Consider the following 121,896-nt stretch of genomic DNA (forward strand, 5'->3'; position numbering starts at 1 on the left):
TTTCTAGAGCTGAGAAGAAGAGGTATTCTTCAGGAATGCATCTGCAAATTGGTACTTCACTCTGTAACACAAAGCTATTTATTAGGTTAATGTCTGTGAGTAATACTCTTCTATTCTCTTGCTTGGTGCTAGCATAACCCCCACATCTGCAGTACCCTTCCAACACTTAAAATTAAAAATCATGGTAACTTTCTCCATTATTCATAGAATAAGCAACATACATCAGCTGAATAGCATACACTGCCATTAGCTTTTGTTGCAAAACCATCATGTGAAGGACAGCTCAAGTAAAGCTTGTGAAGACCTTTTGTGCTGGCATTTGTGTGCCGTGAGGTTTGCTCTCTTGTCCCTTATGAACATAGGATTCCTGCATCGTCATTCACAAGGCTCCTTCAACTGGCTCAAAAGTTCACATTTCTTGTAGCAAATAGGTATCTGAGAGGCTGGGCTTTCATGATTTCCTGCAATTGCAAACAGCTCTCCCTGACTTGTGACAGCAGATTACATCGGATGGCTGAGGCTTTTGCCATGCCCAGCCACTCACTGGTTTATTTTTAACTTGGATTGCTTCCCTGACCAGCGCTCAGCACAGCTCCACAAACAGCAGGGTTGGCACAAGTGAGGGAAAATTGCAGTCTGGGGCGGGTGGTAACAAACATCCAAAGAGCTCAGCGGTTCCTTACATTGGTATTGCCAACATGCAATCCACGTCATGAAACAACAGCCCTAGGGGAGCAGCAACGAGTTAAGAGAAAGTAAAACAAAGGCATTAAACAGAAATGTACCTTTTTTAGCACACAAGGAGTATTTCGAGAGGAGGACCAGCTTATGAATCTTTTATTTTCCAAATGTACATTACACAGCTGGAATCGGTGCTCATCTCTTGCCAAGTACCTTTGAAGAGTGGAGCTGCCAGGTGTGTACTACCCCATTCCACCTGCATTTCTTTCAAAAACAGCATGAGTGTCCCTCATGCCCTCCTCTGTGTGTCCTCATGGTCATTTATTCCCATGCTTTCTGCTCATTGTGCCGGTGCAGCTGTGTGTGCAACTGCATCATGATGCAGACTGGGAAGCTTGCAGTGGCTGAAGAGTAATAGTTCCCCACTCTACCCTCAGTTATTTTTAGCCAGATCAGTTCTTGGTCCAATCCACTGTACAGACATACAAAGAGCTGTGTTAGTATGACAGGGGGAAAATGTTTGAAGGAAGGGGAGGAGAGGCTTAGACGAGTTTAATCATCACTGGTACCAAATGGGAAACTGCAATCATGAACAATTGCTTTAAATAATGCAATTATTTAAACTTCTCTGCAACCACTTGTCTTACTCCTTATGCAAGAAACAAGGCCTACAGAACTTCACAAGTCTGTGCCACGGAAATAAAACAGCATTGTGCCTGGTTTAGCTGCACCTTTCTTGGTGAATCAATGGAAGCTGAATGCAAGGAGCCTAAACAAGTCAGCTGGTATGTATAGTAGTGTGAGTTTCCCATAGTTTGCTTTCCTGCTCGTAGTTTTGCCAGCCTGTGTGCTTAAATGTCAAGTCCTGCAGAGATCGAAGTTTGCCATCTTAGTATTTCCTCTGGACACCAGCCACAAGCAGTTATCTAGAAGTGTGCAAAATGTATTTAGAAAACGCTCTAGAGAAAATCTGCTGGCATTTTAGAGCAACACAAGGCTTGTTTTGAAACTCCATTAAGTATTGCAGCAAAAACAAACAAGTGGCACCTTCTCTGCTCTGCAAAACAGTGGTCTTTTTGTGTTCGTACCCTGGGGCTCAGGGTAGCTCTGACTGCTTCAACCTCTCTTCCTGCTCCCTTCCTCCATCTAGTACACACTTGCAGATTGGGTGAACAAAGAAAAGTCCATAGTGAGTTGTGGCAGCTTGGCTTTGTCTCATATGCTGTTGCTCTGTTTTCTTGTCACAAGTGGCTTGTTGTGACACGGATAGATTTTGGTTTTCGTTGTCTTCTTCCCTGAGCCTTTTGCTGCCAGGATGCTCGCTCCTACTTCCATTCATCCTTCCTCAGTGCTGTGCTCTGACAGACGGCACAAGGGAAAGGATGAGGAGTCAGGGCTGATTTCCTCCTGTGTTTACGGGGGCCAATACCCTGGAGTTATCTTGCTTTCTGTGGGAAGAGCATCTTCTCTTTGTGTTCAGAGTAGCAAGTTAACACCAGAGAGCTGGTACATCCTCCAGCACCTTGAAGTGGGAACTTAATTAGGGAAAGGAAGGTCCTATGTCTGGACATCTATCCCCTGCAGCCTCGTGTCCCAGCTGCAGAGCAGGCAGCAGACCAAAATGGCAGAATCCAGATCTTCCCAGTAAGGAAGACCAGCTCAAGCAAGAGGAGCAAGTTCTTCCTCTTGCATAGGCTTGGCTAAGGAGACAAAAGGGGAAAGCGGCCAGAGCTGCAGCAGGACGGGAGATCTCAGGGGCATGGGAAAAAGAAAGATAAAGAGGAAAGAGAGCGATGTGAGGGATTGCTGTGGTGGTAATTTTCCAGGGAAAAAAAAAACAGTTTAGGATAAATTTCTTACAAATACAAGAAGCTTAATTTAATACTGTTTTTTCAGTAACATGATCTATCTACAAGTTTAATTAAAAATCAAGCCTAGTAAGAGCTAAAACAAAGATAAGTCCTCAGCCTAAAGCAGAAACTGAAATGACTTTCCTTCTTCCTTTAGCAATACTTTGCCTGGTTTCTAAACATGACTGTTAGCTTCTGTTTGAGACAGTTCACCATGCGAACCGGAGCATCTGTCTCTCGGTTTGGCGCACAGTATTGCAGCACACGCACCTTGAGTGAAGGATTGACTCAAGTGAAAACATGTCAGATGGAGCATATGCGATGGGCCATGTGTTCCAATTCATAGCTTTCCTAGACAGCTCATGAAGACGACAGAGACCTCTGCAGTCGTAGAGGCAGAGACTGAAAGGAAAAAGGAGGAAGGAAGATGTTCCACTGCAAAATGTTGAGGGAAGAATAAAGAGCTGCCTGAACCTAAGCATGTGTCCAGAGCTGGACTCTGTGGACAAAGATGGTAATTTTGTAATATCTAATAGTATGACATCAAAATCCACAAAAAAAAAAAAAGTTTAAATTCCAGTTTGCCAGCTCCTGCTGACACAGGAAAACTTCACAGAGTTAAATACTAACTGTACAGAGCTAAATACTGGCCACTACCAAAAGACAGTTAATTTAAAGATAGAATGGAAAGTATAATTAACAATCTAGAGATTTATCCAGAAATAAAAAATCTGCTTAGTCAATTAAAATCACTTACTTATATGACACGCTTCTCCTACAGTGCCTCAGAAACTGCTGCTGCAGGCAAGGAATGATGGAGATATTGTTAGATGAAGACTTTGCTCCACCTAAAGGCACAAGCGCAGAAAGGATTTCATGTGATGGTGACTTCTGCCTAGATTCCCCTCAAAATAGCACGTAGAGTTGTCAGCCAAAGAAGAAATGCCACAGCAATGGTGGTTCAGCAAAACACCTGACCTCCTACAGCATTTACTTTAAGACTGCAGAAAAAGGGATATGCAAAAATCCATTATTTCATCTGCTGTCCAGAAAAAAAAAAGTTTCTCTGGATGATAATAATAAAATTATAAGGAATACTGGCATGTTAACTCTTTAGAAATACAGCCTATCTCTTGGAAGGGTGATCGAGCACAGGAATAGCTGAGAGTGCAGGAATGCTACTGTTTGCCTGGGGACTGGCTGCTGTGATGCTTGATTGGGCAGAACCAGAAGGGAAATGTCAAGCTAACAGACTGGTCACAGGGAAATGGGGGCGGGGGGGGGGAACAGAGCAAAGTAAAGCAGAAAACTTGCCTGGCAGTAGTCTGGGGGCTGGACTGATTGCAGGCACCAATGCGAAGGAATCTGAGGTGATTGCCTGTTGTTTAGTTGATTTATTATGGATATAGCAGGCACAAAATGGGATTAAAAGGGAAAACATGAGGCATCTTCTTCTTTCATATTTTAGTGTTTCTGAAGGTGGAACTCTGTGGCGCAATCACTCTGGCAGCAAGCTTTCTATCCTTACCTAACCCCAGCCAATCCTTCCTGCCTCCGAGCAACAGCATATTAGTATCCATTCTTTCCCCCACATTTTTCAACAGGGAACTATGTATGACAGGGCAGTTAAACAGACCATTGAGTGCCTGTAACAAAGAGGGCAGTCAGCGTGGTACAGTGGCAGGGGGGTATGAGGAAAGGGATGAAACTGGAAAAGGGAACCTCTTAAACCACTGAAGAGTTTGTAACATGGAGCCACAGCCTCCATTGCATATACTGAAAAGAAAGGGGGAGAAAATGGTCCCTAAGAAACCAGGTTGACTGACTGACAAAGGTAAACCAGCCCAAAATTACTTTCAGGCCAGAGCAAAGAAATTGAGAACATTCATTCACCTCCATGGAGGGCTAGGAACATTCAGGTGCTATTAAAGCCATGAAGGAGGATCCATTCCGTTCAAGTTTACCTGTGGGAACAAACTGGCTGGCTGAATCCTGCATATTTTCCCAGGTAATGCACTGAGTCTAAGAAAACCTCATTTTGTTTTAACTCTTGATGTATCCTATTGATTTAAAATAAAATTTTAAATTTTAACAATTTCAAAATAAACTCGATTGCTTAAATCTCATGATCAGGAGTCACACCTAGAGCATACCTTACTAGCCTAAGGCTATATCTGTTCTTTCAACAGCAACAACAAAACAAACAAAAAAAATTGGCTGGTGCCAGAAATATGTGTCAGGTAGTTTTATTACTTGCTGTGCTGGTGTGTGCGCAGTGTTCTGCTCACCGTCTTTCCAACAGCCTGTCATCTTCTAGCAGAGACTCTCCCATCAGCTGCAGCACCTATTTTCTTAGTCTAAGAGAAACTGAGAGAAACTGCAGAGACCTGTGACTTTCCTTGGAGATCACCAAGGTCAAATGAGTGATTTCACACATTCATGTGAAGTTGTTTAGAAATTACTTGTTGCTGAAGAGTTGTCCCTTTCTTGGGTAGGGTTTTTTGACTCACATGGGTATTTTGTAGCTTCCAACAACCACGTGGGGTCATTCTCTAGCTTTTTGTGAGTGTTCTGGAATTTTTACAGGGGGCCTAATTAAGCCCTCATGTAACAAAATTAAAGTCTAACGGGTTAGCTAGAGTTGCATACGGACTTTTTCCTAGACTCCTTCAGACCCAGTGTCAGCCACCAGTACCATACAGCTTTCTGGTGAAGCATCTCAACGATCTTGCTCCAATATCCCTCGTGTGGCCTTTTCCAGTATTGCACAGGTCAAAAGCTGGAACATCACCTGCTGCCTGGCAGAGGAAATTTAACATTCTGCCAGCTTTAGATTACCACTCCAATTTCAACAGGTAACGGAAAAAGCAGAACTAGAGTGGGAAGCATTTGGTGTTTTAAAAACAAGAGGGAAAAACAAACAAACAAACAAACAAACAAACAAACTCCAACCAGTCATGGAATCATTTCAGTTGGAAAAGACCTTTAAGATCATTGAGTCCACCCAAGGCCTGGTGCATTCGGATCTGTTTTCCATAGATAGTCTACCCAGACCTTTTCTGAAAGCAAGAAACCCTTAAGAACAAATATTTTAAAAACATTGTAATTATAAAGTTGTTAGTAGAAGGAGTGAAAGCTCAGCTTTGCATGTTACATATTATCATTGTGGATAATACCTGATCTAAAAAGATTTTTATCAAACCTAGAGGTCAGAGTTTAAATACTGATGATCCATTTCATGCTGCAAAAGTCTCATCCGACATAATACACCTATTTCATGACTTGACTTGTGTTAGGTACTCTCAACTGAGAAAAATACAAGAGAAATCACTGCGAATGATCCATATCATTAAGACACAAAATTAAAAACGGAAGTGTTCCTGCCCTTGTCCTGCATTATAAACCAAAAATGTTGCACACAATACTATTGTAAAATCAACCAGTACAAAACTCAGTTCAGAATACTCCTTTCTCTTACAGAGATAAAACATTTGAGAATGGACTATTACAGTGTTTTCTAATTCCACATGTATATATTTATATTTTAGTAATATGTATTAAAATCAAATAGATATATTTCCATTGAAACATTTCTTTATAAATAAATAATTTTATTTAAGACATTTTAAAAGCCTTAAAATTTTTCAAATTCTTGCACATACAGGTTTTCTACATAAGCAAGAAGAAATACAAGAAACAGCATAACCACAAGGACATATTTTGCCTAGAAAAGAGCTACATAGCCCTCGATGATACACATCACCACAATACCCTATCATCTCCTGCATAGTCATTTGAAGTTTCACAACTCTAGTTGGGATTAAATACCAATGACCTGATTCATTCTTACAATGAATTTCACTGTAAATAATTGTAAAAAGCAGATTTACTACCATGACTCAGTGTGCAAAACATCTTCTGGTCATCCTGGCCAAAGCTTACTATGCCTCACACTTACTTCCAGCAAAGGCTAAGCGTCAGCGCAGCCAATAAATGGCCCCACAGCATCATAGCCAGGCTTCTGACACTCACTTTTCCCAAAGATTAGTGTTTGAATTAGTGAAGGGACTATGATGATTTGCCATCAGTAACTCCAACAAGAAAAGCACCCCCAATTACATTATGTTTTAAAATAGCATTCCATATGCCTCAGAATAGAAATCATCACAAATACACTGCAAATTTTGAACTTACAAGCCTTTGACTTTTGAGGGGGTGAAAACTAGTACTGAGGAATCTATGAAAGGCTTTCATGTACTATACAACAGTCTACCAATACACTGGAAACATTCAAGGGGTCTGTAACTGAAAAAAAAAAAACAACCTTACAACCACTTTTATAGCACTGAGATCAAAAACAAGGTAAGGAAGATTAGAGACCACACTGTTACCAAATCTTTACTTCCTGAGAGTCCCAAGTAGCCAGTATTACATAAAATATTTATTAAAAATGAATGCCATTCCATGAATAACTTGCATGTATTATGTAAAATATTTATTAAAGATGAATGCCATTCCATGAATAGCTTGCGTGCTGCTTAGTTTGAGTAACAACAATGCATTTATCCATTGTAAATTAAGTTCTGTCTTCTGCCCAACGAAATGTCTTTTATACCTCAGTATATAACACTTTTCATAAGTAAAATTTATAAACAGATTTTATATGACATATACAACATTTTAGATGACATGTACTTTAAAATACAGCTTTCATACAAACACATAAAAAAAAAGAAGAATGAATGCAGCTCCATAGTAGCTTTTGACAAAGGCTCAATGGGACAGAAAGCAAATACAATAGTGAGAAAAAAAGGTCTATCATTAAGAATTTCTAAACCTGGCCTATGGCTGAGAGACAACCATGTTTACATAGGAACATGAATTAGAGCTCAAGTCTATGTCCCACCAAGTTAAACTGCTTCCTGCATTGCTCCTTGCGTGATCCTATGCTGACTGAATAAGCAAGAAGCAAGAAAAAGCAAGAAGACAGATAAAGCAACAGCAATTTAGAGAAAATTTAGAATTTAGAGAATTCTTAACTTTTACAGGGAGAGATCTTTAAATTTCTGAAGCTAGGTCCTATCTTCAAGTGTTTCTTAGCTATACTGAAGGGTTAGAAATGCAACTTTAAAAACTGCAGACATAGCTGGATCACTGGATGTAACAAAAAATTATTTATTCCATCACTTTCCATTTTCCATACACAAACCCTTCTCTGTCAAACTTATGCACATAGATTTGAAGTCTACAACAGCACACACATACACACATGCACGCACACACACACATATAAAATCTATAGTAGTATATCCCTATATCATCTAATATCTAATATAATAATGTGATATTGGATAGTCTACCCAATAAATTAATCTGCCTTTTTGTATATACACAGTGATTCCTACAGTTAATTAAGCTGCAGCTATGCATACACAAATTCCCTTCCCCTCTAACTGAACAAACAAGCTTTTGACAGAAACCACATCATCTGTGTTTCCTGACTATGTTGTTTCAGATTCTGACTTGCTTATCTTTTTCCCCTCTGGGCTTCTGTCTTCTCTGGTCTTAATACATCATCATTTCTATTCTACACATCTCTTCCAGAAGATAAACTACAAAATCACCAGAATGAAACCCCAGCTCTCAGAGAAAGATGTCTTATCAGCACAATCCTCATCTTGAGCAAAGATTAACTCTTTATTAAAAATGAAAATAATTTTAAAATATTACTTATAAGCAAGAAATCTCGCATATAACAATCTGAATAAGTCATCAAACAAAACAAGAAAAGCCCCTTATTCAAAAAATTCAAGAAGCATTTCTAGGGCATGATTCATCTACTCCTAAGGTAGACGTCTAAAATAGGTCAGATGAATCACTGCCTAACAGTGTCCATTTCTCTCCAGTGACTGTGAAGGGAGCCTGGGCCATAACTCAGATGGAGACATCTATCCTGCAGCTACTGAGATGCAGGTAGACAAACACCAGCCCCAGTCTTCACCCAGATTGCACCTCAGTTTCTGCAGGAACTGCCCCTCAGAAGCAGGCCCTTGATGGAAGGGGAGCAAAAGCTCTGCCTGGTGCCTTTCGTTGCTTGCCTGCCCTTTTCCAGCTTTCTCAAGAAAAGCATTCAATAAGAGCTGCTGCAGCAAGTGGGTAGAGCTCTTCTGTCCCACCTCTCCCCTCAAGAACTGAGAGGTTTTGGATGAAGCAGGAAAAAAATAAAACAAGTTTTCCTACTCCCTCTTCCCTGTGAATAAAGGGTCAGTCTGCTCTGTTTCTTCTCTGCTTTTGTCTTCACCAAAATGACATTCATCCTAAATTTTCTTTCTGCTTAGACATATTCAGAATGAGACAGAAGTTTCAAAATCAGAAGACAGTTCAAAAGCTCTGTTTAATCTGTATTAAAATATATATTTTCAGATTTGGGGATCAATTTCATGATATAGTTTTGACAGCTCATGGAAGGTTTTTTTTTCTGTAGTTTCTTGAGGAAATAAGGCTTTTTTTTTTATCGCACTGTCAGTCCCCCATTAGTCACTTAGGAACCACCTGGCTCATTTCAGTCAAATTTAACATGCACATAGAGGAATCAAAGATGAGCATGCTCCTATAGTCAGAGATTGGCAGCTGGGTACAGCAGAGAGCTCTTACTGGCACCCCCGTGAGGAGGATCAGCAGGGAGACAGGCTGGCCCTTATCCATGTTGTTTGGCAGTTTATGTAATATCTTGTCCAGGCAGCAGGTCAAAATATTTGGTTTAGGGACACTGAATCTGTTGGGATTGTGGGAGCAACATAAAGATGATTTGGGGGGAAAGGGCTGCTGGGAAGAGGGAGCACTAATAAGGTTCTTTTCTTCAGGCTGAAATAACCAACAGCAGGATGTGATACTTCTGTAATAAAGTATAAATGGGAATATTGGCAATAATGAGCTAACTATACACTGGTTTGGGCCTCTAGACTGGAAAAATTTGGTACTCTAACACTGCACATGGCCAGGATTTCCATCATTGTCCACTGAAGTAGCTGATAAAAGGATGTTAAGAGCCAAATGTGGGGATAGATAACTCCAACTAAGCCTGGAAGCTGGTGCTCCTAAAATGATGGAGAGGACATACACCCGGTTTTTGGTAGACCTTCTTCTCTAGGAGTCCCTGAAATGCTCACATGCCGTAGAATGTGGGGACCTCTGCCTCCTAAGAGCATTTCCAAAGTAGATTACCAGAAATTAATTTAACTTCTCTTATGAAGAAAAGCTGAGACAGTTGGGATTGTTCAGCCTGGAGAAGAGAAGGTTCCGGGGTGACCTTATTGTGGCCTTTCAATATGTATATGGGGCTTATAAGAAAGATTAAGAGAGACTTTTTGCCAGGACTGTAGTGACAGGGCAAGGCAACAATTTTAAACTGAAAGAGGGTAGATTTGGATTGGGCATAAGGAATAATATTTTTATGATGAGGATGGTGAGACACTGGAACAGGTTGCCCAGAGAAGTTGTAGATGACCCATCCCTGGAAGTGTTCAAGGCCAGGTTGGACGGGGCTTTGAGCAACCCGATCCAGTGAAAGATGTCCATGCTGAGGAACATCTTTGAAAGTCCGTTCCGACCCAAGCCTGAGGAGAGAGTTGGTGATTTTCCTGAACCTGGGAATTCAAGGCAAGCCCCAGAAAGCAAGGATGGCGGTTTCCTGGCAGGGCTGGGAGGTAACAGGAGTGAACTGCACATGCCGGTTCCTGCGCTCAGCAGGGCCTGGGGGCCTGGCACCCATGCTCCCAGCACCTGGCCCTGCAGGGCCCCCCGTGCCCACGCAGCACCCTCACTTGGCCCCGGCAAGCATCCCAGCCAACCGACACTGCGGGCGAGCTGCTGGGGCTGGGGAAGGGGGTGCCCAGGCTGGGGGCTGTGGGGCAGCAGCACGCAGCCAGAGAGAAGCAAGAAGCCACCCTGAAACTACACAGGGGAACAGCAAGCAGCCCAGCTGGTCCAGGCACGGGAGGCACATCTGCAGTGATAAGAGGTTCGGCAAAGTCTCTGGGGAGAAGCAGGGGAACCGGGTTTGTTGAGTCTGGAGGAGAAGGCTGGAAGTAGGGGAGGACATGATAACGCAGTTGCAGTGCATGAGAGGTTGTTATTAAGAGAGGCAGATATTACATTGCTGGAAGGACAAAGATAAGATCTAATTGGCTTAATTTTCAGGAAAGAAAAGAAGAAAGGAAGAAAGAAAAAGGCTAGATGTTGCAAAAGCTTGCTGTGAGTAAGGCAGCACCGGAATAGATTTCCTAGGGAGGCTGCAAAACCCACTTCACCGGAAGTTGTAAGAAGTTAACCAAACGTCACCGTGCTCTCTGAGTAGAGCATGGACTGCCATGCTATTTCTCAGCCTTTGGAAAGTAAAAGTCCATCTAACTTCTTAAAAAATAAATTTAAAAAATCCACACATATCATATGGGTCATTAAATGTATGGATGATAAATAAAAAGTTTAGCATTTGCATTAAAAAAACTACTATAGTTTTACATATCCTAATTTTACTACTACAAGTATTTAAATTCAAAATATCATTTGGATAGCAAACTTTGATCTTTCCTGTCAGAGAAATTGCCTTGCAGTTCTTCCGCAGGTAATGCTGGCAAGATCTTTTAGCACTATTTCTGTCATACAAGTTACCTCATCACATCTCCTTCCTGTTACCAACCTTTCTCCTGTTACCTCGTGCTCCCACGTAGTGACCTGCAGGGTGGCATCCTGCAGAAAAGCGCTGGCCATTTCTGTGTTCTTTGGGGCACTTTTATTCCTATTGAAATGGTTGTGGGCTGGGCCAATCTCACAGCAAGATTGCACAGTCATCCCTCCACCATCTGAGGTTATGGGGCCATAGGATACCTAAGGCACTGGAAAATAAGCAGAATGTATGGTTCTTTTGGAATCCACCATAGATCAGAATACTCCCAGTTCCAATACTCAGGGAATATTAAGTCCATTAGGACATCTTAACTCCATTACCTAAAGGACATAGAGTTAGGGGGGTTTTCTTGAGATGCCACATGGGTGTCTAATGTTAAACATCTAATCAGATGCTGAGTTCAGTCTGGCCTTTCACCGCCAGATGGTCCCACTACCAATAACTCTGACAAGCTTGGTCAGCCAACAGCTAATGCTAATGGCACAGCTGGTTAGGGCTATGTGCTGTCTGGGCAGCTTTGCTGGCAGTCCCTGGACAATAGTAGGAGGTGTTCCTCAGTCCATCCCATAGAGAGAAAGGTAAACTACCCTGATACTGCCAAACCATTTCCTCTGTTGGGACATATGCTGCAGTGACAATGGAATGGCTAAACAGGCTTGGTAGAGCTTAGTGACTCCGGCTCATAGTGATTTGGTGAGATGCTTGGTTCACCAGTGCTTTGTATCCACATAGCTTGTGAGCTCAGGCACAGTTCTACATGAAAATACAGGTAGCCCAGATCTGTTTGGTACACAGGATAAAAGGTCCTCTGGGAGATGGAAACTTTGAGGACTGTGATGCAGGGTGTGCTGCAAGGCTCCAGCCTCAGGATCAGCCCAGGATCAGCAGTGACGATGCTGAGCCACAGCTTATAAGCCTTGCTAGGTCTGGTCTGACTCTGTGGGGAGCCATTCAGGTGCCTCTGTAGTTGTTCCCCAAAACTTTTGGCTCCATCAGGGCACATTAGCTTTGGCTCTTCACCATGTGCTTCCAGACCAAAGGTAGCTCTGAAACAATCTAGGCGTATTCATACTCATAAACCCTATAAGGATAAGATGGGCCTTCAGGGATAACATATCCACAAACTGGCTAAGCTACCTAGACACATCAGAGGGAGCTCATTTCATTAGCACTGAAAGAGAATTTTGCGTGTTCAAAGTCATGTACAGATATTGTCTACTGAGGACATAATGCCTTTGCAAAATAGAGTGTTTCACTCTCATAAATGCTGTTCTTCATGTGGTGTTTGGGGGAATAATCATATCTGACAAGTTCCCCCCCCCCCATTCCAGCTGATGATGATGTTGCCCCAGCTGAAAATAAGGAGACCTATTGTCTAAAAATTCATATGAAAATGAATAGGTCACACTTTGACCTTTACATTCACCAACAAAGAGTCCAGATAGGAGAGAAACCCCTTAGGTGCTGTGACTGTGGAAAGGATTTTGTTGGGAATTCTGACCTGACTCAGCATCAGCTGTTTCACACTGTAGAGAAGCCTGATCTGTGTGTCCCCTGTGGGAAGAGCTGGAGCCAGGATTCCTCCCTTGCTTAGCATCAATGGACCCTGAGCAAGAAGTCAACACCTGAGTGGAGCACGATCACTGAGAGTCCTGAAGGGCAGGCATTCACTCCTGCACCAGGGATAGGATAAAGGCAAAGATATCCAAGCCACTGCTGGGAGTCTTGCAGGGAATATGAGGCACAACCCCAAACACTACAGAGAACAATCTGACAATGCCCCAGTGCAGTGGCGTAACAGTGGTTGGATGTGAGTATCCTACTAAGATGTCGGATGGGCCTTGGGAAGTCATGTTGTTTTTGTGAGAATCACTAGTGAGGGAGGAGGAGGTCCAGGGAAGAGGGAACCTTGAAGTGTTGAGAGAGAAAGAGAAGAGGTAAAAAAAAAGGAGCAGGCTTAGTGGAGGCAGTAGGACAGAAAATGGCATCTTTGGAGTGTTAATGAAACAAAGAAGTCCACTCAACAGTCAGAATACAATCATTAAGAGAGGTAGCTGGGTGCTGGGTTGGTGGCTAACTTGGGCATCTGGAGCACCTACCCAAAACAGAAAGACAGTAACTTTCTCCTCGTTCTGTTCTGAGAAAGCATAGTACAACACATTCTAGAGTTATTATGAATCATTGTTTGCACTGCATTAGTCACTGTTAGTTGTATCCCATTAGTACTTCAGATACTAGACTGCATAAGACCTTACAAGGTTTGTTTCCTTCACCTTCTGTCCCTTGACAGAAGTCAAACATCCAGATCTTATATCCACCAACTTATAGTTGTGACAAGCTAACCTTTAAACGACTTTTTGGTCTTTGTTTCTTTATTCTCTCAGCTGCTTTGGAGACTGCAACTCCCCTGTTAGGTGATGTGAAAACTTCAGAAGAGACAGAAGAGGCTCTCACTGTGACAAATGCACTGCGAGCACAGGACAAGGATGTGGTCCCTACCTGAGCCAGTTTACAATCTAAGCCTCCAATGTAATGTAGCCAGGTTTTTTCCTAAGGTAGAAAAACTGGTCTTTTTATAGGGTTGTTCTGCTTTTATGTTTTACTTACAGTCTTATTCTTGTGCCATTCTTAATTAAATGCAAAGAAAACTAAAAATATCACACAGTGTGAATCACAAAAAGTGCCTTTTTTGTGTGTTAAGGACAAAAGCTTACTTCATTAAAAATGTGCCTTTGCTGATACAAAACAATTCTGCTTCAGTCTGCCCTTCCAACAATAGTATCATAGCTCCAGACAAACAATACTTCCCCACTCCTATGTGGATGGTCATATTTATTTGCAGGCTCACATCCATGTTTACAACCCATCATATGGGAAAAATTTAATTTTCCATGACTGAGGGGAATCCTCTCTTGGTATAAACCAGGCCAACACTGTGGAGGTGATTTCAGGAACATATGCTCACTTTTCTATTATTAAATTTGTGGGCTATTATAGGGTTCATGTTTAATTCATTAAGGTTAGGGCCTTCTGGAAAGCCACCATGGGCAGCCTACGTGGGTTTTGGTCTTGTGCTGCCATGGGTCAGAAAAGAACATGCATTTTCAAGGCCTAACAAGATCACTGATATTAAGGATCAGAAACTAGGTGAGAGCTGGGCTACAGTAAGGGTCTGGCCCCACAGAAGACATCTGTGATCAGCAAGCACTATGCTGTCCAGGTAGACCCTGCCAATCTACGTTATTCTGGGCCAACGTGGTGCAGGTGTTTTGGAGAACCATGGCATTAATCTCATGCAGTTTTTGGCATAGGGTGAGGTTTTCTTGGTGTATAGTTAGGACTGGATGTTGAGGATGGCAGGTAAATAAAGGGACCACCTTGGCTCGACTTCTGCAGAGTAGGGGAGGAAGAGAGATCAGGCAAAGCCCAGAGGTGAGTGGTTTCTCCTGTTGCTGTCCGGGATGGGTGAAATAACTGTTGTGCTACACGAGAGGGTATCCCAGGCAGCAGGATTTGCTTCCTGTGCCCGACAACCCCCCTCTGTCCAGGTGAAGATTAGGGACTGCTGATCTCCATCCACAGACCTGGAGTAAGAGGCCAGTCTGCAACCTCACACATCTTCTTGCTGATGCGAGCCAGCTTGACTTGTATACCTTGAGCTGAATCAGGCGCTCTTGTTTCTTTCTGTGGCTAAAATCAGAGATTTTATTTTTAAAAAGCTGAAACTATAATAAAATGGTAGATCTTTCTTGAACAGTCTCACAGAAAGCTTTAATAGTAATCCAGTGCAACTGCTTGCCCGAGCCTAACAAAAAATATCTGAGGTGGGGAAAAGGTAAGTCAATTTTTAAACCTACTGGTGTGATGCTGTACGGGCTTTGCTGATGTACAGGAGCACACATAACAGTATGGGATTTGTGTTAATGTTCTCTCACCCAGACGCAGCCAGGAGATGGCATCAGGAACAGCTTCCCAACAGAGGGCACTACGTTATTACACAGAGAGCCTTGGGGATCCCCACCACAAGGACTTGTCTCACACAAAGACACTGAACACCGAGAAAGACACATTTCAGCTTTGTTTGCCTTCCTCTGCAAAAATTAAGCTGATGAAAAATTACTGTGTTTATCCCACTAGAAGCTACACTATTATGCATAACTGTATCTACCAAAATAATCAAAACAAAACCTACAAACCCTACATCCAAGTCACAGGCAGAATTCTGAATTTCTGAACTTTTAAGAAGTGCTTGATTTCACAGCGATTCAAGAGTCTCTTAATACAAGGGACTTTTGTCTGCAATTTGTTGATGAACAGGGAATCATCTTTATTGACGCATGGGACAGATTAATTTGTTTGTGGGCTGGATTTTGTGTCTAGCCAACAAGAGATAGGAAAGTGAAGGGCTGGTCTGAGTCATTACTACTGACCTATACCACAAGCAACAACACTTGGATGGATGTTATCGTATGAGGATCTCAGCTGGGAAGAAGCAGCTTCCTAGCACAGAGGTTTCCGAGTGAGCAGGGACGGGCAGGATGGGGTTGGGACAGAGGCAGCGCTGCTACTTTGAGCACAGGGGAAGGCTTCTGAATGTCAGCCTCCCGCCTGTGCCGCACAGGCTAAGGTGCCTGCAGCTGCCTGCATGGGCAAAAACCTGCACACGTGCATGTGCAGTGCTTTCTGTATCCAGCTCCTACACAGCAAGATCCTCCCTTTCAGGTTGAACCAGAGGAATATTTGGCAAGCCCCTCGAAGGCAGCATGCTTCTCCTTTCATTTTTGCTCTCCATGCTCAATTTTGCTGAGGTCCTAACTATCATTCACTGTTTGAGCAGCTCTGCACTAGAATAATATTGCCTGCAGTGGTGTGACTTTGTCTATATTCCACCTTTCCCTTACAGGAATTTATTTCTAGAGCTCACAGTTGAGCAGAAAGCCTGAACAGATGACCACAGGATAACTGGCCTACTCGAATCTGAAGAGAGCAGAAAAGAGGAATGAAATTTCCTAGCTGTTCTGGTAGCGAAGTGATTTATTTGTTGTCAGCATCCTTTCTACGGAGGGCTTTGAGCATCATACACACACACCTAACTTAAGTTATTGCCATGAACGCCCACATATATGGGAAAAGTACAGAGGAAGACTCTGCTTAAGTTCTTGCCTTGGCAAATGGAGTGGAAGTACTTTAAGAGCCCCAGTAGCCTTCTGCTGGGCTTCTCAAAGGATGCTGCGGGAAGAGAAAAGGAGAAAAGAGCCATTGTCACTGACATCTCTGTTTAGACCTCTTCTCACTCCTAAGGAAGGAGGGGAAACATCAGTATGGGAGGTCCAGGTAAAGGGCAAGGCTGTTAGAGACTCCAATCCAGCAATTATCTGCATGTGTATATGAAAGAGAGAGTCGCAAATATGGAGCGGGCTGGGAAACAATTTACTGCACCAAGACATAGCATTAGGACTCTGATTCAGATTTGCAAAAGGATTTAGCTGCATCCCATTCAAGAAGTTATCTTCTGCGCAGCTGCCTTCCCTGTCCCTCTGCTTCCATCGTGCAGGAAGGACGGCTGGACACAACACTGGCAAATTCTCGTTTGCCTGTTTGCTGATGCTGCTCTCCACTGACTTTCTCCAACCCCAGAGGCCAAGTTCATGGGCTATCTACTCCACTAGTCTGCAGGCAGAATTTGAGTCTTAAATGTCCGTAGGATCTGCAGGAGTAAAGAAAGGAAACTATACCTTTAAAGTATCGAGGCTAGGCATTACAGCCACATAGTCTGACCTCTGGATGGAGCCCCAGAGGAAAAAAAGCATATAAGAGCAAAGCTGTTAGCAAATTAGTCTCCTATTCAGGGGAGGCAATACTCAAGGTGGGGCTTTTAAGAACTGGATCCCATCCAGACAGCTGCAGAGGCATCGTGGCAGCCTCACTGCCTGGACCAGACTTTGCAATATCCACGGGAAGCTGCTGCTCCCCTGCACTGCAGCCCATAATGTTCTCTGCTGTTCTCGCAGATCTTTGAGGGCCACGCGTATCTGAAATCACCAAAGGATCTGGAGAAAGAACAGCTTTTTGCATTCCTCTTGCAGCATTCAGATTCACAAACACAGAAATTGAGAGCGCTGTGGGAAATGGAGAGCTGCCTCCTACAGCCCCCCGGGAGCTGCAACAGAGGATTTCAGTCTATGAGAGGCACCTGCCACGAACAAGCAATAACTGGAGTATCCTTCGCATGTAGCATCTCAGTGGGAAGAAAGTGTAAGCTCTAAGATTTCCTTAAAATTGTAACCAAGCTAGAAATTGCCTATGTCAATTTTTATAAAAGAAGAGCTGCTTGGAAATGTTTGCATAACCAGCTTTCATTAAGATTTTTCAAAATTCGTTTGTGTTATTTCTGGATAGTAAGACCAGTGTTGTGAATTCTGGATTATCAGGAATTAAGACTTTTGATCATGGAGTAGAGGCAAAGCCCATTAAAAGCTTTCCTATCTTTCTCCTTGTCTGACTGCTCATTCCCTAGTACAAAAGTTTTTTCTCCATAATGTGTTTTTTTCTTTGGGAGGCACCTTAATAATATGTAGCACCATTTTTTAACCTTTGTTTTTAGGATCCTTGTTTACAGATATTGCCTTGTATTTCTTAGTTACCTTTTGTGGATCCTCTTCAGGTAGCCCATGGACCTCCTGATGTGCGCGGACAACAGGCTAGAAATTACTGCAAGTGCCTTACTCAGTGAAAGACACCTACACCGACATTCAGTGGGTTCTGTTTTGCTGTAGCTAATCATATGAAATCCTGTGCAGGAGCTACGTTGTTGGGATTTTCTTTCTTCTTCTTTCTTTGGTTTGTACCTAATGCTATGGGCCATCCGCAGTAGCTTCTCTTGCCTTCTGCTCAGTTGACAATATTTGCACCCTCAGAAAAAAAAAAAAAATAACATCTGAGGCTATTTTGCCTGCTTTTGCTATTGGAGACTGGCCATTCCTAGCTCCAATTCAACCAAAATAAGGAAAGCATTTTCATGTGTGAAGCCCACACCTTTCTGAAGCCGTGCCATGAGCAGTCATTTTCCTTAACACCAGTATGGATTGCAGTGAAAGAGTCTGGGAGAGTCTGCACTTCTCTCTGTGTGCTGGAGAAGGGCCTGTGCAAATGCAGTGCTGGATTATTAGAACAGAATCGTTAAGTTTGGAAGGGACAGTTAAAGGTCATCTAGTTCAACCCCCCTGCAAGGAGCAGGGACACTTTCAACTAGATCAGGTTGCTCAGAGCCTCGTCCAACCTGGCCTTGAATGTTTCCAGGGATAGGGCATCCACCACCTCTCTGGGCAATCCGTTCCACAGTTTCACCACTCTCATCATAAAAAATTTCTTTCTTAGTTCTATCTCAATATATCCTCTTTTAGTTTAAAACCATTACCTCTTGTCCTATCACAACAGGCCCTACTAAAAAGCCTGTCTCTATCTTTATTACAAGCCCCCTTTAAGTATTGGAAGGCTGCTATAAGGTCTCCCCAGAGCCTTCTCTTCTCCAAGCTGAACAGCCCCAACTCTCTCAGCCTGTCCTCATAGGAGAGGTGCTCCAGCCCTCTGATCATCTTTGTGGCCCTCCTCTGGATTCCTTCCAACAGGTCCACGTCCTTATGTTGGGGGCTCCAGAGCTGGACGCAGTACTCCAGGTGGGGTCCCACAAGAGTGGAGTAGAGAGGCAGAATCACCTCCCTCGACCTGCTGGCCATGCTCCTTTTGATGCAGCCCAGGATGGCTTTCTGGGCTGCAAGGGCACATTGCTGGCTCATGCCCAGCTTTTCATCCACAGTGATGCTAGGACTCTGCTAAATGCTGATAGTGAGCTATAAACAAGGGGCAGGAAAAGAGATGACTGAATTTCAGAAGGCCTGTTACCACTGGATGTTCACAGTAAGCCGTGGAGGAAATGAAGGAAACAGCTAAGACCTGACTCACTGGGGATGGATGTTTTACTTACTGCTTGTATAAACTTACTTTGATTCAGTTTCCAAGCTCAGTGTTCTGTTTCTTTCCATTCTTACATGGGTTTTTCTTGCCAAACACACAGGTTTGAATCTGCTTGGAGGAAAGTAAAGCTACTAAACACATTCAGGGAAGTTATTTGGTTTTCCAAGGAGTGAGGGCTCACCAGATGATTTTAGTTAAATTTTAAAAGACCCTTAGACCCCCTGTGGTACTTCCGACATGTTAGCAGCTTAACTAAGAGTTACGAAAACTGCTGGGTTCTGTCCTGCTGTTGACCTGGCATTTTACATTTACGACTATGTGCTTTGCATAGAGTAGAAGTTGAACTCAGAATGATGGCTGCTATGGAGTGGTGAGGACAACAGAGGACTCTAGCTGGACAAGATGTTCACAAGGAGGACGCCTACACAGGACAAGAAAGCGTGAGTAGGAGGCTAGTGTCCAAACTGCCTCTCAGCCCACCGAAGTCGCAGTGTGCTCAGATAGTACAGGGCACTGCAGGAAGCAGGAGCACATCAGGGTACAGAAGGACCCTGCTCTTGGCGCTGCTGGGCATCTTTGGAGTATGAGTGTTTCCTTGGAGGGGGAAAGGGACATGGCAGGTACTCAGTGCAGCCCGGCACTTGGTGGGCTGACATAGGAGACGAAGACCAATCCACCTGGGACACCTTTTTGCTGCTCTGTGTCCTGCTTCCCACTAATGCTGGCTCTCGACGTGCTGGGAGAGAACCCCTGCACTGTGGGATCTACTGGCCAAAAAACATTGAATCACTGTAGCTTACCTTCCTAAAGCAGAATGGAGGGTATTCCCAGCATGGGACAGGACCTCTCCTGCTGTGTGCAGCATCCCAAATGTGCAGATGTTCTAAACATAAGAAAACCCTTTATTTTACCATAAGGGCTGTTAAACTGTCCCAGGTATCCCAAAAAGATTGTGCAGTCTCCATCTGCAGAGATATTAAAAACCCGACTAGATATAGTCCTGGGCAGCCTGCTCCATCTGACCCTGCTCTGAGCCGGGGGGTTGGCTAGATGATCTCCAGAACTGCTGTCCAGGCTGTGGTTCTATAGCACACCTCTTCTTCATTGACCTTCCCTTCATGCCGCTGGTGGAAGAAGTATCTTAATGGCACTGCGGTAATTTTGCATGGGTCCACAAGAAGTTAGGAGTTCAGGTCCGACTGAGTTAGGGAAGAAGAGCTTGGCCCACAGAAGGATATAGATATTGTGATACTGACAGCTGCACACGATGACTTCTAGGCACTTCTTCACCTCATGTAATGCATGAAGAAAAGTTAGGCACTCAAACTCTCTGTGCAATGGACAGGGAAAGCAAGGTACTTCAGGATATGATTCACAAAAGCAAATAGGAAACTACCTCTGCAGCTGCTGGAGGTGCCAAGCAGAGAGGCAAAGTTTAAGCCCTTCTTAGACAATAACTTGTCCTTTTCTGGATGACAGAGGTGCCATCAGGATGTCCAACTCCAGGCTGCTGCCAGGAACTTATAAAATTCAGTAGGAAGAGGCATCACCTATAATGTCCCAGAGGTTTGAGCACCAACCCAAAAGAGACATGATCCAGAGTTGATTTCCCCAGTCTCTTGGTTTTTGGGAATTTGAGGGCTCCCTTTCCTCTACGTTGACTGTAAATGCAGTGATGTGGAATAGGAATCATAGACTTATTAAGGTTGGAAAAGACCTCTAAGATCATCAAGTCCAACCATCAACCCTACACTACCATGCCTATAAAACCAGATCCCAAAGTGACATGTCTACACATTTTTTTTAATACCTCCAGGGATGGTGACTCCACCACTTCCCTGGGCAGCCTGTTCCTATGTTTGACCACTTTTTCAGTAAAGAAATTTTCCTTAATATCCAATCTAAGCCTCCCTTGACACAATTTGAGGCCATTTCCTCTTGTCCTATTGCTTGTTACTTGGGAGAAGTAACCCACCTCACTACAACCTCCTTTCAGGCAGATGAAAGAGAGGGATAAGAGAGCTGGTCATGCAGGGAAGGGAGGGTTGAGGATTGCCTGGGTGTGGGCTACAGAGTTTCTCCAGTGGTCGGCTCAAGCTCCCTCTTCTTTTTTGCTGAACTCTTCAGAGCACATCCTGGAGGATACATACCTGCAAGACTGATTAAATGATTAGGAAAAAAAGACTCAGCAAAGAGATGGCACTGGATATCAATTTGAGTAGACAGAAAATACAATATAGGTAATGACTTCTTCAGTCACCTGTCGAGCATAATTCTATTCTCACCTTGCATTCTTTGTGAGCAAAGATCTATACCGTGGTAAAGTGCATTCTCACATAAACCCTGTACTCCTTTAAGCAAATCCAGGCAGCCATGCCACAAATAATAAAACTGGGGTAGTACAGAATGAAGCAACCTACTCTGCTTATTTTGCCATGGAATGAAAACCCCAAATCTTCTGAATTTGACCCTGTTATAATGATGACACTAATCAGCTGTGTCAGAATTTCCCTTTTTCCTGCTGCTCCCAAACGCTTGTTGTCTTGTACCTAGTTGTCCTTCCCTTTTCTTCTTTCCCTTTACTTATGCCTTTTCTCTGCCAGGCTCTGTTCCTCTCTCCCATGAGGGGGAGTCTCCCTACAGACTGTGTGCCCCTATCGCTACAGTCAAGCTGGAAGACAGGGACAGAATTTCCTTTACTGGGAACTGATACGCTGTCCTCTTTCAGTCCACAGCTGAGCACAGCAACCAGAGGGAGCTTTGATGCAGACAGGGCTCCTCAGGATATTTACCTGTGTACCTAGGAGAGACAGAATGCTTGAGAACGGTAGCTGTGGATTCAGATTTTTAATACAAGCTACCGAGTTTTTCTACCCACATCCCTCTCAATTTCTTCTTAATCCAGGTGTTTAATTAATTTACATTTTGTTGACGATCTCCGATGTAATCTGGGAAACTCTGAGGTCTGCCGCTGCGGAGGCAAAGCCCCGCTATGTGTAGTGAGGCAGACTCTCCTGACACCTGGCACTTTTCCTCAAGACCCCAGCTGCCTGTTAGGGGAAGGAAATCCAAAGCAGGAGGGTTCAAGCATGCAAAGATAAAGAGTGACATTAAGGAGCATGAAGACAATAGACCCAGGTAATGAAGAAAAATGTAAAAAATAATAATAAAGAGGCCCTCTGTTTCTTGAGCTGGTCCGGGGACCTGGGATCAGCGGGGTCAGGTGTACTCGCTCTGCTTTTGCTCTGCAGGCAAAGCGACGAAGCGCTAAGCGCCTTTCCCTCCCCTAAACCGGGGGCAGGGGCAGTTATTATCCCGTGGCAATTAAAAAAACAAAAAAAGGCAAAATACCTTACATTCGGATAGACAGCGAGGCGCAGAGGGCTGCGCCCTGCCGGGAACCGGGACCGGGACCGGAGCCGCTGCCGAGGAGGCAGCGCGGAAGGCGGCGGCTGCGCCCTGCCCCGCACCGTCGGAGCGCAGCCCGTTGCCGGCCGGGCCGGGCCGCGCCGCGCCGCGCTGCGCCCCGCACGTCAATCAGGGCGGCCCGCCTGCCTTCCTGTAGGTGTGCCCGGCTCACCTGGGCGCTCCGCACTCATGACATACCTGCGGCCCCGCGGGACGCGGGGAGACGGCGGCCGGCTGCCGAGGGCGGGGGGCCGCAACGGCGGCGGCGCCCGGGGGGCCAGCGCTGGCTCCGGACCGGCCATGTGAGGCCGGCGCAGGTAAGGGCGGCCGGCGGGGGCGGCGCGGCGCGGCCCGGCGGGAGCGACGCTGCCGTCTTCCCGGGAAAGGCGGGGTGAGGCGCGGGCCTGGCGCCCGGTCCCCGCGGAGCCCGGGCCGGGCCGGAGGGGCGGCTGCCCCCACGGGACCGGGGTGGCGAGCGAGCTCGGGGAGCCGGGCAGCTGAGGGGGGGGGGGGAAGAGGGGGGAGGACTCCACCATCTTAGGACCCGAGGGGGACGGGGAGGAGGGATCTCCGGGGCGGGACGGCGGGCCTGCTGCGCTCCCGGGCTCCTGCGGGCCCGCCGTGCACAGGTGTGGGTGCGCGGGGAGGGCCGCCGTCGGGGCCCGGAGCCCCGGGGAGCCGCTCCCGCCGGGGTCAGGGGGTGGAAGGGGGGGGCCGGTACGGCGTGAGCCCCGCCGGGCCGCTGCCTCCAGAGGGGGCGGTGAAGGGGGCGCCTCCCCGCCCGTCCCCCGGCAGGCCCCGGGGGCCGCAGCCTTCGCAGCGGCCTGTGCGGGACGGCGGGGAGCGCCCGCTCCCCCCCCGCCCCCTCCCCGCTCCTGCTGCTGCTGCCGCCGGCAGCAGGTAGGGCCCGAAGCACAGGCCCGGTCCCGGGCTCAGCTGCCAGCAGCTGGAGCCTCTTCCCGCAGAAATGGTGCCTCCCACGCAGGAGCGAGATCCCACGGTGTTCGCTGGGTGTTCAGCTGCAGCCGGGCCGCCCGGCCGGGAGTCTCAGGGCTGTGCTTGAACTCTGGACACCTTGTTGTTTTCCTCCTTGCTCTGCTGCCTGGCGCCTCGTGACTTTTATGGCCTGTCACGGAGGGAAGGCAGAGGAACGAAAGGCGAGGTACTTGCCTGCTGCTCGCTTCTCATCTCCTTCCCGCAGCCGCGTCGGAGCCTTGGCCACTGCAGCAGCTCTGGTGGCAACCTCAGCACCTCGGGCAACCTGCCAGGAGGCCTTTGAGCTCACATGGCTCTCGCCTGACCCATTCTTCCCCCAGCACTCTTGTTATCCTTAGGCTTGATGCTTCATTTATTCCCAGAGGTTGGATAAGACGTGGATTAAACATGGTAGGGAATACAGGGGTGGGGAAGGAGATGTGAGCTCAACTCGTTGACTTGTTGCAGACTTTGCCAAGGAGCTGCTGGATGTGGAAGCTATTGGCTTCTCCTTGAACTGTGTGCCCGTTCTTTTCAGACCAAGACACATCTCTAATGTGTTGTTGGAAGTTTTGTGACCTGATTCTCTGGTGTTTTGGAGTTTCTTGTAACCTAAATGGCTTGTTGGAGATGGCTCAGATGAGGGCAGAGTCCTTTTAAAGGGTTACACAGGAGGGAGGTGGCTTGGTTTGGAGGAATAATGTATGGGTGACCCAGATTTCAGAACTGAAACTGAATTGGTTGAGGAGGAGGCATCTGTAAATCAGACTTGAAGTTGTACCAAATGTGAATAATTCTTAATTCTTGGTTACTGTTAATATTTGGAACAGCTCAGCTGGTTTCTGTGTAGAACCTCATTTTGCCCACTTGTGACTGAGGGTAGCATTTGTACTGTACTGACTGTACAGCAGCCTAGTGATCTTGATAAATCTGAGTGGGGTTACGCGATGTAATTGCTAGTGACAGCAGGCAACTTGGCTTGAGGCTGGTGCTCCTGCTGAAGCCCCCTGTTCCTGCTGTCTGAAAGAGTGGGACATGAGTACTTCCTCTGGGAACCTCTTGTACATCCTGATAGATTTTGCTGGTAAGACTCTGTTCCCTGAGACTTTAAAAATTTAATCCTGTTAACTTTAGATATATATTCTTGCTCTTGTTCTGTTGAGTCTTATCCTTTCTTACAGTTCACTTGTTTCAAGTGCTTTTTAGAGGTAAAGAGGTAAAATTTTGCTGTAGGTTTCTTTTTGTTTGGTTGGGTTTTGTTACATACTCTGCTTTGGAGTCTGGTTTAAAGTGGGCTGCTTTATTTATTTAGTTTGAAGTCATGTAAATTACATTCAATCTCCATTATTATTCCAGGCAAATTTTAAGAAACTGCCTGCAAAAGATTTCAAATTCTTAACTGGAATAACATTTTTTTCCCAAGAATATTTGATTCTAAGAGTTACTATACTTTCTGTCATTTGGTATCTTTCCAGTTTGATGTTGGCTGCTTTGTTACTGTTTAGCTAAATTATACCTAAGCTAGCTTATTTCAGTAGTCATGCTTGGTAAGTTTTGTCACTTCTTTCAGCTTTGCAGCTCCTCACTGAACTCCTGTTTTATCTTTTAATGAAGTACTTAGAAGTTACTTCAGTGCAAGTGTAGTTGTAATCTATTGTTTTGGCACTTGGGCTGTACAGGGAGAAATGGTTTCCTTCTGTGAGGTGATCACACAGTTGATGTTCATGGTATCAGCCATTTGGGGACAGATGCCTTATTCTGACTCCCAGCAGGTATTTACATTCCCAGCTGGTTATCACTGCATCAAATTCAAAATTCTATTAGAAGAGTATCCAGTCTTGATTTCAAGATATTAAGTGATAGACTGCAGTGGTTCCTCAGGTAAATTATTCCAATGGCTGATTACTGTCGCTGATTTCTTATCTCAATCTGTCCAGCCTGGTTCCTAACCACAAAGTCTTGCTACAAATTTTCATGCCAGATTACAGAGCCTGTTGCTGCCAGAATGACACATTCCAGCAAAAAGATGGCCTATTGTACTGCAAATTTACAGCTGTTATTCCAGGAAGAGGCAATCGTGGAGCTGTAGTCATAGGGTGACTGGTGTGATTTAGAGCAGCGGCTAAGTATGCCTGGCTGTGGAGTCTGTGCGCAGACAGGGCTTCTGGAGAGATGTAACTGAATAACTTGTGTTGCTTGGAGTACTGCTTCATGTGATGGGTAATCCAGCGTAACGACAGGCTGCTGCTGAAGGAATGATCCACTTCTCATCCAGTCCTGACTGCAAGCTCCTGCTGCTTCCCTTGGATTGGATGTAGTGATCCTCAAATCAGTTCAGTCACTGCTCTAACTGAAAATTAACCATCTTCCCTAAACAAAAAGTATGACTTTTGGACCTGGAAGTTGGATCAGCCTGCTCTGTGGCCAGATGGTGCCAGGGCTGATGCAAAAGGGTAGCATGCCACTGGGCATGAAAAACGTGGAGAGGGACTACCTCTTTCAATAGCAGCCCTATGCCTGTTCTGGATTAGATGCAAGAGGGAGTTGTGCATTTAGTTCCTACGTTTTTGCACTTGGATAAACAGGCTGTGGTTGCACAAATCCTCTCAGCTGGCGCTGCCACTGAAAGAAGCCATCGTGCCTACCTGTTGTCATCCACGGTCGTTCCCTGCTCTGGTTTGTTGCTTCTGGTGGTATCTGCCTATACCACCAGAAGAGAAAGGGCGGCGTGGGGTTGGGAGTAAGGAGGGCAGAGGATGGAGCTCCTTTTGGCAAGCTGACGAGCTTGTGAAACTAAGGCTTGAGATGCAGGAATTGTCACAAGCACACCTTACCCTATCGTAGTGGAAGCTAATGTATTTTTTCACATTCTGTTTGCAGCAGATGTTTGAGAATAACTGCTGTGATTTTCTCAGTAGCCCAGGTTAATTCTGTTGCATGACTTGGGAGAACTGGGTTTAGGTAAGCTGCATTTATGTCTTCAAGAAGTGTGTGTTGGAGTTAAGACTTTTCTGTGGGAAAGAGCATTTCATGTACAAAGAAGAAGGTCTGTGCCTTGGCTGTGACGTACTGATACCTATGAAAGGTTCATCACTGCAGAAGAGCTGCAAGCTCATATATTTGTGTGTTCTTGATGTGAGATTATCAATGGTTTTCAGTGCCTGAGCCAGCTGAGGTGCTCTTTTGGGAGAGCTTTGTTAATCTTGTCTCCTCCATTAACAAGAGATTCCAGCTTTCTTGCTCTTTGAGTGGAATTAGTTTGCTGGCACAAAACTCATTCCCCATCTATTCTTTTAAACACCATTCCTTCGATTGCAATGCTGAACACTGCAGGGGATGTGGAACCGAGCCTGAGGTGGAGACTAGTTTTGAGCTCACGGTCTGAGAGCTGGACTACAGCTAGATGAAGTCACAGAAGAAATTCCCATGACTTTAGTACAAGTTCAGTGCAAGGTCAGAGGGAGGGCTATTGGTTTTGATAGTGGGAAAAATTTAGGAGGGGGAAAGGTGATTACCATGACATGTACAAATCTATGTATGTAAATAGACACCCATATGTAAATGTATACAAAACAGAGAGTGTTCGGATGCTAGAAGAGGTTGAGAAGGAGTGGCTATAGAAACTGTAATTGGATAGTATACGAGAAGTGAACTGAAGTGGGAGGAAGCGCGTGAACGTGCTGCTCAGAGAATACTGCATTAAAGCAGAGCTGGCCATAAATTAGCTTCCCGTGAGTGTATCCTATTTGCAGTAAGTCACATAGAAGTGTGTGACATTCAGACATCAGACTACTACCTCTTTGTAGTCTCAAATTGAACATCTAGCTGCACGCGAGTGCTCAGTGTGTGAGGTCCACTGCCATCAGCCTTGCTGTGCTCAGAGAGCGTTTGGCACTGGAGTTTCTGCTGCTTATCATACACACAACTTCCCAAATCCTTACCTGGGTCATGCCAAGGTGGTGCCCAGGGAGATCCATGAGCTTGGTGATCCCCTGCATGTGGCACCCGTGAGCAGACTCAGCCTTGCATAGAGTGTGACTTGGAGGAGAAGAGATGAGGAACGGCTGCCACTTCATCAACAAATCCAACAGCAGAGTTTGAGGATCCAAAATACACCGCTCTAGAGGGAGGGGATTAGGAGCCCGGTCATGTCAGGACATGAATTGTTCAGATTGCAGAAGCTCTGAGATAACCGGGGGACATGTGGCGCAAGGCCCAAGTCTGGGTTATGGACATACCTGTAACGTGTTGGACCTGGTCGTTGTTCACAGCTGCCACAAGGTGGCTGCAATAGCTGCACATGCATATTCACTTACTAACAGAAATAGATGTCCAGATCAGTGTTAAACTAATACATACATTGCTAGTGGGAGGGGAGTGGTAAGAAGATGCTTTGCTGGGCAGCTACAAAAAATAAGCATATATAAGCTTTATGGGATGTACACTTTATACTCACAAAAAATGGTATAATGATCAAAAGTGCCTGCAAATATTCTTTGAATAGGATAAATCTTAACTGGGCCCTTAGATCTCTGTTAGATTCCTGTCCTGTGAGGGGGGTGCTATTGGAAACTTTGTAAAAGTACACCAGTAAGGGTATAGCTTTGCTGGTGTACTTCATTTCATAGAAGGAAGGATGCCATAGCCATACTGGTGCCTAGCAGAGCTGTGATGCTATAGCTGTGTATTTAGTGGGTCTAGTCTCTAGGTAAAATCCTTTTGGCGTGGATTAAGTTTGAGCTTCTGTTTAGACACAGAACTTTAATGTAGGTATTCCATAATGCAGACGTCCAAGTGTAACTCTAGACTTGTGAAATGTAATCTAGGTGCAACATTGGAGTCGATCTCTTTTGTGAAATACTCTGAGATCACTGTCTGTTTTTACAGGTGAGAACTGTCATGTTGATAGCACTGAAGCTGAGAAGGTGCAGTATGTATGTTTCCCTATTTTTATAGCAAATTATGGGTCTTGGCGTGTTTTCCTAAATATGCAAGTGATTGAGAGAGATGGGTTTACCCCTCAAGTTGCCCAGTAATTTCTTAACAACGTCTGGTGCTGTGTTGAAAGACAGCAAATACATTACTGCACTTTTGCTCTCTTCCTCATCCCTAGCCACCACTGGGAAGAGGGAATGTTCTCTTAGTGCACATGGAGGGCACTGAAAGGGAAACTTTCTTGTAGGCACAGGGTCAACACTACTTGTTTCAGTCTGAGTCCGGTGCCGTTTGGCAATCTTCCTCTGACACTGTTCGTGCGGTCCATGTTATCTTCCTGGCCCTGCACAATGAGTAAAATGAGCTGTGCCATTCATAGAGGTGCAGAAAAAGGAAGATGAGCAATTTGGACATATGCTGGACATATGTGGGCACAATGAAATGTGCCGTATCCTGGAAGAGTAAGGCCAGGCATGCCAATTATGTCATTGCAGTCTGTGCTCTGACCAGTCAGAAGGGAGGGTCAGGGCCATAAAAAGCAGCCTAAAGCTGTGGCTGTGTGTATAGAAAAATCATGACAGCTGAGTTGCCCACTGGGTGTTATCAGACATATCAGAGCCATTTTTCCTTTGTTCTGTATACAGTGTCGTTTTTACCTGTTCAGCTACTGAATGTGTAATAATAGTGATATCAAAGGCATGAAAATAGGAATCCAAGTGTAAAAGGGGAAAAACAGATTGACTCTGATAGTCGGAGCAAAATGACTTTTTAAAAGAACAGAACAAGAAAAGATGAGATCTACTGGATTGCATGTGCAATGGAAACTGGGATGAACAGAAATCTCGAGTTCAGCAAGGCAATATGAAAGCAAGTATGCCCTGAACTGTATTATGTTTTACTAGCATATTTCCTTTGGTAAGTTAATTTAAAAGATGATATTGCACTAAGTTTGGTTGTGACAGTGGAAAAGAGTGAACAAAGTGCACTTAAAGAAAAAAATATCATATGCTAATAGATGCAGGAGCTGAATGCAGAAGTGTTGAGTTAAGCATGTGCAAAACCAGCAACTTGGTTTTAAAGAAGGGTTTGGTAGAGAGAGAGGTTTTTTTGCTCAGGGGTAGCAAGAAATATCCAATGCTGTATGTCCTAAGCTCATAAAATCGATGGATTTGCAGAAAAGGTCTCACCTGAATGTGGACACACTGAGAAATAGACAACTTTGAGTATCTGACATGTGTGAGGTTATGGGGCGGGAGCTTTCATTGACTGGGCAGTGAGATCCCTACAGTCCAACAGGTATGATAACACTGAGTATTATAGAGTAATACTGATCCAAAATGAGCTGAAACAACTAATTATGGACACTACTTTGTGTGAAAAATGTGTTTATTGTTTGTACTAAGCATCTTTGCAGCACAAAAAGAAAATACCTTGGTAACTTGCTTTGTATCTTGAAGAGTTTGGAGGCAAAAGACACAGAAGGAAGGAAGAGAATGGGCAATCAATGTATTTTTGTCAGTGAAAGGATTGCTTAAATAAGACTTTGCTTACAGTTGCAATCAGATACAGAGTTTATAACAGGGCTTTGCATATTCAGTACACTAAGCAGCCATTCCCTGACTAATCCTCAGAGTATGTCTGTGAGGTAGGAGAGGTTAGTATTATGTCAGTTGCACAGATGACCCTCAGAAATGGCTGGAAACTGCCAGAATTAGGAACTGACGATTCTGCTGGATGAGGTCTGGGGATGAAGGCACAGTTATTGGTTGCCTTGGGGGGGGGGGGAAACAGCTTATAATCTAAGCTTTTTTTGTAGATCCTTCCTTTAATGAATGACCATAGTGGGGAATTGAAGAAGGGAAAGCTCCTACTATCCTAATGTGAATGTTTCCATTTAGGCTGTGTTATGTTACTGATGATCATAGTTGTCCTTTGTGGACCCACTAGCTTAAAATTTCTAGGTGACCACATCTGTGTTTAACTGTTTGTAAGCTGTAGCTCTTAGTAGAAGCAAGACTTGTAACAGCAGTCCTGTGGATGCATTTTACCACCTTCTGTTAGGGTAAATGCTAGTAGAGCAGGAATAGCCAAAATTTTGAAGTGCAGGGTGTTTCCCATGTGTGCAACAAAAGCAGTAATGCTGACATCTCCTGCTGTGGGTATAGCTATAATTTGCACCTTCTGTAATGTGATTGCTTCTTGGGAGCCAGTCTACCATGGTCTGTGTCATACCTCCCGTGTAAAGCGCTGCCAAGGGCAAAAGAGTAAATTTATCACATCAAGACGTGTCATTGTTCTTCACTTCAACAGCCTCCTGGCAGTGAGTTGCAGCCAGATAAAACTGTCAGCACTGCAGGATCTGCCACCAAGCAAAGGCTCATGAAGCAGTAGTTGGACTCCAGTTGTTAAACCCTCCTGCTGTGCTGCCCCTCCTCGACAAGGACCAGTGCCTCAGCATCTCACTTAGTCTGCTGCAAAGGTGCGATCTTGCTTGTCTTGCCCTCAGGTCTCTGTCTTAATTCAGTTCTTCTGTCCTGTTGAGCTGGAGACTTGGAGAAGTTATTCACTTTGTGCCCTCCTGCCTGTCTGCTAATGTGCTGACTAGCTGGCTGTCACACATGGCAGAGGAAAGATGCTGGATTCAGTAACAGTCAGCAAATATTTGTGCTGAAAGCCGGGTTCCTAAAGTGCATCAGTCTGGTGGAGGAGAGACTGAAGATCCGTTTTCTGTACAAGAGAGTATTTAGGAAGAAGACTTTTAAGAGAGAGAGAGCTATGCGTCATCCCTCCCTCTTGGGCATGATCCACTAACACCCTTTGCTGGTATCTTCCCAGTCCTTTCCCCTTCAAGCACTGCTGTTGCTCTTAGCTTTCTAAACTACAACGATCATACCAGATTGTACTCTCTGCTGTAGCCTGTAGTGATTTTTTTTTTTTTTTTTTTTAAGCGCAGTGAAGCATTTCGCCATGTGCCAAGTCTGATAAACTTGTTAGGTGAGTTTGATGGGCAGTGTCAGAAGTTACAACTGAGAGCTGCCTGTGAGGCTGAACTGGAAGAACTCTGCTGTATCTCATTGAACTTAGGAGAGATGGGAAGTTTATGTGTTTATTTATGTCCTGCTGATCAAAGCATGTTGCAGGTAATGGGAAAGAGGGTGAGCCGAGTTTTGGGTTTCATTTAACTGGTGCCTATAGCTTCCCAGGGGAGGTTCTTCTTTCATGCTAAAGTATATTCAGCTTCATTTAGAATATAGCATGCACGCTTGCGTAGACTGGTGGATGCGAGTGTACAAAGGACTTTGCTTTCCTTGGCTGGAGCTGGCATTATTTTGCGATCGTGTCGTAAAAGAGGTAAAGGAAATTGTATCGGGTCTATATTACACTATTAGTCATAGTGACTGTTAGGAGTTAAATTGCTTCATATTCTAATTTCTCACTAGCACATTGAAGTCATGAGCTTGCAGTGAGTTTAAGGCACACAGACCTTATTTTAGTCCCCTGCATTGCCATCTGATAGGGTGGGACCTGGGAGGGGAAAGAGAGAGCTAGTTTTACATGCCACAGAGTTGAGGAAAAGGAAGCCATAGGCCAGTCAAGAGTCAGAGCTGATGTCTTCAGAGACTGCCAAAGGGCACTTTGAGGATTTTAATTGCTCAGCTAGTATCTGAAGAGCCATGGAGCCATCAAGGAATACTATTTTAGGGAATCATGAAGGGTGGTGGTGGTAAGCATGCTCTGCCCCGTCATTCACATGCAGAAAAATGAAAATGGAGGGAGGAAGGATTAAAATATCTGTAATTGTTCCTTATTCATTGAAACTCATTTAAATATTAAAGTGGGGAAAATATTGTAATTACTACATCATAGAAATGCTAGTGATGTTTCTGAGCTGGTATAAAATCTGTGCTTTAAAGTAATACAGACTTGGTACTGTACAGCACGTGAAAGCACATAGGCAGAATTTTTGCCCATTGACAAATAAGGGGAAATATTGCTGAAATAGGGAATATCAGTATTTTTGATCTGGCTGTGCTATTTCTTAATCTTTTTTTTTTTTTTTTTTTTTTTTTTAACGTTCTACCTGTAGGGCTTTACTATTTTTTTTTTCGTTTAATTTTTATAATATGCTATGTTAATTACTGTACTAGGAACTCATGCTAAATCTTAACTACAACATCTGTGAGCTGTAATTACTACTATAAACTTTGAAATAAAGTCGTAGTAATTGGTGAAACTATTTATAGAAAGCATTTAATAAGATTGATGTATATCAGTTACACCATTTAAAACCCTGATTTCTACAACTTTTCACGACTTGTTCTAAAAGTCAAGGTCGCAAAAATGCCTTCCCCTCTCCTTCCGTTTGGAGTATTTCCCTGGTAGACTTTGCAGAGTGTTTGAGGAGATTTCCAGAGCTTTCCCTAGCATCTCCTTCTGGCTGTTACTCGTCTTCAGAGTTGCTGACAGGGAGCTGGCTCCTTTGAGTTGATCTGGTTGCCATGCAATGTCCTTTTATACCCACTCCTTTGCTGCTGAGGAGAGATAGCTGTGTTTGGGTTCACAGGAACGGTAGAGTCAGTGACACTAGCAAGACAAGGAAACGTTAAACCATAAAATAATGACTTGTAGTGCCTGCTTCTAACTTGGAAGGATAGGAAGCATGTTAGTAGCAGAGGGCCAGTACTGAAAATGTAAAATTTCCCTGCTCTGCTGCTTCTGTTGTATGTGGGCTGGTGAGGGTGCACCTGTTTCAGCGTTTGAAGCACTTGGCAGTCACACACTGCAAGACACCTACGCTGGAGCGTCAGGGACTTGCTTGTAGATGCTGGGTGTGGTTTCACCCTACTTTAGGTCTCAGTCCAGGTTTCTGCTTTCCCGCTCGGCAGCCCATCGCCCAGCCTCTTCTTCCTGTCCACTCCTTGCAGTTGCTGCTATGGCTTGTACATCTGCATGTACGTCGACTGCAGGGAGCTGTCATTTTTACTTCCCCCTCCTCGTCATACCTTTATGGCTGCTCACATCATTCTGCTTCTGGGTTGGGTTTTTTTTTTTTTTTGGCTAAATAACTCCCTGAGCTGGCTCAGGTATGGTCACGTGCCCACTGGCACATGGGTGAAGATGGCAGTAATCTGGATACCTATTGCCTTAATCTGTTTTGGATTTCAGGGTGCCACATCAAGCCTTAAGCAAAATTTATTAGGACCTGATTGCAGGTGGTATTGGATAGTCTGTACAGTCAGCAGTGGCAGAAGGAGTTAAAGGAGCTCTTCATCTTTTTAGGCCTGTACCATAAACAGATGAACTTTGCAGAATATCTGCAAATACCTAAATTGGGCCTGATGAATTTGATTATTCAGCTTTGTTAACCCAGTTATACCACAGCATATTTCTCTGGCAGTCTTTTAGTTTCTGGTGGCTCACATAGCTCACTGGATCAGGTCTAAATACTCTGCAAACAAGTTCAGTGTCATCAGTCCCGGCTGCTGAAGAACAGTAATCAGGTAGAGGGGGAAAGGGGAGTTGCCCTTGCTCTCGCTACTCGCAAGGTAAGGCTTAACATTTTGGCTAAAAAAATTAGGATAAACCTAGACAGCAAGATCTAATTTTTGAGCCATACTTTATTTTTCAGGTCTTTTCCACACCCGTTAGAGGCTAGACGTGCATTTTTCTTAATTGTAAGCCAAAATTCTCATGTAACCACATGATTCTAGGAAGTGGGACTATATGAAAAACAGAAAATATTGTGATGTGCACAATAAACCTATGCCAGTTGGCCATGCAGGCGTTACACTGTGAGTAACAACAAGTTTTCCATGTGTTTGCATTAGTACCTTCCTATTCAGCACCCACACAATTCCTGTGGCTTTGGGTGTGTGAAGCTATTTTTCCACAGGGAGAGGGAAGGGGTCCTGGCTGGTGCTTTCCCACATTTACATTTCTTATAACATTTTATTTATATCCAATACTTTTTGCTCCCAATTGCAAACATATCTCATTGTGCTTGTTAGCTTCTTCAATCTAACTACACCAATTAAATTTCCAAGAAAGAATGGTTTGTTCCCTGAAAAGCTGGGTTAGAAGGGGGTTGTACCAAAACCTGTTTTCCCTACACACATCCCTACATCCCTTTTGGATGGATTTTTTTTTTTTTTTTTAATCTTTTAGCTGCAGTTTTCAATACAAAGCTGCACCACTGTTACCATATTGCCAAGTATTTCTGATTGTGATAAAGTCTCATAACATTTCTTTCACTTTTTTTTTTTTATAAATCTCATTACTGGAGTCATAAAGTAATTAAAATGCTGTGAAGAGCTAAAGCTGAAAACCTGCATTCTAAAAGAACAACATGAAGACAAATGAGTTCAAGATTTTTAGTTTTTGTTGATGTTGCTATCTCATGGTATTGTGATCCCAACAATTTTTTGTTCTTCTCTCCAGTTGATGGTACTGACTATGGAAGCCAGATACAAGGTACAGGTTTCTGCTGTAGGTATAGCTGTTCTGGCTGATGAAGTTGTGCTGGTAGAAGTGATTAGCATGGTATGACATACCATTAGCATGGTATGCCGTTTTGTTGGTATTTTAGGAATTGCTTTGGTTGCATAGGATATGCTTTACCTATTGATACAAAAGCAGCGTTTTGCTAGTATATTAATGGCTGCATGTATTTTGCTGTATAGCTTATCAGGCGTCTCGTATTGCTAAAATATTCCAACTTTGTATCTTCTGTTCTGTAGGGCTCTGACAGCTGTCAGTAATGGCACGAAGTCCTACTGTTTTCAAAGTGAAACTTGATCTGGCTGTGAAAGAGGTTATATTACGTGTTTGCCAGGAACATCGGACAGGATGATTTCAGAGGGCCTTTCTGCAGGGGAGGACAGTTTGTCCCAGTTCAGTTTGCTGAATGTTGTTCATCCTTATCTGTCCATAGCTTAACTGTGCTTAGGACTGGTACAGGTAACGTGACAACAGCTGTGCTCAGCAATGGTTCCACTGTGCAGTCTGGGCAAGGCCGAGCTTTCAACTGTGTTTCCAAGCCCTTTGATGTTTTAATGGCATTTGCATCTGTCAAAATGGTTTGGTGCAAACATTAGCATTCTTTAATCTGAGACTCAAAAACAGCAGCGTGGGATTCTGGCTCCTGCTTCTGTAGCATAGTAAGAGACTGTGAAATTTCTGCTGCTAACTGGAGAATCTTTCCCATCCAGGTCCTGAACCACTGTTTAAAGAGAAACTGAGAACTCCTCTGGTTTATAGCATGCTGCTGTCTCAGAACATATATAGCATGCTGCTTGTAGCCAAGACTGCACATCATAGCTTACATCTCGGAGGTCTTTGCCTCCTTTTGTGTCCCAGATGTTTCTGTCAGTCTCCATCCCCAAAGTTTGCAGAGGTACCTATGTGGAGCAACATGCAGTGACTCTTTAGGTTGCTTTCACTGCAGGAATTCTTCCTGTCTGCCTAGTAGTGTCAATAGTCTTTCTACTAAGCTGCAGCAGTCAGAGCTAAACACCATTCTTGTTTGTTCTTGTGCTAGAAGACTGCAGAATATCCAGGCTTATCCAGTGCTTTTATGAATATAAAACTTAAGCTCTGTTTGAAGTGAACCAGGTTTTTTAATATACAGGTGGCTCCATTTTATCTTAAGATTGAATGATTTTTATATTATCTCTGGGAGGTGCAATGTGCAGTCGAAGCCACGGTCTACACTTGCTGTTTGGCAAATGTTCAGTAACAACTTCCGAGGTGAAATTTTGTTCTACCCAAAATGTTTCTTTGTCTTTTTTTTTTTTAAAGCTAGCATTAAGTATTTTAATCCACTTAAATGGAAACAAATATATCCTTGGGTTTTTTTTAGCCAGTTAGTGAATTGTTAGATAATTTATATGTCCAGTATATCTCAAGTGTGCCTACCATGAGTGAAAGGTAGTGAGATGCTACTGGGAGTGTTAAAAACTCGGACAAACAGCACTGGTGTGAGTAGGAGGTCTCATTCACGTTTCTTGAGCTTCAGTAGCAGCTTGGATGCAATTTCCAGGAGAGGAAATACTATTGACAGGTTTGAGTTTTTTTCCCCTTACTGAAAACACTTGAGGCGACTCCTGGTTCCCAGAATACTAACAACATGTAGATCGTTCAGCACAGTGGTAGACTCTGCGTTATTTTGGCACAGACCTTTTTAGATTGCTTTTCTTGTTCTGTATATTCTTTCCTTCAGCAAGCTCCATCTGCTTTCCATACCCTTAAAGCTTTCTCCACATAACATTATTTCCCTCCTTCATTCTTATCTCTAGTGCCCTGTGTAATCTCTTCCTGAGCTGAAGAGTTCTGACCTCACTCCTTCACCTCGCTCGATGGGCTGTACAGTGATAGAGCAGCCCAGGGTGGTGCATGAAATCGGTAATCGTTTCTTTGTAGAGGAATACATGCAGTGGGCATCTCTCTCAAGGAGGGGACATCCAACTGAGAAAGCAGCCCTAAGCATGGCATGAGTAGCTGTATCAAAATAAAAACTGAGACTTGTGTTAGGGCAGGCTTTGTGTTAGAGCAGTTTTACCAACCCCTTTCCTGAGTGTCTCACTGAGCTGAAAGAAAGTGTGGCCTCCCAGGAGAGATGGTAACTTTGGTGGCAATTCTGCACTGTGAGCTCTGGATTTCTTATGGAGAAAGGCAGGCTTTGAGCTAGCCCCCACCGACACAGCTTCTTTTAAAGTGTTTCTGAACTGTGTGACAGAGATGATTAAGCTGAGCTGAAATAGCAGGAAGGGGCTCGGGGCAGCCTTATTGCCCTTCAGGTGGTTGTTACAGCCAACACAGAGCCTTTTCCTGCTTAAGCTGCAGCACTTAAAGCTGGCTTTTGCATTTCTACACCAAGCTGTGGTTGCGCCAGCAAGGATATGCCCAAACAATGGATTGGTTACAAAAGCCTTTGTTTTAATAAGAAAATCAGTGTCCTTGTCCACGTTGCTCAAAAGTTGTTGTGAGTGGCTTTTTCCTCTCACAGCCTGAAGTTCTCGCTGCTCTGTCAGAGAAGAGGAGGATGGCCAGGGAGCCTGGTAGCCTGGCAGGCTGCAGAGCATCTCTGGCTGCCGGTGCAGCTCCGATGGGGCGGCTGGGCCCAGCCTGTCGTTGTAGGGCAGGGCTTTCTCTGCTGGGAGCGTGTTTGCAGCAGCCTGGGTGTGTGGGCTGCCCCAGCACCTGAGGCAGGGGCAGCGGGCTGGGGAGCACAGTCCAACCCATCGTTGGGGTCAAGGCCGTCTGGAAGGTACCCGGCACCACGCAGGGAGGGTGAAGGTGGCACACTGAAAGCTAGGTCTCTCCCCAGTTTTGGAGGAGGAGGAGGATCTCAGGGCTCCACTTAATTCTCTGTTGCCTTGTTTCCTGGCTAGCTGAAGGGCTTGTCTGTGCTTGATAGCACTTGTTATTTCTCCTTTCTTGTTTGTTGGAGGACGGGGAGGAGGAAAGGTGAGGTACTTTCTATTTAAAACCAGAGGCGTTTGTCATCTCCACCCTGGTGAATTAACCCACACTGGAAGGAAGTATGACATTCACATTGCCTTTTGTAATCTGGGAAAGCTGTGGATGGATGAGTGCATCATCGCAGGAATTGCTTTATCCACTAGTGGCTTCACTGCTGTCCCTTTCTGCTTAGCTGGCCACCTTCTTTGCCCTTTCCCTCTCAAATTTTGTGCTCCCTACTGCAGTACAACCAAGCATTGCCCTTTTGTTTTCATGCTGGTGTGTGGCCAGCTGCAGCTTCTCACTGTTCCAGCTTGTAGTGAGTTTGTGCACGCAGTCACCTATGAGTTAGGCGGTAGCTGCTTTGCACCGCTGCGTGTACATGAGCAGCTTGGATTTCCAGGCCCTTTTGGGAGAAGAGTATGGCTAGCTTTATCTAAACAGGGGCCATCAGACCACCTGACTTGAGGAGTACTGTTAGAGCAGAGGGAGAGAGGGCACGGTCTGATCCAGAGAGATGTGAAAGACTAGTGAGCCCCAACAGCGATAACGGTGGGATTTCTGGAAGAGTATATGTAGCCTGCTAGAAGCTGGCAGTTGCCAGATAGGCTTCTGTATGCTTGTCTGTCATGTTATTGGCCTGACTGCAAATGCTAACTGAAAGTTTGCTTTGGCTACCCAGCTCCTGGGGATCTCCTGGGCCCTCCTCTGGTGGAGGGCCAAGCTGACCTGGAGTGTAACACAGCAGTGCTCCACGGGCAGTCTCTTCCAGTAACTACTGGGCTTTTGTACGTAGCTCCTCTGTATGTGAAGGCTACAGGTGTAGTCAGTCTTGTTTTATTATTTTCTCTCCCATCTCCATGAAATCCTTATTGCAGAGACATCTGCGTCTTTCACTACAGTGAACCAGCCTTCGAGCAGGAGCTTGTGTTTCTCTGACTAGACGCGTAAGTTCTCCCCCACTGTCTCTGCAGAAAGTTTGCCTATCCCTTCTCCTGCCTCACTTCCCAAAGCTTCTCTCTTGCTCTCCCTAAGGTGTGCAAAACACCTGGCAGTAATATGATGAGACAAATCTCAACTTGGCAGCTTCCAGTGTTGATCTGCTGTGCACCTCCCTCTACCCTGTCTCCCAGTATCATCATGGAACTGTTCCAAATGCAGCATTAACCTCGTCCTTTCACCTGTCCGAATCCCTTGCAACAGAGACAGGGAAGTGCAAATTTGAGCTTAATAAAAGGAAGTTCAGTGTTGTGTACATCTGTAGCAGCACAGTAAGCAAGAGTTTTTCTTCCCCTCACAGACTGTGGGCTTGAGTTTGAGGATCTTGCTATTCAGAACTTTATAGGCAACCTGTCTTTAGTAGTAGTTAACCTTCCTTAGCCATTAGCTTGTGACCTAGACCACTTGTCTCCCTAAACAGTGTCTGCTCGTGGGGAGCCTGTTTTTGAAAACTGTCTGTATTAAGTATGATAAACAGTACTTTTCTACTCATGTAACAGGGGAGACTCAAGGCAGATAGCAGGAAGAGCTAAGAGCAGTGTAGCACAGGAGTGGTCTGATGTGATCATGGAACCTTTGTTAAAGGAGAGGGGTACACATACCTGTCGAGGACAGCACCATAGTTTACTGTTAGCAGTAAAATGTGGCAGAAGCCCTGTGGGAACTTTCTGAATGGACATATCTCTTTGAAACATACTGTTTGTTGAAATTATAACTATTTACATTCATAGAATGGTTTGGGTTGGAAGGGACCTTTAAAGGTCATCTAGTCCAACCCCCCTACAAGAAGCAGGGACATCCCCAACCAGATCAGGTTGCTCAGAGCCCCGTCCAACCTGGCCTTGAATGTTTCCAGGGATGGGGCATCCACCACCTCTTTGGGCAACCTGTTCCAGTGTTCCACCACCCTCATTGTAAAAAATTTCTTCCTCGTGTCCATTCTGAATCTGCTTCCTTCTATTTTAAAACCATTACCCCTCGTCACATCACAGCAGGCTCTGCTAAAGAGTTTCTTCTCGTCTTTCCTGTAAGCACTCTTTAGGTAGTGGAAGACTGCTATAAGGTCTCCCTGGAGCCTTCTCTTCTCCAGGCTGAACAGCCCCAACTCTCTCAGCCTGTCCTCATAGATCCAGCCCTTGGATCATTCTTGTGGCCCTTTCCTGAACCTACTTCAAAATTCAAATTCAGCTCCAAATTGCTGAATCATCTCAGTTTTGGCTGGGTTTTAAAGAAAGATTATCTTTTCAATATAAACAAAAATTAAAGATTACATGAGAAAAAAATATACAGGAACAAAGTTGATAAGTTGACTCAATTAGTCAACTCATTTTTTCCCCTATTTTTAAAAAAGCTATAAGATGTTGACAGTCCCCATGATTAAGGTGTGTATCAGTTCTAACTCCAGAGCATGGACTCCTTGCTTTCAGAGCAGGTGTTCTGTTTCACTTTACGTAAGGGAAAATATAAGCTAAACCAGCTTTCTGGTCAGGCATGCCCTGGCCAAGGAGTCAACTGGAACAATTAGTCCAGATGTAATCATGCCTTTATTGCTTTTACTTTCTGTGTGGGCTCAGAAGAAACTACTTGTGACTATAGAGCCACTCCAGCACAAGCAAATCGCCATTGATCTCAAAGACTTCTCCTTCCATGGAGAGGCTTTCCTTTCTCTGTTTGTGAGCCTCCCAGGTTGAAATTGTCACACACGCATACACCCCCAACAGCAGTTAACACTTTGGAAAAAATGCTATTTTAAAATTATAGGGAAATTAGGAATGCCAGAGAAAGTGTGTGTAGATTTGTCTTGCTCAAAACAGACAACTTTTTGCACAAGCTCTGTGACCTCTCCAGAGCCAGGCCTTGGGGCTTTTGTGCCACTAGACAGCTAGCAGGCTTTTACCTGAAGAAATGTGGAATGGTTTCTCAGACCAAAAGATGCAGGACTACGCATATGTACCTGGAAACTTCGACTGCTGTAAGATAGGATGAAGGGGTAGAACACTGAAGCTTTGTTCGGGGGGAAGCTGACTGTGGCTGCACATTGTAGCAGGTCCTTCAGGGCTAAATTACAAGCTTTGGTATGACTGCAGGGGTACCAAGTGTATTTGAAGCAGCCCAAAGCAGCAATTTATAAGCCATTTCAGATAAGCAGGGGATAAGGAATAGAGAAGACAGACTGGAACACTAGAGAAAGTGTCCCAAAAGCAGAAGAAAAGGGAGGGGAGCCTCTAAGGTTTGTCTCTTTCTCGTGTCTTTTAAGGTAGGGATTGTGGGTCATGGGATAGGTAGAGGCTAGAAAGATAAAAGTGGTGAATCAGATTCTGCCATTCTTTTCACAGACATTTCCCAAATGTACATTCCCTAGTGCTTCGTCATGTCTGAACTTCAAATGCAATAATAGATGGGAAATTCCACTGTGTCCTTTGGGAATCTGTCCAACAATCCTGAGATTTTTATTTTTTTTTTTTAACTAAAAGAGTAGTCTAAATGATGATAGAGTTTCTCTTTGTAGTCTGTAGATATATCTGTCTATGTACACCGGAGATGCTTCTCTCAACCCATGTGGTTTACAGCCTTCAAATATCTCATGTCTAGTGTCATGTCTTGGTTATCTGTTAATCAAATTCTTATGCTCCTACTTCTTGTTAATCAATTCCTATGATCAGTTGCAATAAGGCCCCATGTTGCACTCACATACACAGAGATCTGTAAAGAGAGCCATCAGCTCCAAAGTACAGGCTTTGCCTGTTAAAATCAAAGAGATGTCTAAGACTCAGCTAGCCACTAGAAGAGGTCATGAGTATTCGTTCACTATGCCCCATAAAAATTAATGGAGATTTTGTTTATTTTTTCTGAATGCCTTCGGGTATCCCCTTTTGGGTTTGAGATAGCTAGCCTTGGCCACCACTTTTAATAAGTTGCACTGCAGCTGTTACAGAGAGGTCAGCATCTCTGCTCTTTGACCAAAGTCACTTTCTGGATTTGCATGTACAACTGAAAAGGCACTAGTAGTTTTATTTTGCTGTTACTCTCATACTGCAAGCTTACATCGGGTGTTTGCCTACCCTCAGTCTTGGTATTTGTTTGCTAACTCTTAGCGCTCACTAAGTATGTGGTTTTGTTTTGTTTTTTTTTTCTTCTCAGCTGTTTTAAAAGTTTCTTAAGCCAGTTAGTATCAGTCTGTAGTAGTAACAAAAAAAAAAAAGTTTTTTTTTTTTTTTTTTTAACAGGATGTGTCACTGATGGAGTCTGAAGAAACCAGTGAGGGAGGTGCCGCTCCCCCAGAAGCCAGCAACGCCACTGGGGAAGCCTGGGATTCTGCAGCAGTTGAAAGAGAGCATAATGCCCCTCAGACATCAGCTGAAATAAGCACCAGCCCGTCTGACTCTGCAAAGGGAGCAGAGCTCAGCACTCCTGAGGACTGTGTTTCTGCGCCAGGGGAAGCAGCAGAGATGCTGGGCAGATGCTCTAACCCTGTGCAAAAAGTGTCAGCGGGACTGGAACAAGAGCAAGGTGATGCAGAGCGTCAAAAGGGACTCTCAGAATGGGAAGGAGAAATGCTTTTAGAGGAGGGTGGACTGGATTGTTCTCAGAAACTTAAGCAAGTAGAGCTGGTTGACCTAGAAAGCAACCAGTACTGTTCCTCTCTCAGCACAGTCCAGGATGGGTCAGACCCTGGCAATGCCATCCTGCAGGCTGTGGACCTCAGCACTGAGTTTCCTCAGTGCCAAGCAGAACTGGCTTTTCATGGCTCAGACCCTCAGGCCCAGCATCTGAAATCTCCTTTGGCTGATGCCATTTCCTCTCAGAGAGAGACACCTAAGTGCTTCTTGGTGTGTAAAACCATCTCAGAAGGGCATTACAAGGCTGAACCATTTCTGGATAAGATCTCCACAGATTCTTTGCAGGAGGTTGATGCTGGTACAGAGCAGAAGCAAAGCAGTAAAGAAGTGGCACCTGCAACTGATGAGCAGCCTACGTCAAAAGAAGCAGTAGAGGATGTGGCTAAACCTTACACTTCTGAAGGCGCTAAGAAAAGCGTAAAAGCACTCCAGACTTCGGAAGAGACTACAGAGTCTTCCTCTTCCCATCAGTTGTCTTCCACCTTAACAGATGACAGCCAAATAAGTTTACTACAAGCAGGAGACGACATCTCGGCTGGTGAAACAAGGAATCACAGCATGGTCAAAAACCAGGAAACAGTAATGGTTCCTAAAGAAAACTCATCCACTTCCAAATGCCTTAATCTGGAAGATGAGCACAGAAAAACAGAGGGCAGACCTACCTCTCCAGCAGAGAGTGCCTTCCAAGTAAAGGATACTGCTAAAAAAATTGAGGAAGTCAATACTTCACAGCATAAGGAACCAGCACAGGAAGAGGCAGTGTCTGAACTTCAGCAGGAACAGAAGAAGAAAGAGTGCAAAAAGCAGAATCTGCCAGAAGAAGAAAAATCTTTGGAGCCTGAACATCAGAAAAACAAGGAGCAAAATGAGCAGGAACAAAAACTGCAGAGGGAAGAGCTCAGACTGGAGGGAGAGCTCAAACTGGAGGCTCTATCATCAGCTTTCAAGTTAGAGATATCTTCTGTTCCCAGTTATAATGTGAACTTGTGTGGTTTGGAGAATGTTTTTTTGGCTGAGCAAGCAGGATCAGCGTTTCCTCCTGGGGAACCTATCTCTATGGGTCAGTGTCCTGGTGAGGATGTATTGCTGAAAGCTCATGTCACAGAAGCAGGTTCTGGATCTCAGCCACCCACTGTCAGCCCTCTGTCCTCAAATAACCTGAACCCAGTGGATGAAACTCCAGTGGTGCTTCCCAACACATGCCATATCTCTGACCAGGCAGAAGACCTAGAAGACTCTGGCCGCTTTTCCATCAGTGGTCAGGATATTGGAGAAGCTGACTGGGATGACAGGACAAGACTAGGCAGGGAAGATGAGCACAGTGATGGGCATGGAAAGTCTGTCCAGAAGTTTGATAAAAGAGATGCACCACTTTTTGGAGGAGTGGCAGCACCTTCTAGCACAGAGAAGCCAGAGGCTTCTGTTCCAGCACACCTTTCCTCTGATACCAATAACTTGGAGCCACCTGATCCCATAGATCCTCATCTCATTACAGAAATTTTGGGAAAAGCTGAGCTTCAGAACTTCATTCCAGCTTTACCCTCAGAGCTCACCTCTGTGGCTTTGACATCTGGCCCACAGCAAGAGGTTGCTAGTGGAACAGCCTCTGGGACCCCTAAGGACTGTCCTGGCACCAACCTGAACAAACTGCTAGATTCTATAGAGAAGCCAGCCAACCAAGCCACTTCTGTACAAATGCGGGACCCAACATCAGGGGAATCCACGATTTTAAGTACTGACCCAGTGGAGGCCAGCACTTCCCGTGAACTCCTTACTTCTGAGGAAGGCTTTCACGAAGACCTTAGCAGCCTGTCTTCTTTCTCTGTAATGAACACGAGCTGCCTTCCTCTACAGGGGAGCTTTACTGAGGATAGGAAGACTGTGGCTGTCATTGCAGGGCCTCTGGAACCACCCCAGACACCAGGCAGGACTTCCACTCCCCTGAACCACCCAGAGACAATTCAGCAAAACCCCCTAGAAAAAAGTGCCATTATCCAAAGAAAAGAAACAGAAGCAAATGTGGATCATGAGGCACAGCAAATGCCTTTACTTGATAAATCTGACTGCAGTTTAAACCCAAAAGAGCCTGGGTCCAGAGTCTCCAGTGTCCTCAGCACCCTAACTTGGCCCTCTGAAGAAGATACAGTCCTTGCTGTGAACCAGCAAGAACAACCTCTGTCCCCTGTGTCCCACTCGAGCCTACCTCTGGTGTCTGAGCCTGATGCCAAACAGCTTCCTCATCCTCCTTCCCATGTCCAAAGGCCCAGTCAAGCTCAGGTCCCTGCACTTAATGTAAATCACCTTGCCCAACCTCCAGCCCTTGAAAGTTACTGGCCGCTGGCTCCCCTACCCCACTCCAGGCCACATTTCAACTGTGGTATGGATGGTAATAAGTTACTAGCCATTCACCCTACTACAGGCCATCCTCTCCGAACTGCCGCCTCTGTGTCTGATTCTGACACTGTCGCCTCTGCTTCTGATGGAGAAGATGTAGCAGAGAAAGATTACCTTGTTCCAGTAACTAGAGAGTGGGATCTCAGTGACTCGGGTACCCACGATACAGAGACTTCTGATGACTCAGGGGTCAGTTTGTTGGCCAAAAGCTTTTCTGCTGTTGGAAATGAGGTATTGGCCGGCTGCTCTGACACCAGCCCTGAAACAACGGATCAGCACATGGATATAGTGTGTGGAAAATCCTCACCTGACTGCCCTTCTTGGCCCTCACTGGAAGGCCTGATAACATCCACAGACTCCAAGAGCAAAGACTCTGCACAGCCACTTCCAATGCTAGCATTCACTAATCCAATACACTTCCTCCAGCTCAGCCCTCCATCACCACCAACCACCAGAACAACCTGCCAAGAAGAGGAGATCTCGGGGGAGCTGCGATGGGAACAACAGACAGGCATCTTTGGTGTGGACACAAAGAACATCCAAGCTCCACTGGCAATCACAGAGAAAACAGAAGGTGAGAGGAGGGTCAAGCAAAGGCTGGAAGGAGGAGAACAGCGCTTGGTAGCTCAGCCAAAGGAGGAAATGCCCAGACATTCACCCTTGGAAAAATCATCGAGTTGGCCAGAGAAAAAAACAATTAGGGTAGTTGCACAGGAGCTGGCAGCCAATCAAGAAAACCCAATTAAACGCCGAGTAAAAAGCAAAGACTGGCACCGGCAGGGCCTGAAGAGGACATCAGTACCACCAGACATCTTGCAGGGTGAGTCATCTCCTCCATTCCCCCCCCCAAACTTCTTGCAGATACCAAAAATGTAGGATTAAATTAAATAGGCAGTGTGATAGGAAGACACGAGAGCCGGGAGCTCAGCATTGATCTTGTGCCTTTCTGGTAATACTCCTCACTCCAGCTCTGTAGTCCCATTGCTGTCCTGCCCCAAGCTCCCCCCTCCCAGCTCTCCCCCAGCTCCTCACTGCTGCCTGTAACCAGTGCATCCTGCGTGTTCTTTGGGTAGAGAGACTGCACTATGGGGCTCAGTCCCCTGGCTTCACACTAAAGCCTGCAACAGAGAGCTTATCTCACTTCATGGATCCCTCACCCCTCGACTTTGCATCCACTTTCTCTTGTCCTTTCTCCATGTTTAATGATCTGTTGCCCTTACTCAGTAACATGGGCTATTTTGGCCTACCTGCAGCAATGAGTTTCTTGGTGGGCCTCAGTTCAGAGCTTCTGCTCATCATCTCTGCTGCCATCAGGTGGCCGTTGCACTTGTAGCAGCCTATTTCCAAGCGGTAAGGAAAGCTCAAGCACACACTCTCAATGGCCCATATCGGTTACGGCATGTTTTAGTTCCTTGTTTATTTGCTCCCTCCCTTTATTTTGCAACTGACACCTTTAGGTTCCAGTTTGACCTTCTGAAAGAGATGATGTTCCTGAGAACGTAAGATTTGAGATTACAGATAAGAATGTAAATTGGTCAAATCCAAGGTCCCAACTTGCATAGGAGCCAAATCACTGATGTCACAAATGGAAAACGTGCATCTTCTGTAATGCAGCTCGTTCAGACAGCACTTACTGTCTGAATATACTGTCAAGATGCATGTCTGTTCTTTATTATATCTAGCATGACCTTTAAACATACTTGCTTCTTCTCAGCTCTTATTTAGTTTATTTTCCAAGCTCTACAACATGCTGGGCTTTTGGCACAGAGGAAAAGGACGGTAGTGTTGAGGAGTGTAAATGGTTTGGCAGCACTTAAATCAAGATTAATTCACATATTTGACCTGTAAATTTTTGGTTCCAAATTCTAAAACATTCAAGGCAGCAGTACTTTCCCCTGACCCATACTTGGAGCTCAGTCTTTGGGCTCTCTTCCTCCTCCTGCTTCCAATAAATTTTATGTAGAACTTCTTCACACCTTATTTAATTAAAACCCTCAGAAAACAAAAGTAAAATCCACACTTTCTCCATTTTACATAAATAGAAGATGACTCAAGCAGCGGTTTGTGAATGCTTACAAGGTACATCAATGTGAGAACTGGATTACAGCATTTATTCTCAGGCCGCATCCCTTCTAAGACTCTTCACAGGAGTGACTTTGTTAGATGTCCAAGATTTCTGCCCCAGAAGCCACTGAGAGTTTTTGGGGCTCAGCATCCACAAAAGAAACGTCTTAAGACTTTCAGATATGAATAGTGACTTTGGGTTCATTCATCCTCCAATGTCTGGCCCAAGACAAGGGGACGGGCAGCACTAAGTAGGGCCCACAAGCAGTATCTTTACTTGGGCAACTGGAGAGGGAAGCTCTCGGTGTTACTGTCATCACTGAAAAGTGTCAGCCTTTTTCTTTGTATGAAAAGCAAATGTGGCTATGTAACAGATGTAAAGTGTAAGTAATGTCAAGGATTATTAAAACCAGAATGTTTCTGACCCAGAATTAAAAGTCAGGAGGGCACCTGTACTCCAGCTCAAGACCACTACACCACTTAGGTGGGGTATAGGTAGGTGGCATTTGTATGTCATTTTGCTTGTAGCTTGACCCTAAAAATGGACTTACGTATTTACTTTCTAATTGTCTTACATGCAGAAATGTCTTCCGTTCCTTCAGAGGAGGAAGGTCACAGGGCACACAGAGAACCACCAGTCAGTTCAGAAACAGTTATATTGCGGTAAGTCTCTCAAAAGCCCCCATCCCTGCATAGCACAGACACCTGATGCTCTCCATTGTTCCTGAGGGACCAAAGATGATGGTAAGGAGGAGAAAATGATAATAAAATGGCTTAGGCCTGTGTTTCAGCCCATGCCCTCTGGGAGAAGACCCCATTGCAACAGAAGTATTTCTGTTCCTTTAGGACAGTGTTTCCATCAGGCCGAACTTTGTTCTTCATTAAGTAAAGCATGTGGAGCTTGAGCTTTTTGGAAAGAGACATCCTTGCTGTGACAGATCTGTTACTAAGATTTGGATAAGGCATCTCTGGCGCTGTGCTTTTCATTTGCTCTTTGTTTCCAAATCCTTATTCCCTGGCAGAGAGAAGAAACCTGCAGATGCGATGGAGAACTTCAAACGCCGACACTCCAAACTGATCAACTCCTGTAAGTGCTTTCTTTCTGAAGTGCTGTGGCAGACCCCTCTTCTCCGTCGTCTCTCACCCTTGCAGTGGGCACAAAGGAGAGGGGCTCCAGCCACATGGTAGCAAGGAAGGGGTGTCAGAGAGCAGTGTTCAGTGGAGGCAATGAAACCAGAGTTTTGCAGTACACTCGGGCAGCTGGTGAGCTTTTCTTATAGTGGATGCATGTGGTCTAATGTATTCAGTTATCCTAATTTGAGACAGTAACAGAGTTTTCTCCAGATTGAAGCAGAGGGCAAGTCGCTGCTATAGAAAGTATAAATGTATATGCCTCTCTTCACAGCAAGATTGCTGTATCAGGAGTACAGTGATGTTGTTCTGAACAAGGCCATTCAAAGCCAGAAGAGAGTGGATTCTTTCACAGAGGATATAGAGTCGAGTTTCCCAAGCTCCCCAAGGCTACGGAGGAAGGTGCTGTCTCCCCAGGACTCATATTTGCAACGTCTGTCAGTCTCATCTAATGCGTCCCTCTGGCAGGACATCCCCATGATACGGGGCAGCAGAATGCTACTCAATATGTCCCGCGATGAGCAGAAGCTGCAAGAGGTAATGGACAGATGTAACAAGGTAGATGGGTGGTCTGTAGTCAAGAAAGAGTCCCCAGAAGGGTGGTTAAAATGGAGAGCAAAAACGTCTGATGTGGGAATACAGAGGTCACCTCTACCCATGTAAGCAGTAAGGGGATGTGGTACCAGTACTTGTGAAGTAGTACAGTGTAGAAGTTCAGAATTGTAGAGAAAATGAGCACAGAAGGATGGACTCTGGACCATATCAGTAGCTTCATGAAAACAGACATGGGGAAATTGGAACGAGATAAAACAAGGAATTTTGAGCATGTTCAATGCAAAAGAGAATATCAAAGTAGAAGACTTCCAGCATTCTCCCACACATAACTTTATGAGAGATGCTCATAAAACCACCGTGAATTGTAGTTCCTGTGGTAGAGTGTGAGTTTACCAAATTGACCTATGTGAGCTGTATGGTTGAGAGGGAATAGGAAGATGTATGGTTCAGCAGAATGGTACATAGAGAAACTGAGTAAGGAGAATGAGAGGAACTGTAAAGTGTATGGGAGAACTCAGAGAAAGACGAGAAAACAACAGCATGGGAAACATGATGAAGGAGAAAAATGTGGGTGATGCGGATGCTGGAAGACTTAGGAGCATGTAAAACAAGGAACCTAGTGAAAGTAGAACTGAGAGAGAATAAAAATTAGAATGAAAGCAGGTAGCTATTTTAAGTCATACCACAAGTCTGTCTTTCTAAAAAAAGAAAGACTATCTCTAATGGTGTGTCTTTCATTCCTAAGGCCTCTCTTCTGTAATTACGTGCTGCTTACATCATGTACTGAGAGGTGTTTTTGCTTTGCCCCTGTCTCTTTTCTGTAAGACTCCTTATAGACTTGCCTAATCTACTGATGTTGTGCTCCCTTCTTTCATCTCTGAAGGCCAAGTTTGAGTTGATAATGTCTGAGGCTTCATACCTGCGCAGTTTAAATGTGGCAGTGGATCACTTCCAGCGATCAGCAGAGCTCCAGGCAATGCTCACCAATCAAGAGCGTCAGTGGCTTTTCTCCCGGCTTCATGATGTACGCGATGTCAGTGCCAGGTGAGATATGGCCCTTTACTTCCAGGACTAACACCCTCCATGAGTCACAGGCATAGCTCATCATTTTCCTCAGTAACATCTCTCACTTCTGTTCTGCGTGTTCACTGACCTTCAAGGTGGATACACACAAGTAGCACTTTGTGATTGTACACCAACTCTGCCCTGAAAGGAACATTCATCTCTTTAGGTCACAGGGCAATGTAAATTTTTGTGTTAAGACCCAGATATTATGGCACAATTGTGTACAGAGTTTATTACAGGAGATCAAAAAGTTCAAAATGCTACTGTAGCCATGCTCTATTGGCCTCACCTACAAGTAACTTGACTAACTAAACCTCAGCTCAAACCAAATGCAGCTTCTGCCAAATACAAGACAAAAGAAGTAGCTACATAAACCCTAACCAACAAGAAAAGAAAGGAAAAAAAAAAAAAAAGGGGGGGGGGGGAGTAAGTTCAGCCATCACTTGAGAGAACTTAATGTGAATCAATTGAGCATAAGTCATAAAATGTAGACATGACCCCACATGCAAGGAATCCTGTATATTGTAGGATTCTGTTCAGTTTTTCTCCTGCAAGGCTTGGCTACCTATATCACTAAGCTAGTGAGGTTTCCTGCTAACCTTTTTCATTTCTACTAGTGGGATTATTCTGGTGATGTTTTAATTTTCGGTTGTTTTCCATGCCTTTAGATATATGCTGTCTCAAGAACAGAGGTCTTTTGCCTCTACTTCTTCCTTGCTGCTATCTAGCGCTAAATTGTCATTGCATAGGCATTATGCTCTCCCTAAAGTCAAGAACTATCTTATGCTTATATGTGGGTTGTTAGGATTTTAGAGGGCTGAGGGTGTTTCTGCTTTACTAAATGACACTGATATTTTGCTCTCCTTTTATGGCACCGCAACCATGTGCTGCAGTTTCCTCTTTGACTTGGAGGAGAAATTTGAGGAGGACATGTTCACCTTCCACGTGTGCGATGTGGCTCTGAAACATGCTCCTGAGTTCCGCAGGGTGTATTTACCATACGTAACAAACCAGACTTACCAGGAGCAAACCTTTCAGCGGTTACTGTAAGTTGGTTTTTCATTTGTTGCACCATTCTTCCCCCTTACTTTCTTGCTGCAGCTTGAATATTCACTCTTTCAAACGATGAGGAATGCAGCAGGTACAGGCTTTTGGCCAGCACTCACACTAGACGCCCAGAAGAACAGGCGGGAACTTTCTTCAGTTCAGAGGCATTTAGGACAGCAGCTGCTGCAGGCTCCTCTCCCACCACATTGGAAAGGGACAGAATAGTTAATATCTGATTCTATTGCAGGCTATTCTGTCTACTCTCTGCTGAAGAGAGCAGAAATGACTGTCCTGGATAGTGGTTTTCAGACTACTAAGAATCGGAAAATTATAATATCAAGCAAAACTTAACAACCTCAACCATTCTGTGATTCTGTAATTAAGAAAAATATGGCTGCTGTCAGTAAGCTTAAACTGGCTATCCAGGAGTCTTTAAAATGGATTGAAAATCCTGGGGCCAGAGAACACCATTGATATCTCTTGCTCTGCGTGGTGAAGTGGAACGTCTCTTGCTCTCCTTTTCTGTACTTGGTGGCACAGCCAAGCATTGCTTATGCACAAGCCCAGTCCTGAGCAAGGTCTCCTTGCCACTTTTTCACTGCTTGACTTTGTAACAACTCAATTCCAGTGAAGCTACAGTGATTCCAGGAGAAGACACTGTTCCCAGCAGGCTATTCAGGCACCATCTCTGGGCGCTGCTGACTGGGAGAGATCTAGTCTCACAACTGATTCCCTTCAGGGAAGACTCGGTTCCACACAGAAAGGACCTCCAGGATGTTGTCTAGGGCAATATCTAGTGGGCCTACAACCTTCTTCCCCATCTCTTCAAGGATATGGGATTGGCTATTCTGGTGGCTGGTGCTACTCTCATACCATTAGCCTTCTATCTGCTGCTGCCGAATGTGGAAAACCGGATGGCTGTGTCTAAGAGGGTGAGAGAGACATTAGGGGAAGGAAGGTCACTCCTCTCAGGAGTGGCAAGAGGGAGGAGGGGAATCGAGATGTAGATGTTACTTCTGGCTTTTATTCCAGAGGACTGTAGCAGAACGAGGAGAGATAGATACAATAACAGTTGTACTGCCATCCTATAGCTGTTAGAAAACCTACACATGATCTTCCTCAGCACTGGCACAGTTTCTTGACATCTCTTGCCCCAGGGACAAATCCTGACTGTTGGGAGTACTCCCAACATTCACTGAAATCTGATATTAGAAAGACTATTTGCTCTGATGCCTGGATGTCTTCTTTCTTTACCACTCCCACAGAAATGGAAATGCAGGGTTCCAGCAAGTCCTGGAGAGACTGGAAAGTGATCCAGTATGCCAACGCCTCTCACTAAAATCCTTCCTCATCCTCCCTTTCCAGCGCATCACTCGACTCAAACTCCTCCTACAGGTAACTAACTGTGTTGATTCTCTGCTTTTCTGCAGTTTCTCTCAAGCTGACGTTTCTTCAAGTCTGAAAGTGAATAAATATGAGCTAGCTCCACTGGGTAGAAGGACTGCATATAGCCCTTTGTGTTGCATCTGTGACAAGTTTGGCAAGATGCTGTAAAGCCACTCTGCTGCATATATTGTGAATGTGCCTTTGCAAAAACAAATCCATTTGTCATCGTGCAAATGCCTGCTGTGCATTAGACCAGCACCATAAATTGGATATGATAGCCTCTGTGAGGCAGTGCAGTTTGTATACTGCTTAGGACTTTGTTGCAACACTACTTCAGTTGTACTACAATAAATAACTTATGGACTCTTATCAGAGCATGTTCATTCACATTTTGTTGAACTTTTTTGGCTTCCTGCTAGGAAGAGAAAGCAAGAGTTCCTTGGCTGCTCTCTGGAAGGCAGCCTGCCTCTACTCTTTGCCTGAAACACTGACCAATAGGAGCCTTCCAGACAGGGAACCAGCAGGTCCCTAATGAATTAATTTTGAGCTCTTTCTAAGAAATTCTTCTTTTTGATTATTTGAGCTTTTTTTTTGAAGAGGATAAAAAGAGTATCGGGCAAAGAACAATTCTGTACCTACAGCTGTTTGTGCCTGGATTAGTGGTTGCCTCCTATGCTATGTACCTTGTACATGATGGTTAATATTATTAGATTAATACTGGCAGAACACTGGAACAGGTTGCCCAGAGAGGTGGTTGATGCCGCATCCCTGGAAACATTCCAGGCCAGGTTGGACAGGGCTCTGAGCAATCTGATCGGGTTGAAGATGTCCCTGCTCCTTGCAGGGGGGTTGGACTAGACGACCTTTGAAGGTCCCTTCCAACCCAAAGCATTCTATGATTCTGAGATTTTCAGGGATGTGCTGTTGAGTGCAGCTAATCAGTGACATTCTGCATCTCAAATTTCTGGCCTTGTTGTCTCCACATCTGATCACCCATTACTGCTTTAGTCTCCCTTGAGGCTGACATCTTGGTGTCTCCTTGTTTCTCCTAGCTCTGTGATATATATGTCCAGTTTTCCCTGTCTGCATTATGAAAAACGTGTTCTCTCATGCAGAATATCCTGAAGAGAACTCGGCCAGGGTCTGAGGAGGAAGTGCAAGCAACACAAGCCTATGATGCACTTGAAAAGGTAAGGCTGTCAACCCGTTCGGCAGCCCTGCAGAAAGGGATCTGGGGATTTTGGTTGATGGTAAGCTCAATGTGAGTCAACAATGTGCCCTGGCAGCCAGAAGGGATGAGGGTATCCTGGGGTGCATTAAGCACAGCATAGCTAACCGATTTAAAGAAGTGATTGTCACACTATGCTCAGCGTAACCTCACTTGGAGCACTGTGTGCAGTGTTGGGCCCGACAATATAAGGATGTAAAAATGTGAGAATGTGTCCAAAGGAGGGCAACAAAGATGGAGAAATGACTAGAGTGTGTGATTTATGAGGAGCAGCTAAGGATAGTACGTTTGTTCGTCTTGGAGCAAAGGAGACTGAGGGTTGACATTGCTGTCTACAACTTCCTCATGACAGGGAGCAGAGAGGGTGGTGGTCTTCTCTCCAGTGTCTGGTGATAGCATGCAAGGGAATAGCTTAAAGCTGCATCAAGGGGAAGTTCAGATTGGATATTAGGAACAAGTTCTTCACTGAGAGAGTGGTCAAACAGTGGAACAAGCTCCCCAGGAAAGTGGTCATGGCCCCAAGCCTGAAGGTGTTAAAGAAGTGTTTGGACAATCTTGGATAACTTTTAGAGATATTCTGCGATTCTCTACAGCCATGCTGCATCACGTAGCTGAAGGGCACCTAAGTGGCCCTGTCCTTTTTATTGATCCTCACTCTTGCCAAGGACCCTTGTCATTGATCCTTACCAGTAACAAATTAGTGTCTTCATGTGACTCTCCTGCATGTGCAGTGGTAGCTGTAGCAGAAAGCACTAAAACAGGAGCCAGCTGGGATGCAACTGAACCTGCACCAATGATATGAAATTACTTTTTTCAGGACTTGCTCTTTCCAGTCTCCTAACCACCATTTCCCCATTGTGTTCCTTACATTTGTCTCTTAACCTAGTGATCAGCTCCCACCCTAGCCCCTGTGAGAAAATCTTGCTTTAAAAAAAAAAAAAAGCATGGCAAGACATTACTATACTGCATCTCTTCCTCTATCCTGCTTATTACAGAGTCAAGATTTAAAGTCTTCTGGGACAACTTGTTATCTAAAATTTGTACAGCAGCATTGTTCCTAGCTAGTTCCTGCTCTGTCTAGTGGTGATGTGACCTTCTTGGAGTATCACTCTCTTCCTTACAATCTTTCCCTTATTCTCCACCACAAGCCTAAAGAGGAGTTCAACATGATATGTACCTCCTTAAAACTCCTAAGACTGCACCTGTGTGCTGCACAGCTCCCAAAACACTGCAGTCTGAGTTGGGTGGGCAAGATGTCATACACTGAAATCCTTAGACTCAGGTTATGTTCAAGACAGCATTATCTCTGTGACACTGTTAAGCATCTGCCCTGTATCACCTCAGGCAGCTACACAGGCAGCTTTCAGAGGCTGAAGTACATCTGTTTCATGGTGTCCTGTCCTCACAGGTACTGGCAAGAAGCTCTGGGTTGTGGAAAATTGGGGCTGATGTTTATCTAATCAGCCTCTTGCGTTTACAGTGGAGTATCTAACAAAAGCTGTATCCAAATGACAAGCAATTCAACCTGTCTCACTTGAGAGAGATGTCTCTAGCATCCCTGTCCCCCAGTATCTCAAAGTTAAAGGAATACTTATCACAGAGTCTTAATCTAAAGAATATCTTCCTTAAGAAAGGAGGATGATTATTGTAGGTATGGAGAAGTTTAGTATGCTGGCTTGGAAAACTACATTTTTTTTTCAGGAGGATGCCTCAGAAATTGTCACTTACACTGACTCTTGAAGAGCTCCTGGGAGCAGTACTGATCCCATCAGGCAGTTCTGCTCCCACCTCACTGATCTTCTGTTTTCCTCTGCAGCTCATCAAGGATTGCAATGAAAATGTCCAGCGCATGAAGAGCACTGAAGAGCTGATCTACCTCAGCCAGAAGATTGAATTTGAGTGCAAGGTGAGCTTGTCCATTCCTTGAGCCTTGCTCTAGCCTAATACCTTTTCTCTCTTTCCCCACAAAGTCACTCGTGCTTACTTATTTTTCTCCTCTCCAATACACACAGAACCGTTGAACCAGAACATCATACACAGGTCAGCTCTTCATCAGTGCTTCCCTTGCCCAGTCATTTGTGTTGGCCTTCAGTGAAGGTGCCTGCCATGACTTAGTCCTGTCCATCTGGAGAGATGAAAGCATACTTCCTCTAGAGAAAGGCAAAAAAACCTCATGGATACCAATTTCCTTGTACACACTTGACATAAATGAACATTTCTGTCTTGCAGATATTCCCACTCATCTCACAGTCGAGGCGACTTGTGAAGTGTGGTGAGTTGACAGCACTGGACTTCAACACCCTGAGTCCAAAATGGAAAGTCACCACCCGTCCCATCTACCTACATCTTTTCAATGACTGTCTGCTCCTGTCTCGGCCGAAGGAGTGAGTGCTTCAACACAATTCTTGCTGCCCCTTCTAAAAAACCTGTCTCTTTCTGGGTCTGTGCTTTGGTGAAAGAGTCCTTTCCCTCTGCCTGCCAGCAAGTGGCAGCATTTGTCAAGTCACTCTCCTAACCCTATATTACGTGAGTATCATGCAAGTATGTGGAATCTGATAGTCCCAACTCTTAATTACAACATATGATGGTATAACAAGATATTTTCTGGTCCCTAGTGCAACACTTTCTATTCTGTCCTTCTATCTCTATAACGTGAAACACTTTAAAACTAGAATAAATGGTTATTATTATTTGGTAAATAATTTCTTCTTAAAGGACAGTATGAAACTTAGTGAATGTGCAAATCACTCGTTTGTCAAGAAACTAAGAGAGTTGTTGGTTGTGTTGCTTTTAAGCTGTAAGCTATCAAATAAAATTCTGACAGGACAGAGCTTAGTATTTCTACCCTTTTCATTAAGTCTCCTCTCTCTTCTCTGGCCTTCTGAGACTTCTAGTGAGAACAAAGCTTAAGGTGCCTGAAGCAGATGAAGACTCATTAAAAGCTTTTTGCTTTACTGACATCAGAAAATGACGTGGACTCACTTTGTAACCCTCATCACCTTAAAACTCACAACTTGTTTTGTTCCTTCTCTTTCCCTTGCAGAGGTGGACGTTTTGTTGTGTTTGATCATGCTGCTTTCTCAGATGTGCGTGGGGAGAAGTGTGAGATGAAACTACATGGAACAAACAAAAATGTTTTCCGTCTCTTTCTACTACAGAATTACCAGGGAAAGAGAGTGGAGTTTTTGTTTCGTACAGAGACACAGTAAGAGCTCAAGGTTACCCTCAGTATATCCCGATACCATAGCCAGACACCTCCTAGGAGCCTGATGGTTCTCTCTCAGCTACCCAAATGCTGAAATATCAAATGCAGGTGCTAAGCAGAGGACTTGAAAAACATTCTCTTGCCATAACAATCCCCTGATGAACCACCTTGCTCCTCTCTCATTATAGCTGCTCATACAATACTACCATGTTATGTCATACTATCAGCCTCCAAAAATGAAAGGTTTTGCCTTTTCCCATCCACATTCTCTACTTCCACTTTCCCTGCTTCCCCTAAGTACTCCCTCCCTGACCCCTCCTCTGAACAAACCTGTACACACGCACCCCTATTCCCATCATCAGACTGCTATCTCTCATGTTGAATCCTGACACCTGTCTGGTGATGTTTTCCAGCAGTGAGAAGCTGAGGTGGATCTCTGCTTTGGCTCCTCCACGAGGAGAACTGGACCTCTTGGAATGCCCTGGTGAGACTGCTCTGCTACTACAGCAATGGGGGTGGCCTGGCTCAGAGGAGTTGGAGTCACTGTGAGGTGGAACATCTCAGAAATGACTCCAAGGCAGAATAGTTGCCTTTTTCTAAATAAAGAAGGTATTCATGGACTTTCTCTCAGTGCCAAGTTCTGCCAGTCATTTTACCTACTTTTACTCCTCCTATTAGGTAGGAGACCTGTAGTCTCCCTTCCAGTTCTCTGCTCGTTAGTGTTTGGGGGGTCCTTTATCCCCTGCATCCTCTGGGGCTGATGGATACAGGTTTACTGTTGCTTTTTAGTATAGCATTATGATCTTTCCTCCTCTTTAGATGCACCACAGGTTCAGTGCATAAAGACTTACAAGGCTCGGGAAAATGATGAGCTGGCTTTGGAGAAGGCAGATATCATCATGGTTATGCAGTACAGCAATGATGGTGAGCAGAATGAACAATGGCTATCTTAAATTACAAGTAGAAGTTACTTTAGTAGTGTTAAGCTTTAACACCACAATCAGATTTCAGAAGGAGCCTGTCATTCCTGGTTGTTGGACTGAGAGGATGAAGAGACTCTTCATCTTCGTTAAGACACTTTATTTGGAAGCTGAAAGGGGGTCTTCGATCTTAGGGCCTTGTTGGAGGGGGCTTTTTGGGAAGAACAAAAACATGTTTGACTATTTTTGCCTCATTTTGTGCTTTTCCCCACACTGCAGGATGGATGGAAGGAGTAAAACTTTCAGACCGGGAGAGAGGCTGGTTCCCCTCAGAACACGTGGAACTCATCTCCAGCAAACAGGCGCGGCAGAAGAATCTGAAGGAGGAACAACGTGTGAAGAATGCCAAGCAGCAGGTCTTCTGCAAGAAATAAGACTCTACTTTGTTTGGACCTGTACAGTCTCCCTGCCATGGGGAAACCATCTTTTTTCTATTGTGCCTCAGAAGAAATGCCTCTGCGAAGAGCAGAATACAGCACTTTGACAGAACCAGGTGCTTTTTGCCAAAGAAAGCAGGAATTCAATCAGGAAAAATCCATTCACTTCCTCAGTGTCACCAGGACTACAGCAGCAGTAGGAGGAAAAAAGGTTGCATGTATTGCTTGCTTTATGGTAGTAGGGAGGGACTCTAATCAGATAGAGGTCTGGGATCTGGACTTCTGAAAATATATTCCTGGTTTTGCCACTGACAAGTTGCAGGACCTTGGGCAAGTCACTTCAGAATTCTGCCTCAGTTTTCCCATCTATGAAATGGGGGTAAACTTAGCTACCTCACTGGATCTTGTGAGGCTAAATTCACTAGTATTAACATACTTAAGAGCTTTGAGTTCCTGAGAAGGAAGGTGCTAAGTGCAAAGCACAGTATAGTTGAGGAGAGTTTTCTATTTGAATATCCTCTTGATATCTTGATGGTATTGATCTCCATGGTGTAATTTCCATTTAGAACAATTTATCTACTTGATCAGGCAAGTCTACTGTTTTTTAGATAGGCAAATATTTAATTGTACCTAAATTTAACTGTCTTGGCATACTGTTAAAGAGTCCTTGGCAGCATCAGAAAATCCACTTGAGTTAAGCAAAGTTTTCAAAAGCCACTGTGGTGATTTCCCCCACCTTAAGAGGTATCAAGCTGAAGAATCTGTTTCACAAAGGTCACCTCTTTTCTGAATAAGTGTCCCAGTAAGCGGTCTGAAATGACCCTTTTTTACTCTGCCTTCCACTCAAAGTAGAACAGTGACTTTTCACAAAGATTTTTATTATGTGTTGGTACATGCCCTGTACAAAATAACCATGACTAGGCATATGCAATGAAGTGGCACTTTCCTGCTGCTCTTAATCTGATAGCTGATGTGGTATTGCATGCACCATTTTGCACACTTATAGAAAACACTGAGATATTTAGCCACTGTAGATAAAGTCAAAATATGTACCAGGGACTTTGTTCATTTTTAGAACTCTCTGGTTTTAAGTCCAGTTTACATGCAGTCCTGCTTTTGTGCAGAATCTGTCTATTTGAGGACATGCCTTCAACTGTAAAATACTGTTTCTGTGTTAAAGTGTTTGCGTTCAGTTCAGTCAATGCAAGATCAAGTATAAGAATCAATACACCAAAGAAAGGAACGTGTAGACTTCTTGCATTTAATATATTTGAAGAATTAGTTATCTTCATATCTCCAGCTTTCTGTCTCTGTAACATTCTGCCTTTAATTCCAATTTAAGTTGTATCTAGTATAGCTTATTACAGTCTATTTATATCAATAATTTTAGCTGGATTTAAAAAAAAAAATGTTGCTTTTAGTCCTAATAAACTCATGCACTTCTCCAGTTAAAATAAACAACTTTCTGCTTTCCTTGTTACTTAGGTTTTCATCTCAAATATACTTTTTTTTTTTCCATGTAATTCTCCTTTCTAAGTGAATATTAAGTACAAATAGCTATACTTAGCAGAGGCAGTGAAGAAAGCTTGCTTTACCAGCTATACTCTAAGATTCTTCAGAACGTTATCATGAGTTTGTGAACGCCCTGATGTGACTGCTGCTGCAGGTTCCATAGTGGTCTTAGTCATCAGTATATCAAGGTAAGCTAAAGGAATGACCTACAGAACATGAGAGTCCAGTCCACTGTACCAGTAAGTCAGGATGCAATTATTCAATTGTCTTTTAATCTATGGTCCAGACTACAATCTGCATATACTTTTTTTTTTTCCTTAGAATTGAAGCTGGATCCTAGCTAAGAGCAAAAGCAAGGCCCTACCTCAAACTAAAATAAGTGACATAAGAAGAGTTAGAATCCTCAACAAGACCCTTTAATGTTCAGAGATCCAAAATACCTGCTTGTCCCAGGCAATTGATTTATACAATACATAAGTTATCAGGCTCACCAGTGTCTCAGCTGGGATAGAAAACACTGCCATGTAAGGTCATCTTACGCAGGCAGTCTGAGGCATTCCATTTCCATGTCAGCTTCACCTTTGCTACTTGTGTTATGAGGAGGCAGGCCATAGATACTGCCATTCTAAATCGTAAGTCATCTTGTTAAACATTTTGAAAGGTAAGAAATTCTAAAGTCTTTCAACTTCCACTCTCAAAAACCAGCAGGCGTATCACTCATTAGTTTCTCCAAAGTGGTTTCTATGTTAAATTCTGTATGTTCTTGTTGAAATTCTTGAGAGAGGAAACTTCAAGGCCACTGTTGTGACTGATGGCACTTCTATACTGTTTAACTAGCTGGATCAAAGATTAACTTCTCCCTGCCACACATGCAGCCTTAATTTCCTGTTGTCAGGTTTGTATATGTTTAGGAGCATTTGAAGGTCAGTTTATGCCTCTAAGTATAAGTACTTATACCCTGTTTTACTTTGATTTCTTACATTCCAGATAGGCCTCAACTTCTTACTATTTAAATTTTTAGCCCCAGCACCATCCTGCTGCCAAAAATCCAGAAACAAATCAGCACTGAATTGCTTCATGCTTTTGGAAACTGATTAATGCCTCCTCGGTTTGTACAAACTTAATCAAACCAGTACAATTATCACCTGCAAGTGCACATTCAGGAGGGACAAGTTGGCAAGAGTATCCACTGCATCCTTTTACAGTCTTAATTATAAGTCAGGAGGTCTCTCTACATTATTTAATGTGGATATCCTGATTTCCCAGAAAATCAGTACTAAACAGAAATAAAGCAGAGTTTGTCAGCCAAATCCCTATACTTTTCTAGTAAGATCCCCAAAGAGGGTCCCACAGCATAGGAACACTATGAGAGATGCCAGTGTATCTTAAACAGATGGCTGTAAATTGAAGAATGAAGAAACCATCAACTTCCACAGGAACCTGTGGAGACTGATACATAGCATATCTGGACAAAAGAAATTCAGTATGTCTATCCTGAAAAAAAAACCTAAAGACAGCCTTTAGACGGCAGTTACATTAATTTTTTTTTGTGGTAAGAACAGCAATGAAATACAAGCATGAATTACATTTTAAAAGTTTTGTTGAGAGTCAGAAATTCCCAGTTTATGTCTGAAAATCAAATGTTATGACTGCTGTCATTTTTTAAATATAAAAAGTATAAAATACAGAACAATATGTGTGTGGCTCTAAAAAAAAAAAAACAAAACGAAACTACACAGCCCTGGAGACCTATGTTGGTCCTTCCTAAAGGAAAGTAAATAAATAAAAGAAAATGATCAGAAGGCTGGAGCACCTTTCCTATGAGGACAGGCTGAGAGAGTTGAGGCTGTTCAGCCTGGAGAAGAGGAGGCTCCAGGGAGACCTTATAGTGGTCTTCCAGTACCTCAAGGGGGCCTACAAGAAAGATGGGGAGAGGCTGTTCAGTAGGGCCTGTTGTGATAGGATGAAAGGTAATGGTTTTAAAATAGAGGGAGGTAGATTTAGATTAGATATTAGGAAAAAAATTTTTACAGTGTGAGTTGTAGAGCACTGGAACAGGTTGCCCAGAGAGGTGGTGGATGCCCCATCCCTGGAAACATTCAAGGCCAGGTTGGATGAGGCTCTGAGCAACCTGATCTGGTTGGGGATGTCCCTGCTCCTTGCAGGGGGGTTGGACTAGATGACCTTTGAATGTCCCTTCCAACCTTAACCATTCTATGATTCTAAGTATTCTCCGCAGTTTTTATTCCCTTTCACAATACTAGAAAAAGCTGACAATAGCACTAGAGTTCAGTAAATAAACACATCCTTACTCAAGAAACAGGAACCTCTAAAGCAGTTAGTGATTTTTATTTTTGCCCTTTTATCTAATATTGAAGAGGTCCCATCCCCTCTAAGTTCAGAGTTGTGTTAGTCAGCTGAATGCTGCTAACAAATTAAATGCTATTTCAGTGGCTATAAGGTTCTAGACAGGACATCTTGCATTTGGTGACTGAACCAGGTGCACTGTCATACTAATTACACTGTCTCCAAAATACTGGCACACATGTTTCAGGTTACACTCACTTAACAGAATGGAACTACACTCAGGTGAAATCATTTGCAGAAGCCATGCTAGAGCAAACCTTGAAACAAAGACTGGGCATATGGCAAAATACAGAGTAGGAGCAATGAGATACTGAGCCAATAAACAAGATTAGGATGAAGGATGTTCGGTCTTGGTGGAGCAAGCACACAAGGCTGTTTTAAATGTTACCTGAGCAGATGACAACACTTGTAGTAGTGTGAAATCACCGACTGTCTGGTACCACTCTGTTAGGAGCTTTGTTTTTCTTCTAAGAATTGTTAAGTATTGAAAGGATGCAAAATTTACAGTGCCTGAAAGTAAAAAAAAGTGCCACTTATTTCCTGCAACCACTCGCTGGAAGCACTGCTGAACTACTGCAGCCAGAGTACATCAAAAAATTAATCTACCAGCCCACCAGGAAAGACAATTAGGTTCATCTCATTCATATTACACGAACCAATTTTGTAACATCTGGGATTCTGAGGTGTGCTGTTAGCGATACTTAAGCTCACTCCTCACGGGAGCTCGGGAAGCACGGTCTTTCAGGTGCCCTCAGATGCACCAGAAACATTTTCGTACCCGACATGCAGGGGCCAGGTTTCTCCCCACCTTCGGAGGCCGGCTCTCTGGCCTCCCACACCCGCCCTGCGAGGGAGGAAAGCCGGCGGCCCGCGGAAGATGGCTCCCTCCCAGCCGGGACACCTGAGGGGGCAGGAGGAAGACGGCCGGGGCGATCCCCACCAGCGGGTCCCGGCTCCTGCTGCTGAGGGGAGCCCGCCGCTCCCCGCCTGCCCAGCCGGCTGAGGTAGGTCGGTCAGGCAGCCCCGGCCCCGCTCTACCCCGGAGGGTCGCTGGCTGCCCAGGTGGCCTTGATGAGCCGGCCGGGGCTGCTGGCCGCGGATCCACGTCGGGTTCGCCGCCGGGCGGGGCATTAACCGGGGCAGGGCAGACGCGCCGTCGTCGAGCCGGCATGGACGGGGCGGGCGCGGAGGAGGAGGAGCGGGCGCCCAAAGGGTTGGGTAAGGGCCGAGCCGCGGGCTCTCATTAATGACTGGGGTGGAGGCACCCGGCAAATGAGCCTAATGAGCAGCCTGGGTGGAGGATAATGACCCTGTCGTCTCCTCCAGGCTGTAGCTGTGCGGGCAGTGATGGAGAGGGCCGGCAGCCATTAGCCCCTGCCTTCTGTCGTTACCTTGGGCAGGCGGCTGGGCCTTACCCTGGCCCTGGAGGGAAGGCACCATTTTGCCCGGAGTGCCTTGGGAGACTGGGGTGCCTGGTGCCAGCACTGGCTGGTGCTCGGCCTGGTGCCTGTGTGGCCTTTGTGTCACCTGGCTTGTAAAAGTGCTGGCAAGCTGGTATGAGGGTTGGGGACAGGTTGGGTTGGGGGCAGGTGGTATTCCCTTTGCTTCACGCTGAGGGGTTCCTGCTGCCTCTGGGTTTCTTGGCTGCTGGTGCTGACCACCTTTATCCACTGCCCAGTTTTCCTCCTCCTTGTCTTGAGCTTGTGCGAGTGAACCTGTGAAGCTGGTGTTTCTCCCTGTGGGTGTGTACAGGTGGCTTTGTAGCAAATGCTCCAAACAACCTTAAAAACCTTGCGGTCACTATGCAAGTGGTTACGTTGTTCCAGGATGGGGTTGTGAGAAGAAAAAGACAACTTTGCTTCCTGCTCATGCACCTTCAGGTGTTACAGGCTGTATATGTATGATGCACCCAGTCAGTTAAAATCCCTTCTGCTTCAGGTTATGTTTATCTAGAAGTGGGACAAAGTGATGCTCAGTCTGGTCTCTTGTCACACGAACAGTGGGAGAAAGGATAACTCCCTATGTGTTGCCGTGATGGCCTATCTTTCCAAACTTTATTTTCATTTCAGGTCTCTTCTTTGTCAATCCCAAGTTGTTGTCAGGCCTTTGCTATGTGTTTTAGAAATAGAGACAGCAATTTACTTTCTCTCGGAGGAATATTCCTGTAGATGATAGAAAACTCCCAGGTGTCGGTCTCTTTCTCTGCTGCAGGTGCAAGCAGAGAAGACTCAAGACTTCAAAATGTATTTTGTGATGTAAGCACATAGCAGTGTTTGCATAAAAAATAAGTAAAATCAAAGCACTAAGCTGAAAATATTATTCCTGATTTGAGGCAGAGGGTGAGTGACAGAATGGATAACACATGAAAATATTAGTTTTTTTCTCATGAGTGAGACAAGCTCAGAGGCAGTGAGGAAAATGGTGGGAAAAAGGAATTATATAGAGCATAGCCAGCTTCTGCCTCGCTCAGTTCTTGACCCTCCCAGTCGGGATATTTCATCTCATTTAACAGCAGTGGAAACTGTTGCTGCTTAACAAGATCAAATTATTACAGTAGCATAGTTTCCTGCTTCTGTCTCTTTCCTTTGCAACTAATTCAGTTCTCTTAATCCTGTAAAAAGCAAATTAGAAGGTCTTGGAAGCAGTTTGGCATCCCCTCGTACTTCCATGAAGATTCTCCTGTCTGACTGGTGATGTGGAGTTGCTTTTTGATTAACAATTGTTTAGGAAAGAAACATAAGGAAAATTTATTTTTTTTTACAATGAGAGTGGTGAAACACTGGAACAGGTTTACCAGAGAGGTGGTAGATGTCCTGTCCCTGGAAACATTCAAGGCCAGGTTGGAGGGAGCTCTGAGCAACCTGGATCTGCTTGGAGATGTCCCCGCTCCTTGCAGGGGAGTGGGACTAGAGGACCTTCCAACCCTAACTATTCTATGATTGAGGCAGAAAGCTAGTCCATTGCTTTGGCATTGCACTAGTACATATCAAAAGTAGGACAGAGTAAAATGAAATTATTCTACATCTTCCCCCCCCAGTTAAACAACCACATTTCTCTGTAGGCATATACAACTGAAATGCCGCCAACAGTCTGCTCAAACTTTCCTCTTTCCAGACAGAGGCATATACATGGTTTTGGTTTTATTATTCTACTTTTTATTCTTAATAAATAGTCACTTTTTGGTTGTTTTTTTTTTTTGAAGTAGCAGGAATGCACTGCCTCACACATTCTGAGACAATCCGTGGGTTTTCTTCTTTTGGAAATGTGTATACCAACTGGGAAAGTATAATGCTTCTTTATTATTCTGCTGCATATTTTAATTATTTCTCTTGCTGTTTTCTTTCTGACTTGTCTTCTACTATTCAGTCTCTTTTACTATAATGCAGTTTGTGCTTTTTGTTAAACTTGATCAGGCTTCTTCACCTAATTTTGTCCTCAGGCAGCGATTTCCTTACCTGTCTTGTAAGTCTGTTATTCGTAAGAGTTGTGTCTGAAACTGCAGGAAACTAATTGAAGGTAGTTATTAAAAATTTGTACAATTAATTTTTTTTTTCCTTGGTCAGCTTGAGTGTGATAGAAACAGAAGCCTCTATAAATCAAAAAGTGAGTTCTTTTGTCAGATAATCACTGCTGACACAGTAGACCAGAATTTTGCTTGTATTTTCCTTTTGCTTATTTTAATAAGGTGACACTTAGTGTCTTAATAAGCCATTGATTTTTGTTCTCTTCCTTATTCCACATACCTTTGTTATCCCCACTGCTGTTTTCCCACTACTGTATTTGTAATTACACAGCCTTCCCTTTATTCTCTGTGTCTGGAATTAATTCTTCCTGTAGTTTACAGCTGGTTGTTTTTGTAGGCATCTTCACTCTCAAAATGAGGCTTTTCTCATCTCAGGTGTTTTAATATCTCCATATTGACCATATCACATTCTTTGCTGTTGCTTTTCTAGCAGCACTCTGTCCTGGTGACAGTCTTTATTTTGAACTCTCTAGTTCTTTTCACTGTTGGGTTTCATGGTGTAGTGTTTTCATTCTCCCACAACTGAAACTTCCTATCCAGGTACATGTGTTTTCTCATGCCATCCAGACACATCTGGCTTAGACAGACAATGTGCATGTGGGGTTGGAGGGTGTTGTTTTTCTTTTTCTCTATAGAGTGTAAGGACAAGGAGGACACATCACTGAACTTTGTGGTAGATGCTGATGCTGCGCACTGTACAGGGAGCAGTGCGCTATCTGCGTTCCAAAGCACAGCTGTAAAGGAAGACATTGAGGATACCTTGGGAACAGGAGATAGGATCAGCCCTATAAAGAACGTGGAGGAAGATGGAAAATATTGCACCCTACAGGCAACCAGGTCAACTTCCCAAGACTCAGCAGCCCTTAATGGCCAGCTCGACCTTGCCTCAGTGTGTGGGCAGCTGTCAAATTTCTTCAGTGATGTGAAGGCTGTGCCCCCACTTTCTGTGGCTGAATTTGCACAGGAGCCCACAGGTCAGTCAGGGTCACGTGAGCAGTGTGAGAGCCATTACTCTGATGGGATTGAAAAGGAGGCAAAGAAGAAAATAAGTAATGACAGAAGTGGAATGTGCGCTGAGAAAGTGTCTAGTGGAATCCTTGGAGACCTCTGCAGGCAGGATGTATGTGGCCCAGCTACTCGCCGGTCATCCAAATGTGCTTCAGCCAACACTGCAGCTCAGCAATCCTACAGGGTGTCTTCAGTTCTGGAATCTAGAAGCAGCCATGATGTGACCAAGGGAAAAAAAGAGTTGCTGGAGAATCCAGAAATTCTACCACCGGTCAGGAAGAAGTCACGCACCTTCTATAGTGCAGGTAGATACTGGGGAACCCACTGGCAGACAGTGATGGTTGTACTGCCAGTGGTGCTGATTTTTCCTTTGCCATACTGAAGGCACAGCATGGAGGTGCTGAACTGCTCTAACTGGTATTGCAATGCATTCTACACTATTAGATATGTGAAGACTTCTTCAAATAAAGGTTGCTGAGTGACTTACATTTGAAGCATCACTAGCAATCCTCTTTGTTTTACTGTGGAAGATTTCTGTTTATTTTTGTGGTTTACTTAAAAAAAAATCTTTTATGTTGTTCATGTATTTCTAAGTATAGTAAAAAATGTTCAGTTTTGTTTTTCCCCTATCTTGTTTCTTTTGGGTTTTCTTGTTTTCTTATCACATACTCCCCATCTCTCTCTCTTTGAACAATGCATCATTTCTAGAGCAGCTAGAAGAGTTGGAGAAGATGTTCCAGGAAGACCACTACCCTGACAATGAGAAGAGGAGGGAGATCGCTGCTGTGGTTGGTGTAACGCCACAGCGTATCATGGTAATGCCTGTGTGGGTTAACAGTGCTGACTGTGGGTTCTGTGCAGGAAAAAATGATGGAGAGGGAGGGTGAGTAACGGGAGAGACTGCATCTGTCACAAGATAAGGAAGAGAGGTCACGGGGATGGACACTGTGCAACCAACTATCCCACCCAAAATGGCAGTAGAGTCTGCGATTGCATACTCCATCTCTTTCAATTTCCTAAGATGAGACACATAATGGGTAGTAAAAGAGGCTAAGGAGATTTGAGTTAATCTCTTTTATCTTTAAGATCATGGGCAACAAAGGAAACTGGTGTTTGGGAGTATCTTTCTGCTGTTATTCTTCTATTTGCAATGAATTTTGCAGATTCTCTGCAAGAAAGGTTTCTTGAGGTTCCTTTCTCTGGAACAAGGCTTCTGGCCTTACCTGGTGATGTGTGGAGGCAATCATTGCTGATTGGTTGCCTGTGTCCCCACATGAAGATGATTTCTTCTCTGAATGCATCCTTTCTTTCCATTTATCAGGTCTGGTTTCAGAATCGCAGGGCAAAGTGGCGGAAATCGGAGAAGTTGAGTGTGAAAAGCAACAAAAAATATCCGACATCATCAGCTCTGTCAGTCCCCTTTGGGTCAGATGGTTATGGGTGAGGGACTTAATCAGTTTTCTCATTTCTCTGCAGTAGATACCTAATGAATTAAATATTGTCCTTTGCTATTTCCCCTTTATGTTTAAGCTATGGAGAGCTTGAGTTGGACCTCAGTAGTCTGCCACCTTTCTGGGCAAATTGTAGTGGACCCTCTTAAAAGTGCTTTTGATTAACCTGTAGCACTGTTTTGAAATAAAACTGTTGAAATTGCTCTGGCTGAAGTCATGTATAGAGCAAATGATGGACAGAAAGGTCTGTGGAATCACTCTGTCATTTCTAGTTTCTGTGAATGCATTGGCCAGGAGCTTTGTGTGCAGTTGGGAATCGTTTTATCCCAGTCTTTTTCCCACCATCACTTTCCATTTCCATGGATTTTCACTTGGGGATGGAAATGCTGCTTGCTTAGATCAGTCTTACAAAGTTATGGGTTTCTTTGAATAAATACAAGCTAGCACCTTTCACAGTTGCGGGGGGTGGGGAGGGGATGACACACATTCATTGGGCAGGGGAAAGGAGTATGCAAGAGGATAGATGGTTTTCCAAGGGGGAGGGAGGGAGCGAGTGAGCAAAGAAATTAGCCTCCACAGGGAGGTGTTTATGGCAATCTGGAGCAAGAGTCTTCAAACAGAATAAGAAGAGAAAAGTCCTTACGTGAAGGACTTCAGACCACCTCACTGTCCCTGCTGCCTGTACTTTACACACTCGTGACCTGGGGCTGCTTACCCAAATACTGTCAATACAGCGTCCCTTGCACTCTTCTTGCAACCGTAAGTCAGCTAGCACTTTCTGCCTGCTAGTAATCTAGGATTTACCCATTGTAGGATAGTTATAATTGTGTATACTTCGCTGTAATGTCATGTCTTGTCCTTTGGTCCGTGCTCATACCCTTTATGTATACCTCCAGGGCACCGCTTCTGTCCACGCCTGCATTGCCTGACACCGCTCATGACCAGTCTGCTGTGCTGAGTGTAGACACTACAGCTGGGAACCACTCCAGCCTGCTCAGTGGACATCCTGCACCACCTGCCTCTGCCTCAGGTGAGACACCTATCAGCACAAGTATGTTGCATCACTACAGCATTAGCTGGTCGTGCCGGTAGGTTCCCAAACACTTTAGGGAAGGTCACATGAGAGCCCTATGCCATCCCTCTGAAAAGTGACACCAGGTTTAACAGCTCTCTGCTAATCGAGTATCTACCAGTTATGTACCAGCATAGTGGTGTCTTTGTGCTAATGCTAGAGACAAATTTGCAGTCCTTATTCATGCCCTAGCAGAAGCCAGCAAGGAATGTGACTTCATGAGCACAGGTGATTGGGGCATTCTTCTGTAATAGCTCTTTGACACTGGCATTGCTTCTCTGAATGATGATGAAAGTATTATTCCCGTTATTTTACTCTTCACGGCAGATGCACACAGGCCATATTCTGGTTTAGACTGTAATGTTCTGGCTACAACCAGAGTGAGCTATCAACAGTCAAGTGAGCTGTGTGAGGAGGGTGCGTTGTTTAAACTGTGGGGTTTGTAGAGTACTCCACACCTTTAAATCTCCAAAGGAGGTTCCTTGACTTCTCCAGCCATTGCAATTTTCCATTTTGTGCAAGACCTTGAGGGAATGAGACTAGTCAAGTTCTTAAGCATACGGTTTAATTTAATTGCTGTTGCCATGTTGTTGAAAGTCAGTGGGGTGTGCTGTTTGACCAGTTTTCTACCTGAGCTGCATTTAGACTTTGAAGATTGATGACAACCAAAGAGAGGATTTATTCAATTGTGTATTCATATGTGGAATACCAGAGTGTTCCCTAGAGTCAGGAACATTCCCAGAAACATTTCCTATATATGTTTATGTTTCCAAGTTGACACAACTTGAAAATATTTCCAAAGTGATGAGGGCTTCACTACTTCCTTAGGGATGGATATCCCAAGCAATAGACATGCTGACATGTGGTACTCTTGTGCGTATTTTCCTGCTTTCCAGTGTAATTCATTCTTTTGAATTTCATGCCATCATTTCTGCGCCCTCATTGGGTTCTTAATATACAGTATTAAGTTATTAGTATTAAGGGCAGTTCTGTGCAAGTCATTTTATAATAATGACTCAAAAACTTTAATGTATTTTTAATAGTGCTGTACCTTAAAAGTATTTTGGCACTGTAGAAAGCAACGATAAGATTGTATCAGTAAGCTTAGAATACTAGTAAATAGATATGTATGCTAAAAGTACTTAATTGAGATACTTTATTGATACTGTAATGTAGCACTTCTGTAATTTACATTTGCCTGTTATAGCCTCAAGGGGAGGACTACTTTAGTCAATCCTGTGACCTGTTTAACCAATACGACTGTAATTCAGTTAGTTCCAGTTTTTCCATGTCTTCTTGCAGCAGAGTAAATATGGTAAAAATATTTGAATAATTCACTGCTTTCCAGAATGATGAAGTGGTGCAGTCTGTTGAGTCCTGTATTTAATTAGATAAAGACCAAGATTTTAAAAAATAATTCATTTAAAGGAAACAAAATAAATATCCTCCTAGTTCTACACTTGTATTCAGAACTCTCCTGATTCCTAAAGTACATCTGCAAACATGCTATTTAATGATGAGAGAGTATGTCTGTTAAGAGAAAGTTTAATTCAGGGATGTGATCTTGTCATCTGTCTGTATTGAGCAATTTCTTTCTGAGGAATCTGCACACTGCAATGCAATTCTCCATGTGGAAAACACAAGCAGTCTTTCTGATAGGAAAGAAATGTCCCATCTGAATTCTTTGTACAATGTGTAAGGAAGAAAAAGGGCAAATGAATGTCCCTGAGAGTGGACTGAGTATGTGAGACAATGAGCAATAAAGCTGGGTTTTTACTCCTTGAATCCTTTGAACATGCTGTTGACTGCCACCTATTGCATTTACTGTGTATGCATCTAGCTTTTATGAAACACATGCTTCCTTTGCTTTTCTGAAACCCCTGTATCTTCAGTGTTCTGGATGTTTGAAGATGAGAATGTACTTCATTCTGCTTGATCCCTGTGAGGGAACAAGCTTCCCCTTGTTCTCTTTGAATCATGCTCGTCAAGAAGTAATGCAATCTGTTTGTGTCATCTAAGGCGGGTAAATACTTTACAGATACAGATCTGCTTGGGAAAAAAAGTACTTTTTTCTAAATCAGTTTTCAGAAAAGAGGCATGCTTTGCTAATGCACACGAACTGTGAGGTTTGGTGATTGGTTTTTAACCTGATTTCCTAAGGGAAGGGAGGAATATGGTGTGTGTAACGAGCCACACACTGTCTTTGTTTATGAAACCCACCCTGCCCTCCAAATTTGCTTAATCAAATTTGACAGAAGGTGGAAGTCTTTAAAAATTACATTCCTACAAGTCATGGGAAAATTGGTACCTGGGCAGCGCAGAGACCTAAGTGAGTGCTCCCTCTGAGGGAAACGACTGTTAGGAGGTGTAGAGAGTCCTCATAGAAGAGATCTGCACGGCACAATCGCACAAAAAGCTCCAGTTGCAGTTTCATCTTACTAGATGCAGGATAACACAGCATGGGGAGTGAAACCTGCTTTTTTTTTTTTTTGTTATCTGATTGCGTAGGCAGACTTTTCTTTTTAAGAAGGAAAGCAGAAAGTGAAACAGAAGAAAAATGAAAGACAACGCGACTTTCAAACTCATTTAGCCTCCTTGTTCAGAAGAAAAGCTTGCCAATACATAAGGCCATATAGGGTCCAGCTCTTTTCTTTATTAGAATATCTCAGAAAATACAGGAGGTAAAACTTCGATAGGATAAAATCCAAAGTAAAAGAAGCAAAATAAAAGAGGGAACAAATGAATTAAAAAGCTCATCAGTTCACAAGGGCAAAACCAGTTGCTTAAGTAGAGGTGGCCCTTGTGGAAACAAATCATGGCAGGTTTCAGCAAAATAATTTGTGACCTGTGCATAATGATGCCATTGAACCCAAAGATTGTAGCCTGATGGAGTAGCTATGTGTGTTTAACCACTTTCAGCAGGACAAGGAAATTATTAAAGTGTGTGAGAACAGTACGATCTGTTACCTGACACCTTTGGAGAGTGTTCGGTGCTGCCTTTTCCAGTGTTTGTCCTTGTTCTAGCCAGTAGTTATGACTGTCTGTTAGTTTGTGGGTTCTTTTCTTACGTCCCGCTGTTTTGTACAGTTCTCCAAACATGCTGATTAAAAATGCCAGCAGATAGTACTTGAGATGTATTCTGCCTTGCTGGCAGTTATGGCTTCTGATTTTGATATTAGCCACACTACTTGCCCTAAGAGCCTTTTGTGCTTCAAAAATTAAATCTTGAGCTTGCTTTGATTTTAGAATTCTTGTTTTGCTACCTTTGCTAGTCAGATAGCTTGCTTTAACTTAATGGAGGTTGTTTTTGACATTTGTAGTTATTTGAAGTTTTTCTTGTTTTTCTGAGATTTCTTATGAAGATATGTATATATATCTCTATAATTCACTGACTTAACACATTGGCTTATATTTTCTTTATAGATGGTCATTTAGAAAGAAAATTTACTTTCTATTCTTCTGGCTTGTGGGAGGATATGTTTCTGCCTCACTGGTGCTTTTGCAAGAAATATTTTCTTTCATGTTGATGTCTTGCTGAAGACACATGTCAGGAGCCCAGCCTATGCTGGTAGCTCTTATGCAAATAGCAAAATTATTATTCAGTGGCAGAGTTGGGATTGTAATGGCGTCTCAGGAGCAACTGGATGAAGTTGGATATGATCTGTCAAAGAATGGTAAATAAATGACAAGCTTTAATGATTTCAGGTATAGGATTCTGACTTTTGGACAAATTACTTTAAAGCTGATGATGTGTAGCTGACATGACAAGCAAGCGTCATACTTTTTAAAGAAGTGGTAAACTTTGCCCTACTGAAAGTCCAGGAGAGGATCAGACTGACACTTCTGAAAGTAATGCAGTTAGAGGTTGAAGTTGGTTTACTGATCTTCAGTCCATTAAAAACAGAATACTGTTGCCCCTAAGTTTGATTAATATTTGTCTTCTTTTGAGATGTCATTTACAAGAGAAATGTGTTTTCTCATCATTTCAAGAGGAGAATGTATCTATGAAAAGGTTTGTGGTGGCCTGTAATGTTCCACTAAGTGCTGCAATTACACAGGCCTGTTTCATTAAAACAAACTGGATTGGACACTATATGACGTAGAGACTTACAGTAACAGAGTCTTTTGCTGAACTCTTGATTTAATGCTTGAGAAAGCAGCCCTAGCAAGTAGACCATCTGAGGTTAGACTGGTTGCTCAGCCTGTAAAAGACATCAGCTGCATTGTGCGCAGCACACATGACTAAGAAAGTCATGTATGGCTGACATCAAGAGGAAGGACTCTGCAGATAGGTGTCACTAGGGTAGCAAATTTTGTGCACATGATCTACTCAGTTAACAACACAGAAAGCAGCTTCCTAGAATATTTTAAAACCATATTTTCACAGTTGAAACCATGCCCTGTTGCAAGTTCATGGACACCTCTCTAGAATAGGCATCAGTCTTCTTCAAGACTAGTGAAAGAATGAAATTACAGTCGTCCCGACAGAAATATACATCCTTTTTTGTTAATTTAAGACTCTGTCCCATTCATTGGAAGCTATTTGTATTAAAGAACGGAGGTCTCAGCTCTGCTAGGATGTTGAGGAAGCAGGTGTAGGAAAGACAGCAGTGTAACTGAAGACTTAGAATAGCCATTCTTGAGTTAAGACAAGTGTAGCACCAGGAGTGGTTCAGAGATCTGAAGCTGCAAATTATTAAATTGCTCTCTAGAAATTCCCATGGTTGTCTCATGGACTGAAAACCCAGAAATAGTGGAAGTGATAAACAAAAATTCCTACTGTTACATTCCCATGTTCACTGGAAATGGAAAACCTTCTGAGGATATCTATCTTGACATCAATGTCAGGAAGAGCAACAGAATTGTAAAATCTAAGTATTGCCTCAAGCCAGTGATCAGAATTCATCATTCAACAAGATGCTGGAATCTTCTGTAAATACAGTATCAGATTTAGCAGGTATTACTTCTTTGGGAATGGTTTATTCTTACTGAATTTGTGGCTTTATTCAGAAGATACAAATTCAGTGGCTTGCTTTGAAAGGACTGAGAAGTAGAGGAAACTTTAGAAAAGGCTGAACCAACTCTTTGGAGGCTGAGTGTGCTGTCTTCCCGGTCTCATTGCCTGTGGAACTTATTGCCGTGTTCCATAAAGATTATCTGCACTAAGTGTTGCAAATATTTCAAAAAACAAAACTTAATTCTTAGTAGGTGTGAAAATGGGTTTAGAAGTGATTTCCTGGGCTATGTTGTTAACACTCCTTGCATTCATCCTGAGCAAGACTGAGATCATCTGCAGAAAGGCTAATCCTACTGTCATTATTGAACTGAAGCTTTATCTGGATATAGACTGGTTTTCAGGTAAGTTGTGCCTCACATGGCTGCTGTTTCATAATGTTTGTGAAATGACTCCTAACCATTCTGGGAGAGAATGGTTAGGAGAACCAGTGCAATTGAAGGTTTTAAAAAATCAGAAGAGATCTTCAGCTTAATTTCTGGCTAAACCGTTTTGACTTGCAAAGAACCTAAATGTTGTGTTGACTAGTGCTTTCTTTTGTGGGACTAGGTCTGTGTCAAAAAACAGGAATGTGATAGGTACGTCATAGATGCTGCCTGACATGGAGACGAAGTACATTCAAATAGGAAAAAATAAATCACTGAGAATTGCCAGGGCATGTGAATGCTTTTGAGATGGATTTCCTGGATCTTGCTCTGCTTTTCTAAATGAGCCCAAAATCAGGGCTATTCTTCATTGAAACGTCAGGACTCCCTCTTTCCCTAATTGAGGAGAGTTGAAGAAAACTAAAAGTGGGAAGATAGGCACAATTGCACAGCACACTGGGGAATCTGAGAAGTGGTACTGTAAGGTGTTGAAATGGAATCTCCTTATCAGCTCTCTGGGCATGCATTCCACAGTTCTCTAACAGTTGCCCATGCTTGCTTTATGTTTAGGTTTTATGTTTAAGGCCTTTGATTCACGCCTCGTGGAGTGCATTTGATGTTACTCTCTATGCCTGCAAGGGTGAAGTACAGCTGTAAACTGTCCGTGCCACTAGCTTTCCCTGAGTGCTTTACAGTATGTGGGAGTGGGCAATCACCTGGTCAGTGATATTTTCTTATACCTGCCTCATCCTTTCAAGCTGGCCTTGAAAAATCATTTCAAATTGTGTCATGCACACCTGATGGTTACACTTCTCAAGAGAGAAATCATTTGCTATTTGGCATAATAAAAGAGAATCTTGTTTTCTTGCACTGTGTGCAAGCTTCTTGAGCTTCTGTGTATACTTGTTACTCTGGATCACCAGCAGACATGGTTCTGACCTTTTCATTTCCTCTATTGTCCTCTTTCCACAGAGGCTGTTCTGTAGGAAACTGTTCCCCTCTCCTTTTCCAGCAGTGACTGAGGAGACAGGTCACCGAACAAGATTCTAGCGACCAAATGGTGTTGGTTTCCTTTTCCATCTCTCCAGCTTCTTTTTCCCAAGGCCCTTCAGCTGACATCTCTGCTTTTTTAATTTTTGTTTTGGCATGACTCATCAGAGGCCAAACCAGGAGTGAAAATTTGGTTAAAAAATGGCCTAGACAGTGGATCTCTACAGCCACGTTTTTGTTTCTTTCAAACCACAGTTAATTTTTTCAAAAGGGTAATCTGTGCAGCACACTCTTCCCAGAGGACAGTAGAGATGGAAGATGGCTGGGGGATTGTTCCTGGCTTTTTTCCAGGAAGTACTTTGCTTCATTTGGCTGCCTTCTTGAGAGCTGAATAAATCCAGTATGCAGACACTGAAATCATGAAGGTAATTTTATTTAACTAATAAACATCGTCCTCTGTTTCAGAGAGCTTGCTACTACTCCCTTTTGCTTCCCAGCAGCAATGCTGATACTTGTTTACTTTCATTCCTATCAGTTCACCTCCAGTGTTTTCATTGGCATCTTGCTTTTCTGTTCTGCCACTCTTGTCATTCCCTCTGCTTGCTGCTTTTAATTTTTAGTATGACAGCATAGTATGACAGTTTCTCTTTTTATTCACAGTCTCTTCAGTGGCAGGAATGGTGGCATCTTGTGAAGCTGTTCAGACAAAGGCGTTACCACAGCTCAACTTCAGTTCCAGCAGAATGGAGTACTTCCCTAGTCTTCCCAGCCCTCCGCCCATCCGCAGGGCCAGCCTACCTCTCAGTCTGTCCTTCAACCCCCACAGTCATATTCTTCCCTTGATGCTGGACACTCCCAACAGTGAATGCAGCTTGTCCAGTCAGGAAAATGGCTCCAGGGAGACCTTCACTTACAGCGTCCAGAATCAAGGGTAGGAACAGATGAGATTGTCTTTGTCTTTGAGGGAGATGGAAAAAGTGAACCCTGGGAGAAGCGTTGGGAGGGTGAAGGTGGGACATGGGACAAGGAAGTAGGAGGCAGAAAGTGAGAAGTTAGACATGGGAGTGAGAATGTCCTTTAAATGGAGTATGAAAAAATGTATTGTGTGTAGTAGGACAGGGCACCTGCTATCAGAAAAGTGATACCTTTAATCAGCGTGCTTTCAGAATTGCATGCCTGTCAAGTGAAGATGGGATTCAGAAGCACAGTGAAAAGGAATTTTTGAGAGGATGTTTTAAGCATTGGAGTGTGCTTTGGAGAGTGGGAAGAACTAGAGGAATGGTAATCCCCACTAAACATGCATTGTTAAAGAATCCTACTGTGAAAGCACTTGGCTCAAGTAGTTTCTGTTGCCCTTGTCCTGTGCCTGGAATTTGGGAGGAAGGGGCTCAGATCAGGGTTGGAGCGGCTGTCGAAGGGAAGATAAAACAATTATTTATTGTACAGGTTGCTGTAGCTGTTTACCCTACTTTAATCTCTAAATTGCTTTTCTCCTTGCTCTCTGCAGCTTGAGTTCACCAGTTTCCTGCAACTACCCTGAGCAGCTGGAGTCAGCAGGCAACCTAGAGATCACGTACTGTCAGTACAACAGCCAGGATGGGATTTACCAGCCACCCCAGTATCCTCAGCAGCACCAGCTCTCCCAGTTCCATCATCTGCCAGGTCACCTGGCCAGCAACGTGCTCTCCAGTGTCCGTCTCACTCCTACAACGCCCGCTGAGTCCCATACAGCTTTCCTTGCTTTACCTGGTAACAGTGGAGTCGTAACCTATGGGGCAACAGGAGCCACACAAGGCTACGTACAAAACCACATGGGGGGACAGCTCTTGTTACAGCAGCCAAGTGGAAACTCGGGTAAATTTCTGAAATCTTTTGGCACTGCGCTCCTCTGGAATAACTAAACAATACCCTGAAACATTCAGAATAATGAGTGATTTTACTGATGACAGTGACAGAAAGGAGGAATGTGCGTATACATGCACAAACATATATATAATGCCAATTTTTTTTAATTATGTTTTTTTTTGAAGTGCTGACCCATTCATTTGAATCAAAAATTACTACATAGGCTGCATGTCAGAGGGAGTGCTACCATGTGAATATGTCAGGTAGTGCAACGGTTTTGTCTGGAATGGAGAGCTAGCTTTTCTTTTTCGGGAGTATACTGTTGTGCAGACTAACATGCCTTCAGTGTATGTGGGTGGGGGTCAAGGGTGCAAAGTCGAAAATGTGCCACAGCAAATGGAATAGTAGGAGACAGCAAGAAAAACAGACTTCTAACTCTGCTGGGCTTCTGCAGAAACAATTTTGAAAGAATGTTATGTGTCTTAGGGTAGTGCAAAAGAAGAGAGTTAGAGATAGGCCAACAAAGGATGGATGTAGCTTCTTTCTTTTTCTTCCTTGGACATGAATTTGCAACCTTAAAGCACTTGAACATCATTTTCTAAAAAGTAACTAGGTAAAAACGGCATTGTCAATCTCCGTGTTTTGTTTCAGGGATTTGTATTTTGAAGTTCTTCAAGCCCGAGTACAACCGGAGGATAAGCTATTGCAATTTATTTGTTTGAACGGTCAGGTTTGTTAAATTAAGCTCACAGTCCAAAAAAAATACATCTCTTCTCTTATCTTATTCAAGAGAATAAAGAGTTTTCGGACCACAGATGCTGCTTCTGTTTTTGTACTGTTTTTGACGACCTTGTCAGGGAGCGAAGTCTGACTCACAGGCTGATGGGTGCAAGCTGGCGCATGTTCACATTGTACACGGCTAACATTCTCCAGAAGAGGCTGGCAGGCCCCGTGCTATCTAGCATACTTGGCCTGGTTCTCCTCTCTGGTTACAAAGCATAATTATTATTTTCTGTGGTTTTTCAGTTTGAAGTGCCAGAAGTAATGAGAGGGCTGTGTCCAAGCGCACCAAATTAATGTTTTTATAGCGTGATGCCAGAAGTGTGTGTTATATGCCTTGGGGCATGTCGTGCAAGCATAAAGGGATGTGTAAAGGTGCAAGCCTTGTTAGGCCTAATAAAGCTGGAGGATTTTTGAAGGAATACAGGCAGAGTTGATGTTCCCTTATTCCATGCTTTATCCGAAGCACAATATGTAGTGAATCAGCACTAAACTCTTCTGTTCAAAGAAGGGATCCTCTGACTGTTATGCAGTGTAGACAACCAGGGCCTGGGGTTCCAGGATTGCAATGAGGAGGGAACCAATCTGTCATGTAGACACACCCATAATTCTTACTTCAGCATGTAAGCAGTTTAGTTGAATTATAGATATTAATTAAAAAACATTCCTGTTTCCTGGATTGCAGCTTTAATAAATGAAAGTGAAGATTAAGCATCCAACTTATACTTTGCAGAGCTAACTTGGGAAATAGGAGTGGAAGAAAAAAAAATTGAGTGTGTATGTCTCTAATATTGCATACACTCAGGATCTGTGCTGAAGCAACATCATATTTTTTAGATTATAACAATACTAGGAACAACCTAAGTTTTTCCTCTTAATAACTATGTTCTGGATAAATACACTGCCGTGTAAACAACAAAGTTAACCTTCGTGCGTGTGTGATGTCTGCTCTATTGCAGTAACCATTAAGGCATAACTAATACTGTATTTGCACTGAGCGTGCTCTCTTAAGCACAACATACTCATTTTTCCATATGCATGGTTTTAATCCTCCATTCCTTATTTTCATTATTCTGTCCTTTCTCTGTTGCTTTTCCCTCAGCTGGCATCACTGCCTATCAAGCCGTCCCCTGGAATGATTTCTACATGCAGGGAGCTCCATTCTCGAATCAGTTGCACTCACGGATGCCATTTTCTAGCGCAGCAGGAGGACAGTACTTTACAGAGCAGATTTCCGGCACTCAGCCACCTTGCCTGCCCTCCTCTCCGTATTTTCTTCAAGTGTCCAATGGAACAACACTGGGATCCATGCCACACACTGGAAAACAAAAGGGAGTGACACCACCAGACCAGAGTTCATACCAGAAACACGAAACAGAGCCAGAGTTGACGTCGCTTGCTGAAAGAGAGAAAGTAGAGAGCAGCAGCAAGAAAGGAGAGGCTATTCTTGGTAACTGAAAGTCCAGCTGAATTCTTTTCTTTTTTTTTTTTTTTTTTTTTTTTTTTTTTTTTTTTTTTTTTTTTTTTTTTCATAAGAGGGGAATAAGGAAAGAGTTCCAACACAGCAGCAGCTCCTCTGGCTGCAGGATCAAAACTGTGGCATGAATGGGAATGGAATTTTTTTTTTCCCCTCTGGGTTGCTGTCCAAGACAGATCCTGTTATCCTATATCTAGTTCTTAGATTAATCTGTTTTTAGAAACAAGGAGTTATAGGTCAGTAAAACAGACAGCAAAGTTCTGTCCTCTGTCACACATGGTCTGTCGTGAGCTGAATGGCTATACAAGGCTGATTATTTCTAAGATTTCTAGAGGCATATACACCTCTTCTCAAGGCAGAACTTCTTGAGCAAGAAGAGGGGAAGGGAGACCTTTCTGTTTGGATTTCCATGTTCAGACTTTTATTTAGGAAACAAAGTTACATTACTCTAGATTTGTTGAATGGTGTCCTATGCCTTAAATATTGTTTGAGGGTATGTGTCTAATTTTGAAATATAAAACATTTGAAAAAATTCAAGTTACTCTGTGTCATGTGAGATCACATTTTCTTACAAATCTGTTTGGTTTTTCTTCAGATATTAAAGAAGAAACTAAGAACTGATGCTGCACTCTAAGGAAAAAAAAAACTGAGGAAAAGGAAGCATTACCGTTTTAAACTCTTGCAAAATAAGAAGAGACAAAAAGAGAGACGAGAATAATAATATTTCCAACAGAAGCACCTTTTTGTTTCTTTTTTTGGGTTGTATTTTTTTTCTAGTTTTTGCCATGATGATTTTCCCGCTGAGGAAAGAAGCAGGGAAATTTCGATCAATAAAAGCTTCTGGTCTGTGTTTTTTGCAAATCTCCTGACTTTATTCGTCTTAGTGAATTCTAATCTTGAGGAGCTCACAGACAAGAAAGAGCTGATACAGGCACTGTAAGTGGTAAGTGGAAATTCCAAATCATGCAAGAGTCAGAAGGTATGGCTGGTATCCTGGAATATGTGGGAAGAGAGGCCGGGAAGAATAAGATGTATGCAAAACAGAGGGAGGAACTGCAGCAACTACACCTAATTTTAGGGACTCCGGCTACTGCAAGAAGTGTTGTGGGAAGTCCATGGTATTTGCTAGCCCTGAATTACTTTTTTTTTTTTTTAAAAAAAAAAAAAAGTTTCAATCTAAAAATATAACAATAAATGGCTGCAAAACTGTAACTCTAAATGCCAGCAGTGTAATCAGATCTCTATAGTTATTAATTGGTTTAGCATCCTTATTTGAACTGTAGATCAATGTCTGAGGATTGTGTTGTTCAAATTTTTTTATGAATTAGTTGATAACTTAAATATTTGGTGGGTACCACTTTCTTGGGATACTTGGTCATCATCTCTGGAATTGACCCAACAGTTTATTGCTGAAGTGGCTCAGTTATTGCAAAAGGGATTAAGCTCTCTACTGTCTTTTTGGGTTAACAGGAACTGTGGATGGTTTGCGTGGGTGTGCCTTGCATTTTTATCTGCATCCTGTTAGGATGTGTTGCAGTTTAATCTGATAGGATGTTTCATAACTGTGACTTTTCTCTCACATTCCTCAAATCTTACTGTGGGAATATCACGCTGCAGTGTTAGCAGGAGTAGTTTAGTAGAGCAAACAGTCTTGGCTTGATAGTCTCGGCTTCTGCTTTACCTGGGAATTTTAGCCTAGGAAATTGATAAAAGATGTCTCTGAAATCGGTCATCAGCAGCAGTACCAGAGGACTCAAGTGAAGAGATTGTTTACTCTGGTATGTAAAGAAATGGCTGCAGTCCCTAGGAACTGTGGTTCCAAACTGAGCTTTAACCACCTGAATGTGTGGGATATATAATATGAGTGGCTAACACGTATGTCAGGCTCTCACTGTGTCCTTGTGAGGAAAGACCATTGTGTTGTAGGAAACTGGAGTTGCATTTCCTTGGATACTTTCTGTCTTTAACCCTGAGTCTTTCCACTGCCTTTTGGACACAGGCAAGGCCTGAGTAATTTTTGTGTTTACAGTAATCTGGGTACCCCTCTTGTACTTCGTGAAATTAAGAGTTATCAGGTCTTTTGTTTAAATTTCTCTGTAGTCTGTTCATAAAGAGTAGCAGGAGTTGAATGCTGCCACTCCTCTCCTTTTTCTTTCTCCTGTGTCCTGTAAAACACTGTTTTATATCTGGCAGTGGCTGAAGACCAAGCAGTGTAGTCAGGGACAGATTTATATTGCACATCTACAGATTTGTACAGAGATTCTGGAATTTTTATTTCTTAGAGCAAAAGTTTATTGCTATCTGTAACAGGCTGAGAACTGGTGGGAAATGTGCATTAGTTCACAGTTGTTCACTCACCCACAACTGAGCAACCTAAACCAATATTTCCAAGAGGTGTGAATAGGAGTTTTCTTTGCAATTACAAGTGCACTCTGAAAACTGTTAGTGGTGATGATGGCAGAATTCCTCATAGCTAGGGCTGGCTAGGAATCTTGCCTGGATCCAAAAACAACCCTTCCAGGAGATAAAAAGGACAAAACCAACAATGGAATGCCAGCTTATCCACCCTACCTGCCCTGTCTCTTACAGCAAGGAAAAAACCCAGACATTTAGAGTGGTTTTAGAGAGACTTTTATTTGCAGAAATAAGACTTTTTGATGTTTGGTGGCACAGTTGTGCAGTCAGCTTGGATATTCTGCCTATATCATTTCCGATAAAAATGTAATTTGGACATTCATGACCACAAAGTGCTATGTGATACAATCTAAAAAATTTGGGGGATTAAATGAGCCAAACTTTTTAATTGGAAAATCTTTTATGTTCAAGATTTTTGATAATTTGTTGATTCCTCTGGGAATGGTTTGAACAGGATGGTTTGGTTCATTTCCATGCTCGTACCTTAACTTTGCCAGGTTCAATTAGGCTTGAAGTTTTGAACTGAGATTTCTTTCATATAACTGTTAACAGCTGGAGGAAAAGGGTGGATACCTGAGATTACGCAGATGGCCAGGTTCATCCTTTCTGTGGTTCTACTGACTTTGCTGGAGCTAAACCAAGGTTAACCTACTCCCCAGGTACACAGACCGGTTGTGTTGGTTTTTTGTTGTTTTTTTTTTTCCTGCCCGGTGCTGCCACCGGCAGAAGCAGCGACAGCCCTTGACCACGTGCCAGGTCACCCAAAAAGGTGAAGAGGCTTGGGTAGTTGTGTGACCCTTTCTATTGCACCTGCAGTACGCACTGCACTAGTATCTTGGAATCGCGTGGCTCCTTAGTCTTCTTGTGCCATTCTCCCTGCTGCAACTTTTAGTGGACTTGGTTCCTTGTTGCACAGACACCTTGGGTTTAGGCCCCTGCATGCTTTTATTAGGTATTTCCTTTGCATATGAAGTCTCAAGAAGACTCATTTTGTTAGGGCAGCAGGACCAAAATTCAAAATGCCATGGCTTTCTGACAGCAGTGTCTTGTCTTTTGAAGTGAAGAATTGTTTTGCCTCTGCATCATAATTTTAACTGGAAGTGCCGAGCCAAGTAGTCAGAACCTTGAAGCGAGTCAGACTTGGTGCAAACAGATACAGCTGTGTGCACTGGTCCGGTATTGCTGTGGTTTTTCCCTAATTAATGAAGAGGTTTTACGAGGTGGAAAGCCAAATTGTGGATGTGTGCATTTGTATTGGACTAATTCAGTACTGTTGTTGTACGACTGGAAATGAGAACGAGGATACTGTAGCGAGTACATTTCCACAGAAGGAAGGTTTTGTCTGGTTACCCAAAGCATGGCTGTTCAGCTGAACAGTACACGCACACACACGCTCTCATATAGGTGTATCTATCCTCTATATTGCATATTTTAACATAATTAGGTTGTTAACCTTCTGCTACTTCTAAGTAGCTGATGTATAAACAGGTACATTTGGCATATGAACCTTTTCTTACGTGTCTTAGCCAGTGAATAGACGTTATTTTCTAAAAGCAGGACTTGTTTTAAGTGGTGAGAGCACATAAAACCTCATGAACTAAATTCTGTTTTACTCAAAAAGATACATCTTTTCTTATAGGCTTCTTAGTTTCTGTAAAACAGGATACATTAGAAAGTATCAACATTTATTCAGTTTAGCAGTTGAAATTCCTGAGGTATTTTTTGCATTGCTTATTATAAAATTGATACAAATAACATGAGAAAACAATCTGTTGCTGAATTGTAAATATTGATTATTTTTTTCTTCATGTTGCTGTGCTAAGCACAAGAACAATACATTAAAAAAACAAAACAAAACCAAATCCATTATCTGAGAGTGCCATGCATCTTCATAGCTAAATGCTGACAAGTATGGAAACACCTGTGATGCTTCATTTAGCTTGATGATAATCATACCTTCAGAACTGATAATAAATCTGCCAGATGAGACTGCACAGCATAAGTCATCAAAACCAACACTGAGGGACTCCAGGACATGTTGCTTAGTCGTCTTGTGTGTCCCACATGCCCACATCTGCATGATCCCATCAGACAAGGGTTGGGAAATTTTGAACATTAAGCCAACAGCTTCATGGAGACCAGGATTGTGATAGCAACCCACTAAGGGCTGTTGCTGGAGAACTGAACTGCAGAAAAGTGTTTGATTTTATGACAAGGCAGCAGTAATTATCAGGAGCTTAAATGTTCCAGTTATATACAGAAACGAAGAAGGCTGTAAGAAAGTTGGTGGGGGTTTTTTTTGTGGTTTTTTTTTTTTTTGGCTTGTTTTCCATTTTGAGGCCGGGCAGCTATGGGTGTTCATCCGTGGGGTCACACCTGCCTGCCTGGAGGCTTGGGCAAAGGCTCGGTGGTTCAGTTTCCACCCAGGTGCTTTGCACCTTGTGTGGCTTCAGAAGGTGTCATAAAATCAAAGCATCATGAAGTGTGGTGATTGGGAGTGGCCAGAGTCTCTTGTTTTGAGCTCCTGTGATGTCTGAGGAGTTCAGAAACATTGGTGGGAGAAGGTCCGAGAAAAAAGAAAGCAGCAAGGGGAGAGGGTAATAAGAGAGAGGAGGAGGAAAATGGATGTGAAAAGGCATGTTATGTGACCTTGTTTGGGCAATGATGGGAATCCTGAGCCTATGCACACCTCTGGTTTGTTACAAATATGTTTGTGTCCATGCAACCTCCTTGCTACCAGCGCCACTGCTGCCTGGTATCTCTTCCCACTGTGCCCCTGCAGCTTTCGTTCCATGAGTGTCTGGTGGGCTTTGGGCTACCCAGCGGTCCTGCAACAGCCTGTGCTGGCAGAAAGGCAAGTGGGGGGCATGAGGCTTCCAGACACAACTTTTAATCTCATTTTTGGATTTTCCTGCTGAGATCAGCATGCTGAGGTACTACACACCCATCCTCTGAACTCCCCTTCGCATTTCATTGATGAGCACTTCGGTCTGCCTTAAACTGTACCACGGGAGCCCTTCTTGTAAGCCAACGGCTTCTGGGCACCAACTTAATTTGAGCCACTGTTGGTAAGAAAGAACGAAAATGAAGATTACCCGGAGACCCTTATTGAGAGGGGGTCCTCACCCTGAATCCGGGCTCTGGGCTTCAGCGTGGAGGTGGTGGGGTGGCTGGAGCCTACCCCAGGGAGCCTGCCCCAGCACCCACCAGCTCCGCCTGCCAGGGTTGACAAGAGGAGTTCAGTACAGCAAAAATACTCTGTGAAAGCCGACAGCTCGCACAGCTGCTGCCGGGGCTTTGGGGCTGCCCACATGTGAGCTGGCGTGCAAGGAAGCTGCAGGCTGCTGCTGCTGGCCATCCCACACAGGGTGGCAGCCTGTTTTACTGGGTAGGGCTAGGTTGTTTACACTCGCTCCCAACAAAGGCTGAAAATATTTCCCATAATTTCTGTTTGCTGTTCTCTGCAGAAGAGTCATGGTTTATTTTTACAGTAACCTTCCATTTTGAAAAAAAAGCACCTTCCTGTTTGTGTAATGTTCTTGCAGTGACAGAGGAATACATGCCCTCCCAGCCTGCGGAGCACAGGCGAGATGGGACTCCGGAGAAACACTGCCCGGCGCATCTGGAGGCACGCTCTCTGCTGATTCATTTAGTTAATGGCTCAGGAAGAAAAGCCCTTTGTATACAGATGACTGAATAGCAGCCAATGTATCATACAGCAAAAGTAATTGCCTTTTTCTTCTTCTTCTTCTTCTTTTTTTTTTTTTTTTTCCAAGCTAGGCTCCCCACCCTAGCAGAGCTGCTTTACTGAGTCATTCCACTGATCTAAAACCCTGTTTTAAACTTTGCCTACACAAAGGGAGAGAATGGAAAGAGAATCCCCATCTCCCTGCCTCCCTATAGGGGAGGCTTGCCCTGTGGTGCTGGGCTGCTCCCAAAGGAGAGCGTCTGCATGGGAATACTTGCAGAAGCATGGGTCTCTACTGCGCCTACAAAGCAGCTGAATAAAGGTGTAAAAGACAGGGTGAAGTGGGAAAGGACAAGAGGAGGCACAAGTGGGCAGTGGGAGGGGAGGCAGCACTGCCTGGTCCAGCACGTAGCGGGATGCTGCATGGGCAGGGGTAAAGGCCAGAGGGACCTCCGGGGTTGCTTTAGGGCTGTCAGCGCCTGCAGTGCAAGCCCAACTGTGTCCTACCACAGGGATTGTCCAAGTCAAGGTGGCTACAAATTAGGAGTGCAGTGAGAAATGGGCTTAGTTTCTCTCTAACTTAGTTCCTTGTGAAATGAAATAGTTTCTGCCCGAAGCCTGAGCCGGCCTGGTTGGGTGGATTGGGCACGCAGTCTGGAGGTGTGGGTGAGGGCTCCTCGGGAAGTAACGCAGCACCGTTCCTCTGCTAGAGGATGCTTGGCTGTTTTCAAGTAAAGGCTCTCCAGCAGTATCGCTGGCATTTTGCGAGCAAGGCAATCGCATCTGCAAAAACCAGGAGGAGAGAGGTGCCTGCTTCCAGCCTGGAGGAAGGTCGCCAAGTCCTACAGGGATTTAAAGCAGCGCTATTTCATTTTGGCTGATCTCAGTGATGGCCTGTTCAGCAGGCTTGGCTTTAGTGAAAGCTGTTTTTAAGGAGCATTTGTTCTGGAGCCTGAGCAGGTTCCACTCTGGTGGGCAAGACTCCTCCCACAGGCAAAGCTCTCGGTAAATAAGTTTACCGGACAAAGTTTAGACCAACGCCCTCCCTCTTCATCCCGCCCAGGCTGAGGGACTGTAAGCATCAAAAAAAAGCAAAAAGGAAGAGGAGAGGGAACTCTCCCTTCTGCTCCAAAAAGTGACTGTATAAATGTGATGCTGCTGAATAGAGTTGTTCCTGTTTAACCTACTGGATCTGCGAAACCCACCGTAGCCAGGGGAAAATGAGCGAGGCGCTCTGAGCCCACGCATCATCAGATAAATTAAGTTCCTGGTTCAGGAGCACCTTTTGCCCTCAAAGGTATTTGCACAAAATTAGCCACAACATAGTTTCACTAACATAAAAAGGAGCTGCTATCTGAAGAGAGTGCAGAGGCATGCATGGAATTCTCTAGGACTTTTTTTTACTGGCAATTGCATACAAAATGGAAAATATCCTGCTTGAAACAGAGCTGGCAGGCAGAAAACAAAACCCAGCTGACAGACTTTCCACAGAGAGTAGCTGATAGGCAGCCTGTGACAGGCAGCAGTAACAGAGCCTTGCATAGGCACTTTCTAGGGGGTAGAACAGCACTTTAAAAAGTGTAAATAGTTCATTTGTAAAAAAAAAAAAGGCAGAAAATTATTTCATTTAATAGAGCTGAGCATGCAAAAATTAGGAAATGCTACTACTAAGGGGCAACTTTTATTCAGCCTCCTTTGTGCCTATGCATACATGATCTTGTAATTAAGGACTATTTTTAGCTTAGAACCTCTGTCTCAGCCAGTGAGTAGGTAGCTAGTAATTTGGATATTTTTTTTAGTCTTTTCAGCCAGTGTGTGACTGAGGCCATATTTACTCCATGTAATCTTAATTCCTTACTGAGTTGTTAATTATTTCCATGTGGCATTTTGATGATGCTCATCAGTATCATTTGTGAGTGTCCCACAAACACAAAAGTATTCACATAACACCCTGCAGGAATAGGAGGCACTATTATCATTCTCCTCTACATTGTCACTTTACAGCTTGGGAGGTCACGCACAAAAATGCTGAAGTTCAGAAATAGGTACTGGCAATGGACTGAGACAACAGAGGCCTAATTCTTCAGGAGGTGCCATGTTTTTGAGATCCATGGCTCTTGCAGACTTCAGCTGTCATGTGGGCCCAGCACCCCAGCAAAACTTAAAGCATTTTACCTAGTACCCTCAGAAAATGAGGAATAAAGTAAAAAGCCCAACTGTGTGACTTGCCCTGCATCACTTTGGGCCAGGACAACATCAGTCTATCTTCATCACAAGACCATTCCTTCTCTTCCTTGAGTTCCCTGACTGTGCAGTAGCACCTTCAACTCCTGCCAAAAGGGAAGCAAAGATCTTGCAGATCTATATCTCAAGACATACGTACATGAATTAACGGTTTCCTGCGGTTTCCTTGCTCTTCATGCTAGCATCACCAGAGATTGCAGTCTTAAATGTCATTTATTCTCTACTCTTGGTTGTTCTTTTTTGTTGTTGTTAAGTAAATGGCAAAAGCTACAGTTCATGGTCTGGGGGTCATACTGCCACATAATGATCATCAGAAGGCTGGAGTGTTTCGTTTCATTATTGAGCTAAAGAGCCAGCTGATAGACCCTTTTGTAGTGCCAGTGTTTCAAGCTAGAAGAGCCCCTTTCTATCTTTTAGTCTGATCTCCTGTATAGCTAGGCCATTGCATTTTCTCACAGATATTACTTGTTCCTGCCTTTTCCCACAACTTGTTGTTCCCACTCATCTTTATCCTTATACCTGTACTCTGCATTTGCCTTCCCCACTCTGTTTCTAGTGCTGACCCTTTCCTCCATTCCTAGTTTTTCTCCCTTCCCTTACTTTCCCAGCCCCTCTCTTCAGCTTTGTTTCCCCTGATGCAGGTCTCACCTTGTTCTCTCTATCCTGCTCCAGGTTGCAGCCCAGGACACCTGAGAGAAGCTTTCCGTGCTGTTTCTGGCAAACACGGGCAATGGCTTATTGCTTTATTTGAAAATGATGCCAGAAAGGGGGGAGGGCATGGAAGGAGAATGTGGTGCCTTTGGCCCGTGGTCACCCACTTAGTGTTACAGCGGCTAGGGCTCTCCCCCAGGATTTTGGAGAAGTGCCTCCAGCTCTGTTGCTGCCTAGTGGCTTTGAGGATGGGCACAAAGAAAGAGTTCACTGGCTAGTCTGGGTTTTTTTTATTTTTCTGTTGAAGCAAAACAAGGAAAATCAAGAGGGTCAAGAGGAGCATAACCCTCCCTGTACCATCCTGAGGATGCAGAGGCTCTGCTGCGCCAAGTATTCCGTTATAAAAGAGATCATTGTGTAAAATGCACGCATGCTCTTGGAACTTCTCTCTCTCTTCTCCCAGGTCCAAGAAGTGCTACAGCCACTGAGCTGCAGAAAGTCACGTGTCTCACTGAGCATCAGGCTGCCCTGGCTATTACAACACCAGGACAGCAATGAAGGTGTGGGCAGGAGAAAACCGGCTCTCCTAGCTGCAGCACAGCAGGATGTTTCTGCATCATCTGATGTGTTTCACTGTTGTATCATGTGCAGTTTCTACAGGAACTTGGCAACACACCCAAGACGGTGAGTTTTACAATGCGGCTGTGTGGAGTCTGCTGTGGAGTGTTTAGTATCAAGTTGAGAGAATTAACATGAACCAGTTAACCAGGAGGGCTGACTAGAGATAAAAGATCAAGGCTGCCTACCAGGGCACCCAAAACCAGATCGGTAGGTTTTATGGAGCAGATACACCTCTTGAGATTAATAGCTGGGCGCTTGGGATGCCAGTAAGGATCCAAAAAGCCTGTGTCCCTTGATGGCCCCAGCTCCAAAAGACCCCAGAGCAAGGCACCCTGGGTTAGGGCAGGGCCTGAGCACGAGGTGGTTCCCAGCCAGGAGAGGCTGGGAGCACTGGGGGGGAGGTTAAGGCAGGTGAACCACCCACCAGGACTTCCTTTTATGTTTTCTTCACTTGCAACCTTGTGTTCTCCCACTCCTCCTAAGGACAAGCCTTGCTCTAAGCCGTGCTAGACACATTATGTTTGTATTTCATCGCAAAGCCTAGGGCTGGCAGGGGAAAAGGCTAGGTGAATCTGAATGGAACCAGCAAATTTGCAGGGTGTTGTCCTGCCAGAGGCAGCAAACCGTAGCAGAGGGCTATTTGCAGGCATGCCCGAAAGACTGGTACCTCAAGACACGTTTCGGTAGCCTGGGTGCTTTGTGGCAGCCTACAGTTGGCCGTGGCAGGTTTGATGTGTTCAGATTTTAGCTCATCGTGGTTTCCCTCCAGAAGAGTATGTGTTCCCCCCCTGCATGAAGCTGATGGCAGAGGTGTGCCATGGGCCTGAGTGAACCAGGGCCTCAAGAGGGCTGAGAAAGCCTGGTCTCCACCCAGCGCGCAACTGATAGCATATGGAGAAGTAATTTGGGCACCCATCTAGAGAGAGAGATGTGCATGGAGCACAGTGGGTTGCATTCCCTGGCCAGAAGAAGGGGTTGCTGGGGGAGTCTGTTGTATAAAAGGGCCCCTCCTCCTGCTGTGTCCTTGATAAAATCTGCCTCTGGAGTATTAACACGGTGTCCTGTCCTCCAGGTGTGCCACAAATGTCCACAAGCATCTAGGAAAGACCTTCCCACACAGGAGAGACCTTCCCAGGGAGGCAGGTGAGGCCATCTCCTCCTGGGGGCAGCCTGAGGCAAGAGTCACCCAACTCAGCTCTAACCAGGCTGAGAAAATCTAGTTTGCATTATGGCACAACTCTTGTTCCCACAGAAAGCCTGATGGCTATCTACAGATTTTAGGTGCATGTGGGGCTAAGTGCAGAGGAAGCTTTTGAGCTTTGCATTGTTAGTCCCAGGGACACGGTTAGGTACCCAAGTAAGTATTTTGGTGGCTTCACCTCGAGGTCTAGCAGAATGACACAGATGAAAGGTGTCTCGCAGAAGCTTACACTTCAGTGCTCTTTTCCCGTCTAAAAAGCCATAGGTACGCCTCTAACAAAAAGCAGAAAACATCCATAACTCTCAGGCACTGCCTCCAAAACAGAGGCTGTATTTCAGATAAGTGCTTGCTAGATTTTATTTTTTTTTTCAAACATTGGCAAAACAGCATTTTTTTCCTCTGAGCTCATTGTTGGCAATAACTGAACTCGGTTTGCTGATGCTTTGGCACATACAAAAAAAAACCCCATTCAACTCAAGGCCAGCGGTATAGGAAGTTTTTGCCCAGACACTTGAACTCTGACAATGATAAGGTGCTGATAATGGGGTATGACCACAAAAAGCACGAAGGAATAGCTAGTACCAGCTGCAGGGCTAATTTTACAGATAAATGTGACACACACTGTAAAACAAAATACTTACAGAAGGGAAAACTAAACTTTTAAAAAGAAATCTTCCCCAGGAGTAAAATGTGACCTTTGCCAGCAAGCCAGAGAGAGGAGACTTCCTCTCATGGTGTTAACAAGATGCCATTAGGAGTAAGCAACGGGCTCGCTTTCCTCGGAAGGGATGTGGTTGCTTGCATCCACATGTCTGCTAAAGCAGAGGAAGCAAATCACAAGATATGCTGACAGGCTCAGGAAGGGGAGTTGATGGCAGGGGAAAAGAAAAAAAAAAAAAAAAATCAGCTTTTACTAATTGCAGTGCCAAGTCAAGGGTGGAGCCAAGCTGGCCATCACAAAAAGGAGAAGCTTACTCTTTCTACTGGACCTTTGCATGTGGGATTAGCAGTCCTTGATGGGAACGACTTGCTGAGTGGCACCTTTACCAGTTGCTCAGCTTTCTGCCCCATTTCCACCTTCGGTTTTATTTCTTTTTCCACTATAAAGTCCTTGAGCATGGACACACTATCCTTCACAAACCCATAAAGTACCAAAGCAACTGCTTATTGTTTTTCATCAGTATAGTTCGTCTAACCTTGGCTAGAGTGTCTCAAGGGAGAGCCAAAGGACACAGAGTCTTTCCAGAAAACAGCAGAACAAAAGCCATGGCTATGATTACATTTTTTAGGCAACTGCCCTACGCTGAACATGCGTCTTGAAGATTTTCTCAGAATGGTGGTGAGGTATTTCCTCTACATTTACTATACTTGCTTCTGTTGGAAACGGACCTTTGGGTAGTCCACAACTGGAACAAGTTTCCAGGTGTTCAAAAAGCAACATTCATTTTAAAGAAGACGAGTAATAAGTGGGGCACTGCAGGTGCTTGCAGGGAACTGTCCTGTTTAACATCTTTATTGATAATCTCAAGGTGTTATGGAGTGCACTCTCCTCACATTTGCAGGGGGACTGGTCAGTACACTTGAGAAGAGGTCTGTCATTCAGAGAGCTAGACAGGCTGGAGGAATGGGCCAACAGGGACCTTATGAAATTTAACACAGCTTATTGCAAAAAGTCCTGCATCTGGGAAGAAACAACTCCATGGCAACAGTACAAGTTGGGGACTGCCAGGTTGGGGAGCAGCTCTGCTTTAAAGGCCCTTGGAGGGGTGGGGTGGGGGCTGTGTAGACAGCAAGCTGAATATGAGCTGGAAGTGTACCCCACCAATGATGAAGGCCAACAGCATCCTGGGCTGCTTTAACAGGAGGATCAGTGGATCAAGAGAAGTGATTACCTCCAGCTTCTCAGCACTCATCAGACTGCATCCAAAACATTGGATGTTTTGTCGTGTTCTGCCCCCTGCCCCGCCCCCCCCAATATCAGAAAGACATTAACAAACTGAAGTGAGCTTGGTGGAGGACAACCAAGATGGTCAGCATGCTGGAAGGAGCATATACCCTGTGAGAATATGCTGAGGTTACAGGGCTTGTTCAACTTGGAGAAGACAAGACTTTGGTCGGTCCCTAATGGCAGCCTTCCAGTATCTGTGAGGAGATAACCAAAAAGACAGAGCTAGGCTCCTTCCCATGGTGTAACAACAGGCATAGGTTGAAACACAAGAAGTTCATATTCATGCCCCATCCCTGGTAACATTCAAGGCCAGGTTGGTCGGGGCTCTGAGCAACCTGATCTAGTTGGAGATGTCCCTGCTCCTTGCAGGGGGGGGTTGGACTAGATGACCTTTAAAGGTCCCTTCCAACCCTAACCATTCTGTGATTCTATGCCATGAGTGGCTGATTTGTGGATTCATTTTGTAGAAGCCACACATGTGGAAGCCTGTGTCCAGCACTCATAAGGAGAAGTTAATACTTTCTCACCAGGACACCAGCCAAGCAGGGGAACAGGTTTCCCTAAGAGACAGTGCAGTTTCCATCCTCGGAGGTTTTCAAGATCATGTTAGGTGAAGCCCTGAGTAACCCAGTCTGACTTTATGGCTGACACAGTTTTGGACAGCAGGTTGGACCTCCTGAGGTCCCTTCCAAATATTCTGTAATCCTGTGATCTTAATTATCTTTAAGCTTTACCATCCTCATATCCTGGAGATTTTTACAGCCTCTGGTGCATCATCCTGTCTGCTTCTACAGGGAAAGGCCTCACTCATTCTCCTCACACACTTGCCATTAAAGCATGATTTGCATGATCAGGAGGGTGGGACTTGACTCAAGTCTTCCCTCTTCCATCTATTTACACCATATTTGCCACCTTGATGTCTTTTCAATAACACTTTTGGTGTGCACACCATGCAAAAACCTTCAGCTCAGTCCAGAGGACAAAGGCTGCAGCCACAGACTGTGCGAGAGAGGGGAAAAAGTCCCTTTCTGTGCCACATGTAAAAACTGAATGCTTACATTGCTTCTAGGAAAAGTTCAAAAAGGAGAAAAAAATATAAGTAAAACCACAAATAAAATAATTTTCTTTTCTTGGTAGTTTGGTGATGTTAATGGTTGAGGGTCTACAAATCACAATGTTCCCATGCTACAAAGCAGCCGCCCTGTAAGAGCAGAGGTTCCTGGGGGCGGGCATCTCTTGGTACAGTAAAGCAGGATGAGAAGCTGTCCCTAGGACTCATGCTGTAAATAAAGTAGTTTCTAATCTAAAACACATACAATGATGGCTGTGGCAAGAGTGTGACTGGACACAGAAGAACAGCTGGGTTTTTCATTTCAGCTGGTGAAACATGAGATAGGGCCCTGCTCACCCTTGTGATATGAAATTTTTTGCAAATTCACTATACTAATAAAGCCAGTCAAGGAAAGGCACATGCTAGTAGCTAACATGGGCTTTGCCATGTCTCTCCTCTCCCTCCTCCCAGGCCTGGCAAAGGCAGGCACAGTGCTGTGAAGCAACCAGCCTGCCCAAAAGTGCAGCACAGCCGAAGGGCTTTATGGGTCCGGACTCCATCTGAAAACAGAGACAGACTCCACTGGCATCCCTGCACAATAAAGATGTTTCTGTCTTCACTCTCGTGCATAATCAAGTCACAGAGAACTGCAAAGGAGTGGTTATACAAGAAGAGGCAAAACAGTAACTTTATTGAACGCTCACTGCCACTTTTAACATCTGTCTGCATTTACACTGTGCCCTGAATAGCCTGCAAGCAGACCAAGTCCTGAATCATGACTTGCTGAACACTGGCCCCATCTCTCCTCTGCCCCTCTTGCGTTGCTGATGGTGGGATGTAGCCTGAAATATTACATCCACCTCCCTCCTGGGAACTCGCTCCGCCCTGCAGCGAGGATAATCACACTCTTGAATACTAAGGCAAGGAGAAGGCCCAAGAAATTCCAGCAACAGAGGTCTATCAAGGATATTTAAAGCTATTATTTTAATTGCAAACCTCAAGCTAAGGTGAGACTGTGGGTTTGGAAAGGGCTGCTGAGTGCTGCCCCGTCTTTCCGTGAGCAGAGGTGGTGCCAGTAGAAGCTGAAAGTGCAGCTTGCATCAGGCTGCACCAGTGCAAAGCCAAAAAACCTGTCCTGCGGTGCAATTTCCCCAACTTCCCTCCACCCTATTCTTTTCTTGTACATAGCCATGGAGCAGGATCTTGAGACACAAACTTCTTTTATCCAGCAGGGCCTGCCATGTTTCAAATGGAGTGATTTCACTGATGGGACAGAGCAGCAGGAGGACAGTAGCCCAGCATGTGACAAGTTAGGGACTAAATGCCAGCATTAAGAACAAGGCATAAAAGGTCACTTCTCAGACACAATCTGAACATCTATTGAAGATGAAATACACAGCTAGAGAAAAGAAGCATTCAACATGCCAGTTGCCCAGAGATGTAGTGGATGCCCCATCCTTGGAAACATTCAAGGCCACATTGGACAGGGCTCTGAGCAACCTGATCTAGTTGAAGATATTCCTGCTCCTTGCAGGGAGGCTGGACTAGATGAGCTTTAAAGGTCCCTTCCAACCCAAACCATTCTGTGATTCTATGCCATGAATGGTTGCTTTGTGGATTCATTTTGTAGGAGCCACGCATGTGGAAGCCTGTGTCCAGCAGTGGAAAAACCTCACTAACCTATTTTTATCTTTGCCAGCAAAGTCTGGCAGCTATCTAGATGTTCTAGGGTCATTTAAAAGTGATTTTTGCCAGGGTTCAAGGTCCTCAGTGCTGGTAGTTCAAATTAGGTCATTTCCTCAGAGCTGCCAACAGGCAGAAAGTGAAGAGGTGGCTATTTTATAATCATCGTAATTATACAGTGGCCATAGGCTTAAACCACCCTCTAAACATAGAAACCCAACAAAACCCAGCTCAGGCTGCACTAAGTTAGTGCTTGTTCTTCTTTAGCTGGAACAGCAACTCTCACCCAAGGACAGCGTCCCCTGGCCCCACAGGGCATCTCTCATGAGTGGCAGCAGCAGCAGGGACTCCACTGCAAAGCACCTGGCTCTTCATTCTGCTTCCACTGCTACACAGCACATCGCTGTCCTCCCACGGTGCTTAGGCCATCACCTGCCTCCATGGTATCAGCCTCTTACCAGCAGCAGGCTGGCAGTGAAGAAAAAAACCAAACAAAAAAACCACCAAAAAAAACCCAAAACAGGATGAGAAGTGGTTCTGCAGTAGAGCCCCAGCACGGCTTGTATCATCCCCTACAGCTAGAGGCTTGCTCAGCAACCGTCTAGTTGTGTCTGCAAAGTCTTGCAAGTGCCTGCCTTCAGAGCCTGTAAGAAAGCAGGGTAGGGCTCAGCTTGAACTTCACAGCACACCTCCATGCAAACAGTATGACTCACATTTATCCCTGGGATTTTAAATCCCCACTTTTCTTCCCCCTGCCTGCCCCCACTCCCTCCCCCAAGCAATTGGTCTGAGCTTGTCTTCTGCAATGGTTGCTTGGACTTACAAATTCAGCTGAAAAACATTGTGGAAATGTACAGGTGATTCCTAAAAATTGTCTGTAAACACTTCAAATGCTTTTCTTCTGAGGGTGGAAAGGTATAGTCCTGATGGGGTTAGCCTGCCAAAAATCAATCCAAGCTTTTCTGTGTACTGGAACAATTGCTTTAGTATCTCTTGTCAAAGTCACCCTGCAGGTAACTACATCCTCCCTTTCTGCAAATACATCTTCTCTACACCCTTCATGAGTAAGCCTATTAATTGCCAAAACGTAGTGAGAATGTGATATGATGGATTTAAATTTTTGGTATCTGATATGATAGGATTTATTCCTCCCCAAATGTGTTTGGCTCACACCTTTCTTTACACTCTTGCCAGCTTCTTCCTACAGCCCAGACCCTTTCCATGTTTTATGGAGCCACTGTCATTTCTTCCTTGTATTCAATTATGGTGCTGGTGTGCTAGGATTCCTGTAAAATTACAGTGTGCTGTACCACAGATGACCTTCCCAGCTCCGTTGTAAAGATGGAAGCTATTTTCCAGCAATAGACCCTGTCTCTGTGGAAAACCAGGCTCTCCCTGCTCTTCTCCCATGCTGACCATGCAGCTAGCTTAAGACTGTCTCCATTCCTGATTCAGGCTACCTCTGATTTCCTAAAATAAATCTCGAAGTCTTTATTCTGGCATAATTACCTCATAGATTACCAAATCCAGCCTTCTTCAGGACTTCACTGTGAAGTCCTTGACCCTTAGTCAAACATTTATTTTCTTAAGCTGGTAACAGTAGATATACTGTTTCCTGGTACAAATTCCCATATTCTGCATGTGCTCTATTATTCTTCCCTACTGCCCTTGGCTTGCTTACAACACATAAATAGCCATATCCTTTAGCGGTTTGGCCTTATCTTCCCTTGTTTTGCTCACAGCAGCAGACGAGGGGCACAGCTGACAGCAGCCCCAGAGCAACACAGTGCAGAGCCCACCCATATCTCCCCATCTACACAAGCCAAGACCCAGCAGCAACCTGGGCTCTGCCACTTTGCCACACACGATTCATCAGCCAGTACAATCTTTGCATAACATCATCCATTTTACAGCATTACAGGCAGTGTTTCATGTCAGTGCCTGACATAAGACTTATTCCCATTACCACCTAGACCAGGACTGCTCTGATCCCACAGCTCTTTGCTCTCCACAAGCAATTCCCATAGATGTACAATGTATAGTGTCACATTTGGCACAAGATATAGCTACACTAAGCAAATTCATGTTTGGCCACAGAAGCAAATGGCCACATTAAGCAAATTTAGCACAGAGGGTTAGCAACATCTGTGTTCAATTAAGAAATCTTGTGTTTGGAAGTAAGAGCTGCTTAAGCCCTTTTCCTTTCTGTAGTGGTTTCTCACATTCCAGTCAGGCTTTAAGGTCTTAACATAGTTACACCTTTCTGTTTACTGATGGTGAAGGTAGCATAGCATAGAAAAGAAAAACCATACTTTTTGTATGTTTTCCTTCATTCTATCTATTCCTCTCACCAGGCATTACATCCCCCTTCTAGGATAAATTTTTTTCTACCCCTGATTTTTTTCCAAGCATCAGTATTTGCTTCTCTGCTGACCCAGGGCAGACCTCTTCCCAGCAGGGATCCTTGCTGTGTCCTGACTCACTTTGCTCTCCCTCCCTTCACAAGCATTACACTGCTGTTAGTCACTTCTGCCACAGCACATGCATGGAAAAAACACCTCACTCTGACATTGTCCCAAACACAGTGTTTCCCCTTCAATACTGTAATTCCCCCATTCCTGCTTCCCATTCCCAGAAAAGTTCCCTTTTGTAGGGAACCTGAGCCTCTATGTATTACTTCATAAGTCACATTCTGCTCAGTCAGGCAATCCTGACCTAACTTGAAGATGGGAACTCAATCCCCGCTCGCACACTCAGTCCTACAGACAGACTTTTAGGGCTGACATTGCTTAGAACGAAGTTCTTCAGGAAATTCAGTCACAACTGCTAGTTGTAAAGTAAAAAACTTATCATACAACTCACCAATATTCATTACTGAGAAGTATTTACTCCAGGCTAGCTGGCAGATCTTCAGATGACTGCAATAGGGATTTGCATCCATAGCTCACATTCTTGCCAAAAGAAAAAATAATAGTCAAGTAGTAAAAAGTAGCTCTTTTTGATTAAAAAAAACCAAGAAAAACTTACCCATCTGTTTATTACTTTGAAAACATCAACCTTACACACAGGATGTTTAAAAAGAAGGACTAAAGATATGGCTTTAGGACTTTAAAAAATATGGAGGGAAGGCAGCAGACAGAGGCATGAAGTGTTGCAGTAAACATTGTGGTTACAGCAGCAGCACTGCAAGTGAAGATTAACTCACAGGAAAGCCCTATCCAGCCTCTCTAGAAGGCCACAACAGTGGAAGGTACACATCTTAAGTCTTCTGGATATTCAGCTGACCAGGATGCCAGTTTGAGAGCTTCCTCTGTAGCTGCCACCCAAACCCATCTCATGAGCTGAGGTGCTGAGCCTACAGCTTAGCTTCTCATCACCCCCAGTTACAACCCACTGCATTTTCTTGGACATTGACAAATGCTTCTTAGTGTTGGACTGCAACCACAACAGATGTTGGCAACCAGAAGACATGCACCAACATAGAGCAATAAAGCCAAGGGCAGTTGAAGCCAGCAGTAAGCTTTCTTTATGGCTGACAGCAATTCACCCCAGCTTTTTCAGCTGCCATATTCAGTCCCATGCCCAGAACTGCACAGCTGACAAATGCTGCTTCTCAGTTCTGCAAGAGCTCAGGGACATAGTAGGTCTCAAATTCCTGTATATTAGATTTTCCCCTCCAGGCTCTCTCATATATCCAAGGAGGAAAATTAGATTAACTCTTTTCTGGAGTCACTCCAGTCTCTAAGATGCACAAAAGCATAATTACCATTTGACTTTTTTGAAATCCAGACTTATTTTAAGAAGGCCCCATTAACACAGAATAGCACATTACAGAAAAGAGCTACATGGTTTGCCTAACCCCTTCAACAAGAGACAATGCCTAACAAAGGTGGACAACACATTTGTGCATTAGTCCAGTGCTAAAGCCATAGCCTGACTCTCAACAATTCTGGTATTTCTCATAATAAATAGCAGCCTCCTTACATGAGAAAGATGGGAACAAGCAAGGACTACTAAGAGACATTTGTAGTTCCTAGAGGACAAAGACCAGAAGCTCCTAGGAACACAGCCGAGATACTACAGCAGGGGAACACCAGATAGAGGCATAGCACGTCAACCTGCTGGTAAGGATCCAAGTCCATGAGCAGCCCCCACCAGAAGACATTCTAGAGAAAAACACACCACTTAAAGCTGTTTGGTGTACAAGTACAGGACAAATCGGTAGTTCTTTAGGCTAAGGGTTCCATACTAGCATCTCTGCTCCCTCCCATACCCATTTTTAAATTGAAACAAGATAGCCACAGCTCTAACTGCTGCTGCGAGCAGCAACTGCAGAGCTGTACACTAACTTCTTAGGCAACTTTTGGTTTTTTCCACTTGGAAACCAGAGATTTGGCACACATGCTGTAAGCCCTTGAGATTGTACTTCATTGGCTTTGGAGAAACAAAGCACAAAGCCAGCCACTGAGCAAAATCCTGAGCATACACTATGGGAATCTGCCTTGTCAAGGGACCCAGGCTGGGTCAGATGCCAGGAGACAGAGTTATATCAGCAGATAGGCTGACAGAAGAAAGCCCAGCTGGCTCCAGGTTAGAGCCCAGACTGCTTGCATCAAAGTACCACTGCCTGCATCTAACCAGTACAGCAGTCATCCTTTGCCACCCTGTATGAAGATGACACTAAAAGCGTTACAGCAGTAACATTTTAGAATATAATTAAGAACTGCTTTTGTTCACACACACACCCCAAGGAAAGGAGGAGTGACAATACCTTCCCTAATATGCTCTGAGAGTCATCTTTTCCATTCCTTGGAATTCCCTTCAATTACAGCAATGGCATAGGAGTTATTTTCCTGCTTTGTATTAAAGCCCTAGTGATTCAACACTTAACATGTTACACAAGTTCAGCTCCATGCTACACATCAAACAGTATGATTAATAAGTACAGTAAAAATCTGTTTTTCCCCCACAAACATACAATACATCTTACTCTTTATTAAGTATCAAATTGTCTTCAACATAAATTACATCCAAATTACATAAGTTTCAAGAAAGTCAGATATTTTATGTACAATATTTGTCTTGAGTCAGATATACCTTTATCATTTTAACCTATAACAAAAAGCAAACCTATATCAGTACCAAATAAAGCATTAAAAAGGTAACAAATATATAACTTTTTAGAAATGCTTTCAGAACGCTAAAGTTAACGACAGATTTTTATAGTGCAGCAGTCTTGGGTTTTTAGCTTTTAGACCATTTCTCTGTTTTTGCGGATAGCACAGCAGAGAATCATACTGAATATCATGCCGAAAATCTGTAAAGAAAGTAAATGTATTAGAAATCAGGGAAGCAAAGCACATTCTTCTATCAAGATGGGGACAAGTATAGCTGGTCTTCCTGACTCAGAGGCCATATTAACACTTTATTCTTCAGTTCATGTCCCTGTCCCTCCTTTCCCCTCCACCTCCATATTTCAGTCCATTTTCATGAATCCCCTTCACCCTCAATATTCAAAACAGATCGGCCATAAACCAGTGCTGTATCTCCTAAGAGATCTTTGATCATACAGCATATTGCAATCCATGTCATACTTTCCTCCAGAGAAGTAAAAAAAAGTGCAAGTTTTCTTACTAGCACTGTTACTTAAGTTCTCTAGTACTAGAGTCCTTAATCATTATAAAGGAAACAGAAGCAAGGATCCCCAAGAGACATTAGGATTAATAAGTGGGTTGGCAACATGATCACTACATCTTTGCCCTATATGTACACACACACTACCAATATAACTTCACCACTGCTAAAAACAAGGAAGCAGATCCTAATCCACAGCAGAAGCAGGGAGGTCCAAGACACCTCACCCTCTATACTGCCTCAGGGCCCCACAGCACACACCCTGATCCTGCCAGCACTTGTCATTAGCAGAACGGGCTTGTAGACTGCCATGCCATGCACTATTCAACAGACTCCTGCTGTAAGTATCGTTTGGCCATACAGTTACCCTCTAAATAATGTGGAAACTCACCATTATTACAGCAATGCCAAGGCCAACTGCTCCAATCACATTCAATTTCGAATTGAAGACATCATCAATGGCAGCAGGGCATGACTGAAAAGAAACAGACTTCATTAGTGTTTCATACAAAAGGTTTGCGTCTGCTTGTTTGAACTCAAGCTTGCTGACTGATGCTACACCTTTGACCAAGTCTGCTTGCATTAGAGATGAAGACTCATCTTCTGAAAGCTGTTTTGAACTGGCCTTTATGTTCACATCCTTAAAGAGCCAGGGATGTTCTAACACAAAAGTTGGAGAAGTTTAAATCTACTCTTCAAGTACCTAAACCTCCTTCACTGTGCCTTGGCTACAGCAGGATTCCCTTCTCAACACCTGCAGTTAAGGTTGATCAGGACCAACAGCAGTTGTACCAGACTTGGCTTGTTGCTACTGGCTGTCAGCATTTAAGTTGCTGTATTGCCAGCTCTTCTCAAAATAGATTTGAAGCCACTGTTGAGACTCCTAATTGCTATTGTAATTTTCCAGACACCTTATGAATACACAGTGCATGGGAATGGCAGGATTTCTTAAGCTGCAAGCATATATGCTAGGCTATGGGTAGATTCATAGAGGTGCCAGTTCTAAGCTCCCAGGACAATGAATTACCATTGCAACTAAATAAAATCAAGTACAGTCCTTCTTCCAGCAAAGGCACATAGGTAGCCAAGAAAGAACAAGGAACTTTTACAGAAGTATAAATCTTTAAGAGCCTGGTAGCTGGTCAGAGTCTCAACCCAACTCCTGTCCTACTTATTCCCACAGATCACCAGTGAGCTGCTGAAAACATCTTTTCTTACATGCTCTTTATCCAGTCCAGAAGGAAAGATTGAGTTGGGGATATAGTGGCAAGAATTAATCAGTTAAATCAGAATATAACAACAGTACTACTTCTTACAGAGGCACACAGATCAGCCCACACCATTACATGTCTTTAATTTTGCAGCCTATCTGCTGTTTTTTTCCTACAGTTGGGACTAGGTCATAAACACTTCACAAGATTAAGTCAACAGATGAAGCTAAAATACTTTGCCAAATAAAAGCAAACAACAAAACCCACATGCTGCCTCAGCTATTCCCATATAGTCTAACTCATAGCAGATTTCATGGACAGGACTAAAGATTCAGTCTAAATACAGATTGAAATATCTCATGTGGTCAGATATATGAAGGTACAAAATCATCTGTAGTAAAAGGAAGAGCACAAGTAATGTAAAAAAAAAAAATCAAGTCGTTAATTGAATTCCTGCATCATGAGAACCTTATTTTCTATGGGAAAACACATACAGGCTTCTTGGAGCATGAAGCAAGAACACAAGACAGTTTTAAGAGGAACAGGAAAAGGGTAATTAGGAACTATACAAGACTCCTCTCCTGTATCTGTGGCACACAGACAGCTTTGCAGCAATATTTCAGTGGAATCCAACTCAGAATTGGCTTCAGTGACATAATCACCTATACAGGCCACCAAAGCATTACCTCCCTTCTCCTTGCTAAAACTCCAGACCTGCTCCCAACTCCATGCTCTACTTCTCCCTAACCAAAAGCAGAGGTGACAGCTCCCAAGCAGCACCAGGAAGGTGCTTCAGGAATAGGAGCAGCCAGGAGAACACAGCTCTCTAGCATTTTTTTTTTAGGTGAAGTTTTGACCTTAACACTGTCCACCACACCAGTGAGTCTAGCGACACACAAACTGCACATTTCCTGTGCAAGTTCAGATTTCCAGCTGACTCTGCTTGTTCTTTCCAGAGTAACAGTACACTGATTTTCCATAACCAGACAGATTATACAGATAGGTTGCTAAGTAAAAGTGACATGGGAATTTCCCATGGACTGGAAGGGTTTATTCAGGAACACATTTCTCAATCTACTCATTGGGCAGAGTGGTTGGTGAATTAAGTCATGCTTTACCGCTACAGTAAGCGACTCGAGCATGGTCTTCTTCGGACAGGTGTCCATGAACTGTTGCTCAAGAGCTCCTGTAAGGCCACAGCAGTCAAGCTACAAAAGAAAACAGGAAGAGAATCAGGTTAAGTAATGCGTATTTTTGCTCTGCATTTGGTAAAAAGGGAAATAGATTACATTAGGTTTTATTACAGACTTTATGCAAATTTGCTTAGAAGTCCTGCCGATTTGATTGCCATAAACCTAACTTTAAAAAGGCTTTACTGCATTAAAAGACAAGATTCTGAAAAGAAGAGCTGGATCTCACTAAGCATACACACATTAGTTTTGGTGACAGCTCATACTCATTACAGACACAAAAGCAAACTCCTCACAGACATGCAGGTAATGCCATGGATCTACAGCTTCCCAGCTTGCTTCCGAGTTTTAGGAAAACAAGAACTAGTTCTGTGCATTTCAGAGGTTCAAAGGGACAAAAAGCATACTGAATTCAGTCATACTATACAAAAATATCTTCTCTGCAATTTGTTACTAATACTCCTTTGGTTCCTTCTAGTTCATAAGGTACTCGAGTTGTGCAGTGGTCTGGAGGACACTGAACAGTGTGGACAAGTTGCATTCAATGTACTTACAGCTAACTGAAAGGCTTTCAGGGTCTCTCTGGCAGCTGGTTGAGATCTCTTTGCATAGGTTTCCCTGTAGAAGTCCTTTAACTCTTCAATAACCTAGAAGGTAGCAAACAGTTGTGGCGTATTACTGTCTTACCTTAATATTAATTATGGAAAACTTAAGTCAGTCATTAAAAACTCTGCAACTCCAATAGCCATCCTTTTGACACATAGAAACAGAGGGTGGAAGCAGGGTGGGCAGCATTTTTCACCCGGAACAGGTGAGCTTAACTGGCACACTCACCTTAAAAGCCACACCTAAACCAATAAGATTCAGAGTTTCCTTTCCAAAGTTCTGATCTTCTAGGTGGAGTGAGAGAACCAAGTCTTCGCCCATTGGTTACACAAAAATATTCCCTATTCATTTCTGTACCTGACAAGTTGCTATATTCCCCTTGTGTAATACAAGCAGAAAAGCAACCCTGACCACCAAGCATCTTATTTTGAAATAAGACAGAATCTTGACTGCTTGCAATGGCACAGCCCAGATCAGTCATGTTTTAGATACAGAAACATTCAACCCATAGCTGATCCAGCTCATATCTAGGTAAAGCTTCACTGATAGCCCTCTTCACTTCACAGCTCAGCCAGGTGCTGCCTGGAGGGCATCTCTAGCATGCAACAGCATTGTTGATTCTGGCTTCTCTGCTACAGCCTAATTTTTTAATATTAGAGTTTAATTTATTGTATTATTTTGCTAGAATCCATCTTCTTTCTCTCCACCAAATTCCCTGAATAATCAGGATTTGACTCATACTGGTATAGTTCTCAATGGACTGCTAACTTTCCATGGGCACACAGTCATAGAATCACAGAACAGTTTGGGTTGGAAAGGTCCTTTGAAGGCCATTCTAGTCCAAGCCCCCTGCCATGGGCAAAACATCTTCCACTAGACCAGGTTGCTGAAAGCTTGGTCCAACCTGACCTTGAACACTTCCAATGATGGGACATCCACAACTGCTCTGGGCAAGCTGTTCCAGCATTTCCCCCCGACCCTGTCAACCTTTAACAGCAGCCTACCTTTTCTTTATTTGCAAATCCCCAGATCGCAGCAGCAATTTCAAGGGCAAAAATCACAAAAAGGAAGAGGAAGAACTAGAAAAGAAAGACCACATCATTAAGAACACAGCACCACAGAACAGCATTGGACATATATACTACAAGCTTGATCAGTCCCTGGAGCTCAGCCTTGTGGGAACTGTCACTTAACCAGTTTCCAGTTGGAGGTCTGAAACACTAGTAAGACCAGGAAAGAGGACACACTGCACTGGGTCAGCACTTCTTCCCAGGAGCAGCAGAAGCCTGGCAGTGTTTGCCAAGCAGAAGTCCTCCTTTTTGATCAGTGTCAATTAAAAGCAGTCATCTGTAAATCAGACTTTGAAGTTGCCCAGGTCACTCAGACACATCACAACAGCTGACATCAATTCTTTTCTCTGGTTTGTCATGCTTATTGCTTTAGGAGTCATCACTTAATACCTAGCTTCCCACCAGCTCCCAGAGAGCTAATGGTCACCTCTTTGTTGTGTACTCCATAAAACAGAATAAGTGTCATCTCTGTGTTTAATTGACTGCCAGGTTCAAAACACCACTACCATTTAAAGGCACTTGAAAGAGATGTTTAGAATTACAACAAAGGGCTAGAGGCATCATTTTGCAAGAAATATATGAAAGTAACCTCTTCCATGACACAAAAGGGGAATTGTTCTTTCACCAGCTATAGCAGTAGTATTTTATTAACCAAGTCTTCTGATTATTGCAATGAGTAGTTCCACAAGTATACAGATGTGCATGAACCCAGTAAGCTCCACTGGCCCCTCCAGTCTGAAAACAATGAAGTTGCTCTCCAATAATTGGCTTGCAGAGCAGTTGTCAACTAGAGGAGCTCATCCTGTGATTATAAACAGTAGAGGCTTGTTGTTTCAAGGATCAAATACCACAGTTCTGGTCTCAAAGAGTAAAGATTGCACAGTCTTCAGAGCCCAGGATAAACTGTTTAATAAAAGGCATTACTCTTAATATTTTAGTTCTGTATTCACATGTACTCCCAGTCTTGTTGCTTCAATGTCTGAATATATCACTAACTCCTGAAGTAATCCCGTATTCAAATACAACATGGACATTTGGATTTAAGGCCAAAAATGAAATTATATATCATTATTTAGCATTTTAGCATCATGTTGATGACCATAAGTTTAAATGTGGTGGTGCCAAAGCAATCAGCACCTGCTGCCCTTTAATTGCGCAGTAATATTTTCTCATTGCACTGCTAAAAATTTAAACACTACTCTGAATACATACCAGGCCAAGCATACACTGAGACTCCTGCAATGCACCACAGCATCCCAAGAAACCAACCAGCATCATAAGTGCACCAGCTCCAATTAGGATGTAAACTCCTAGGGAGGAGAAAAACAGACATGTATACAAGCTAGCTGAGATCCCACAGCAGCAAGGTATGAAATTAGTTGCTCCACAAACAGCATTTGTAGCTTTTGTCAAGGCTTAGGTTTCTTTACTGAGGCACTCCAAGTGAAATAAAAGGCTGTGCTTAGTTTTCAAAGCAAATACATCTCAAAACTTATGGGAAAATTTACTGATAGATAAAAGCTTCAAGTTATAACAGTTAGTGTACCACTACTAGCATTTTCACAAGTTTCAGAAAATGATAAAAGCCATCCAAGACAAACTGTAAGACATTTTAAAACTGGATCACAGCCAGAGTTATCAACTTATCTTCAGATTAAGAGTGTGTTGCAGTTAGAGACAGCTGGAACTAGTGATTTATCAACATCTGAGATTTCTTGAAGCATACTACCACTAGGAGAATGGGTATTAAAAGGCATCATAATAATCTATCAGAAGTCTAAATGCTTTCCTACCCTGATTTTCCATCAGGAAACACTGAATTATTCCAGCAGTCACAGTGGTACAAAGCTACACTTCAGCTGCCTAACTTAACGGTCTAAGTACAAGAAACTCTCCATTTTCTGCTTTTGCAAAGGCAGATGCTTCTTCAAACCATATCAATTGGCTTAGCCTGTAAACCATTCTGCTCAGAATTTAGGTAACAAGTGGGTTGGAGCATAGAGGGCAAGTGTTTCTGGGCTAAAAGACTCCATTTACATCTAATACTCTCCTCCTAAGCTTGAGACCTGCCAGCTGAATCATTACAGCTGCTGGCTGGTGAGAGCAGCAAGAGATAGTGAGGAAAACCACTCCCAAAGGATGGCAGGAAAGGTGGTGAAACATGAGAAAGAATCAGCACAAAGCATGCAAAATTAGATGACACTTCTATCAATATAAACAAAACTACAGTTCTCATCTTCAGAGACCCAGTCAGTACTCTTTAAATAAAGTCATACGTAAGCATTTGCAAATGATATTTTCTAGATGCAAACAGTTAAGGCTAGCTGCCAAAATAAACATCTACTTGATTAAGCATATGTACCAGATTAAGCCTGACATTCCCTATCAGCAGGAAATTCCAGCATCAATTTTTTTTACCCCAGCTTAAACTTTTTCCATTTTGAAAAAAGTCCATCAGAACCTCTTAAGTTTATTTTCAGTCATATAGAAAGCTTTTAAGGTAACTTGCTTTGTTACTAGGTGCAAATGGACAGATTCTTTCATTTTCCTCTTGGAAACTGCAACAGTAACTACTCCCAGAAAAATATGTTAAAACAGTTATTCCTATTAAACTTATTTTAAAAACTCAGATTAACCTACAAAGATTGAGTAGGTTTCACTGTTTTGCTGCATTCAGCCAGTAGCTTAAATATCACATCATAAAACTTTTATATTTTAGGAGGTTGAAGAGTTTTTTTAGACTACCCAAAATAAGACTTGTTAAATATTCAGCTCAATGGCTAAGTTTAGACTTCTGTTCCCTTTCCAACATCCAGTTAAAAGCATCTGGAAACCTTCCTGGCAGCTGCAAGAACTCAGTTTGCTGCCACACCAGCACACCAAGGGTGAAATACAAGCTTTCTTGCAGATAAGTGGTCTGCATCCCTGTGGTCTCTTCATTATGTCACACAAGAATTTCAGTATTCCCAACAAGCCTAACTTCAGTCTCCAACAAGCCTAGCTCATCACTCCTAACAGTACTCCCTGTAGGCACAGGCTACCCTGGTACTATAAGGCTGCAACCTGAGTTGCACTACCAGAATACGTTACACAGTCTTTACTGACCCTTTAGACACCAGTGTGGGTGTTGTGACAGATGAAGCAGCTCAGCAAAAGAGCCACCTTCCTTGTCACAAGACAGACAGACCACACCATGGATAGCTAACAAGTGATGTCATACAGGACACGGCAAATCCAGGTGCTACACTGATACAAAATGTTTGTATAAGGAATGTCCAAATCAAAGATGACAGACATGTAGGTAAGAAAGGTACATATTTGAATTTGCCTTGCTCCCAATTGTCAGGTCTTCAAACTCAGCTACTTGGTTTCAAGAGAGTATAAGCACCTACAAGTGACAATAACCAGAGCAGCATATGTTACTCTGCCCTGATACTGTTAAAAGTGAGTACAGAGATCAAAATCTTACAGTTAGGATAAAATCAAATTCAGTTAGGAACTCCTACAGCATTAGAATAACAAACTGAAGACATGCATTTTTATCCCCTTGCAAAACAAAATATATCAAGGAATAACTTCCACCTGGCCCAACTAAAGCAACATTGATCTAGGTTGCCTGTGATAGTTGCTCATATAGACCAAGATATTTGTGCACCCTTTCCATTATGTTCAGTGTAAATTAGTATACACAGGGTGTAAGAGTTAGATAATAGTATGGGTGCTCCTTCTGACAGAAGGGACAATAAAGTTGTGGTTTTGCACAGCTTATGTTGGTCACTTTGGCAAAAAAAAAAAAAAATAGCTATCCACGTCGTCTGACCACTCAGTTTAGAGTGATACTTTGGTGACTCTTAATTTTAGAAGTATCAGGAAGTGACATCCTCTGTGTCTACCAGGAGTCCCTAGTATTACAAAACACTTACCAACAGCACCCAAAGAGGAGCTGCAGGGTCTAAGCTGGAAAGAAGATGAAGTGATATACAACACAGAGCCAAGCAACAGCTTGTGTGACACAGCTGCTGTCTGCACAAGAGCAGGCTGCCCCCCCACACCAGCACAGAGAAATTGCTCTCTGCCCCACCAAGGCTGTCCTTAGCCTTGAAGGAAGGCTAAGGTTTCTTAAAATCAGGGTGAAAAAGTGTGATCTATCACCAAGACATCTCCTAGTTTACCTGTGTAAAATGTTGTATTGTTGTTGGATTCCAGTTCAAAGATGCTTTTGGTCTGCGAATCGAACCGAAGCCATAGTCCAATTGCAAGAACTGCTGTCCCTGCAAGCTGTAAAAACAAGTAAGCCTTGTTAAATACCACCAATTAATACATTCACCCTTGCATTAGTAACAACACCAGAAGTAGATACAGCATACAGCTCTGTTATTTAAAGAGGTGGTGACAAAGAACCAGCATAAAAGGATGGGGATACCAAAACAAGAACAAACTTAGTTCCTGACATGAGGCACCTCATTGACAGATGTGTTTACATACTAAACTACAATACCACATGAGAACAACGTCATTCTTGTTCTTTGCTGAAAATACCCGAGGCTTCCCAAAGTGCTGTCAGTGTTTCCACTGGCCCTTCCACCCATTGTTTTACTCTGGGTGATGGAAGTTATATTGCATGGCTTAGTGATCTTAAATCTTCACACTGAAGGACAAGTGTATATCAAGAAAAAGCATTTGGTAAGGCCAGCTGAAAGTGTTAAGTGTATTAAACAAACTGGTAAGAGTTCAGTGTACTGCAGTACAGAGTTTAGAAAGAGTGCTCTTGCAAAATAGGACAAACCCAGTCCAGTAAATTACCACACTAACAGGAATGCAACTGATGCAATCAAATTTTAGATAATGCTTAATTTTGTTATATCATTGTCTCTGCCTGTGTGCCTCCAGGTTCCTCTTAACATCAGCGCCTGTGTTTGCAAGTCATGGGTGTAAATTAGCTTCTGGACAAAACATTTGGCAGAAGGGATTGGAGAACTGTTGCAAGAAAGAGGGAGTTGCATTCTGGAAAAGCAAACACTAACAGTTTGCTTCAAACAGACTGATTCTTCCCTGCTTTAAAAGCAAAAAAAAAAAAAACACCTGGGGTCATCTTGCATGCAAAAAAAGAAGGAAACCAGCACAGACTAGAGAAGCACACTCTCCAGCTTTCATCTCTTCCTTTTCTCCTTTGAAGACTATTTAGCTATCAAAAAGAGCTCCAGAGATGTGAGATGAGGATAGAAATACCACACATTGCAGCAAACATTAAAAATTTAAACTTAAGAGTGAGCAATAAGTTTACAGAGTCTGGAGCTTCGGTTAGGCTAAGCATGCATGAACAGGACAAACAAAGCCTTATCTCTGATAAGAAAAAGTCATTCCTCCTAGAAGGGAATAACATTCTTGATTCACCTCCAAGAAACTGAAAAGCGTTTACTAATGCCAGTCTTCAGTGAGAATATGGAAGGAATTTCCACAGAAAGCACCCGTGGGTGTACTCCTTTGACATGAAGCCAGACTCCCCCAGCCCCATGCTCTCCCCATGCGGAGCTAGAGAGCCCCTTCTCCCTGCTATGGGAACGTTTAGCTTGAGAGGCAGGCACTGCTTTGCTGCCCATGGCTCTTCCCTACCCTCCTAGGCTTGCTCTTCCAAAATATTAAGAAAAGCTTTGAAGATTCACACAGGACAAAGAGGATGGAGCTAAGTGAGGGTTTAAGGATATGTATATCCTTCGTAGCTTCTCAGCAGAAAGCATCCTAACTGAAGTGCTAAAGGGCTGAGGTGTCACTGAAGAAAAGCCAGGGGGTCAATACACACAGGAGGCCAGCCCTGCCAGAAAAACCAGCTCTCCCTGTATAGCCAGTTTCCAACTCCCAAGCCTGCCTCAAAGAGGAGCTGCAGAGTTTTAGCTAAGAAAAAGATGAAGCGATACGCAACGCATGAAGAGCCAAACCCAATCGGAGGTTTCCAGACCTACGCAAAAGGTACTTTGTTGGTGTCATGGGTGTGTAGCTGCAGGCTTACTCACAAAGCACGCAGCAAGAACAAAGTCTGCACATACCTATGGCTTTCCTTGTTAAAGCTACGCTGACAAAATAATTTTAAGTTATGCCAAAGAACATTGGTAGTACAAGGTATGTCAAAATAGCATTATTATTTCAATTTATTGTGCCACAGCAGCACCCCAGGAGAAGGGAGAGGAGATTGGCAGAGAGAAGAGTTGCTGCTCTGCCTGTGCTCACTGCTACCACATCACTTAAAACCTCTGCAAGCTCCTCTCACTTCAGTGCCCAAGTTCAAAAACCAGAAGGGCATCATGATGGAAAAAACCTCACACACAGCTTCTAGCCAACAGTTAAGTCACCCAGTATTTAATAATACTCTGAGACTTGCTTTCCTGGGTCATCAGAGTCTTCAGCTTTTACAGGCATCCAGATCTGGAGCATTAGAAGAAAACTACAGCCCCTGCTTCTTTTCCTAGGAACTCTGAATTGCAAAGCCAAGAGCCTGAGCACACCCAGCCATCTGCACCTACCTATGTTTGCAGTTTGACAAGCCTCAGTGTTTGAGTAGAGAGCTTAGGGCAGCACTGCAAATGGAGCAGGGCACAGCAAAGATGTGTGAAACCAAAGCCCAGAGATGATCCCCCAGCACACCTTTCAGGCCAGACTATTCAAATAATGAAGAAACTTTAAGCTCTACTACAATCATGTAGATAATCATGCAAGTTCAAGCAAAGCAAAAGGCTCAGTTAATGATCTCTGAGAAACAAACCGGTTGGTTAACATTAGGGAGAGCTGACATACCTAATATGGGTATTTAAAAAAACAAACAAACGTAACTGCCCCCCTCCTCCACCCATTAAGTGGCATGTTTTCTCCTTGGGAAAGCAGTCATCCTGTGGAAAAAAGTTAGGACAATCACAGGGATGCAAGGGACTTACGGGATCACAGAATAGTGACAATACTTGATGTCACTAAAAAAGTGACTGTCCAGATAACTAAAGAGCTGTAGAATTAAATAAAGTGGTAATTCAGTGGGATAGAGTGCACCCTCAGCAAGTTTGCCAATGACAAAGCTGTGTGGTGCTGTCGACATGCTAGAAGGGAGGGATGCCATCCAGAGGGACCTTGACAGGCTGGAGAAGTGGGCCCATGCCAACCTCATGAAGTTCAACCAGGCCAAGTGCAAGGTCCTGCACATGGGTCATGGCAATCCCAGGCACAAATACAGGCTGGGCAGAGAATGGATAGAGAAGCCCTGAGGAGAAGGACTTGGGAGTGATGGTAGATGAGAAGCTCAACATGAGCCGGCAATGCACCCCTGCAGTCCAGAAGGTCAGCCACATCCTGGGCTGCATCAAGAGGAGCGTGGCCAGCAGGTCGAGGGAGGCGATTCTGTCCCTCTACTCTGCTCTGGTGAGACCCCACCTGGAGCACTGTGTCCAGTTCTGGAGCCCCCAACACAAGAAGGACACGGACCAGCTGGAGAAGGTCTAGAGGAGGGCCATGAAAATAAGAGGCCTAGAGCACCTTTTCTATGAAGACAGGCTGAGAGAGTTGGGGCTGTTCAGCCTGGAGAAGAGGAGGCTCCAGGGAGACCTGATAGCGGTCTTCCAGTACCTCAAGGGGGCCTACAAGAAAGATGGGGAGAGGCTGTTTAGTAGGGCCTGTTGTGATAGGATGAGGGGTAATGGTTTTAAAATAGAGGGAGGTAGATTTAGATTAGATATTAGGAAAAATTTTTTTACAATGTGAGTTGTAGAACACTGGAACAGGTTGCCCAGAGAGGTGGTGGAAGCTCCATCCCTGGAAACATTCAAGGCCAGGCTGGATGAGGCTCTGAGCAACCTGATCTAGTCAGGGATGTCTCTGCTTCTTGCAGGGGAGTTGGACTAGATGACCTTTGAAGGTCCCTTCCAACCCTAACCATTCTATGATTCTATGATTCTCTCTATGGTACACTAAGAAAATGCAGCTCCTTCTTGCAAGAAAAAAAAGCAGCCTTTTGTAAAGCAAACTTGTGTAAACCAGACTTGTGTTCTGAGTTTGTGCTCTTCCTACCCACAAACGACCACTGAACTAAAAATAAGACAGTTTTAAAGCAGAAAGCAAGAAAGTAATTGGAAACTTCAAGTTTTCATCAAAACAACGAGAGGCTAGGGCACCAATACCATGCTCAGAGGAAGAGGCATGCACAGACCCATGGGCACCCACTGCACTTGGCAGCATCTCAGACCGATCCAGGACACAGCCACCTCTCTGCTCAGCAACACTGTGCCAGCAGTGATGGGCAGCCATGTTGGTGTGATTTTGGTAGCTGTGTTTCTTCCCTCCCAGAAAAAGGATGCCAGCCCCACACCCCCTGCCTGGGCTCAGTGGAAGCAGGTCTGCCAGGGAGATGGTTGTTGGGTTTTTAATCCAAGGGTTTTGACAATTTAACAGACCTGTTTTGTCATAGGAGTTGAGTAATACTTAGATATTTCTAAGTAGATCTGTCTTGTGCTGAAAAAGAAATTTAACTGAAAAAGAACAAAACTATTTTCCTGAAGCTAGTCCTTTTGTGCATGCAAAAACCTACAAAACTAAGAAAAGTGCAGGTTTGTGTGCTTACGAAACATGGGAGAAACATGTTTCTGTAGTAACAGGCATTGGAAAGTGAACTCTGGAAACAGTTGTTTTACCAATTTGACCAAAATTTTAAGTCAAAGGGGTACTATTCACTCACTGTATTGGAAAAGTTTGTGGCAGCGATTCTCCAGTAACAGCATGTCCTGGCATGAGTATGCTACAGACGTCCCTGCTCAAGCTAACAAGGCTTCCTTGTGTTTCCCTAACCACTACTTAGCATCTTCCAGCTCCCAGCTCATTTCTGCTTTGAATAATCTCTATCTTATAGCTGCATATGGTAAGCAAGGACAAAAGTCTCTGGCCATTCCTCCTGCCTCCTACAGAGGCTTCTTGTCTTTTTGCATCATATGCAAACACACCTCCATTGCCTCAAAGGCTCTACTCGTGCATGCATGTTTCTGCCTGTGGCAACAGAAAACGAGCTTTTTTTTTGTCTGTCTGCCTTTCTTACACAACCCCACACCTTCTCTAGTGAGCCTCCTATGCAGGACTTCTCTCCTCCTCCCATCCAGCCCCACATTCCAACAAGCACCAATTCCAAAGTCAGCCCTTCCCATGGCTCTGGCCTACCCCTTGCAAACCTCACAGTTTGGCTCCTAAGCATATCTAAGGGTGTCACTATTTATCTTGGACACTCAGCTTTCTTTTAGCCTTCCATGTGACAAGAGATAACTGAAAGGATCAAGAGGAACAACCCATCTATCCTGGAGGCAGAAGCCATATAGATCACTTGGCCTTCCTCCCCCCACTGTACTTTGCTAACTTCAGCATCAACTCGGAGCATTCAGTGCCAGAGTGTGCTATCAAGCAATTTCCACTGCAGCTTTTTTTCTTAACACATTTGAGGTTTCACAGATATGGTCTCCTAGCAGAAGGCTTACACAGAGAGTCATTAATTTAATCATACTGGTGCAAAAAAAAAAACCCACAAAAAACCAAACAAACACCTTAAAAGCTTGAGTTTTTCAAACTAGAAACTCCAATTTTTATTAACATATCCCATGATACATGAGTGTATGAGACTTTTTGGAAGCCAGAAAATTTACTTAAGGTTTAAATGCTGTTTTGCAAGGGCCATGTTGTTCAGTCCCTTCTGACATTGTCACCTTGATCCATCTCCAGAAAGGATAATCCCCACCCAAGCACCCCACTTGCTGCAGACACCTTACAGCATCTTACCTTTCCACACACAGAACCACCTCTCAAGGGGCTCAAGATCCAAACAGTTATCAAGTCCTTACAGCTGGCTGATAAAGCTTTGGGAGAGGGACATCCCCTTTCGAACATACATCAGGTTACCATCAGCCCTTCCTCTATTTCCACAGTATGGAGGCAGGGATAGAGAAATAAAATGTGACACTGAAAGAACTCCCAGATATATGAATCAAATCCTTAAGAAGCCTTTGTACAGGAAAATACAGGTTCTGCTGTTTTAACACACTTAGGCCAAGCTTACATACAACTTCTATCAAGTTTGTGGCTTTATCTCTAGCAGAAGGTAAGTCACTAAGTGAAAAATATGGTAAATAAAAAATAAAGGCAACTTTCAGTGTTGTCTGCTCAGCACTGCATCTAAACTTTTTTTCTCCTCAAAGTAAAAAGGTGTATCAGGCTCTACATAGGATATCTCAAATTGGAAGGCACATGCCTGTTCCTTATGTAGGTTTTACCCGGGCCGTGCCAGAAATACACTCAAAAAGCCTACATTGAAAAAAAATCTTCCTTTCACCTCAAACAGGTGAAAACTTTTTAGCTAAAAATCCAACTCAGGTCTCCCACTGCATAAGACAGACAACTAACTTTTTCCCTCACTGCCAGACAGTGGATTAAAGAAGCCAGGACCAGATCTATAACATTGCAAAGCATATAGGCAAAGAAATTGAGAACATGACCAGCAGTAATGAACTGTCTGTTTCTGTCCTGTTAGTTGCTGGTACTCTATAAATAAAGACCCACAAACAGTAAGTACAGATGAGGCTCAACATCACTCTAAACCCTTAATTACAGGATTAGTGTTATCCACAACAGCACAGGTTTTCAAACTTCTGGAAAAAAAAAAGCTTTCCTAACAGACATGCAAGGAGTGCTAGCAGTTATACAAGGAACTGCAGCTATTTCCAAACTCCTTTGGAAATAAAAAAAAAAAAGGTAGATTGGAAAGGAAGTATTTTCTTTCTGCCCAAGCTAGTTTCAAGAATGTTATGGGCTAAATTAATGTCACAGAATTTATTGCAATGAAATGGTGCTCCAGTACAGTAGGAGCAGCGTTACAGAATTCCTGAACCACTGCCAAGACTTGTGCCCATTTCATACAAGTTCCTATTCAGAAGCCAGTCTACTATATTTGCAATTTGAATTGTAAATAGGAGGTAGGACTGCTAGAACTCCAAGTACAAGTTGCTTCACAACAGGTTTCTCAAGGCAATATCCTCCCAACTCCATTCCTGACTTCACAGCACTTTCTAGAGTTAAAATACAGCCAGCTGAATCTAAGCAGCATTTTGGTTGATACACTGCAGTCAGCAGTTGAACCAGTTGATTTACAGAAAGCAAAAGCAACTAGCTTCTGTTCCTTTCGTATGTGCGTGCATATATACATGCAAACACACACATGCATATTCTCCTGCCCATCCTGCAGGTCCCCTTCTCCACCTGAGCACAGGAGACTCTATGCAGAAGTCATAGCACCAAATTGCTACCAGCTGTTCCTGGTGCCACGGAGCATACAACATGATGGTTCCAAACAAAGTCACAGGTATCTTCAAATCACAGAAAGAAGAGGGCCCTCCAGTCCTGATCTTGCTAATGTTACCTTAGCAGGTACTCACACAGACAAATGTATTTGTTTATATAAACACAAAACACACTGAAGAGTGGACAGCCCAGACAAGACAGTTGCCTTATAGTGTAAAGGAGCACTTATTTGCCTGTAACACGTCAAATTATAAATATTAACAGAAGATGTCTTGGTATTCCACAGAATTCACAAGAGAAAAACCCAGCATTTAAGTTTAACGATGCAAGCCCTTGCTTCTGTTCAGCAGCAGAAAGCCAGCAGGAGAACACGCAGGCACACGCTCCGTGTGGGCAGCTGTGCCAGGCGCATGCCCGACATGCATGGAGCTGCTCAGAGGAGCCAACAGTTTTACTAGGAGACGACTTTGTCACTGGGGCCAACAAGCCTAAGCAAACCCAGAGAGTTACAGGAGCTCAGCTAGAGGCAGTCATTACTCAGCTCCAGGTAACCAAGTACATGCTCATACCAAGGTTATTCAAAACCAGCCTCAGTAAGACCACTTTGGTGTAAGTGCACATAATGCAGTTTGAGTCAGTCTGGCAGAAAAAACTTTATATGAGCTCTGTATTAGCCTCAACACCTCCTTCACTGACCCCAGATCAAATCCCAAACTTGCAGAGACCTGAAGTGGTACAGCTTTCATTACAGATTGGACCATAGATGCCAGGCCCAGCACTAGTAACCCTGAGACAGAAGAGCTGTAGGCAAACCCAAGTGGGAGTTACAAAAGCCCTACCTAAAGAAGCTCAACAGTAGCAAGGAACCTGGTGTTCACAGTAATGCTTGAACTGAAGGCAAGATGCAGCCACCCCTCCGAGAGGGGACTGGATCACCTTACTCATCTACTCAAGTGCAACAGTAAAAAGTATTCCCTAGAAGTTACAGATGTGTGCAATGGTTATATAAGACTTCAGAGACAAGACAAGCATTTCTAGCAACCATCCGCAAGTCCCTGTATCCACCATTCAGGCCATAAGCATGTTTTAATCAAAGCTCTGGAGTCCCAAAGGTTCTGGAGGACATCATACCAGTAAGATATATGCCTGGTCTAGCCTTACCAACTGGAGAAAAGCCATCAAACCAGTTACCCTCATGATCTAGCACAGCATCCTACAAGGCAGCTCCTCAGGAAGGGTATCAGAACAGGGCAGACAGCAGCATTTCCCAGGACTAACCTTCCACTTTATATGTTGAGTGCTTACAGGTTGTGCTAAGATGCAGATGGTACATTTGAAGAAGTTAACTGAGGGCTGCCAAGCACTGCATTCACTGGGCACCCCTTGAACTGCATAATCCACAGTATCTGCTGGGGAGAAGGCACCACCACTGTGTGTACAGCCACAACCTCATCTGAAGACTCTTCTCAGACTTAATATCCCTCAGTTCTTGCTCACTGACTAATACAGTCAAGCCCTATCTACAGCCTGGCCAGTCATGATCCTACAGACCTCTCATGTTTCCCAGGCTGAAGAATTCCCATTCACTCATCTTCCGATAGAGGAAACCCTCCTCTTCCTTTCCCAAACATTACCAGTTTCTGCTATGTTCCTCTTAAGGTAGAGAGGAGACCAGAGCAGCTCACAGCATTGCAAGACACCAACAACACCAAGCCTGTCAGGGATTCAGAGTCAGACACAGGTTATGGCAGAGGACTTCCTCAAGGTCTTCCCCAAGCACCCCCAGTACGAGAAAGTCCCACAGAATCACTCCGAGCAGGCTCTTATATCTGCACAGATTACTGTCTGCAGTGACTCCCTGGTCCTAATGTGTCTGAAGAGGGATATGTTAGGTGGGTTTGCTTTTGCAAGTTCTTTCTAAAGCTTTCTTTTGTCTTGCCTTATTATATTTTTGTATTTGACCCACCAGCATTTTTGAACCTTTATCTCCTTCCTTTGGACACAGCTTCAACTTTGAGAGTTTCCCAGTTTTTGTTTTAATACCTTCATATACCAACCTGTTTCACTCTTTCTGCTTCCCCTTACCTTTACTCACATCTGATAGAGGCAAATACATGCCACCTAACAAGCAATCTGTAAATACCTGCAGGTTTGCTGCAGACCATTTGAATTCCTCACCTGTCCTTTTGAGGCAACTTACTTTAAAAAGGGGGTACTGCGTAAACTTGACCACAGCTTCACAACACCTTGTAGCTTCCTTTGCTCCAGAAGGTGCACTGAACTTGACTAAATCATTGTCACCGTTCCTGAGTAGCAGTTGGGCAATAGGACTTCACACCCATGAACTCCTCAGAAGCAAGCAAAGGCTTGTTCCTCCTCTTGGCGTGGTTCCCAAGGCCAAGAGCCAGTCACTGATTGTGCCTTCAAGTTTATGATCAGAACTGCACTCAGGCACAACATTTTTGCTCGATTTACTTGCACTACTTAATGGACTTTTCACATCTCCAATGCCATAAGAAACATTAAAGCCTTCTTTCTTATTGGGGTTGTTCCTGCCCCAAGGCATCTTTGGTTTTTACACTGTTCATTGAGGCCTAACAGTCTAAAATAGCCTAAGAGATTGCTACTCCATTCCTCCACAGAGGACATGAGGTTCACCAACACCATTCTTTAAACTCCCCTTTGGTAGGACACAGATACACATACTGAGTCCTGAGAGCCATGGGCTTCTCCAGCTGGTCCACAAACACTAATCTCTGGCTGACCCCAACTTCTTACACTGTCTCTTGGTGCTTCAGCCACTTGTCAGGAATCCTGAGAGGAGGAAGCATTCATCTCCCTTTAACTCTTCTTTCTTCTTCCATATCCTAGCTGGGTTTGACTGAGCACAGCCATCCCTGGGAATGCCACTTGAAGAGCTGCATCCTTGTGGCTCCTTTGGGCAGCAGCCCTACTCAGGGCAGCTGCACAGGGTACAGCCCCTTCCTCCCCACCACCCTGTCAACAGGTCAAGGCTGCATCTGTGCTTACTAGGCACCCAAAAGGTACAAGTAAAGCTTCTGAACTCTAGTACCGTGACATCCCTGAGCAACAGATGCCTCCTGAGCTAAGCAGGTTGGATGGGGCTCTGAGCAACCTGATCTAGTCAAAGACGTCCCTGCCCCTTGCAGGGGGGTTGGACTAGATGACCTTTGAAGGTCCCTCCCAACCCAAACTATCCTATGCTCCCAATTCCCAGCCCCAGGCTCCAGAGAGCAAAGTGGCAGCGCTCACATGAAGAGTCTTTGAGGCAGTGACTTCACCACAACAAGCATTCTTGTGCTATAAAATAGTTTGTAGAAAGTCTGTAGCTTTTGAAAAATACACATGTATAAAACCACTAAGCAAACCATAAATATTTCCTCCCTTTTCAACAAGAGGTTTAGCGCCTCACTGACCCAGAGGCTTCAGCCAGTGTGTTGTTAGGCTTTTCTTCTTGCCAGCTATAACCCTCCAAATATGACCCCTCTTCTCTTGGCAAGCCTTGGGTGGCAACAGCACCCTTGTAGAGTTCCTCTGCACAACCTGCCTCAATTGCAGCCCAGTTCCGTTCTCCTACTCTGCTGAAACCCATTTTTATGTTGGGAGATCATACGTGTTTTAGCCATTAGCATTGTGTCTTCCAGTCATCCCTGCACGCAATACAGTAACTGACTCCAGAAGTGGTTTCTTTCCACAGCTCTGACTTCATTCCTCCACGTCAGAGGGTGAAAAGGAGTCACACACGCATTACTCCACCACAGCAGACAGCCAAGAAAAAAATTTGTTTTTCTGAACCTCACACTGCACACCTATACACAGGGCACACAGGCAGCTCGACTGCGTCCCCCGTGGACTTCTTTGTAAGGCAGATGACGCCGAATTCGGATGCCAACACCTTGAGTGCTTGAGAAGCAGCGATAAGCCCTCAGTTAATCGATGCTTTCTGACACTGCCCAGCAAACAGGAGACAGCAGTGCCAGAAACTGCACCAGAGATGCGATTTCCACTTAAGTATTTTTAAGGTTTTCTCTACCAAACGCTGCCCAGGAGACCGGAGGCAGAAGCCACAGCGACAGCGCAGGCTGCCACCCGGGCGGGTTCGCGTACTCGACTGCAACCGCCGGAACCCATCTCCGAGGAACCGGCTCACCCCCCCGCCCCGTTACAGCCTTCGCACCTGAAAAGCTACCGAGAAGTACAAACCCGCGGAGAGTTTCTGGGCGAGGGTTGTATGGGGTGGGGGGAGCTCCCGTCACACCCAGCAGCCCCCACACACGTTAACAGGCAGGGCAGCACATTCGGTGCCGCAACAGGTAACCGGGCACCGCCCCCCTCGGCGAGGGGCCGGGGACAGGCCCGCCCCGGCGGGGCCAGGCGAGGCGGCTCCGGGCCCCGTAGGGGGAGGAGGTACCGGCACCGGGTTCCGCCCCGCCCGGGCGCAGGTACCGCGGCCGGCCCGGAAAAAAACCCGCAGCATGAGGGAGGGTGAAGGGGTAGCAGGGCCGGCGCCCAGCCCTCGTCATCTGGCGGGGGAGGGGACATGGGGGGGGGCATAGGAAAAAAAAAAAGAAAATTGTCAAAAAACCAAAATTAAAAACAACTAAACCAAGCAAAGCACCACTCCCAGCACTTTGGCCCTCCCCCACCCCGCTTCCCGCGGGCTTCCTGCCGGAAGGCCCCGTCGGAGAGCAAGCCAAGGGGCAAAGCCCCGCCGCGCCGCCTCCCTCGTGGCCGGGCGCGGGTTCCTCACCCAAAAAATGAAGTTGAAGCCGAAGAGCAGGTACTTGATGCACTTGGTGCCTCCTTTGACCGGCATGGCGACAGCGGCGGGCGTGCGGCAGCAACAGCAGGGACAGTCACGACCGGGACACCGCTGCCTAGCGCCAGTCCTTAAATCCGACTCTCCCTGGGACTCTCTCGGGCTCCCCCCGCCCCGCGGCTGCCCGGCCCCTTTCCCAGCCCTCTGCCCGCCCCCCGGACCGCGCCCCGCACCGGCCGCCCAATGACCGGCTCCCGCCACCGCCCCGCACCTGCCACCGCCCCGTCCCGGGAGCCGCCTCTGCCCCCCTACCCCTCCCGGGGCTGGGAGGGGGCCGCGGGAATTTTTCCACGTCAGGCGCCGTCGCTCTCGGTGCGGGGATGCTGCATCCCGGGCCCAGCAGCGCCCCGCTGCATTTTTCCCCCATCCGGGGAAAATAATTCCGTGACAAAACAGCGTGACGTGCAGAAAAGATCTGGATGGATTGCAGCTGTGTGCCGACCAACACTTTGCCTGCACCTGCGTAGATTTAGTTTAACTTAAATGTGTCGGTCTAGCTTAAATGGGGGGGTTTCCCGTTCAAGATAAACTTACGGCAAAGTTTAACTGTTTTAATCTTTCAGGTATGTCTGTGGAAAGCTATAAGCATGCTGTTTAGAAAGATCAAGTGGGTGAAGTTTCAGCCTGCAACTGTAACCTGTTGTGCACATGCCCTTAAGCAACCCCAGTTTGAGGCAAAACATGTTAAATATCAGTGAAGAATTTCCCTTTGATTTTAGTGGGAAGTTCAGCACTCAACTTCTGTATCTGTTAGCCTAGGAATGAAAACTGAGGGCTTCTACCTTAATTTATCTTTAATACAGAGTGACTAGAAATTCAGCAGTTATCGAGAGTCAAAATCCCCCCAAACAGAACAGAAAGAATGGAAAAGACTTACTGAAAAATAAAAACGTGTTGGAGTTATTGTTGCCAAAATAAATGATAAGATAGAGCACGTTCCAGAGCTAGTGTGGTGGAGGAGATGCTGAACTGGACAGCTGTTTCACAGAGCAGGTTGCAAACATTAATGCATTTCCATTAGAAAGTAAGGCAGAAAAATAAAGAGCTAGGGAAAAATTCAAAGACAGTTGTGTGTGCACCAGCACAGCTGAACCAAGAGGCCTCTGCTGCTGC

General features: G+C 44.1%; 3 protein-coding genes across 3 annotated transcripts; 2 read left to right on the forward strand and 1 right to left on the reverse strand.

Moving 5' to 3' along the window:
* The first annotated feature begins 22,848 nt into the window (after positions 1–22,848).
* ARHGEF5 (Rho guanine nucleotide exchange factor 5) lies at positions 22,849–59,468 on the forward strand. Its single transcript, XM_086758304.1, has 15 exons — positions 22,849–22,916; positions 42,195–45,801; positions 47,627–47,708; positions 48,068–48,132; positions 48,451–48,713; positions 49,615–49,775; positions 50,690–50,842; positions 52,109–52,238; positions 53,345–53,419; positions 55,274–55,363; positions 55,687–55,841; positions 56,501–56,662; positions 57,076–57,146; positions 57,482–57,586; positions 57,862–59,468. The coding sequence occupies exons 2-15, from the start codon at positions 42,207–42,209 to the stop codon at positions 58,014–58,016; spliced, it is 5,262 nt and encodes a 1,753-aa protein (XP_086614430.1). The 5' UTR covers positions 22,849–22,916; positions 42,195–42,206; the 3' UTR covers positions 58,017–59,468.
* A 3,599-nt stretch (positions 59,469–63,067) lies between these two features.
* NOBOX (NOBOX oogenesis homeobox) lies at positions 63,068–97,937 on the forward strand. Its single transcript, XM_086758319.1, has 10 exons — positions 63,068–63,122; positions 66,123–66,734; positions 67,138–67,244; positions 67,751–67,869; positions 68,777–68,910; positions 75,982–76,252; positions 76,829–77,175; positions 79,049–79,396; positions 80,019–80,366; positions 88,885–97,937. The coding sequence occupies exons 1-9, from the start codon at positions 63,068–63,070 to the stop codon at positions 80,042–80,044; spliced, it is 2,019 nt and encodes a 672-aa protein (XP_086614445.1). The 3' UTR covers positions 80,045–80,366; positions 88,885–97,937.
* Positions 97,938–99,900: 1,963 nt separating this feature from the next.
* CD9 (CD9 molecule) lies at positions 99,901–120,867 on the reverse strand. Its single transcript, XM_086758333.1, has 8 exons — positions 120,715–120,867; positions 108,809–108,914; positions 105,849–105,946; positions 104,571–104,645; positions 103,515–103,607; positions 102,889–102,978; positions 100,951–101,034; positions 99,901–100,242 (listed from the first exon to the last, which is right to left on the reverse strand). The coding sequence occupies exons 1-8, from the start codon at positions 120,778–120,780 to the stop codon at positions 100,177–100,179; spliced, it is 678 nt and encodes a 225-aa protein (XP_086614459.1). The 5' UTR covers positions 120,781–120,867; the 3' UTR covers positions 99,901–100,176.
* Between the last annotated feature and the right edge of the window lie 1,029 nt (positions 120,868–121,896).

This window comes from Chlamydotis macqueenii, chromosome 1, assembly GCF_036417535.1.
Source record: "Chlamydotis macqueenii isolate bChlMac1 chromosome 1, bChlMac1.mat, whole genome shotgun sequence".
NCBI lineage: Eukaryota > Metazoa > Chordata > Aves > Otidiformes > Otididae > Chlamydotis > Chlamydotis macqueenii.

Bases quoted from the DNA above. Each gene is read 5' to 3' on its own strand.
- NOBOX (XM_086758319.1), top strand. From the start codon at position 63,068: ATGGACGGGGCGGGCGCGGAGGAGGAGGAGCGGGCGCCCAAAGGGTTG. The intron at 63,123-66,122 runs GCCGAGCCGCGG...CGCACTGTACAG, and splicing joins GCCCAAAGGGTTGGGTAAGG to GGAGCAGTGCGCTATCTGCG. The intron at 67,870-68,776 runs GTGAGGGACTTA...GTATACCTCCAG, and splicing joins TTTGGGTCAGATGGTTATGG to GGCACCGCTTCTGTCCACGC.
- CD9 (XM_086758333.1), bottom strand. From the start codon at position 120,780: ATGCCGGTCAAAGGAGGCACCAAGTGCATCAAGTACCTGCTCTTCGGC. The intron at 105,947-108,808 runs GTAAACTAGGAG...TCTCCTCCCTAG, and splicing joins CAATACAACATTTTACACAG to GAGTTTACATCCTAATTGGA. The intron at 104,646-105,848 runs GTATGTATTCAG...TTTCTTTTCTAG, and splicing joins CTCAGTGTATGCTTGGCCTG to TTCTTCCTCTTCCTTTTTGT.
- ARHGEF5 (XM_086758304.1), top strand. From the start codon at position 42,207: ATGGAGTCTGAAGAAACCAGTGAGGGAGGTGCCGCTCCCCCAGAAGCC. The intron at 55,842-56,500 runs GTGAGTGCTTCA...TTTCCCTTGCAG, and splicing joins CTCCTGTCTCGGCCGAAGGA to AGGTGGACGTTTTGTTGTGT. The intron at 56,663-57,075 runs GTAAGAGCTCAA...GATGTTTTCCAG, and splicing joins TTGTTTCGTACAGAGACACA to CAGTGAGAAGCTGAGGTGGA.